Raw genomic sequence first — 112373 nt, forward strand, 5'->3', positions numbered from 1 at the left:
CTCAGAACCAAAGTGACAGCAAGCCAAGCATTTACTGAATCATTCACATCTTAACACCATAATATACCGTTTCTTAGCTATTCAAAATTTCATCCAGTATATTGTTACTGAAATTACATTGCACAATTCATGTGAATCTATTGGTTTGTATAGCCTGTGTTTATCTAATAGATTGATCAGTAATGAAGAATATCAGCATATTGGACCAGTCACTCCCTAACAGAGATCTCAAGACATATGCAAGGGATTTTACAGTGCCAGCATTTAAAAAATGAACAATTCTCTAAATATGCAAAGCTAGAATTAACAGAACTGAACTCTCAAATAAAGATGGCAAATGAACAAGAGAAGGAAATAAAATGGTTTAGTTGCTCAAGACTCATAATTCATTATTGCAAAGCACTTATTGTTGATGAAACTGTAACACCATCCAACTGCTCCACTGTTTTCACCAGTATGTTCTTAGAGGATTCTGTTCGTTGTCCTGCGATGCGAGACGTTTCCATTGCACCCAGACCACTCTGATAGGCGGAGTTGCCATAGTTACCTATATTTTAAAAATTCAAATTTAACACTTATGATTCTTTCATGAAAATTATTCAATATCCTTCATACATTTGGAACAGCACTTTGAAAACTGCAAAGAACTTATCCAAAACAGTATGAGAAGAAATGGCTTCTTCAGCCATCGCTAAACAGTTGATCTTGTCATTAAGTATAACTGCGTTAATAATAGGGTAGCACAGTAGTCTAGTAGCTAGCGCAATCAGTGCCAGCTCTCACTGATCGGGGCTCAATTCCCATTGCTGTAAGGAGTTTGTACGTTCTCTCTGTGATGCTAATGGCTTTCCATCTGGAATCCTGGGTTTCTCCCACACATTACAGTTGGAGTTAGTAAGTTGTTGGCGTGGCATGTGGGTGCCAGATGTGATGTGATTTGATGTGATTTGACACAAACGATGCATTTCTCTCTGTTTTGATGTATATGTGACAAATACAGCTTATTTTTAAGGTTCAAAGGTTTACGTGATATTTCCTTCAAGGGCGCTGAATTAAAATTTCAGACTCCTGTATGTACAGAATTTTTATCTGTTTTAATAATAATTGATAAAAGAAGCTAGACAATGCTGGAAATACTGATCAGAACCAGAAACCTCTGAAAAATAGAACATAATGAGTTCAAGATTGAAAAACAATCAATCAGTATTCACAACTAATTGAAAGGTGAAAATGTGAAATGCCAGCCTTTCTTTTCTCATTACAACTGAGGAGTGATCAAAGTCCAACCAAAAATTGCCATTTTTCATTTTGCGGTTTGTGTTTTGGTCAGTAGTTAAAATTTCAAGCAAGGATTATACGTTCTCTTACCTTGCTGTGAAACTTGTTGGACGCTGAGGGTTTTGACGCCTTCTACCATCCTGTTGATAAAGGAAACACTTGTGTAACAACAGCCATTTCTAGGATGTTCAGAAATATATCTTTTTCAAGTTACCAAGGGTTTCCTTCTGAAAGCAGCAATGAGCTGCATGGGTGAAGTTGACGGGCACATTGACTCTGTCGAGCCTTGCCCGAGACACTGATTCTGTAAGTTCGAGTGCTGCCGGTGAGCAGCAGTAGCCTCGTCAGTGTGCGCAGGGAGCTATTTGTCAGCCTGCTTATGTTGTACAGTGCTTCATCCACTGCAGCATCAGGGGAGAGTTCACCTAGTGGTGACTGAATCACTGACTAGATGTTCATTCGGAGACTGAGTCGGATGTATTTCTGGGGTCAGATGAAAACCAGCCTTTAAACAAAAGTAAGTGCCACTCCCTGGACCAAATGCCCCATTAAAGACAAAGACTCTAGTAATGAAGAGTGCAATAAAGAGCCCGTACAGATTGTAATCTGCAAGTACGCAGGACTGTGGCATAAACCCAGTGTGATATCTGGAACTTGGAAAAGACCAAAGCCCTACCTGATTTCCTCTTGCGCCAGTAGTTTACTGTAGGTGTTAATTTCGATATCCAGAGCCAACTTGACATTTATCAGCTCGTCGATTTCACGAGTTTGCTTGGCAATCTCCTGTTTTGCTTTCCTGATGGCTTCTTGCAGATCAACGATATTTTGTTTACTGTCTTTGAGAGACATCTCGCCACGTTCCTCGGCTTCAGCGATCGCAGCCTCCAGTTTCAAACGCTGAGACACACAGAGGTTAGTGTGGACATTTTTGCAGATTATAACTTGAAGCCTTGCCAACATCCCCACCCTGCTATCGGAAAGAGCCATACTGAGAGTAGAGTATTGCAGATTGGCTTAGCAGTAATCGAGTTCACAAGGGTTACAGTGGAAGGAACCAGCCAGGTTGTTACTACTGAAAGTTCCCCAGTGTATGATTTAGCTCAGATTGACCTGGTGTTTCAGCTGTCTCTTGATCATTTGCTTTGGGCTGGGAAGAGAAAAGTGCAGATGCAAGAGACTGCAGATGCTGCAATCTGGAGTAAGAAAATAGCAGAACTACTGCACAAGATCAGCCAGTGAAGTAGCATCTGTGAAGGCAAAAAGAATTATTGACCATTTGGGTCGGGTCGCTGCATTAGGACTCGGGACTTGAGAGGAAAGACAGTTTGCTACCGTCGTTAGGCCGCAACCAAGATCTCTTGTTTGCTTTCACTTCCTGACTTACCTGCTGCTTTAGATACTCGATGTCCCCAGTCAGCTTACGGATGCGACTCTGCAGATCATTACACTCCGATTTGATCACTCGCACTTCTTCCGCATGACCTCCAGGCATTGTGCTGAGTTCCACCATCTGCAAGGAGACACTGGTAGACGTTAGTAAGGGTTTCTCCTCCCAGCACAGAGGTCAGAGCTATCAATGCACTTCTACGTGGGGCTGGAGCTGGAGCTCACCTTCGCCTTTTTCCAGTTCTCAGCATCATCACGGCTTTTATCTGCCATACTTTGGTATTGGGCCTTGACTTCACTGATGATCTGGTCTATGTTCAGGTTGCGGCTAGTGTCCACCTGCACGCTGACAGCAGTGTTCTGAATCTGTGACTCCAGCTCACGGATTTCCTAAAGATGGGCAGAGCAAAACTAATGTAAGGAGATTGAATTGAACAGCAAAAGGACCAGAAGGCTCTTGCACCATGTAGCATATTTACCTCTTGGAAGATTGTCTTCAGGAATTCAATTTCATCAGTCAGGCTTTCTAGTTTTGCTTCCAATTCCACCTTGTTCATGTAGGATTCATCAACATCCTGGAGAGAGTAGGGCACAAGGTTTGTAAATCTATTGAAGACCACTGATATGGTCCTACAGAGAGCTAGAAAGTAGTGCTCACCTTCTTCACCATGACAAACTCGTTTTCCATTTCAGTTCTCCTGTTAATTTCATCTTCGTATCTGAAATGAACCACTGACGTTACTGGCAAACCCTTGGAAATCAACATTTCTGTCCCATTTCTTCGACAGGGCCATGCTGGTTGTCGGAACTCCTTGCTCCCTGGTGCTTAGCCAGGGTTTCCTCACACTTCTATTTATCCCCGTGTGTGCACCGCTCTTCCTGACATTTGATTCCGCAAGACACAGCATCCCGCTACGCCAGACAGGTCGACCGTGCCGCGCCTCGACGGAATGAAACAACATACGCTGCCGTCCCTGAACTGACGACTATTTCGGTGACTCCCTGAGCTCTGAGTGACACCTCTCTATCCAGACCTCAGTCTTAACGGAGCTCTCCCCGACGAGCACTTGCCCGACCCAGCTTCCAGACCTCCACTAGCTGCTGTTAGGTTACCAAGAAACCCAGTGGAAAATAGCTGATTGTAACCGGGAATTGTTCGAACGTTTACCCCGCCCACGATTTGCCCGATTCCGCTCTTTTTTTTCTCTGAACCAGTGAACAGATACGGGACGAGTTACAGATACAGACGAGTTGGGAAATCCTGGTGAGAGACAGTACACTTACTTGCCCTTAAAGTCCTCAACTAGACCTTGCATCTGCACAAGGTCCGATTCGAACTTCAGCTTCTCCTGCCCAAGAGTTTCCAGTTGCCTCTTGAGGTTGTCAATGTAAGTTTGGAACATGTTATCGATGTTGGAGGTGTACGTCCCCTGCCTCTTCAGGAGCTCCAGTTTGACCTTCAGCTGAGCATTTTGCTGTTCGAGAAGGCGAACCTGCGGGTAAGGAATGAACACACGCTTAGATTTTTGCATTGAGCTGGCGAGGAAGTGAAAAGAGACATTTGCACAGTGCTGCCAAGACAGGCGCAGACAGAGCTGGATACGGTACGGTACCTGGTTTATGAAACTTGCGAACTGGTTGTTGAGCGTAGTGAGCTCCCTCGTTTCCTGCATACGAACTTGCTGCAGACTGGTGTCATTTTGTGGTAGCGGGGCGCTTAGATCAAGGGCCGGCATCATCGAACTGGAACTGAAATTTGAACTTGAACCGTAACCTGAAGCGTAACTTGAACCGCTTGAACCAAGCCTGAACGATGAGCCAGAAAGTATACGTCTTGCCCCTCCGATACTTGGTCCAATTCCGGCTCCAGACACACTCATCGCCTTTCTGCTACTAATTCTTCGCGACGACCCCATGGCGCCGCCAAGACTAGACCGCATCGATGGGCTGCCTGAAAACTGCGTGGTCTGTCTAAAGGACCTTTTGGTGTAAGAGCCGCTCATGGTGAAATTAGAGTTTTGTTCTCTGGTTCCGAGTTTGCTGGAGCGATCAGTCCCGATCTGAACTGCTGGCGCAGGTGAGAGCGGCTTTGAGCTGCTTTTATGAGCAGTGCGGATCTGGGCTTGGTCAGGGTGTCAGCTGACAGAAATGGGCATGGTAACATCGAGATAGAGGAGGAGCTAGGCACACCCTCTCCCATGGGTTCCAACCTGTCCGCTTGTGCATGGTAACCGCTCTCGGGGCCTCGGGCCAAACTGGCGTCAGCAAGAATGAGTGAGTCCGGGAAACAAGAAGAGCTCCCTCCTGGAGCTCAAGCTACGCCGATCAAGAGCGGAGAAACGACCATTAGGTGTCAGTTTGACTGCCCAACCCACCTGACCCACGGTGGTTGAGATACATTGTACAGATAGGTGGTAGATTCAGAGTATCTCCATCACTGCAAGGCATGCTGGGACATTTTGAAAGCAGCTCCCGGTTCCCGGTCATTTTACTTGCCCTCCGAATTCCCATACCGACCTGGCTGCCCTGGACGTCCTGGATTGCAAGGATCATGCTAGAGGAACAGCACCTCATATTCCCTTTGCCCCTCCACCTATCTTTGCATTGTCTGTAAAATTTGCAATAAAGCCATCAATTCCTTCAACAAATGATTGACTTATAATATAAAAAGAATTGGTCCCAACATAGACCCCTGTAAAACACCACTGATCACTGGCATCCAACAAGAACGGGCTCCCTTTATTCCCACTCTTTGCCTCCTGCCAATCAGCCACAGCTTTACCCATGCTAGAATCTTCCCTGTAATACCATGTACACGTAGCTTGTTAAGCAGCCTCATGTGTGGCACCTTGTCAAAGCCCTTCTGGAATTCCAAGTGTACAAGATTAACCAATTCTCCATTATCTATCCTGTTTGTTATTACTTCAAAGAATTCCAACAGATTTGTCAGGCAAGATTTTCCCTTGAGCAAACCATGCTGAGTACAGCCTATTTTATCTTATGCCTCCAAGTATCCTGACAGCTCATCCTTAATAATCGACTCCAACACCTTCCCAGCCAATGAGGTCAGACTAACTGGCCTATATTTTCCTTTCTTCTACCTCTCTCCCTCCTTGGAGAGTGGAGTGACATTTACAATTTCCCAGTCTTCTGAAACCATTCCAGAATCTAGTGATTCTTGAAAGATAACTACTAATGCTTCCACGATCTCTTCAGCCATCTCTTTCAGAACTCTGGTGTGTACACCATCTGGTCCAGGTGACTTATCTACCTTCAGACCTTTCAGCTTCCTGAGAACCTTCTCTCTAGTTATGGTAACTTCACACATTTCATGCTCCCTGACACCTGGAACTTCCGCCATACTGCCCTCCCCACCTCCCTTATTCGGTTCCATCTTTCACCTTCATCTCCTATCAGATCCCACCATCTGCAACCCTCTGTCACGTCCACATGTCTCCTCCCAGTCTCTGTCACTATAGGGTCACAATTCTACAGTATCATGGCTGCCTGGTCTTGGCCTCAGCTCCACTTTCTCATCCCCTTCCCATCCCATATGTTTGACCGAGTCAGTGGATGCTGGAGCTGGTCTGCACTTCACATTCATCTCTTGCGCAGTGTCTACGTACCACGCAGCTCACTAGTCCTGGCAGTCTCCCTTTTGTAGCTGTTACGTGAGATGGAGCAGGCCACAGGATGTAGACAGTGGAAACAAAGGCCCTGCCAGAGAACCACCCTGATGGCTTTTTGGCTACTGATGTTTTCAAGGGCCCTTAAAACTTTCAGATATTGGTGGTAGTTCGGCATCTAAGTAATTCAAAAGAATAAATGCTGTTGTGAAAATATATTTATTTCCTGTAGGATGTTCACTTTCTGTAAATGAATGAAAAAATAATACAAATATTCACTAAAGTAAGCAAACTTGTCATTTTAATGAAGGGAAGCAGCACAGATAAAATGACTGCGGTCCTGCTAGGTGAAACCTCTATGCTAGTGTAAGCTGAAAGGCCAGAGTAGCTTTGGAGTAAGGACTGGTGCATGTAGCCTTAGCTGGGGCCTGTGAGTGTGCCCTTGACTACACCTTTGCTTGTGGAAAGTGGGAGGAATCAAAAGAGAAGTTACTAAGGGTAAGGACATGCTCTGCCAGGCAGAGGAACAGTGTTGACAGAGGACTGCACACACAAAATGCTGGAGAAACTCAGCAGGCAGCATCTGCGGAAAGGAGTAAACAGTTGATATTTCAGGCTGAAACCCTTCTTCAAGATTTCCAGCATCTGCAGATTTTCTCACGTTGACAGAGAGTAACTGGTTGCATCATTATTCCGGAGAGATGCTGAGGGCCCAAAGACCATTATGCGGTAATTCTCTTAGATGTATAGAATTTTCAGCAACCATTATTTTCTGCTGCCTCAAAAGGATTATCTTGTTAACTGATGAAATGCCATCATATATTTACTGTACTTGATGGTTTCGTGGCACAGGGGTCAGAAAGAATGTGAGAAACCTCCTGGACTTCATGTCCTCATTCAGGTCGGTCTGAAACCTGGGTTTGAGAGGAACCCACTCGTTGGTGCAAGAACTCAGCCGCGTGTGATGAAAATTGCTAACTACAGAAAAAAAATTGTTTCTCCTGACGGGTGCAACACTACAAATGCTTCATTTGCTGTAAATTTATGCTGAAATACTCCTCAATACGACTGATCAATGTTAATGCTTAATCGCAACAATTTATATGTGTCAGAATATAGGTAGTGATTGTCTAATGAAAGGGACTTGACCCTGAAAAGCATTTTTTCAAGCAAAATTTCATAAATGGAGATGGCTGTGTGAATTCCATTAACTTGAACCTGAACTTCAAATGGTACAATTTGTTATTATGCACCATGATTGACACATCAAGGAGATATAAAGATTTCTAAATAGAAAGCACATACCCTAGAAGGTCAATAAAATTTTTTTTAAAGTTGTTAACCAACATTTATATATTGATTGTATAAATATATTTGAAACTGTAAAAAACATTGCAACCCATGTTTACAAAGTATCTCGGGTTCCAAAGAAATGTTTGGAGTTTTCTACCAGGCCAGAGGTCTTCCAGGTTAGTGTATTATTCATGATACCGCACAAAGTTGTTCACAATTCTTGCCTATTATATGCTATTGTCTTTGTCTCTCTGTGTCCATCAGAATTGTTGCCTTTTATTACCCTCTTGCTACAATTTGGAAAAGCTATGCCAATTGGCTAATGTAGCATATATCTTCCCTCACAAGCTTTCCCTGTGCTTTAATTCCCAATTTGGCGAAGCAGTTGACTGAGGTCACAAGTTGAACATGCTTCATATTTGCCTCTATATGTGTTGCAAAACTGTCTAATATGCCTCCAATGACATTTCTGCTTAGATTTGATCAAGGGCAGCTGATGTCCAATGGGTCTAACAACAGATCTTGGAGAATTCAGAAAGTGTGATTTTCTTTTTGTGCGATCAGAATGCCACTTTCTTTGTGGGAAGTAAAGACAGTGTCTGGGTGTCTGTGTTTTCTCCAACCACGCTGAGCTGCTTGGCATCAAATTCTCTTCAGATGCACAATGCGGCAGGTCCTCTCCAATTTGGTCTCATTTGGAAGCTAATAATAGTCATAGGCATAGTCATACTTTATTGATCGCGGGGGAAATTGGTTTTTGTTACAGTTGGACCATAAATAATAAGTAGTAATAGAACCATAAATATTTAAATAGTAATATGTAAATTATGCCAGTAAATTATGAAATAAGTCCAGGACCAGCCTATTGGCTCAGTAGCTTCCACTATGAGCTGATGGTAGTACACGTGCAAGTAATTGGTTTGATATTGTCACATGTACTGAGAAGATGTAGAGAAATGCTTTTGCTTTGCACGCCATCCAGACAGGGTATCCAAACGTAATAACTTCGAGGTAGTACTAAAGGAATACAGAATTGTTGAGACGAACAGCTGAACCCAAATGCAGGACACTGATACATAGAGACAGAGTTGACACCGGCAAACAACAGCGCGGAAAGAGAATCTAGAATACACAATTGTAAGCGGCCTAGGACGTGAACTAGCACACTGGCTGAAGCAACGATCTGGCGATGAGTGGATGGAAAGCCGGGGTACTTACGCTGCAGGTTAGATGAGATTCAGGTACACCGCAATCAGGAAGCCCGGGAGAACAAAAGGAACACACACACACACACACACACACACACACACACACACGGGGAGCTGGAGAAACACGCGGGGAAAGGGAATTAGGAGAACATCAGGAATAAATAGAAGGGACGGCCGGGACCGTGACAAGAATTTAACAGAGCAAGTGCAATACAAGTTGACAAATCAGGTTCAAGGTTGACAATACATTTTCACCTAGCAAACACATGGAATTTGTACACATTTATTGTATGTATTTTGCCAATCTCGATAATGAAAGTATTGTTGTTGACATTTAGATAGCGGTGGCACTTTATTTTCTATGCCTAATTCAGAAGATGAAACCATGCTTAGGATGTTGTTGGGAAATAAGTAGTGTGTAGTTGGAGATTTTGGTACAAGGCTTTAGAATCACTATCCTGGTTTTCTCAAGGCATCAGCTTTATTTGTGCTCAGGATTATGCATGTTACTTCATGATCTGCAGTATTGCATCTCTTGCTGTCAAGTTGCATAATCCATGGTGAGATTCCAACAGATGATCTGCTTGCCCTCAAAAAGCCACTTACACTGCCATTAGTGAATTATCGGCAGAGAAGATCACAGAGAAGCTGATGGTGGGGCACGATCAGCTGCATATATAGCTTTAACCATGCTCAAGATGGCAACTACTAACTTGCCAAGCTCACCTACTTCTGGCTTAGCCATCGATCCTCAGCAAATTGCTGAGAACAGAACCTTACATTAATGACAGCAGGGATATTGACTCCCTCCTTCACGCCCAAGGACAAAGCTGGGAACTGGGCCATGTATGCAGCTGGATGTGGGCAGGAAACATCGATATGAACATGGTCCTGGAACGTGCAGTCAGAAAATGGCCGGGAGGTAAATGGGTGAATGGAGTATGATTAAGTACCTGGCCAGAATCAAGTTTATAATTATGGCTGAGGTATGACTAGGAGAGGCACCAATTGTGCAACCTGGAGCAGAGTTAGATGTGCAATAGCTACTCCAGTTAAAAGCAATCGTATGCAACTTCCACTCTGTGTACTTTACTAAATTTAGGGCACTGGAACCTTTGATAATGCTGCAGTCACATCCCAATAATGTGTTTGATCTTTCAATGACTTCAAGAAGTGGGATGGAGAACACACCCATGTCTATCAATGGTGCTGTAGTGGAGATGGTTGGGAGTTTCAAATGACCAGGTGTACTTATCACCGACAATTTGTCTTGGCTCAGCTACATGGATGATACAGCCAAGGAAGCACATTAGTGCCTCTACTTCCTCAGAATTCTAAGGAACTTCAGCATGTCCCTGATGACCCTCACCAATTTTCACAGATTCTGTATGTAAGCCCCCCTGGCAAGCCTTAGGGTCGCTCAACTTGCTGTCGTCTCGGGAAACAGCCCTCGGCCCCACCAAACTGGGTAATTAAGTTTGCGTGGATGCTGTGTGATGTAACCCACCCTGCCAAATAACAGACAATACACCATATATGATAAAATGAATGACAGTTTATAGAGATTACTGGAACTATATAATGAATAGACATAAAATATAAAAGGAAAATGAAAGGCACCACACTTATCAAAGTTCAATCTCTTCGTGCACAAACAGTTGGAGCTCTAGTAACGATCCTCTCTTCACCATTCGTTCCCCTCTGACCACTTCGACGTGCCGCCTGGGACCAACCACGGTGGTCGACCAGGCGCTCCACACGAGTCTGTCGCCGTCTCCTCTCCTCACCGAAGACCCCGGACCTTGGACTCCTGCTCGGGTCCGACCCCGTTAGCCAGCTCACAGCACATTGTCCATCCTCTCTCTGTCCATGGCGCCTTCTCCCCAAAAACCCACGCATCATAATAACTTACAGACACACTAGAAAGAATAACATGGATGCCCATTGGTTCATTTGTTCTCTTATCAACATGATAACCCAAACAAGCTGTGAGCGAGAGAACTTTCTCAGCAGTTAACATAACAAAGAAGCCATTTTAATTATAACACAACAAAGAAGCCATTTTAATTAGCCTACGCAGTAACATAAAAGAAGAAACCCCTTACATATAAAACATACTATCTGGATGCTCTGAGTTAGCAAGAATCTATGAACCCCCACCTTAAATACACCTGATGACGTGGCCTCCACAGCCAATTATGGCAACAAATTCCACAGATTCACCACCCCCTGGCTATAGAAATCTCTCCTAATCTTCATTCTAAATGGACGTCCCTCTATTCTGAGTGTATACCCTCTGCTCTGAGACTCACGCACTATGGGAGGCTACTTTTGAGATCGTTTTTGATATTGTTGGCTAGCTTACCTTTGTAGCTCATTTTTTAGCTCCTTATGGCTATTTTAGTTGTCTTCTGTTGATTTCTGAAAGCTTCCCACTCCTCAAGTTTCCCACTAATTTTCCTTCTATTATATGCCCTGTGTTTTGCTCTTATGTCGGCCTTGACTTCTCTTGTCAGCCACTTGCCTTGAGAATATTTCTTCTTTGGGATGTATCTGTCCTGTATCTTCCAAATTGCTCCCAGAGGCTCTAACCATTGTTGCTCTGCCGTCATCCCTGCTAATGTTTCCTTCCGATCAGCTTTGGCCAGCACCCCTCTCATGCCTCTGTAATTCCCTTTACTCCACTGTAATACTGATACATCTGACTTTAGCTTCTCCCTCTCAAATTGCAGGGTGAATTCTATCATATTATGATCACTGTCTCATAAGGGTTCCTTTACTTTAAGCTTCCTCATCAAATCTGGTTCATTACACAACACCCATTCCAGAATAGCCTTTCCCCAGTGGGCTCAACCACCACCTTCTTTAAAAGGGCCATCTTGTCCGCAATCTACAAATCCTCTCTTGCAATCCAGCATCAACTTGATTTTCCCAATCTATCTGCATATTGAAATCTGACTATTGTCACATTGCCCTTTGAGATGCCTTGTTTATCTCCCGTTGTAATTTGTTTTCTTAGTGATTTCCAATTTTCAATTCATCCTATCTTCCTGCAAATTGTCTACATCCATTCATTCCCTGCCTGTTCACGTGGCTGCATAAGTGGTTCTAAAATGTTCATATCCTATCTACTTCCAACAACCAGTGTTTCAGCACATTCTAGGCATCCACCACTCTCTGTATAAAGAACTTGACTTGTACATTTTCTTTAAACTTTCCTACTTTCACCTTAAATCTACGTATGTCCTCCAATATTTGACATTTCCACCTGGGGAAAAACTCTGATTAGTTACCCGATCTTTACCTCTCATAATTTTATATACTCTTTATCATGTCGCCCGTCAGCCACCAACACATCGAATACACTCCAATCCATACAGCATCCTGGCGAATCTCTTATACATTCTCGGTCCAAAGTCCTTCCATTCTTCCTGCAGTGCAGAAACCAGAATGGGACAAAATACTCCAAATGTGGCCTAGCCAAAGTTTTGTGTAGCTACAACATGATTTGCCAACTTTAACTCAATACCCTGACCAATGAAGGCAAGCATAACCTACACCTATTTTACTACCCTAATCTCTTGTACTATCACTTTCTATGGATATGCTTTGTAGTTCTTCTTGTAAACTGGAGATTGGAAATTGCAGGCCTATACTAACTTGAAACAGGTGAGAGACTGTTTCATCCAGGACGCTCACTGCCCATAGATGAAGGTTACTTTCCTCATTCAATTTGGACTGTTTCCCATGGGATTGTTCTGATTCTTTGTGTCTCTCACTATACCTTTCAACTGGGCAGCATTTACGATGCTCAGAACCCTTGAGAGAAAGGAGAATATTCACACGATTAAAATTTTTTTTATCAGATTCCAATGGCACTGTAGTGCAGTTGTTAGCACAATGCTTTACAGTGTAGACAACTGAGGTTCAATTCCCGCCACTGCCTGTAAGGAGTTTGTATGTTCTCACTGTGACCGCGTGGGTTTCCTCCGGGTGCTCCAGTTTCCTTCCACAGTCCAAAGACATACAGGTCGGTAGGTTAATTGGTCATTGTAAATTGTCCCCTGATTAGGCTAGCGTTAAAAATTGGGCAATATGGCTCGAAGGGCCTGTTCCGCGCTGTATCTCAATAAGTCGATAAATATGTTCTCTAAGACAATGTAAAAGTAATTTCTTTGGTGAAGGAGGAGCTAGCTGGCTGCTATGCTTGGACTTGTGTGATAGCTTTAAACATATTTTATGTTTCTTTCAGTAACCTTCCTCTAACTTACAAATTATTTCAAAGTTCTTGAATTTCTGACAAAGGTATGATGGTTTCTCTTTTCAGTACTTGAATAATGTGCTTAAGCAAAGAAAGAGTCCAGATTGGCAGATTCAAAAATTTCAGTTTATTCAGTGTTACAGAAATGCCACAAAAGATAAATCCCCAACATAAAATGAGTCAAAATCACAAATCAGAGCACCACATCTAAAACTTTGATTAATTTCCTATTTTCAAAGGCCCAAGAAGTAAAGGATGAACTTTCCACTTTTCCCACAAACCCAAGTTACAGACTAACTTGACGTTTGCTGTGTATTGGTTAATTTCATGTTGCTTAACTATGTAAAATTGAGTAGAATTCCAAGATCAGGCAGAAAGTTAATCTAAACAAGTTAACCACTTCACTGAACAGACTGTGTGAATGAAGTATAAAAACTGGCAAGAGAGTCACCAGAGACATAACTGACAGTAGTTTATAACTGATTGATTGAAGATCCACTTCTGCTTGAAGAGGTCTGCTGCACTGAGCTCAGAATTACTGCTCTTTTTCCACCAGTTTCCATCTCACTGCCCCCTTTGAGGTAGCCAGACATACCACTACTTGCGCTGCTGAAATCCCCAAAACTTCCTGTAAAAGGGAGAGGAAAGGAAAAAGACACTTTAGAATATGCATCCTGAAATTGAGAAAACAATTGCAATGACATCAAGCAGGTCACAATCTTAACAGAGTAAAACAGCCCCAAGTGCTTCACGTAACTTTTAGTAAGCAAATGCTTGACTCTAAGATTTTATGTATACAGATATATCAAAGCATTTTGAAATCATAAATTTTAAAGGAGAGAGAAAAAAGGTGGAAATGAAATTTCGAGAAAGAAATCACTGAAATGTAGGAACTACTTATCCATGAGTGCCATTCCATCAGTCATGGCTCAGGGTGTGCAGAGTAGTTTACAGAGACAGGGAAGATCTTTGCTATGGAAAGATTTGAAGACTCAGATCTTAAAACTGAGGTATACCAGTTTAGGAGCCAATATAAGTCAGTGAGCACAAAAGATGATGGGGGGTAGAATAATTTATAAAATGGACGACATACATTCAGTGGCCTCTTTATTAGGCACACCTTGTACACCTGCTGGCTAATGCAAATATCTAATCAGTCAATTATGTGGCAGCAACTCAGTGCATAAAGGCATGCAGACATGTTCAAGAGGTTCAGTTGTTCAGATCAAACATCAGATGGGGGAAGAAATGTAATCGAAGTGACGTTGACCCAATTGATTGTTGCTGTCAGACGGGATAATTTGAGTCTCTCAAGAACTGCTGGTCTCCTGGGATTTTCGTGCACAACAGTCTCTAGAGTTTACGGAGAATGGTACACAAAACAAGGACAATCAGTGAGTGGAAGTTCTGTGAGTGAAAAAGCCTTGTTAATGAAAGAAGTCAGAGGAGAAAGGCCAGACTGGTTCAAGCTGACAGGAAGACGACAGTAACTCAAATTACTACGTGTCACAACAGTGGTGTGCAGAAGAGCATCTGAAAGGCACATAATGGTTAAACCTTGAAGTGGATGTGCTACAGCAACAGAAGACCATGAGCAGGTACCTAATAAGAGTGGCCACTAAGACTACGGTAGCTTTGATTGAAAATAAACTTATTGCAAGAATTGTTAAAGACTTCCACGTGTTTCTAAAATGACTTCTACCATGACCTGTAGTTTCTCCTCTACCATAATCAATGGAGTTTTTGGCTGTAGTTCATCTATTTCCTGCATTTCTGCTCTCCATCCCTCACCTCTCAGACAGAGCAAGGACAGAGATCCTCTAGTCATTATCTTCCACCTCACCAGTTCAGCGTTTAACAGCTCATCCTTTACAATTTGCACCAGCTTCCACAATATTCCACAACTGGATACGTCCATACCTTCCCTGCCTTTCATCATGTAAACGAGACTGTTCCCTGGGCAACTGTCTTCTATCCCAATGTCACTGCGTGTTTTGTGAAATTACAGGAGATGCTACACCTGTCCGTTCATCTCTTTCCTTCCCAGTGTCTGGGGATGCAAACAGTCCTTCAAGTTGGAGCAGCAATTCACTTGCACTTCTTTCAATCTAGTGTCTTGCACTCAGTGTTCACAGTGTGGTTTCCTCCACCAGCTGCAGACGGAGTGACAACATTGCAGAGCACCAGGAGTGACCAAAGCTCCCTTTTGTTGCCTATTTAACTCTCCATCCAGCTCCCACTCTGACCTCTGTCTGTGGCTTCAATTTCTAATATTCAATTTATAATATGCTGATATAAGGAGGACCAACATGCGCTTTGCAACTCATTTTCTGTTTGGGCCATGTTGCTGCCTTCTCCACTTGAAATTGAGTACGGCGACATAAGGGAACTTAATTCCTCTATTTGCACACCGATTTACCTCACTTTAAAAGTAGGCCTGGCCGACTGGACACGTCAGACAGCCTGACATTTCACACCTTGTCAAGTTCCTCTGTTTGTATTCTCACTCTCTAACTGCCTCGATTAACCCGTCGACTGGGTGACGCCAACAACTTATCTAAATAGCAATCTTGGCTTCCCCCTATCTGAGATACTCCCTTGGTCCTATTGACCTGTCCCCCACCTTCCTGGCAACTTAAAACTCTTACTTTCTTTCTTTCTCAGTTGTGATGAGCGACTTTTGACATGAAACATTGACTCTATTTCTCTTCCCTTGGATGCTACCTGGCCTGCTGCGTATTTCCAGTGTAATTTTTAAATTTCATATTTGTAGCATCTGCATTTTTTCACAGTATCAGAGGAGCCCGATGCTCGGTTTTGGATGCTATCACTGAGATCATGATCATAGGTGAGAAATAGGCCTTTGCAGACTTTGGATTATAGGAAATAAGCTGCCTACCAAATGAGAACAGGGAAGGACTATTCAAAGGTGAAGCATTGTTCAAGTTCAAGGTTATTGTCATTCACTCGTGCACATGTATACCGCCAAACCAAACAATATTCCTCCAGACCAAAGTGCACAACATGGTATATACAACTCGCTCAGAACACATAAAGTAATATAGCCACAAATAAATTAACAAATAATAAGGGTGCATTGACAACACAAGTTAAAAAGTAAACAGTATAACGCTGCTGGTGCTTCATGTGTGATGAGACCTGAGAGGAGGCAGGGAATTCATTCGTCTTATGGCCTGGGCTAAGAAGCTGTTTCCTATCATTGGACAATGGTTAAACAAGCAATGGCATCTTTTGTTGCAAACAGGTAAAGAAAGGACAAAGAGGCATTGCTGACCATGGTCACAATCGTATGGGGTGTCAGGGTGTCATTCAAACCCCAATTTAGGACGCAACGGGACATTTGAGGACTGAAGGCAACAGAAAGATGTCAAAGAGGGTGTTGATTTATAAGAAGGAAATGTTAAATGTGAGCCTTTTTTGGGAAGAGTAATTTTAGAGCATGTGAAAGGGAGAAGAGAGCAACAAAGGACAGTGAACCATTGATGATATCAATTCAGGAAAATCATTTGGAAAACATTCATAAGAAATACAATCACAGAAATGAGTACCACTGCTCTGAAAATGTACAACAGAATGATTTGTAAACAGAACAATGAGGTATCAAGACTTGGAGAAGAACGAAGAATATTTCCAGAATATTCCATTTTTCATTTTGCGGTTTGTGTTTTGGTCAGTAGTTAAAATTTCAAGCAAGGATTATACGTTCTCTTACCTTGCTGTGAAACTTGTTGGACGCTGAGGGTTTTGACGCCTTCTACCATCCTGTTGATAAAGGAAACACTTGTGTAACAACAGCCATTTCTAGGATGTTCAGAAATATATCTTTTTCAAGTTACCAAGGGTTTCCTTCTGAAAGCAGCAATGAGCTGCATGGGTGAAGTTGACGGGCACATTGACTCTGTCGAGCCTTGCCCGAGACACTGATTCTGTAAGTTCGAGTGCTGCCGGTGAGCAGCAGTAGCCTCGTCAGTGTGCGCAGGGAGCTATTTGTCAGCCTGCTTATGTTGTACAGTGCTTCATCCACTGCAGCATCAGGGGAGAGTTCACCTAGTGGTGACTGAATCACTGACTAGATGTTCATTCGGAGACTGAGTCGGATGTATTTCTGGGGTCAGATGAAAACCAGCCTTTAAACAAAAGTAAGTGCCACTCCCTGGACCAAATGCCCCATTAAGGACAAAGACTCTAGTAATGAAGAGTGCAATAAAGAGCCCGTACAGATTGTAATCTGCAAGTACGCAGGACTGTGGCATAAACCCAGTGTGATATCTGGAACTTGGAAAAGACCAAAGCCCTACCTGATTTCCTCTTGCGCCAGTAGTTTACTGTAGGTGTTAATTTCGATATCCAGAGCCAACTTGACATTTATCAGCTCGTCGATTTCACGAGTTTGCTTGGCAATCTCCTGTTTTGCTTTCCTGATGGCTTCTTGCAGATCAACGATATTTTGTTTACTGTCTTTGAGAGACATCTCGCCACGTTCCTCGGCTTCAGCGATCGCAGCCTCCAGTTTCAAACGCTGAGACACACAGAGGTTAGTGTGGACATTTTTGCAGATTATAACATGAAGCCTTGCCAACATCCCCACCCTGCTATCGGAAAGAGCCATACTGAGAGTAGAGTATTGCAGATTGGCTTAGGAGTAATCGAGTTCACAAGGGTTACAGTGGAAGGAACCAGCCAGGTTGTTACTACTGAAAGTTCCCCAGTGTATGATTTAGCTCAGATTGACCTGGTGTTTCAGCTGTCTCTTGATCATTTGCTTTGGGCTGGGAAGAGAAAAGTGCAGATGCAAGAGACGGCAGATGCTGCAATCTGGAGTAAGAAAATAGCAGAACTACTGCACAAGATCAGCGGGTGATGTAGCATCTGTGAAGGCAAAAAGAATTATTGACCATTTGGGTCGGGTCGCTGCATTAGGACTCGGGACTTGAGAGGAAAGACAGTTTGCTACCGTCGTTAGGCCGCAACCAAGATCTCTTGTTTGCTTTCACTTCCTGACTTACCTGCTGCTTTAGATACTCGATGTCCCCAGTCAGCTTACGGATGCGACTCTGCAGATCATTACACTCCGATTTGATCACTCGCACTTCTTCCGCATGACCTCCAGGCATTGTGCTGAGTTCCACCATCTGCAAGGAGACACTGGTAGACGTTAGTAAGGGTTTCTCCTCCCAGCACAGAGGTCAGAGCTATCAATGCACTTCTACGTGGGGCTGGAGCTGGAGCTCACCTTCGCCTTTTTCCAGTTCTCAGCATCATCACGGCTTTTATCTGCCATACTTTGGTATTGGGCCTTGACTTCACTGATGATCTGGTCTATGTTCAGGTTGCGGCTAGTGTCCACCTGCACGCTGACAGCAGTGTTCTGAATCTGTGACTCCAGCTCACGGATTTCCTAAAGATGGGCAGAGCAAAACTAATGTAAGGAGACTGAATTGAACAGCAAAAGGACCAGAAGGCTCTTGCACCATGTAGCATATTTACCTCTTGGAAGATTGTCTTCAGGAATTCAATTTCATCAGTCAGGCTTTCTAGTTTTGCTTCCAATTCCACCTTGTTCATGTAGGATTCATCAACATCCTGGAGAGAGTAGGGCACAAGGTTTGTAAATCTATTGAAGACCACTGATATGGTCCTACAGAGAGCTAGAAAGTAGTGCTCACCTTCTTCACCATGACAAACTCGTTTTCCATTTCAGTTCTCCTGTTAATTTCATCTTCGTATCTGAAATGAACCACTGACGTTACTGGCAAACCCTTGGAAATCAACATTTCTGTCCCATTTCTTCGACAGGGCCATGCTGGTTGTCGGAACTCCTTGCTCCCTGGTGCTTAGCCAGGATTTCCTCACACTTCTATTTATCCCCGTGTGTGCACCGCTCTTCCTGACATTTGATTCCGCAAGACACAGCATCCCGCTACGCCAGACAGGTCGACCGTGCCGCGCCTCGACGGAATGAAACAACATACGCTGCCGTCCCTGAACTGACGACTATTTCGGTGACTCCCTGAGCTCTGAGTGACACCTCTCTATCCAGACCTCAGTCTTAACGGAGCTCTCCCCGACGAGCACTTGCCCGACCCAGCTTCCAGACCTCCACTAGCTGCTGTTAGGTTACCAAGAAACCCAGTGGAAAATAGCTGATTGTAACCGGGAATTGTTCGAACGTTTACCCCGCCCACGATTTGCCCGATTCCGCTCTTTTTTTTCTCTGAACCAGTGAACAGATACGGGACGAGTTACAGATACAGACGAGTTGGGAAATCCTGGTGAGAGACAGTACACTTACTTGCCCTTAAAGTCCTCAACTAGACCTTGCATCTGCACAAGGTCCGATTCGAACTTCAGCTTCTCCTGCCCAAGAGTTTCCAGTTGCCTCTTGAGGTTGTCAATGTAAGTTTGGAACATGTTATCGATGTTGGAGGTGTACGTCCCCTGCCTCTTCAGGAGCTCCAGTTTGACCTTCAGCTGAGCATTTTGCTGTTCGAGAAGGCGAACCTGCGGGTAAGGAATGAACACACGCTTAGATTTTTGCATTGAGCTGGCGAGGAAGTGAAAAGAGACATTTGCACAGTGCTGCCAAGACAGGCGCAGACAGAGCTGGATACGGTACGGTACCTGGTTTATGAAACTTGCGAACTGGTTGTTGAGCGTAGTGAGCTCCCTCGTTTCCTGCATACGAACTTGCTGCAGACTGGTGTCATTTTGTGGTAGCGGGGCGCTTAGATCAAGGGCCGGCATCATCGAACTGGAACTGAAATTTGAACTTGAACCGTAACCTGAAGCGTAACTTGAACCGCTTGAACCAAGCCTGAACGATGAGCCAGAAAGTATACGTCTTGCCCCTCCGATACTTGGTCCAATTCCGGCTCCAGACACACTCATCGCCTTTCTGCTACTAATTCTTCGCGACGACCCCATGGCGCCGCCAAGACTAGACCGCATCGATGGGCTGCCTGAAAACTGCGTGGTCTGTCTAAAGGACCTTTTGGTGTAAGAGCCGCTCATGGTGAAATTAGAGTTTTGTTCTCTGGTTCCGAGTTTGCTGGAGCGATCAGTCCCGATCTGAACTGCTGGCGCAGGTGAGAGCGGCTTTGAGCTGCTTTTATGAGCAGTGCGGATCTGGGCTTGGTCGGGGTGTCAGCTGACAGAAATGGGCATGGTAACATCGAGATAGAGGAGGAGCTAGGCACACCCTCTCCCATGGGTTCCAACCTGTCCGCTTGTGCATGGTAACCGCTCTCGGGGCCTCGGGCCAAACTGGCGTCAGCAAGAATGAGTGAGTCCGGGAAACAAGAAGAGCTCCCTCCTGGAGCTCAAGCTACGCCGATCAAGAGCGGAGAAACGACCATTAGGTGTCAGTTTGACTGCCCAACCCACCTGACCCACGGTGGTTGAGATACATTGTACAGATAGGTGGTAGATTCAGAGTATCTCCATCACTGCAAGGCATGCTGGGACATTTTGAAAGCAGCTCCCGGTTCCCGGTCATTTTACTTGCCCTCCGAATTCCCATACCGACCTGGCTGCCCTGGACGTCCTGGATTGCAAGGATCATGCTAGAGGAACAGCACCTCATATTCCCTTTGCCCCTCCACCTATCTTTGCATTGTCTGTAAAATTTGCAATAAAGTCATCAATTCCTTCAACAAATGATTGACTTATAATATAAAAAGAATTGGTCCCAACATAGACCCCTGTAAAACACCACTGGTCACTGGCATCCAACAAGAACGGGCTCCCTTTATTCCCACTCTTTGCCTCCTGCCAATCAGCCACAGCTTTACCCATGCTAGAATCTTCCCTGTAATACCATGTACACGTAGCTTGTTAAGCAGCCTCATGTGTGGCACCTTGTCAAAGCCCTTCTGGAATTCCAAGTGTACAAGATTAACCAATTCTCCATTATCTATCCTGTTTGTTATTACTTCAAAGAATTCCAACAGATTTGTCAGGCAAGATTTTCCCTTGAGCAAACCATGCTGAGTACAGCCTATTTTATCTTATGCCTCCAAGTATCCTGACAGCTCATCCTTAATAATCGACTCCAACACCTTCCCAGCCAATGAGGTCAGACTAACTGGCCTATATTTTCCTTTCTTCTACCTCTCTCCCTCCTTGGAGAGTGGAGTGACATTTACAATTTCCCAGTCTTCTGAAACCATTCCAGAATCTAGTGATTCTTGAAAGATAACTACTAATGCTTCCACGATCTCTTCAGCCATCTCTTTCAGAACTCTGGTGTGTACACCATCTGGTCCAGGTGACTTATCTACCTTCAGACCTTTCAGCTTCCTGAGAACCTTCTCTCTAGTTATGGTAACTTCACACATTTCATGCTCCCTGACACCTGGAACTTCCGCCATACTGCCCTCCCCACCTCCCTTATTCGGTTCCATCTTTCACCTTCATCTCCTATCAGATCCCACCATCTGCAACCCTCTGTCACGTCCACATGTCTCCTCCCAGTCTCTGTCACTATAGGGTCACAATTCTACAGTATCATGGCTGCCTGGTCTTGGCCTCAGCTCCACTTTCTCATCCCCTTCCCATCCCATATGTTTGACCGAGTCAGTGGATGCTGGAGCTGGTCTGCACTTCACATTCATCTCTTGCGCAGTGTCTACGTACCACGCAGCTCACTAGTCCTGGCAGTCTCCCTTTTGTAGCTGTTACGTGAGATGGAGCAGGCCACAGGATGTAGACAGTGGAAACAAAGGCCCTGCCAGAGAACCACCCTGATGGCTTTTTGGCTACTGATGTTTTCAAGGGCCCTTAAAACTTTCAGATATTGGTGGTAGTTAGGCATCTGAGTAATTCAAAAGAATAGATGCTGTTGTGAAAATATATTTATTTCCTGTAGGATGTTCACTTTCTGTAAATGAATGAAAAAATAATACAAATATTCACTAAAGTAAGCAAACTTGTCATTTTAATGAAGGGAAGCAGCACAGATAAAATGACTGCGGTCCTGCTAGGTGAAACCTCTATGCTAGTGTAAGCTGAAAGGCCAGAGTAGCTTTGGAGTAAGGACTGGTGCATGTAGCCTTAGCTGGGGCCTGTGAGTGTGCCCTTGACTACACCTTTGCTTGTGGAAAGTGGGAGGAATCAAAAGAGAAGTTACTAAGGGTAAGGACATGCTCTGCCAGGCAGAGGAACAGTGTTGACAGAGGACTGCACACACAAAATGCTGGAGAAACTCAGCAGGCAGCATCTGCGGAAAGGAGTAAACAGTTGATATTTCAGGCTGAAACCCTTCTTCAAGATTTCCAGCATCTGCAGATTTTCTCACGTTGACAGAGAGTAACTGGTTGCATCATTATTCCGGAGAGATGCTGAGGGCCCAAAGACCATTATGCGGTAATTCTCTTAGATGTATAGAATTTTCAGCAACCATTATTTTCTGCTGCCTCAAAAGGATTATCTTGTTAACTGATGAAATACCATCATATATTTACTGTACTTGATGGTTTCGTGGCACAGGGGTCGGAAAGAATGTGAGAAACCTCCTGGACTTCATGTCCTCATTCAGGTCGGTCTGAAACCTGGGTTTGAGAGGAACCCACTCGTTGGTGCAAGAACTCAGCTGCGTGTGATGAAAATTGCTAACTACAGAAAAAAAATTGTTTCTCCTGACGGGTGCAACACTACAAATGCTTCATTTGCTGTAAATTTATGCTGAAATACTCCTCAATACGACTGATCAATGTTAATGCTTAATCGCAACAATTTATATGTGTCAGAATATAGGTAGTGATTGTCTAATGAAAGGGACTTGACCCTGAAAAGCATTTTTTCAAGCAAAATTTCATAAATGGAGATGGCTGTGTGAATTCCATTAACTTGAACCTGAACTTCAAATGGTACAATTTGTTATTATGCACCATGATTGACACATCAAGGAGATATAAAGATTTCTAAATAGAAAGCACATACCCTAGAAGGTCAATAAATTTTTTTTTAAAGTTGTTAACCAACATTTATATATTGTTTGTATAAATATATTTGAAACTGTAAAAAACATTGCAACCCATGTTTACAAAGTATCTCGGGTTCCAAAGAAATGTTTGGAGTTTTCTACCAGGCCAGAGGTCTTCCAGGTTAGTGCATTATTCATGATACCGCACAAAGATGTTCACAATTCTTGCCTATTATATGCTATTGTCTTTGTCTCTCTGTGTCCATCAGAATTGTTGCCTTTTATTACCCTCTTGCTACAATTTGGAAAAGCTATGCCAATTGGCTAATGTAGCATATATCTTCCCTCACAAGCTTTCCCTGTGCTTTAATTCCCAATTTGGCGAAGCAGTTGACTGAGGTCACAAGTTGAACATGCTTCATATTTGCCTCTATATGTGTTGCAAAACTGTCTAATATGCCTCCAATGACATTTCTGCTTAGATTTGATCAAGGGCAGCTGATGTCCAATGGGTCTAACAACAGATCTTGGAGAATTCAGAAAGTGTGATTTTCTTTTTGTGCGATCAGAATGCCACTTTCTTTGTGGGAAGTAAAGACAGTGTCTGGGTGTCTGTGTTTTCTCCAACCACGCTGAGCTGCTTGGCATCAAATTCTCTTCAGATGCACAATGCGGCAGGTCCTCTCCAATTTGGTCTCATTTGGAAGCTAATAATAGTCATAGGCATAGTCATACTTTATTGATCGCGGGGGAAATTGGTTTTTGTTACAGTTGGACCATAAATAATAAGTAGTAATAGAACCATAAATATTTAAATAGTAATATGTAAATTATGCCAGTAAATTATGAAATAAGTCCAGGACCAGCCTATTGGCTCAGTAGCTTCCACTATGAGCTGATGGTAGTACACGTGCAAGTAATTGGTTTGATATTGTCACATGTACTGAGAAGATGTAGAGAAATGCTTTTGCTTTGCACGCCATCCAGACAGGGTATCCAAACGTAATAACTTCGAGGTAGTACTAAAGGAATACAGAATTGTTGAGACGAACAGCTGAACCCAAATGCAGGACACTGATACAGAGAGACAGAGTTGACACCGGCAAACAACAGCGCGGAAAGAGAATCTAGAATACACAATTGTAAGCGGCCTAGGACGTGAACTAGCACACTGGCTGAAGCAACGATCTGGCGATGAGTGGATGGAAAGCCGGGGTACTTACGCTGCAGGTTAGATGAGATTCAGGTACACCGCAATCAGGAAGCCCGGGAGAACAAAAGGAACACACACACACACACACACACACACACACACACACACACACACACACACACACACACACACACACACACACACACGGGGAGCTGGAGAAACACGCGGGGAAAGGGAATTAGGAGAACATCAGGAATAAATAGAAGGGACGGCCGGGACCGTGACAAGAATTTAACAGAGCAAGTGCAATACAAGTTGACAAATCAGGTTCAAGGTTGACAATACATTTTCACCTAGCAAACACATGGAATTTGTACACATTTATTGTATGTATTTTGCCAATCTCGATAATGAAAGTATTGTTGTTGACATTTAGATAGCAGTGGCACTTTATTTTCTATGCCTAATTCAGAAGATGAAACCATGCTTAGGATGTTGTTGGGAAATAAGTAGTGTGTAGTTGGAGATTTTGGTACAAGGCTTTAGAATCACTATCCTGGTTTTCTCAAGGCATCAGCTTTATTTGTGCTCAGGATTATGCACGTTACTTCATGATCTGCAGTATTGCATCTCTTGCTGTCAAGTTGCATAATCCATGGTGAGATTCCAACAGATGATCTGCTTGCCCTCAAAAAGCCACTTACACTGCCATTAGTGAATTATCGGCAGAGAAGATCACAGAGAAGCTGATGGTGGGGCACGATCAGCTGCATATATAGCTTTAACCATGCTCAAGATGGCAACTACTAACTTGCCAAGCTCACCTACTTCTGGCTTAGCCATCGATCCTCAGCAAATTGCTGAGAACAGAACCTTACATTAATGACAGCAGGGATATTGACTCCCTCCTTCACGCCCAAGGACAAAGCTGGGAACTGGGCCATGTATGCAGCTGGATGTGGGCAGGAAACATCGATATGAACATGGTCCTGGAACGTGCAGTCAGAAAATGGCCGGGAGGTAAATGGGTGAATGGAGTATGATTAAGTACCTGGCCAGAATCAAGTTTATAATTATGGCTGAGGTATGACTAGGAGAGGCACCAATTGTGCAACCTGGAGCAGAGTTAGATGTGCAATAGCTACTCCAGTTAAAAGCAATCGTATGCAACTTCCACTCTGTGTACTTTACTAAATTTAGGGCACTGGAACCTTTGATAATGCTGCAGTCACATCCCAATAATGTGTTTGATCTTTCAATGACTTCAAGAAGTGGGATGGAGAACACACCCATGTCTATCAATGGTGCTGTAGTGGAGATGGTTGGGAGTTTCAAATGACCAGGTGTACTTATCACCGACAATTTGTCTTGGCTCAGCTACATGGATGATACAGCCAAGGAAGCACATTAGTGCCTCTACTTCCTCAGAATTCTAAGGAACTTCAGCATGTCCCTGATGACCCTCACCAATTTTCACAGATTCTGTATGTAAGCCCCCCTGGCAAGCCTTAGGGTCGCTCAACTTGCTGTCGTCTCGGGAAACAGCCCTCGGCCCCACCAAACTGGGTAATTAAGTTTGCGTGGATGCTGTGTGATGTAACCCACCCTGCCAAATAACAGACAATACACCATATATGATAAAATGAATGACAGTTTATAGAGATTACTGGAACTATATAATGAATAGACATAAAATATAAAAGGAAAATGAAAGGCACCACACTTATCAAAGTTCAATCTCTTCGTGCACAAACAGTTGGAGCTCTAGTAACGATCCTCTCTTCACCATTCGTTCCCCTCTGACCACTTCGACGTGCCGCCTGGGACCAACCACGGTGGTCGACCAGGCGCTCCACACGAGTCTGTCGCCGTCTCCTCTCCTCACCGAAGACCCCGGACCTTGGACTCCTGCTCGGGTCCGACCCCGTTAGCCAGCTCACAGCACATTGTCCATCCTCTCTCTGTCCATGGCGCCTTCTCCCCAAAAACCCACGCATCATAATAACTTACAGACACACTAGAAAGAATAACATGGATGCCCATTGGTTCATTTGTTCTCTTATCAACATGATAACCCAAACAAGCTGTGAGCGAGAGAACTTTCTCAGCAGTTAACATAACAAAGAAGCCATTTTAATTATAACACAACAAAGAAGCCATTTTAATTAGCCTACGCAGTAACATAAAAGAAGAAACCCCTTACATATAAAACATACTATCTGGATGCTCTGAGTTAGCAAGAATCTATGAACCCCCACCTTAAATACACCTGATGACGTGGCCTCCACAGCCAATTATGGCAACAAATTCCACAGATTCACCACCCCCTGGCTATAGAAATCTCTCCTAATCTTCATTCTAAATGGACGTCCCTCTATTCTGAGTGTATACCCTCTGCTCTGAGACTCACGCACTATGGGAGGCTACTTTTGAGATCGTTTTTGATATTGTTGGCTAGCTTACCTTTGTAGCTCATTTTTTAGCTCCTTATGGCTATTTTAGTTGTCTTCTGTTGATTTCTGAAAGCTTCCCACTCCTCAAGTTTCCCACTAATTTTCCTTCTATTATATGCCCTGTGTTTTGCTCTTATGTCGGCCTTGACTTCTCTTGTCAGCCACTTGCCTTGAGAATATTTCTTCTTTGGGATGTATCTGTCCTGTATCTTCCAAATTGCTCCCAGAGGCTCTAACCATTGTTGCTCTGCCGTCATCCCTGCTAATGTTTCCTTCCGATCAGCTTTGGCCAGCACCCCTCTCATGCCTCTGTAATTCCCTTTACTCCACTGTAATACTGATACATCTGACTTTAGCTTCTCCCTCTCAAATTGCAGGGTGAATTCTATCATATTATGATCACTGTCTCATAAGGGTTCCTTTACTTTAAGCTTCCTCATCAAATCTGGTTCATTACACAACACCCATTCCAGAATAGCCTTTCCCCAGTGGGCTCAACCACCACCTTCTTTAAAAGGGCCATCTTGTCCGCAATCTACAAATCCTCTCTTGCAATCCAGCATCAACTTGATTTTCCCAATCTATCTGCATATTGAAATCTGACTATTGTCACATTGCCCTTTGAGATGCCTTGTTTATCTCCCGTTGTAATTTGTTTTCTTAGTGATTTCCAATTTTCAATTCATCCTATCTTCCTGCAAATTGTCTACATCCATTCATTCCCTGCCTGTTCACGTGGCTGCATAAGTGGTTCTAAAATGTTCATATCCTATCTACTTCCAACAACCAGTGTTTCAGCACATTCTAGGCATCCACCACTCTCTGTATAAAGAACTTGACTTGTACATTTTCTTTAAACTTTCCTACTTTCACCTTAAATCTACGTATGTCCTCCAATATTTGACATTTCCACCTGGGGAAAAACTCTGATTAGTTACCCGATCTTTACCTCTCATAATTTTATATACTCTTTATCATGTCGCCCGTCAGCCACCAACACATCGAATACACTCCAATCCATACAGCATCCTGGCGAATCTCTTATACATTCTCGGTCCAAAGTCCTTCCATTCTTCCTGCAGTGCAGAAACCAGAATGGGACAAAATACTCCAAATGTGGCCTAGCCAAAGTTTTGTGTAGCTACAACATGATTTGCCAACTTTAACTCAATACCCTGACCAATGAAGGCAAGCATAACCTACACCTATTTTACTACCCTAATCTCTTGTACTATCACTTTCTATGGATATGCTTTGTAGTTCTTCTTGTAAACTGGAGATTGGAAATTGCAGGCCTATACTAACTTGAAACAGGTGAGAGACTGTTTCATCCAGGACGCTCACTGCCCATAGATGAAGGTTACTTTCCTCATTCAATTTGGACTGTTTCCCATGGGATTGTTCTGATTCTTTGTGTCTCTCACTATACCTTTCAACTGGGCAGCATTTACGATGCTCAGAACCCTTGAGAGAAAGGAGAATATTCACACGATTAAAATTTTTTTTCATCAGATTCCAATGGCACTGTAGTGCAGTTGTTAGCACAATGCTTTACAGTGTAGACAACTGAGGTTCAATTCCCGCCACTGCCTGTAAGGAGTTTGTATGTTCTCACTGTGACCGCGTGGGTTTCCTCCGGGTGCTCCAGTTTCCTTCCACAGTCCAAAGACATACAGGTCGGTAGGTTAATTGGTCATTGTAAATTGTCCCCTGATTAGGCTAGCGTTAAAAATTGGGCAATATGGCTCGAAGGGCCTGTTCCGCGCTGTATCTCAATAAGTCGATAAATATGTTCTCTAAGACAATGTAAAAGTAATTTCTTTGGTGAAGGAGGAGCTAGCTGGCTGCTATGCTTGGACTTGTGTGATAGCTTTAAACATATTTTATGTTTCTTTCAGTAACCTTCCTCTAACTTACAAATTATTTCAAAGTTCTTGAATTTCTGACAAAGGTATGATGGTTTCTCTTTTCAGTACTTGAATAATGTGCTTAAGCAAAGAAAGAGTCCAGATTGGCAGATTCAAAAATTTCAGTTTATTCAGTGTTACAGAAATGCCACAAAAGATAAATCCCCAACATAAAATGAGTCAAAATCACAAATCAGAGCACCACATCTAAAACTTTGATTAATTTCCTATTTTCAAAGGCCCAAGAAGTAAAGGATGAACTTTCCACTTTTCCCACAAACCCAAGTTACAGACTAACTTGACGTTTGCTGTGTATTGGTTAATTTCATGTTGCTTAACTATGTAAAATTGAGTAGAATTCCAAGATCAGGCAGAAAGTTAATCTAAACAAGTTAACCACTTCACTGAACAGACTGTGTGAATGAAGTATAAAAACTGGCAAGAGAGTCACCAGAGACATAACTGACAGTAGTTTATAACTGATTGATTGAAGATCCACTTCTGCTTGAAGAGGTCTGCTGCACTGAGCTCAGAATTACTGCTCTTTTTCCACCAGTTTCCATCTCACTGCCCCCTTTGAGGTAGCCAGACATACCACTACTTGCGCTGCTGAAATCCCCAAAACTTCCTGTAAAAGGGAGAGGAAAGGAAAAAGACACTTTAGAATATGCATCCTGAAATTGAGAAAACAATTGCAATGACATCAAGCAGGTCACAATCTTAACAGAGTAAAACAGCCCCAAGTGCTTCACGTAACTTTTAGTAAGCAAATGCTTGACTCTAAGATTTTATGTATACAGATATATCAAAGCATTTTGAAATCATAAATTTTAAAGGAGAGAGAAAAAAGGTGGAAATGAAATTTCGAGAAAGAAATCACTGAAATGTAGGAACTACTTATCCATGAGTGCCATTCCATCAGTCATGGCTCAGGGTGTGCAGAGTAGTTTACAGAGACAGGGAAGATCTTTGCTATGGAAAGATTTGAAGACTCAGATCTTAAAACTGAGGTATACCAGTTTAGGAGCCAATATAAGTCAGTGAGCACAAAAGATGATGGGGGGTAGAATAATTTATAAAATGGACGACATACATTCAGTGGCCTCTTTATTAGGCACACCTTGTACACCTGCTGGCTAATGCAAATATCTAATCAGTCAATTATGTGGCAGCAACTCAGTGCATAAAGGCATGCAGACATGTTCAAGAGGTTCAGTTGTTCAGATCAAACATCAGATGGGGGAAGAAATGTAATCGAAGTGACGTTGACCCAATTGATTGTTGCTGTCAGACGGGATAATTTGAGTCTCTCAAGAACTGCTGGTCTCCTGGGATTTTCGTGCACAACAGTCTCTAGAGTTTACGGAGAATGGTACACAAAACAAGGACAATCAGTGAGTGGAAGTTCTGTGAGTGAAAAAGCCTTGTTAATGAAAGAAGTCAGAGGAGAAAGGCCAGACTGGTTCAAGCTGACAGGAAGACGACAGTAACTCAAATTACTACGTGTCACAACAGTGGTGTGCAGAAGAGCATCTGAAAGGCACATAATGGTTAAACCTTGAAGTGGATGTGCTACAGCAACAGAAGACCATGAGCAGGTACCTAATAAGAGTGGCCACTAAGACTACGGTAGCTTTGATTGAAAATAAACTTATTGCAAGAATTGTTAAAGACTTCCACGTGTTTCTAAAATGACTTCTACCATGACCTGTAGTTTCTCCTCTACCATAATCAATAGAGTTTTTGGCTGTAGTTCATCTATTTCCTGCATTTCTGCTCTCCATCCCTCACCTCTCAGACAGAGCAAGGACAGAGATCCTCTAGTCATTATCTTCCACCTCACCAGTTCAGCGTTTAACAGCTCATCCTTTACAATTTGCACCAGCTTCCACAATATTCCACAACTGGATACGTCCATACCTTCCCTGCCTTTCATCATGTAAACGAGACTGTTCCCTGGGCAACTGTCTTCTATCCCAATGTCACTGCGTGTTTTGTGAAATTACAGGAGATGCTACACCTGTCCGTTCATCTCTTTCCTTCCCAGTGTCTGGGGATGCAAACAGTCCTTCAAGTTGGAGCAGCAATTCACTTGCACTTCTTTCAATCTAGTGTCTTGCACTCAGTGTTCACAGTGTGGTTTCCTCCACCAGCTGCAGACGGAGTGACAACATTGCAGAGCACCAGGAGTGACCAAAGCTCCCTTTTGTTGCCTATTTAACTCTCCATCCAGCTCCCACTCTGACCTCTGTCTGTGGCTTCAATTTCTAATATTCAATTTATAATATGCTGATATAAGGAGGACCAACATGCGCTTTGCAACTCATTTTCTGTTTGGGCCATGTTGCTGCCTTCTCCACTTGAAATTGAGTACGGCGACATAAGGGAACTTAATTCCTCTATTTGCACACCGATTTACCTCACTTTAAAAGTAGGCCTGGCCGACTGGACACGTCAGACAGCCTGACATTTCACACCTTGTCAAGTTCCTCTGTTTGTATTCTCACTCTCTAACTGCCTCGATTAACCCGTCGACTGGGTGACGCCAACAACTTATCTAAATAGCAATCTTGGCTTCCCCCTATCTGAGATACTCCCTTGGTCCTATTGACCTGTCCCCCACCTTCCTGGCAACTTAAAACTCTTACTTTCTTTCTTTCTCAGTTGTGATGAGCGACTTTTGACATGAAACATTGACTCTATTTCTCTTCCCTTGGATGCTACCTGGCCTGCTGCGTATTTCCAGTGTAATTTTTAAATTTCATATTTGTAGCATCTGCATTTTTTCACAGTATCAGAGGAGCCCGATGCTCGGTTTTGGATGCTATCACTGAGATCATGATCATAGGTGAGAAATAGGCCTTTGCAGACTTTGGATTATAGGAAATAAGCTGCCTACCAAATGAGAACAGGGAAGGACTATTCAAAGGTGAAGCATTGTTCAAGTTCAAGGTTATTGTCATTCACTCGTGCACATGTATACCGCCAAACCAAACAATATTCCTCCAGACCAAAGTGCACAACATGGTATATACAACTCGCTCAGAACACATAAAGTAATATAGCCACAAATAAATTAACAAATAATAAGGGTGCATTGACAACACAAGTTAAAAAGTAAACAGTATAACGCTGCTGGTGCTTCATGTGTGATGAGACCTGAGAGGAGGCAGGGAATTCATTCGTCTTATGGCCTGGGCTAAGAAGCTGTTTCCTATCATTGGACAATGGTTAAACAAGCAATGGCATCTTTTGTTGCAAACAGGTAAAGAAAGGACAAAGAGGCATTGCTGACCATGGTCACAATCGTATGGGGTGTCAGGGTGTCATTCAAACCCCAATTTAGGACGCAACGGGACATTTGAGGACTGAAGGCAACAGAAAGATGTCAAAGAGGGTGTTGATTTATAAGAAGGAAATGTTAAATGTGAGCCTTTTTTGGGAAGAGTAATTTTAGAGCATGTGAAAGGGAGAAGAGAGCAACAAAGGACAGTGAACCATTGATGATATCAATTCAGGAAAATCATTTGGAAAACATTCATAAGAAATACAATCACAGAAATGAGTACCACTGCTCTGAAAATGTACAACAGAATGATTTGTAAACAGAACAATGAGGTATCAAGACTTGGAGAAGAACGAAGAATATTTCCAGAATATTCCATTTTTCATTTTGCGGTTTGTGTTTTGGTCAGTAGTTAAAATTTCAAGCAAGGATTATACGTTCTCTTACCTTGCTGTGAAACTTGTTGGACGCTGAGGGTTTTGACGCCTTCTACCATCCTGTTGATAAAGGAAACACTTGTGTAACAACAGCCATTTCTAGGATGTTCAGAAATATATCTTTTTCAAGTTACCAAGGGTTTCCTTCTGAAAGCAGCAATGAGCTGCATGGGTGAAGTTGACGGGCACATTGACTCTGTCGAGCCTTGCCCGAGACACTGATTCTGTAAGTTCGAGTGCTGCCGGTGAGCAGCAGTAGCCTCGTCAGTGTGCGCAGGGAGCTATTTGTCAGCCTGCTTATGTTGTACAGTGCTTCATCCACTGCAGCATCAGGGGAGAGTTCACCTAGTGGTGACTGAATCACTGACTAGATGTTCATTCGGAGACTGAGTCGGATGTATTTCTGGGGTCAGATGAAAACCAGCCTTTAAACAAAAGTAAGTGCCACTCCCTGGACCAAATGCCCCATTAAAGACAAAGACTCTAGTAATGAAGAGTGCAATAAAGAGCCCGTACAGATTGTAATCTGCAAGTACGCAGGACTGTGGCATAAACCCAGTGTGATATCTGGAACTTGGAAAAGACCAAAGCCCTACCTGATTTCCTCTTGCGCCAGTAGTTTACTGTAGGTGTTAATTTCGATATCCAGAGCCAACTTGACATTTATCAGCTCGTCGATTTCACGAGTTTGCTTGGCAATCTCCTGTTTTGCTTTCCTGATGGCTTCTTGCAGATCAACGATATTTTGTTTACTGTCTTTGAGAGACATCTCGCCACGTTCCTCGGCTTCAGCGATCGCAGCCTCCAGTTTCAAACGCTGAGACACACAGAGGTGAGTGTGGACATTTTTGCAGATTATAACATGAAGCCTTGCCAACATCCCCACCCTGCTATCGGAAAGAGCCATACTGAGAGTAGAGTATTGCAGATTGGCTTAGGAGTAATCGAGTTCACAAGGGTTACAGTGGAAGGAACCAGCCAGGTTGTTACTACTGAAAGTTCCCCAGTGTATGATTTAGCTCAGATTGACCTGTGTTTCAGCTGTCTCTTGGTCATTTGCTTTGGGCTGGGAAGAGAAAAGTGCAGATGCAAGAGACGGCAGATGCTGCAGTCTGGAGTAAGAAAATAGCAGAACTACTGCAGAAGATCAGCGGGTGAAGTAGCATCTGTGAAGGCATAAAGAATTATTGACCATTTGGGTCGGGTCGCTGCATTAGGACTCGGGACTTGAGAGGAAAGACAGCTTGCTACCGTCGTTAGGCCGCAACCAAGATCTCTTGTTTGCTTTCACTTCCTGACTTACCTGCTGCTTTAGATACTCGATGTCCCCAGTCAGCTTACGGATGCGACTCTGCAGATCATTACACTCCGATTTGATCACTCGCACTTCTTCCGCATGACCTCCAGGCATTGTGCTGAGTTCCACCATCTGCAAGGAGACACTGGTAGACGTTAGTAAGGGTTTCTCCTCCCAGCACAGAGGTCAGAGCTATCAATGCACTTCTACGTGGGGCTGGAGCTGGAGCTCACCTTCGCCTTTTTCCAGTTCTCAGCATCATCACGGCTTTTATCTGCCATACTTTGGTATTGGGCCTTGACTTCACTGATGATCTGGTCTATGTTCAGGTTGCGGCTAGTGTCCACCTGCACGCTGACAGCAGTGTTCTGAATCTGTGACTCCAGCTCACGGATTTCCTAAAGATGGGCAGAGCAAAACTAATGTAAGGAGACTGAATTGAACAGCAAAAGGACCAGAAGGCTCTTGCACCATGTAGCATATTTACCTCTTGGAAGATTGTCTTCAGGAATTCAATTTCATCAGTCAGGCTTTCTAGTTTTGCTTCCAATTCCACCTTGTTCATGTAGGATTCATCAACATCCTGGAGAGAGTAGGGCACAAGGTTTGTAAATCTATTGAAGACCACTGATATGGTCCTACAGAGAGCTAGAAAGTAGTGCTCACCTTCTTCACCATGACAAACTCGTTTTCCATTTCAGTTCTCCTGTTAATTTCATCTTCGTATCTGAAATGAACCACTGACGTTACTGGCAAACCCTTGGAAATCAACATTTCTGTCCCATTTCTTCGACAGGGCCATGCTGGTTGTCGGAACTCCTTGCTCCCTGGTGCTTAGCCAGGGTTTCCTCACACTTCTATTTATCCCCGTGTGTGCACCGCTCTTCCTGACATTTGATTCCGCAAGACACAGCATCCCGCTACGCCAGACAGGTCGACCGTGCCGCGCCTCGACGGAATGAAACAACATACGCTGCCGTCCCTGAACTGACGACTATTTCGGTGACTCCCTGAGCTCTGAGTGACACCTCTCTATCCAGACCTCAGTCTTAACGGAGCTCTCCCCGACGAGCACTTGCCCGACCCAGCTTCCAGACCTCCACTAGCTGCTGTTAGGTTACCAAGAAACCCAGTGGAAAATAGCTGATTGTAACCGGGAATTGTTCGAACGTTTACCCCGCCCACGATTTGCCCGATTCCGCTCTTTTTTTTCTCTGAACCAGTGAACAGATACGGGACGAGTTACAGATACAGACGAGTTGGGAAATCCTGGTGGGAGACAGTACACTTACTTGCCCTTAAAGTCCTCAACTAGACCTTGCATCTGCACAAGGTCCGATTCGAACTTCAGCTTCTCCTGCCCAAGAGTTTCCAGTTGCCTCTTGAGGTTGTCAATGTAAGTTTGGAACATGTTATCGATGTTGGAGGTGTACGTCCCCTGCCTCTTCAGGAGCTCCAGTTTGACCTTCAGCTGAGCATTTTGCTGTTCGAGAAGGCGAACCTGCGGGTAAGGAATGAACACACGCTTAGATTTTTGCATTGAGCTGGCGAGGAAGTGAAAAGAGACATTTGCACAGTGCTGCCAAGACAGGCGCAGACAGAGCTGGATACGGTACGGTACCTGGTTTATGAAACTTGCGAACTGGTTGTTGAGCGTAGTGAGCTCCCTCGTTTCCTGCATACGAACTTGCTGCAGACTGGTGTCATTTTGTGGTAGCGGGGCGCTTAGATCAAGGGCCGGCATCATCGAACTGGAACTGAAATTTGAACTTGAACCGTAACCTGAAGCGTAACTTGAACCGCTTGAACCAAGCCTGAACGATGAGCCAGAAAGTATACGTCTTGCCCCTCCGATACTTGGTCCAATTCCGGCTCCAGACACACTCATCGCCTTTCTGCTACTAATTCTTCGCGACGACCCCATGGCGCCGCCAAGACTAGACCGCATCGATGGGCTGCCTGAAAACTGCGTGGTCTGTCTAAAGGACCTTTTGGTGTAAGAGCCGCTCATGGTGAAATTAGAGTTTTGTTCTCTGGTTCCGAGTTTGCTGGAGCGATCAGTCCCGATCTGAACTGCTGGCGCAGGTGAGAGCGGCTTTGAGCTGCTTTTATGAGCAGTGCGGATCTGGGCTTGGTCAGGGTGTCAGCTGACAGAAATGGGCATGGTAACATCGAGATAGAGGAGGAGCTAGGCACACCCTCTCCCATGGGTTCCAACCTGTCCGCTTGTGCATGGTAACCGCTCTCGGGGCCTCGGGCCAAACTGGCGTCAGCAAGAATGAGTGAGTCCGGGAAACAAGAAGAGCTCCCTCCTGGAGCTCAAGCTACGCCGATCAAGAGCGGAGAAACGACCATTAGGTGTCAGTTTGACTGCCCAACCCACCTGACCCACGGTGGTTGAGATACATTGTACAGATAGGTGGTAGATTCAGAGTATCTCCATCACTGCAAGGCATGCTGGGACATTTTGAAAGCAGCTCCCGGTTCCCGGTCATTTTACTTGCCCTCCGAATTCCCATACCGACCTGGCTGCCCTGGACGTCCTGGATTGCAAGGATCATGCTAGAGGAACAGCACCTCATATTCCCTTTGCCCCTCCACCTATCTTTGCATTGTCTGTAAAATTTGCAATAAAGTCATCAATTCCTTCAACAAATGATTGACTTATAATATAAAAAGAATTGGTCCCAACATAGACCCCTGTAAAACACCACTGGTCACTGGCATCCAACAAGAACGGGCTCCCTTTATTCCCACTCTTTGCCTCCTGCCAATCAGCCACAGCTTTACCCATGCTAGAATCTTCCCTGTAATACCATGTACACGTAGCTTGTTAAGCAGCCTCATGTGTGGCACCTTGTCAAAGCCCTTCTGGAATTCCAAGTGTACAAGATTAACCAATTCTCCATTATCTATCCTGTTTGTTATTACTTCAAAGAATTCCAACAGATTTGTCAGGCAAGATTTTCCCTTGAGCAAACCATGCTGAGTACAGCCTATTTTATCTTATGCCTCCAAGTATCCTGACAGCTCATCCTTAATAATCGACTCCAACACCTTCCCAGCCAATGAGGTCAGACTAACTGGCCTATATTTTCCTTTCTTCTACCTCTCTCCCTCCTTGGAGAGTGGAGTGACATTTACAATTTCCCAGTCTTCTGAAACCATTCCAGAATCTAGTGATTCTTGAAAGATAACTACTAATGCTTCCACGATCTCTTCAGCCATCTCTTTCAGAACTCTGGTGTGTACACCATCTGGTCCAGGTGACTTATCTACCTTCAGACCTTTCAGCTTCCTGAGAACCTTCTCTCTAGTTATGGTAACTTCACACATTTCATGCTCCCTGACACCTGGAACTTCCGCCATACTGCCCTCCCCACCTCCCTTATTCGGTTCCATCTTTCACCTTCATCTCCTATCAGATCCCACCATCTGCAACCCTCTGTCACGTCCACATGTCTCCTCCCAGTCTCTGTCACTATAGGGTCACAATTCTACAGTATCATGGCTGCCTGGTCTTGGCCTCAGCTCCACTTTCTCATCCCCTTCCCATCCCATATGTTTGACCGAGTCAGTGGATGCTGGAGCTGGTCTGCACTTCACATTCATCTCTTGCGCAGTGTCTACGTACCACGCAGCTCACTAGTCCTGGCAGTCTCCCTTTTGTAGCTGTTACGTGAGATGGAGCAGGCCACAGGATGTAGACAGTGGAAACAAAGGCCCTGCCAGAGAACCACCCTGATGGCTTTTTGGCTACTGATGTTTTCAAGGGCCCTTAAAACTTTCAGATATTGGTGGTAGTTCGGCATCTAAGTAATTCAAAAGAATAAATGCTGTTGTGAAAATATATTTATTTCCTGTAGGATGTTCACTTTCTGTAAATGAATGAAAAAATAATACAAATATTCACTAAAGTAAGCAAACTTGTCATTTTAATGAAGGGAAGCAGCACAGATAAAATGACTGCGGTCCTGCTAGGTGAAACCTCTATGCTAGTGTAAGCTGAAAGGCCAGAGTAGCTTTGGAGTAAGGACTGGTGCATGTAGCCTTAGCTGGGGCCTGTGAGTGTGCCCTTGACTACACCTTTGCTTGTGGAAAGTGGGAGGAATCAAAAGAGAAGTTACTAAGGGTAAGGACATGCTCTGCCAGGCAGAGGAACAGTGTTGACAGAGGACTGCACACACAAAATGCTGGAGAAACTCAGCAGGCAGCATCTGCGGAAAGGAGTAAACAGTTGATATTTCAGGCTGAAACCCTTCTTCAAGATTTCCAGCATCTGCAGATTTTCTCACGTTGACAGAGAGTAACTGGTTGCATCATTATTCCGGAGAGATGCTGAGGGCCCAAAGACCATTATGCGGTAATTCTCTTAGATGTATAGAATTTTCAGCAACCATTATTTTCTGCTGCCTCAAAAGGATTATCTTGTTAACTGATGAAATGCCATCATATATTTACTGTACTTGATGGTTTCGTGGCACAGGGGTCAGAAAGAATGTGAGAAACCTCCTGGACTTCATGTCCTCATTCAGGTCGGTCTGAAACCTGGGTTTGAGAGGAACCCACTCGTTGGTGCAAGAACTCAGCCGCGTGTGATGAAAATTGCTAACTACAGAAAAAAAATTGTTTCTCCTGACGGGTGCAACACTACAAATGCTTCATTTGCTGTAAATTTATGCTGAAATACTCCTCAATACGACTGATCAATGTTAATGCTTAATCGCAACAATTTATATGTGTCAGAATATAGGTAGTGATTGTCTAATGAAAGGGACTTGACCCTGAAAAGCATTTTTTCAAGCAAAATTTCATAAATGGAGATGGCTGTGTGAATTCCATTAACTTGAACCTGAACTTCAAATGGTACAATTTGTTATTATGCACCATGATTGACACATCAAGGAGATATAAAGATTTCTAAATAGAAAGCACATACCCTAGAAGGTCAATAAAATTTTTTTTAAAGTTGTTAACCAACATTTATATATTGATTGTATAAATATATTTGAAACTGTAAAAAACATTGCAACCCATGTTTACAAAGTATCTCGGGTTCCAAAGAAATGTTTGGAGTTTTCTACCAGGCCAGAGGTCTTCCAGGTTAGTGTATTATTCATGATACCGCACAAAGTTGTTCACAATTCTTGCCTATTATATGCTATTGTCTTTGTCTCTCTGTGTCCATCAGAATTGTTGCCTTTTATTACCCTCTTGCTACAATTTGGAAAAGCTATGCCAATTGGCTAATGTAGCATATATCTTCCCTCACAAGCTTTCCCTGTGCTTTAATTCCCAATTTGGCGAAGCAGTTGACTGAGGTCACAAGTTGAACATGCTTCATATTTGCCTCTATATGTGTTGCAAAACTGTCTAATATGCCTCCAATGACATTTCTGCTTAGATTTGATCAAGGGCAGCTGATGTCCAATGGGTCTAACAACAGATCTTGGAGAATTCAGAAAGTGTGATTTTCTTTTTGTGCGATCAGAATGCCACTTTCTTTGTGGGAAGTAAAGACAGTGTCTGGGTGTCTGTGTTTTCTCCAACCACGCTGAGCTGCTTGGCATCAAATTCTCTTCAGATGCACAATGCGGCAGGTCCTCTCCAATTTGGTCTCATTTGGAAGCTAATAATAGTCATAGGCATAGTCATACTTTATTGATCGCGGGGGAAATTGGTTTTTGTTACAGTTGGACCATAAATAATAAGTAGTAATAGAACCATAAATATTTAAATAGTAATATGTAAATTATGCCAGTAAATTATGAAATAAGTCCAGGACCAGCCTATTGGCTCAGTAGCTTCCACTATGAGCTGATGGTAGTACACGTGCAAGTAATTGGTTTGATATTGTCACATGTACTGAGAAGATGTAGAGAAATGCTTTTGCTTTGCACGCCATCCAGACAGGGTATCCAAACGTAATAACTTCGAGGTAGTACTAAAGGAATACAGAATTGTTGAGACGAACAGCTGAACCCAAATGCAGGACACTGATACATAGAGACAGAGTTGACACCGGCAAACAACAGCGCGGAAAGAGAATCTAGAATACACAATTGTAAGCGGCCTAGGACGTGAACTAGCACACTGGCTGAAGCAACGATCTGGCGATGAGTGGATGGAAAGCCGGGGTACTTACGCTGCAGGTTAGATGAGATTCAGGTACACCGCAATCAGGAAGCCCGGGAGAACAAAAGGAACACACACACACACACACACACACACACACACACACACACGGGGAGCTGGAGAAACACGCGGGGAAAGGGAATTAGGAGAACATCAGGAATAAATAGAAGGGACGGCCGGGACCGTGACAAGAATTTAACAGAGCAAGTGCAATACAAGTTGACAAATCAGGTTCAAGGTTGACAATACATTTTCACCTAGCAAACACATGGAATTTGTACACATTTATTGTATGTATTTTGCCAATCTCGATAATGAAAGTATTGTTGTTGACATTTAGATAGCGGTGGCACTTTATTTTCTATGCCTAATTCAGAAGATGAAACCATGCTTAGGATGTTGTTGGGAAATAAGTAGTGTGTAGTTGGAGATTTTGGTACAAGGCTTTAGAATCACTATCCTGGTTTTCTCAAGGCATCAGCTTTATTTGTGCTCAGGATTATGCATGTTACTTCATGATCTGCAGTATTGCATCTCTTGCTGTCAAGTTGCATAATCCATGGTGAGATTCCAACAGATGATCTGCTTGCCCTCAAAAAGCCACTTACACTGCCATTAGTGAATTATCGGCAGAGAAGATCACAGAGAAGCTGATGGTGGGGCACGATCAGCTGCATATATAGCTTTAACCATGCTCAAGATGGCAACTACTAACTTGCCAAGCTCACCTACTTCTGGCTTAGCCATCGATCCTCAGCAAATTGCTGAGAACAGAACCTTACATTAATGACAGCAGGGATATTGACTCCCTCCTTCACGCCCAAGGACAAAGCTGGGAACTGGGCCATGTATGCAGCTGGATGTGGGCAGGAAACATCGATATGAACATGGTCCTGGAACGTGCAGTCAGAAAATGGCCGGGAGGTAAATGGGTGAATGGAGTATGATTAAGTACCTGGCCAGAATCAAGTTTATAATTATGGCTGAGGTATGACTAGGAGAGGCACCAATTGTGCAACCTGGAGCAGAGTTAGATGTGCAATAGCTACTCCAGTTAAAAGCAATCGTATGCAACTTCCACTCTGTGTACTTTACTAAATTTAGGGCACTGGAACCTTTGATAATGCTGCAGTCACATCCCAATAATGTGTTTGATCTTTCAATGACTTCAAGAAGTGGGATGGAGAACACACCCATGTCTATCAATGGTGCTGTAGTGGAGATGGTTGGGAGTTTCAAATGACCAGGTGTACTTATCACCGACAATTTGTCTTGGCTCAGCTACATGGATGATACAGCCAAGGAAGCACATTAGTGCCTCTACTTCCTCAGAATTCTAAGGAACTTCAGCATGTCCCTGATGACCCTCACCAATTTTCACAGATTCTGTATGTAAGCCCCCCTGGCAAGCCTTAGGGTCGCTCAACTTGCTGTCGTCTCGGGAAACAGCCCTCGGCCCCACCAAACTGGGTAATTAAGTTTGCGTGGATGCTGTGTGATGTAACCCACCCTGCCAAATAACAGACAATACACCATATATGATAAAATGAATGACAGTTTATAGAGATTACTGGAACTATATAATGAATAGACATAAAATATAAAAGGAAAATGAAAGGCACCACACTTATCAAAGTTCAATCTCTTCGTGCACAAACAGTTGGAGCTCTAGTAACGATCCTCTCTTCACCATTCGTTCCCCTCTGACCACTTCGACGTGCCGCCTGGGACCAACCACGGTGGTCGACCAGGCGCTCCACACGAGTCTGTCGCCGTCTCCTCTCCTCACCGAAGACCCCGGACCTTGGACTCCTGCTCGGGTCCGACCCCGTTAGCCAGCTCACAGCACATTGTCCATCCTCTCTCTGTCCATGGCGCCTTCTCCCCAAAAACCCACGCATCATAATAACTTACAGACACACTAGAAAGAATAACATGGATGCCCATTGGTTCATTTGTTCTCTTATCAACATGATAACCCAAACAAGCTGTGAGCGAGAGAACTTTCTCAGCAGTTAACATAACAAAGAAGCCATTTTAATTATAACACAACAAAGAAGCCATTTTAATTAGCCTACGCAGTAACATAAAAGAAGAAACCCCTTACATATAAAACATACTATCTGGATGCTCTGAGTTAGCAAGAATCTATGAACCCCCACCTTAAATACACCTGATGACGTGGCCTCCACAGCCAATTATGGCAACAAATTCCACAGATTCACCACCCCCTGGCTATAGAAATCTCTCCTAATCTTCATTCTAAATGGACGTCCCTCTATTCTGAGTGTATACCCTCTGCTCTGAGACTCACGCACTATGGGAGGCTACTTTTGAGATCGTTTTTGATATTGTTGGCTAGCTTACCTTTGTAGCTCATTTTTTAGCTCCTTATGGCTATTTTAGTTGTCTTCTGTTGATTTCTGAAAGCTTCCCACTCCTCAAGTTTCCCACTAATTTTCCTTCTATTATATGCCCTGTGTTTTGCTCTTATGTCGGCCTTGACTTCTCTTGTCAGCCACTTGCCTTGAGAATATTTCTTCTTTGGGATGTATCTGTCCTGTATCTTCCAAATTGCTCCCAGAGGCTCTAACCATTGTTGCTCTGCCGTCATCCCTGCTAATGTTTCCTTCCGATCAGCTTTGGCCAGCACCCCTCTCATGCCTCTGTAATTCCCTTTACTCCACTGTAATACTGATACATCTGACTTTAGCTTCTCCCTCTCAAATTGCAGGGTGAATTCTATCATATTATGATCACTGTCTCATAACGGTTCCTTTACTTTAAGCTTCCTCATCAAATCTGGTTCATTACACAACACCCATTCCAGAATAGCCTTTCCCCAGTGGGCTCAACCACCACCTTCTTTAAAAGGGCCATCTTGTCCGCAATCTACAAATCCTCTCTTGCAATCCAGCATCAACTTGATTTTCCCAATCTATCTGCATATTGAAATCTGACTATTGTCACATTGCCCTTTGAGATGCCTTGTTTATCTCCCGTTGTAATTTGTTTTCTTAGTGATTTCCAATTTTCAATTCATCCTATCTTCCTGCAAATTGTCTACATCCATTCATTCCCTGCCTGTTCACGTGGCTGCATAAGTGGTTCTAAAATGTTCATATCCTATCTACTTCCAACAACCAGTGTTTCAGCACATTCTAGGCATCCACCACTCTCTGTATAAAGAACTTGACTTGTACATTTTCTTTAAACTTTCCTACTTTCACCTTAAATCTACGTATGTCCTCCAATATTTGACATTTCCACCTGGGGAAAAACTCTGATTAGTTACCCGATCTTTACCTCTCATAATTTTATATACTCTTTATCATGTCGCCCGTCAGCCACCAACACATCGAATACACTCCAATCCATACAGCATCCTGGCGAATCTCTTATACATTCTCGGTCCAAAGTCCTTCCATTCTTCCTGCAGTGCAGAAACCAGAATGGGACAAAATACTCCAAATGTGGCCTAGCCAAAGTTTTGTGTAGCTACAACATGATTTGCCAACTTTAACTCAATACCCTGACCAATGAAGGCAAGCATAACCTACACCTATTTTACTACCCTAATCTCTTGTACTATCACTTTCTATGGATATGCTTTGTAGTTCTTCTTGTAAACTGGAGATTGGAAATTGCAGGCCTATACTAACTTGAAACAGGTGAGAGACTGTTTCATCCAGGACGCTCACTGCCCATAGATGAAGGTTACTTTCCTCATTCAATTTGGACTGTTTCCCATGGGATTGTTCTGATTCTTTGTGTCTCTCACTATACCTTTCAACTGGGCAGCATTTACGATGCTCAGAACCCTTGAGAGAAAGGAGAATATTCACACGATTAAAATTTTTTTTATCAGATTCCAATGGCACTGTAGTGCAGTTGTTAGCACAATGCTTTACAGTGTAGACAACTGAGGTTCAATTCCCGCCACTGCCTGTAAGGAGTTTGTATGTTCTCACTGTGACCGCGTGGGTTTCCTCCGGGTGCTCCAGTTTCCTTCCACAGTCCAAAGACATACAGGTCGGTAGGTTAATTGGTCATTGTAAATTGTCCCCTGATTAGGCTAGCGTTAAAAATTGGGCAATATGGCTCGAAGGGCCTGTTCCGCGCTGTATCTCAATAAGTCGATAAATATGTTCTCTAAGACAATGTAAAAGTAATTTCTTTGGTGAAGGAGGAGCTAGCTGGCTGCTATGCTTGGACTTGTGTGATAGCTTTAAACATATTTTATGTTTCTTTCAGTAACCTTCCTCTAACTTACAAATTATTTCAAAGTTCTTGAATTTCTGACAAAGGTATGATGGTTTCTCTTTTCAGTACTTGAATAATGTGCTTAAGCAAAGAAAGAGTCCAGATTGGCAGATTCAAAAATTTCAGTTTATTCAGTGTTACAGAAATGCCACAAAAGATAAATCCCCAACATAAAATGAGTCAAAATCACAAATCAGAGCACCACATCTAAAACTTTGATTAATTTCCTATTTTCAAAGGCCCAAGAAGTAAAGGATGAACTTTCCACTTTTCCCACAAACCCAAGTTACAGACTAACTTGACGTTTGCTGTGTATTGGTTAATTTCATGTTGCTTAACTATGTAAAATTGAGTAGAATTCCAAGATCAGGCAGAAAGTTAATCTAAACAAGTTAACCACTTCACTGAACAGACTGTGTGAATGAAGTATAAAAACTGGCAAGAGAGTCACCAGAGACATAACTGACAGTAGTTTATAACTGATTGATTGAAGATCCACTTCTGCTTGAAGAGGTCTGCTGCACTGAGCTCAGAATTACTGCTCTTTTTCCACCAGTTTCCATCTCACTGCCCCCTTTGAGGTAGCCAGACATACCACTACTTGCGCTGCTGAAATCCCCAAAACTTCCTGTAAAAGGGAGAGGAAAGGAAAAAGACACTTTAGAATATGCATCCTGAAATTGAGAAAACAATTGCAATGACATCAAGCAGGTCACAATCTTAACAGAGTAAAACAGCCCCAAGTGCTTCACGTAACTTTTAGTAAGCAAATGCTTGACTCTAAGATTTTATGTATACAGATATATCAAAGCATTTTGAAATCATAAATTTTAAAGGAGAGAGAAAAAAGGTGGAAATGAAATTTCGAGAAAGAAATCACTGAAATGTAGGAACTACTTATCCATGAGTGCCATTCCATCAGTCATGGCTCAGGGTGTGCAGAGTAGTTTACAGAGACAGGGAAGATCTTTGCTATGGAAAGATTTGAAGACTCAGATCTTAAAACTGAGGTATACCAGTTTAGGAGCCAATATAAGTCAGTGAGCACAAAAGATGATGGGGGGTAGAATAATTTATAAAATGGACGACATACATTCAGTGGCCTCTTTATTAGGCACACCTTGTACACCTGCTGGCTAATGCAAATATCTAATCAGTCAATTATGTGGCAGCAACTCAGTGCATAAAGGCATGCAGACATGTTCAAGAGGTTCAGTTGTTCAGATCAAACATCAGATGGGGGAAGAAATGTAATCGAAGTGACGTTGACCCAATTGATTGTTGCTGTCAGACGGGATAATTTGAGTCTCTCAAGAACTGCTGGTCTCCTGGGATTTTCGTGCACAACAGTCTCTAGAGTTTACGGAGAATGGTACACAAAACAAGGACAATCAGTGAGTGGAAGTTCTGTGAGTGAAAAAGCCTTGTTAATGAAAGAAGTCAGAGGAGAAAGGCCAGACTGGTTCAAGCTGACAGGAAGACGACAGTAACTCAAATTACTACGTGTCACAACAGTGGTGTGCAGAAGAGCATCTGAAAGGCACATAATGGTTAAACCTTGAAGTGGATGTGCTACAGCAACAGAAGACCATGAGCAGGTACCTAATAAGAGTGGCCACTAAGACTACGGTAGCTTTGATTGAAAATAAACTTATTGCAAGAATTGTTAAAGACTTCCACGTGTTTCTAAAATGACTTCTACCATGACCTGTAGTTTCTCCTCTACCATAATCAATGGAGTTTTTGGCTGTAGTTCATCTATTTCCTGCATTTCTGCTCTCCATCCCTCACCTCTCAGACAGAGCAAGGACAGAGATCCTCTAGTCATTATCTTCCACCTCACCAGTTCAGCGTTTAACAGCTCATCCTTTACAATTTGCACCAGCTTCCACAATATTCCACAACTGGATACGTCCATACCTTCCCTGCCTTTCATCATGTAAACGAGACTGTTCCCTGGGCAACTGTCTTCTATCCCAATGTCACTGCGTGTTTTGTGAAATTACAGGAGATGCTACACCTGTCCGTTCATCTCTTTCCTTCCCAGTGTCTGGGGATGCAAACAGTCCTTCAAGTTGGAGCAGCAATTCACTTGCACTTCTTTCAATCTAGTGTCTTGCACTCAGTGTTCACAGTGTGGTTTCCTCCACCAGCTGCAGACGGAGTGACAACATTGCAGAGCACCAGGAGTGACCAAAGCTCCCTTTTGTTGCCTATTTAACTCTCCATCCAGCTCCCACTCTGACCTCTGTCTGTGGCTTCAATTTCTAATATTCAATTTATAATATGCTGATATAAGGAGGACCAACATGCGCTTTGCAACTCATTTTCTGTTTGGGCCATGTTGCTGCCTTCTCCACTTGAAATTGAGTACGGCGACATAAGGGAACTTAATTCCTCTATTTGCACACCGATTTACCTCACTTTAAAAGTAGGCCTGGCCGACTGGACACGTCAGACAGCCTGACATTTCACACCTTGTCAAGTTCCTCTGTTTGTATTCTCACTCTCTAACTGCCTCGATTAACCCGTCGACTGGGTGACGCCAACAACTTATCTAAATAGCAATCTTGGCTTCCCCCTATCTGAGATACTCCCTTGGTCCTATTGACCTGTCCCCCACCTTCCTGGCAACTTAAAACTCTTACTTTCTTTCTTTCTCAGTTGTGATGAGCGACTTTTGACATGAAACATTGACTCTATTTCTCTTCCCTTGGATGCTACCTGGCCTGCTGCGTATTTCCAGTGTAATTTTTAAATTTCATATTTGTAGCATCTGCATTTTTTCACAGTATCAGAGGAGCCCGATGCTCGGTTTTGGATGCTATCACTGAGATCATGATCATAGGTGAGAAATAGGCCTTTGCAGACTTTGGATTATAGGAAATAAGCTGCCTACCAAATGAGAACAGGGAAGGACTATTCAAAGGTGAAGCATTGTTCAAGTTCAAGGTTATTGTCATTCACTCGTGCACATGTATACCGCCAAACCAAACAATATTCCTCCAGACCAAAGTGCACAACATGGTATATACAACTCGCTCAGAACACATAAAGTAATATAGCCACAAATAAATTAACAAATAATAAGGGTGCATTGACAACACAAGTTAAAAAGTAAACAGTATAACGCTGCTGGTGCTTCATGTGTGATGAGACCTGAGAGGAGGCAGGGAATTCATTCGTCTTATGGCCTGGGCTAAGAAGCTGTTTCCTATCATTGGACAATGGTTAAACAAGCAATGGCATCTTTTGTTGCAAACAGGTAAAGAAAGGACAAAGAGGCATTGCTGACCATGGTCACAATCGTATGGGGTGTCAGGGTGTCATTCAAACCCCAATTTAGGACGCAACGGGACATTTGAGGACTGAAGGCAACAGAAAGATGTCAAAGAGGGTGTTGATTTATAAGAAGGAAATGTTAAATGTGAGCCTTTTTTGGGAAGAGTAATTTTAGAGCATGTGAAAGGGAGAAGAGAGCAACAAAGGACAGTGAACCATTGATGATATCAATTCAGGAAAATCATTTGGAAAACATTCATAAGAAATACAATCACAGAAATGAGTACCACTGCTCTGAAAATGTACAACAGAATGATTTGTAAACAGAACAATGAGGTATCAAGACTTGGAGAAGAACGAAGAATATTTCCAGAATATTCCATTTTTCATTTTGCGGTTTGTGTTTTGGTCAGTAGTTAAAATTTCAAGCAAGGATTATACGTTCTCTTACCTTGCTGTGAAACTTGTTGGACGCTGAGGGTTTTGACGCCTTCTACCATCCTGTTGATAAAGGAAACACTTGTGTAACAACAGCCATTTCTAGGATGTTCAGAAATATATCTTTTTCAAGTTACCAAGGGTTTCCTTCTGAAAGCAGCAATGAGCTGCATGGGTGAAGTTGACGGGCACATTGACTCTGTCGAGCCTTGCCCGAGACACTGATTCTGTAAGTTCGAGTGCTGCCGGTGAGCAGCAGTAGCCTCGTCAGTGTGCGCAGGGAGCTATTTGTCAGCCTGCTTATGTTGTACAGTGCTTCATCCACTGCAGCATCAGGGGAGAGTTCACCTAGTGGTGACTGAATCACTGACTAGATGTTCATTCGGAGACTGAGTCGGATGTATTTCTGGGGTCAGATGAAAACCAGCCTTTAAACAAAAGTAAGTGCCACTCCCTGGACCAAATGCCCCATTAAAGACAAAGACTCTAGTAATGAAGAGTGCAATAAAGAGCCCGTACAGATTGTAATCTGCAAGTACGCAGGACTGTGGCATAAACCCAGTGTGATATCTGGAACTTGGAAAAGACCAAAGCCCTACCTGATTTCCTCTTGCGCCAGTAGTTTACTGTAGGTGTTAATTTCGATATCCAGAGCCAACTTGACATTTATCAGCTCGTCGATTTCACGAGTTTGCTTGGCAATCTCCTGTTTTGCTTTCCTGATGGCTTCTTGCAGATCAACGATATTTTGTTTACTGTCTTTGAGAGACATCTCGCCACGTTCCTCGGCTTCAGCGATCGCAGCCTCCAGTTTCAAACGCTGAGACACACAGAGGTGAGTGTGGACATTTTTGCAGATTATAACATGAAGCCTTGCCAACATCCCCACCCTGCTATCGGAAAGAGCCATACTGAGAGTAGAGTATTGCAGATTGGCTTAGGAGTAATCGAGTTCACAAGGGTTACAGTGGAAGGAACCAGCCAGGTTGTTACTACTGAAAGTTCCCCAGTGTATGATTTAGCTCAGATTGACCTGTGTTTCAGCTGTCTCTTGGTCATTTGCTTTGGGCTGGGAAGAGAAAAGTGCAGATGCAAGAGACGGCAGATGCTGCAGTCTGGAGTAAGAAAATAGCAGAACTACTGCAGAAGATCAGCGGGTGAAGTAGCATCTGTGAAGGCATAAAGAATTATTGACCATTTGGGTCGGGTCGCTGCATTAGGACTCGGGACTTGAGAGGAAAGACAGCTTGCTACCGTCGTTAGGCCGCAACCAAGATCTCTTGTTTGCTTTCACTTCCTGACTTACCTGCTGCTTTAGATACTCGATGTCCCCAGTCAGCTTACGGATGCGACTCTGCAGATCATTACACTCCGATTTGATCACTCGCACTTCTTCCGCATGACCTCCAGGCATTGTGCTGAGTTCCACCATCTGCAAGGAGACACTGGTAGACGTTAGTAAGGGTTTCTCCTCCCAGCACAGAGGTCAGAGCTATCAATGCACTTCTACGTGGGGCTGGAGCTGGAGCTCACCTTCGCCTTTTTCCAGTTCTCAGCATCATCACGGCTTTTATCTGCCATACTTTGGTATTGGGCCTTGACTTCACTGATGATCTGGTCTATGTTCAGGTTGCGGCTAGTGTCCACCTGCACGCTGACAGCAGTGTTCTGAATCTGTGACTCCAGCTCACGGATTTCCTAAAGATGGGCAGAGCAAAACTAATGTAAGGAGACTGAATTGAACAGCAAAAGGACCAGAAGGCTCTTGCACCATGTAGCATATTTACCTCTTGGAAGATTGTCTTCAGGAATTCAATTTCATCAGTCAGGCTTTCTAGTTTTGCTTCCAATTCCACCTTGTTCATGTAGGATTCATCAACATCCTGGAGAGAGTAGGGCACAAGGTTTGTAAATCTATTGAAGACCACTGATATGGTCCTACAGAGAGCTAGAAAGTAGTGCTCACCTTCTTCACCATGACAAACTCGTTTTCCATTTCAGTTCTCCTGTTAATTTCATCTTCGTATCTGAAATGAACCACTGACGTTACTGGCAAACCCTTGGAAATCAACATTTCTGTCCCATTTCTTCGACAGGGCCATGCTGGTTGTCGGAACTCCTTGCTCCCTGGTGCTTAGCCAGGGTTTCCTCACACTTCTATTTATCCCCGTGTGTGCACCGCTCTTCCTGACATTTGATTCCGCAAGACACAGCATCCCGCTACGCCAGACAGGTCGACCGTGCCGCGCCTCGACGGAATGAAACAACATACGCTGCCGTCCCTGAACTGACGACTATTTCGGTGACTCCCTGAGCTCTGAGTGACACCTCTCTATCCAGACCTCAGTCTTAACGGAGCTCTCCCCGACGAGCACTTGCCCGACCCAGCTTCCAGACCTCCACTAGCTGCTGTTAGGTTACCAAGAAACCCAGTGGAAAATAGCTGATTGTAACCGGGAATTGTTCGAACGTTTACCCCGCCCACGATTTGCCCGATTCCGCTCTTTTTTTTCTCTGAACCAGTGAACAGATACGGGACGAGTTACAGATACAGACGAGTTGGGAAATCCTGGTGGGAGACAGTACACTTACTTGCCCTTAAAGTCCTCAACTAGACCTTGCATCTGCACAAGGTCCGATTCGAACTTCAGCTTCTCCTGCCCAAGAGTTTCCAGTTGCCTCTTGAGGTTGTCAATGTAAGTTTGGAACATGTTATCGATGTTGGAGGTGTACGTCCCCTGCCTCTTCAGGAGCTCCAGTTTGACCTTCAGCTGAGCATTTTGCTGTTCGAGAAGGCGAACCTGCGGGTAAGGAATGAACACACGCTTAGATTTTTGCATTGAGCTGGCGAGGAAGTGAAAAGAGACATTTGCACAGTGCTGCCAAGACAGGCGCAGACAGAGCTGGATACGGTACGGTACCTGGTTTATGAAACTTGCGAACTGGTTGTTGAGCGTAGTGAGCTCCCTCGTTTCCTGCATACGAACTTGCTGCAGACTGGTGTCATTTTGTGGTAGCGGGGCGCTTAGATCAAGGGCCGGCATCATCGAACTGGAACTGAAATTTGAACTTGAACCGTAACCTGAAGCGTAACTTGAACCGCTTGAACCAAGCCTGAACGATGAGCCAGAAAGTATACGTCTTGCCCCTCCGATACTTGGTCCAATTCCGGCTCCAGACACACTCATCGCCTTTCTGCTACTAATTCTTCGCGACGACCCCATGGCGCCGCCAAGACTAGACCGCATCGATGGGCTGCCTGAAAACTGCGTGGTCTGTCTAAAGGACCTTTTGGTGTAAGAGCCGCTCATGGTGAAATTAGAGTTTTGTTCTCTGGTTCCGAGTTTGCTGGAGCGATCAGTCCCGATCTGAACTGCTGGCGCAGGTGAGAGCGGCTTTGAGCTGCTTTTATGAGCAGTGCGGATCTGGGCTTGGTCAGGGTGTCAGCTGACAGAAATGGGCATGGTAACATCGAGATAGAGGAGGAGCTAGGCACACCCTCTCCCATGGGTTCCAACCTGTCCGCTTGTGCATGGTAACCGCTCTCGGGGCCTCGGGCCAAACTGGCGTCAGCAAGAATGAGTGAGTCCGGGAAACAAGAAGAGCTCCCTCCTGGAGCTCAAGCTACGCCGATCAAGAGCGGAGAAACGACCATTAGGTGTCAGTTTGACTGCCCAACCCACCTGACCCACGGTGGTTGAGATACATTGTACAGATAGGTGGTAGATTCAGAGTATCTCCATCACTGCAAGGCATGCTGGGACATTTTGAAAGCAGCTCCCGGTTCCCGGTCATTTTACTTGCCCTCCGAATTCCCATACCGACCTGGCTGCCCTGGACGTCCTGGATTGCAAGGATCATGCTAGAGGAACAGCACCTCATATTCCCTTTGCCCCTCCACCTATCTTTGCATTGTCTGTAAAATTTGCAATAAAGTCATCAATTCCTTCAACAAATGATTGACTTATAATATAAAAAGAATTGGTCCCAACATAGACCCCTGTAAAACACCACTGGTCACTGGCATCCAACAAGAACGGGCTCCCTTTATTCCCACTCTTTGCCTCCTGCCAATCAGCCACAGCTTTACCCATGCTAGAATCTTCCCTGTAATACCATGTACACGTAGCTTGTTAAGCAGCCTCATGTGTGGCACCTTGTCAAAGCCCTTCTGGAATTCCAAGTGTACAAGATTAACCAATTCTCCATTATCTATCCTGTTTGTTATTACTTCAAAGAATTCCAACAGATTTGTCAGGCAAGATTTTCCCTTGAGCAAACCATGCTGAGTACAGCCTATTTTATCTTATGCCTCCAAGTATCCTGACAGCTCATCCTTAATAATCGACTCCAACACCTTCCCAGCCAATGAGGTCAGACTAACTGGCCTATATTTTCCTTTCTTCTACCTCTCTCCCTCCTTGGAGAGTGGAGTGACATTTACAATTTCCCAGTCTTCTGAAACCATTCCAGAATCTAGTGATTCTTGAAAGATAACTACTAATGCTTCCACGATCTCTTCAGCCATCTCTTTCAGAACTCTGGTGTGTACACCATCTGGTCCAGGTGACTTATCTACCTTCAGACCTTTCAGCTTCCTGAGAACCTTCTCTCTAGTTATGGTAACTTCACACATTTCATGCTCCCTGACACCTGGAACTTCCGCCATACTGCCCTCCCCACCTCCCTTATTCGGTTCCATCTTTCACCTTCATCTCCTATCAGATCCCACCATCTGCAACCCTCTGTCACGTCCACATGTCTCCTCCCAGTCTCTGTCACTATAGGGTCACAATTCTACAGTATCATGGCTGCCTGGTCTTGGCCTCAGCTCCACTTTCTCATCCCCTTCCCATCCCATATGTTTGACCGAGTCAGTGGATGCTGGAGCTGGTCTGCACTTCACATTCATCTCTTGCGCAGTGTCTACGTACCACGCAGCTCACTAGTCCTGGCAGTCTCCCTTTTGTAGCTGTTACGTGAGATGGAGCAGGCCACAGGATGTAGACAGTGGAAACAAAGGCCCTGCCAGAGAACCACCCTGATGGCTTTTTGGCTACTGATGTTTTCAAGGGCCCTTAAAACTTTCAGATATTGGTGGTAGTTAGGCATCTGAGTAATTCAAAAGAATAGATGCTGTTGTGAAAATATATTTATTTCCTGTAGGATGTTCACTTTCTGTAAATGAATGAAAAAATAATACAAATATTCACTAAAGTAAGCAAACTTGTCATTTTAATGAAGGGAAGCAGCACAGATAAAATGACTGCGGTCCTGCTAGGTGAAACCTCTATGCTAGTGTAAGCTGAAAGGCCAGAGTAGCTTTGGAGTAAGGACTGGTGCATGTAGCCTTAGCTGGGGCCTGTGAGTGTGCCCTTGACTACACCTTTGCTTGTGGAAAGTGGGAGGAATCAAAAGAGAAGTTACTAAGGGTAAGGACATGCTCTGCCAGGCAGAGGAACAGTGTTGACAGAGGACTGCACACACAAAATGCTGGAGAAACTCAGCAGGCAGCATCTGCGGAAAGGAGTAAACAGTTGATATTTCAGGCTGAAACCCTTCTTCAAGATTTCCAGCATCTGCAGATTTTCTCACGTTGACAGAGAGTAACTGGTTGCATCATTATTCCGGAGAGATGCTGAGGGCCCAAAGACCATTATGCGGTAATTCTCTTAGATGTATAGAATTTTCAGCAACCATTATTTTCTGCTGCCTCAAAAGGATTATCTTGTTAACTGATGAAATACCATCATATATTTACTGTACTTGATGGTTTCGTGGCACAGGGGTCGGAAAGAATGTGAGAAACCTCCTGGACTTCATGTCCTCATTCAGGTCGGTCTGAAACCTGGGTTTGAGAGGAACCCACTCGTTGGTGCAAGAACTCAGCTGCGTGTGATGAAAATTGCTAACTACAGAAAAAAAATTGTTTCTCCTGACGGGTGCAACACTACAAATGCTTCATTTGCTGTAAATTTATGCTGAAATACTCCTCAATACGACTGATCAATGTTAATGCTTAATCGCAACAATTTATATGTGTCAGAATATAGGTAGTGATTGTCTAATGAAAGGGACTTGACCCTGAAAAGCATTTTTTCAAGCAAAATTTCATAAATGGAGATGGCTGTGTGAATTCCATTAACTTGAACCTGAACTTCAAATGGTACAATTTGTTATTATGCACCATGATTGACACATCAAGGAGATATAAAGATTTCTAAATAGAAAGCACATACCCTAGAAGGTCAATAAATTTTTTTTTAAAGTTGTTAACCAACATTTATATATTGTTTGTATAAATATATTTGAAACTGTAAAAAACATTGCAACCCATGTTTACAAAGTATCTCGGGTTCCAAAGAAATGTTTGGAGTTTTCTACCAGGCCAGAGGTCTTCCAGGTTAGTGCATTATTCATGATACCGCACAAAGATGTTCACAATTCTTGCCTATTATATGCTATTGTCTTTGTCTCTCTGTGTCCATCAGAATTGTTGCCTTTTATTACCCTCTTGCTACAATTTGGAAAAGCTATGCCAATTGGCTAATGTAGCATATATCTTCCCTCACAAGCTTTCCCTGTGCTTTAATTCCCAATTTGGCGAAGCAGTTGACTGAGGTCACAAGTTGAACATGCTTCATATTTGCCTCTATATGTGTTGCAAAACTGTCTAATATGCCTCCAATGACATTTCTGCTTAGATTTGATCAAGGGCAGCTGATGTCCAATGGGTCTAACAACAGATCTTGGAGAATTCAGAAAGTGTGATTTTCTTTTTGTGCGATCAGAATGCCACTTTCTTTGTGGGAAGTAAAGACAGTGTCTGGGTGTCTGTGTTTTCTCCAACCACGCTGAGCTGCTTGGCATCAAATTCTCTTCAGATGCACAATGCGGCAGGTCCTCTCCAATTTGGTCTCATTTGGAAGCTAATAATAGTCATAGGCATAGTCATACTTTATTGATCGCGGGGGAAATTGGTTTTTGTTACAGTTGGACCATAAATAATAAGTAGTAATAGAACCATAAATATTTAAATAGTAATATGTAAATTATGCCAGTAAATTATGAAATAAGTCCAGAACCAGCCTATTGGCTCAGTAGCTTCCACTATGAGCTGATGGTAGTACACGTGCAAGTAATTGGTTTGATATTGTCACATGTACTGAGAAGATGTAGAGAAATGCTTTTGCTTTGCACGCCATCCAGACAGGGTATCCAAACGTAATAACTTCGAGGTAGTACTAAAGGAATACAGAATTGTTGAGACGAACAGCTGAACCCAAATGCAGGACACTGATACAGAGAGACAGAGTTGACACCGGCAAACAACAGCGCGGAAAGAGAATCTAGAATACACAATTGTAAGCGGCCTAGGACGTGAACTAGCACACTGGCTGAAGCAACGATCTGGCGATGAGTGGATGGAAAGCCGGGGTACTTACGCTGCAGGTTAGATGAGATTCAGGTACACCGCAATCAGGAAGCCCGGGAGAACAAAAGGAACACACACACACACACACACACACACACACACACACACACACACACACACACACACACACACACACGGGGAGCTGGAGAAACACGCGGGGAAAGGGAATTAGGAGAACATCAGGAATAAATAGAAGGGACGGCCGGGACCGTGACAAGAATTTAACAGAGCAAGTGCAATACAAGTTGACAAATCAGGTTCAAGGTTGACAATACATTTTCACCTAGCAAACACATGGAATTTGTACACATTTATTGTATGTATTTTGCCAATCTCGATAATGAAAGTATTGTTGTTGACATTTAGATAGCAGTGGCACTTTATTTTCTATGCCTAATTCAGAAGATGAAACCATGCTTAGGATGTTGTTGGGAAATAAGTAGTGTGTAGTTGGAGATTTTGGTACAAGGCTTTAGAATCACTATCCTGGTTTTCTCAAGGCATCAGCTTTATTTGTGCTCAGGATTATGCACGTTACTTCATGATCTGCAGTATTGCATCTCTTGCTGTCAAGTTGCATAATCCATGGTGAGATTCCAACAGATGATCTGCTTGCCCTCAAAAAGCCACTTACACTGCCATTAGTGAATTATCGGCAGAGAAGATCACAGGGAAGCTGATGGTGGGGCACGATCAGCTGCATATATAGCTTTAACCATGCTCAAGATGGCAACTACTAACTTGCCAAGCTCACCTACTTCTGGCTTAGCCATCGATCCTCAGCAAATTGCTGAGAACAGAACCTTACATTAATGACAGCAGGGATATTGACTCCCTCCTTCACGCCCAAGGACAAAGCTGGGAACTGGGCCATGTATGCAGCTGGATGTGGGCAGGAAACATCGATATGAACATGGTCCTGGAACGTGCAGTCAGAAAATGGCCGGGAGGTAAATGGGTGAATGGAGTATGATTAAGTACCTGGCCAGAATCAAGTTTATAATTATGGCTGAGGTATGACTAGGAGAGGCACCAATTGTGCAACCTGGAGCAGAGTTAGATGTGCAATAGCTACTCCAGTTAAAAGCAATTGTATGCAACTTCCACTCTGTGTACTTTACTAAATTTAGGGCACTGGAACCTTTGATAATGCTGCAGTCACATCCCAATAATGTGTTTGATCTTTCAATGACTTCAAGAAGTGGGATGGAGAACACACCCATGTCTATCAATGGTGCTGTAGTGGAGATGGTTGGGAGTTTCAAATGACCAGGTGTACTTATCACCGACAATTTGTCTTGGCTCAGCTACATGGATGATACAGCCAAGGAAGCACATTAGTGCCTCTACTTCCTCAGAATTCTAAGGAACTTCAGCATGTCCCTGATGACCCTCACCAATTTTCACAGATTCTGTATGTAAGCCCCCCTGGCAAGCCTTAGGGTCGCTCAACTTGCTGTCGTCTCGGGAAACAGCCCTCGGCCCCACCAAACTGGGTAATTAAGTTTGCGTGGATGCTGTGTGATGTAACCCACCCTGCCAAATAACAGACAATACACCATATATGATAAAATGAATGACAGTTTATAGAGATTACTGGAACTATATAATGAATAGACATAAAATATAAAAGGAAAATGAAAGGCACCACACTTATCAAAGTTCAATCTCTTCGTGCACAAACAGTTGGAGCTCTAGTAACGATCCTCTCTTCACCATTCGTTCCCCTCTGACCACTTCGACGTGCCGCCTGGGACCAACCACGGTGGTCGACCAGGCGCTCCACACGAGTCTGTCGCCGTCTCCTCTCCTCACCGAAGACCCCGGACCTTGGACTCCTGCTCGGGTCCGACCCCGTTAGCCAGCTCACAGCACATTGTCCATCCTCTCTCTGTCCATGGCGCCTTCTCCCCAAAAACCCACGCATCATAATAACTTACAGACACACTAGAAAGAATAACATGGATGCCCATTGGTTCATTTGTTCTCTTATCAACATGATAACCCAAACAAGCTGTGAGCGAGAGAACTTTCTCAGCAGTTAACATAACAAAGAAGCCATTTTAATTATAACACAACAAAGAAGCCATTTTAATTAGCCTACGCAGTAACATAAAAGAAGAAACCCCTTACATATAAAACATACTATCTGGATGCTCTGAGTTAGCAAGAATCTATGAACCCCCACCTTAAATACACCTGATGACGTGGCCTCCACAGCCAATTATGGCAACAAATTCCACAGATTCACCACCCCCTGGCTATAGAAATCTCTCCTAATCTTCATTCTAAATGGACGTCCCTCTATTCTGAGTGTATACCCTCTGCTCTGAGACTCACGCACTATGGGAGGCTACTTTTGAGATCGTTTTTGATATTGTTGGCTAGCTTACCTTTGTAGCTCATTTTTTAGCTCCTTATGGCTATTTTAGTTGTCTTCTGTTGATTTCTGAAAGCTTCCCACTCCTCAAGTTTCCCACTAATTTTCCTTCTATTATATGCCCTGTGTTTTGCTCTTATGTCGGCCTTGACTTCTCTTGTCAGCCACTTGCCTTGAGAATATTTCTTCTTTGGGATGTATCTGTCCTGTATCTTCCAAATTGCTCCCAGAGGCTCTAACCATTGTTGCTCTGCCGTCATCCCTGCTAATGTTTCCTTCCGATCAGCTTTGGCCAGCACCCCTCTCATGCCTCTGTAATTCCCTTTACTCCACTGTAATACTGATACATCTGACTTTAGCTTCTCCCTCTCAAATTGCAGGGTGAATTCTATCATATTATGATCACTGTCTCATAACGGTTCCTTTACTTTAAGCTTCCTCATCAAATCTGGTTCATTACACAACACCCATTCCAGAATAGCCTTTCCCCAGTGGGCTCAACCACCACCTTCTTTAAAAGGGCCATCTTGTCCGCAATCTACAAATCCTCTCTTGCAATCCAGCATCAACTTGATTTTCCCAATCTATCTGCATATTGAAATCTGACTATTGTCACATTGCCCTTTGAGATGCCTTGTTTATCTCCCGTTGTAATTTGTTTTCTTAGTGATTTCCAATTTTCAATTCATCCTATCTTCCTGCAAATTGTCTACATCCATTCATTCCCTGCCTGTTCACGTGGCTGCATAAGTGGTTCTAAAATGTTCATATCCTATCTACTTCCAACAACCAGTGTTTCAGCACATTCTAGGCATCCACCACTCTCTGTATAAAGAACTTGACTTGTACATTTTCTTTAAACTTTCCTACTTTCACCTTAAATCTACGTATGTCCTCCAATATTTGACATTTCCACCTGGGGAAAAACTCTGATTAGTTACCCGATCTTTACCTCTCATAATTTTATATACTCTTTATCATGTCGCCCGTCAGCCACCAACACATCGAATACACTCCAATCCATACAGCATCCTGGCGAATCTCTTATACATTCTCGGTCCAAAGTCCTTCCATTCTTCCTGCAGTGCAGAAACCAGAATGGGACAAAATACTCCAAATGTGGCCTAGCCAAAGTTTTGTGTAGCTACAACATGATTTGCCAACTTTAACTCAATACCCTGACCAATGAAGGCAAGCATAACCTACACCTATTTTACTACCCTAATCTCTTGTACTATCACTTTCTATGGATATGCTTTGTAGTTCTTCTTGTAAACTGGAGATTGGAAATTGCAGGCCTATACTAACTTGAAACAGGTGAGAGACTGTTTCATCCAGGACGCTCACTGCCCATAGATGAAGGTTACTTTCCTCATTCAATTTGGACTGTTTCCCATGGGATTGTTCTGATTCTTTGTGTCTCTCACTATACCTTTCAACTGGGCAGCATTTACGATGCTCAGAACCCTTGAGAGAAAGGAGAATATTCACACGATTAAAATTTTTTTTATCAGATTCCAATGGCACTGTAGTGCAGTTGTTAGCACAATGCTTTACAGTGTAGACAACTGAGGTTCAATTCCCGCCACTGCCTGTAAGGAGTTTGTATGTTCTCACTGTGACCGCGTGGGTTTCCTCCGGGTGCTCCAGTTTCCTTCCACAGTCCAAAGACATACAGGTCGGTAGGTTAATTGGTCATTGTAAATTGTCCCCTGATTAGGCTAGCGTTAAAAATTGGGCAATATGGCTCGAAGGGCCTGTTCCGCGCTGTATCTCAATAAGTCGATAAATATGTTCTCTAAGACAATGTAAAAGTAATTTCTTTGGTGAAGGAGGAGCTAGCTGGCTGCTATGCTTGGACTTGTGTGATAGCTTTAAACATATTTTATGTTTCTTTCAGTAACCTTCCTCTAACTTACAAATTATTTCAAAGTTCTTGAATTTCTGACAAAGGTATGATGGTTTCTCTTTTCAGTACTTGAATAATGTGCTTAAGCAAAGAAAGAGTCCAGATTGGCAGATTCAAAAATTTCAGTTTATTCAGTGTTACAGAAATGCCACAAAAGATAAATCCCCAACATAAAATGAGTCAAAATCACAAATCAGAGCACCACATCTAAAACTTTGATTAATTTCCTATTTTCAAAGGCCCAAGAAGTAAAGGATGAACTTTCCACTTTTCCCACAAACCCAAGTTACAGACTAACTTGACGTTTGCTGTGTATTGGTTAATTTCATGTTGCTTAACTATGTAAAATTGAGTAGAATTCCAAGATCAGGCAGAAAGTTAATCTAAACAAGTTAACCACTTCACTGAACAGACTGTGTGAATGAAGTATAAAAACTGGCAAGAGAGTCACCAGAGACATAACTGACAGTAGTTTATAACTGATTGATTGAAGATCCACTTCTGCTTGAAGAGGTCTGCTGCACTGAGCTCAGAATTACTGCTCTTTTTCCACCAGTTTCCATCTCACTGCCCCCTTTGAGGTAGCCAGACATACCACTACTTGCGCTGCTGAAATCCCCAAAACTTCCTGTAAAAGGGAGAGGAAAGGAAAAAGACACTTTAGAATATGCATCCTGAAATTGAGAAAACAATTGCAATGACATCAAGCAGGTCACAATCTTAACAGAGTAAAACAGCCCCAAGTGCTTCACGTAACTTTTAGTAAGCAAATGCTTGACTCTAAGATTTTATGTATACAGATATATCAAAGCATTTTGAAATCATAAATTTTAAAGGAGAGAGAAAAAAGGTGGAAATGAAATTTCGAGAAAGAAATCACTGAAATGTAGGAACTACTTATCCATGAGTGCCATTCCATCAGTCATGGCTCAGGGTGTGCAGAGTAGTTTACAGAGACAGGGAAGATCTTTGCTATGGAAAGATTTGAAGACTCAGATCTTAAAACTGAGGTATACCAGTTTAGGAGCCAATATAAGTCAGTGAGCACAAAAGATGATGGGGGGTAGAATAATTTATAAAATGGACGACATACATTCAGTGGCCTCTTTATTAGGCACACCTTGTACACCTGCTGGCTAATGCAAATATCTAATCAGTCAATTATGTGGCAGCAACTCAGTGCATAAAGGCATGCAGACATGTTCAAGAGGTTCAGTTGTTCAGATCAAACATCAGATGGGGGAAGAAATGTAATCGAAGTGACGTTGACCCAATTGATTGTTGCTGTCAGACGGGATAATTTGAGTCTCTCAAGAACTGCTGGTCTCCTGGGATTTTCGTGCACAACAGTCTCTAGAGTTTACGGAGAATGGTACACAAAACAAGGACAATCAGTGAGTGGAAGTTCTGTGAGTGAAAAAGCCTTGTTAATGAAAGAAGTCAGAGGAGAAAGGCCAGACTGGTTCAAGCTGACAGGAAGACGACAGTAACTCAAATTACTACGTGTCACAACAGTGGTGTGCAGAAGAGCATCTGAAAGGCACATAATGGTTAAACCTTGAAGTGGATGTGCTACAGCAACAGAAGACCATGAGCAGGTACCTAATAAGAGTGGCCACTAAGACTACGGTAGCTTTGATTGAAAATAAACTTATTGCAAGAATTGTTAAAGACTTCCACGTGTTTCTAAAATGACTTCTACCATGACCTGTAGTTTCTCCTCTACCATAATCAATGGAGTTTTTGGCTGTAGTTCATCTATTTCCTGCATTTCTGCTCTCCATCCCTCACCTCTCAGACAGAGCAAGGACAGAGATCCTCTAGTCATTATCTTCCACCTCACCAGTTCAGCGTTTAACAGCTCATCCTTTACAATTTGCACCAGCTTCCACAATATTCCACAACTGGATACGTCCATACCTTCCCTGCCTTTCATCATGTAAACGAGACTGTTCCCTGGGCAACTGTCTTCTATCCCAATGTCACTGCGTGTTTTGTGAAATTACAGGAGATGCTACACCTGTCCGTTCATCTCTTTCCTTCCCAGTGTCTGGGGATGCAAACAGTCCTTCAAGTTGGAGCAGCAATTCACTTGCACTTCTTTCAATCTAGTGTCTTGCACTCAGTGTTCACAGTGTGGTTTCCTCCACCAGCTGCAGACGGAGTGACAACATTGCAGAGCACCAGGAGTGACCAAAGCTCCCTTTTGTTGCCTATTTAACTCTCCATCCAGCTCCCACTCTGACCTCTGTCTGTGGCTTCAATTTCTAATATTCAATTTATAATATGCTGATATAAGGAGGACCAACATGCGCTTTGCAACTCATTTTCTGTTTGGGCCATGTTGCTGCCTTCTCCACTTGAAATTGAGTACGGCGACATAAGGGAACTTAATTCCTCTATTTGCACACCGATTTACCTCACTTTAAAAGTAGGCCTGGCCGACTGGACACGTCAGACAGCCTGACATTTCACACCTTGTCAAGTTCCTCTGTTTGTATTCTCACTCTCTAACTGCCTCGATTAACCCGTCGACTGGGTGACGCCAACAACTTATCTAAATAGCAATCTTGGCTTCCCCCTATCTGAGATACTCCCTTGGTCCTATTGACCTGTCCCCCACCTTCCTGGCAACTTAAAACTCTTACTTTCTTTCTTTCTCAGTTGTGATGAGCGACTTTTGACATGAAACATTGACTCTATTTCTCTTCCCTTGGATGCTACCTGGCCTGCTGCGTATTTCCAGTGTAATTTTTAAATTTCATATTTGTAGCATCTGCATTTTTTCACAGTATCAGAGGAGCCCGATGCTCGGTTTTGGATGCTATCACTGAGATCATGATCATAGGTGAGAAATAGGCCTTTGCAGACTTTGGATTATAGGAAATAAGCTGCCTACCAAATGAGAACAGGGAAGGACTATTCAAAGGTGAAGCATTGTTCAAGTTCAAGGTTATTGTCATTCACTCGTGCACATGTATACCGCCAAACCAAACAATATTCCTCCAGACCAAAGTGCACAACATGGTATATACAACTCGCTCAGAACACATAAAGTAATATAGCCACAAATAAATTAACAAATAATAAGGGTGCATTGACAACACAAGTTAAAAAGTAAACAGTATAACGCTGCTGGTGCTTCATGTGTGATGAGACCTGAGAGGAGGCAGGGAATTCATTCGTCTTATGGCCTGGGCTAAGAAGCTGTTTCCTATCATTGGACAATGGTTAAACAAGCAATGGCATCTTTTGTTGCAAACAGGTAAAGAAAGGACAAAGAGGCATTGCTGACCATGGTCACAATCGTATGGGGTGTCAGGGTGTCATTCAAACCCCAATTTAGGACGCAACGGGACATTTGAGGACTGAAGGCAACAGAAAGATGTCAAAGAGGGTGTTGATTTATAAGAAGGAAATGTTAAATGTGAGCCTTTTTTGGGAAGAGTAATTTTAGAGCATGTGAAAGGGAGAAGAGAGCAACAAAGGACAGTGAACCATTGATGATATCAATTCAGGAAAATCATTTGGAAAACATTCATAAGAAATACAATCACAGAAATGAGTACCACTGCTCTGAAAATGTACAACAGAATGATTTGTAAACAGAACAATGAGGTATCAAGACTTGGAGAAGAACGAAGAATATTTCCAGAATATTCCATTTTTCATTTTGCGGTTTGTGTTTTGGTCAGTAGTTAAAATTTCAAGCAAGGATTATACGTTCTCTTACCTTGCTGTGAAACTTGTTGGACGCTGAGGGTTTTGACGCCTTCTACCATCCTGTTGATAAAGGAAACACTTGTGTAACAACAGCCATTTCTAGGATGTTCAGAAATATATCTTTTTCAAGTTACCAAGGGTTTCCTTCTGAAAGCAGCAATGAGCTGCATGGGTGAAGTTGACGGGCACATTGACTCTGTCGAGCCTTGCCCGAGACACTGATTCTGTAAGTTCGAGTGCTGCCGGTGAGCAGCAGTAGCCTCGTCAGTGTGCGCAGGGAGCTATTTGTCAGCCTGCTTATGTTGTACAGTGCTTCATCCACTGCAGCATCAGGGGAGAGTTCACCTAGTGGTGACTGAATCACTGACTAGATGTTCATTCGGAGACTGAGTCGGATGTATTTCTGGGGTCAGATGAAAACCAGCCTTTAAACAAAAGTAAGTGCCACTCCCTGGACCAAATGCCCCATTAAAGACAAAGACTCTAGTAATGAAGAGTGCAATAAAGAGCCCGTACAGATTGTAATCTGCAAGTACGCAGGACTGTGGCATAAACCCAGTGTGATATCTGGAACTTGGAAAAGACCAAAGCCCTACCTGATTTCCTCTTGCGCCAGTAGTTTACTGTAGGTGTTAATTTCGATATCCAGAGCCAACTTGACATTTATCAGCTCGTCGATTTCACGAGTTTGCTTGGCAATCTCCTGTTTTGCTTTCCTGATGGCTTCTTGCAGATCAACGATATTTTGTTTACTGTCTTTGAGAGACATCTCGCCACGTTCCTCGGCTTCAGCGATCGCAGCCTCCAGTTTCAAACGCTGAGACACACAGAGGTGAGTGTGGACATTTTTGCAGATTATAACATGAAGCCTTGCCAACATCCCCACCCTGCTATCGGAAAGAGCCATACTGAGAGTAGAGTATTGCAGATTGGCTTAGGAGTAATCGAGTTCACAAGGGTTACAGTGGAAGGAACCAGCCAGGTTGTTACTACTGAAAGTTCCCCAGTGTATGATTTAGCTCAGATTGACCTGTGTTTCAGCTGTCTCTTGGTCATTTGCTTTGGGCTGGGAAGAGAAAAGTGCAGATGCAAGAGACGGCAGATGCTGCAGTCTGGAGTAAGAAAATAGCAGAACTACTGCAGAAGATCAGCGGGTGAAGTAGCATCTGTGAAGGCATAAAGAATTATTGACCATTTGGGTCGGGTCGCTGCATTAGGACTCGGGACTTGAGAGGAAAGACAGCTTGCTACCGTCGTTAGGCCGCAACCAAGATCTCTTGTTTGCTTTCACTTCCTGACTTACCTGCTGCTTTAGATACTCGATGTCCCCAGTCAGCTTACGGATGCGACTCTGCAGATCATTACACTCCGATTTGATCACTCGCACTTCTTCCGCATGACCTCCAGGCATTGTGCTGAGTTCCACCATCTGCAAGGAGACACTGGTAGACGTTAGTAAGGGTTTCTCCTCCCAGCACAGAGGTCAGAGCTATCAATGCACTTCTACGTGGGGCTGGAGCTGGAGCTCACCTTCGCCTTTTTCCAGTTCTCAGCATCATCACGGCTTTTATCTGCCATACTTTGGTATTGGGCCTTGACTTCACTGATGATCTGGTCTATGTTCAGGTTGCGGCTAGTGTCCACCTGCACGCTGACAGCAGTGTTCTGAATCTGTGACTCCAGCTCACGGATTTCCTAAAGATGGGCAGAGCAAAACTAATGTAAGGAGACTGAATTGAACAGCAAAAGGACCAGAAGGCTCTTGCACCATGTAGCATATTTACCTCTTGGAAGATTGTCTTCAGGAATTCAATTTCATCAGTCAGGCTTTCTAGTTTTGCTTCCAATTCCACCTTGTTCATGTAGGATTCATCAACATCCTGGAGAGAGTAGGGCACAAGGTTTGTAAATCTATTGAAGACCACTGATATGGTCCTACAGAGAGCTAGAAAGTAGTGCTCACCTTCTTCACCATGACAAACTCGTTTTCCATTTCAGTTCTCCTGTTAATTTCATCTTCGTATCTGAAATGAACCACTGACGTTACTGGCAAACCCTTGGAAATCAACATTTCTGTCCCATTTCTTCGACAGGGCCATGCTGGTTGTCGGAACTCCTTGCTCCCTGGTGCTTAGCCAGGGTTTCCTCACACTTCTATTTATCCCCGTGTGTGCACCGCTCTTCCTGACATTTGATTCCGCAAGACACAGCATCCCGCTACGCCAGACAGGTCGACCGTGCCGCGCCTCGACGGAATGAAACAACATACGCTGCCGTCCCTGAACTGACGACTATTTCGGTGACTCCCTGAGCTCTGAGTGACACCTCTCTATCCAGACCTCAGTCTTAACGGAGCTCTCCCCGACGAGCACTTGCCCGACCCAGCTTCCAGACCTCCACTAGCTGCTGTTAGGTTACCAAGAAACCCAGTGGAAAATAGCTGATTGTAACCGGGAATTGTTCGAACGTTTACCCCGCCCACGATTTGCCCGATTCCGCTCTTTTTTTTCTCTGAACCAGTGAACAGATACGGGACGAGTTACAGATACAGACGAGTTGGGAAATCCTGGTGGGAGACAGTACACTTACTTGCCCTTAAAGTCCTCAACTAGACCTTGCATCTGCACAAGGTCCGATTCGAACTTCAGCTTCTCCTGCCCAAGAGTTTCCAGTTGCCTCTTGAGGTTGTCAATGTAAGTTTGGAACATGTTATCGATGTTGGAGGTGTACGTCCCCTGCCTCTTCAGGAGCTCCAGTTTGACCTTCAGCTGAGCATTTTGCTGTTCGAGAAGGCGAACCTGCGGGTAAGGAATGAACACACGCTTAGATTTTTGCATTGAGCTGGCGAGGAAGTGAAAAGAGACATTTGCACAGTGCTGCCAAGACAGGCGCAGACAGAGCTGGATACGGTACGGTACCTGGTTTATGAAACTTGCGAACTGGTTGTTGAGCGTAGTGAGCTCCCTCGTTTCCTGCATACGAACTTGCTGCAGACTGGTGTCATTTTGTGGTAGCGGGGCGCTTAGATCAAGGGCCGGCATCATCGAACTGGAACTGAAATTTGAACTTGAACCGTAACCTGAAGCGTAACTTGAACCGCTTGAACCAAGCCTGAACGATGAGCCAGAAAGTATACGTCTTGCCCCTCCGATACTTGGTCCAATTCCGGCTCCAGACACACTCATCGCCTTTCTGCTACTAATTCTTCGCGACGACCCCATGGCGCCGCCAAGACTAGACCGCATCGATGGGCTGCCTGAAAACTGCGTGGTCTGTCTAAAGGACCTTTTGGTGTAAGAGCCGCTCATGGTGAAATTAGAGTTTTGTTCTCTGGTTCCGAGTTTGCTGGAGCGATCAGTCCCGATCTGAACTGCTGGCGCAGGTGAGAGCGGCTTTGAGCTGCTTTTATGAGCAGTGCGGATCTGGGCTTGGTCAGGGTGTCAGCTGACAGAAATGGGCATGGTAACATCGAGATAGAGGAGGAGCTAGGCACACCCTCTCCCATGGGTTCCAACCTGTCCGCTTGTGCATGGTAACCGCTCTCGGGGCCTCGGGCCAAACTGGCGTCAGCAAGAATGAGTGAGTCCGGGAAACAAGAAGAGCTCCCTCCTGGAGCTCAAGCTACGCCGATCAAGAGCGGAGAAACGACCATTAGGTGTCAGTTTGACTGCCCAACCCACCTGACCCACGGTGGTTGAGATACATTGTACAGATAGGTGGTAGATTCAGAGTATCTCCATCACTGCAAGGCATGCTGGGACATTTTGAAAGCAGCTCCCGGTTCCCGGTCATTTTACTTGCCCTCCGAATTCCCATACCGACCTGGCTGCCCTGGACGTCCTGGATTGCAAGGATCATGCTAGAGGAACAGCACCTCATATTCCCTTTGCCCCTCCACCTATCTTTGCATTGTCTGTAAAATTTGCAATAAAGTCATCAATTCCTTCAACAAATGATTGACTTATAATATAAAAAGAATTGGTCCCAACATAGACCCCTGTAAAACACCACTGGTCACTGGCATCCAACAAGAACGGGCTCCCTTTATTCCCACTCTTTGCCTCCTGCCAATCAGCCACAGCTTTACCCATGCTAGAATCTTCCCTGTAATACCATGTACACGTAGCTTGTTAAGCAGCCTCATGTGTGGCACCTTGTCAAAGCCCTTCTGGAATTCCAAGTGTACAAGATTAACCAATTCTCCATTATCTATCCTGTTTGTTATTACTTCAAAGAATTCCAACAGATTTGTCAGGCAAGATTTTCCCTTGAGCAAACCATGCTGAGTACAGCCTATTTTATCTTATGCCTCCAAGTATCCTGACAGCTCATCCTTAATAATCGACTCCAACACCTTCCCAGCCAATGAGGTCAGACTAACTGGCCTATATTTTCCTTTCTTCTACCTCTCTCCCTCCTTGGAGAGTGGAGTGACATTTACAATTTCCCAGTCTTCTGAAACCATTCCAGAATCTAGTGATTCTTGAAAGATAACTACTAATGCTTCCACGATCTCTTCAGCCATCTCTTTCAGAACTCTGGTGTGTACACCATCTGGTCCAGGTGACTTATCTACCTTCAGACCTTTCAGCTTCCTGAGAACCTTCTCTCTAGTTATGGTAACTTCACACATTTCATGCTCCCTGACACCTGGAACTTCCGCCATACTGCCCTCCCCACCTCCCTTATTCGGTTCCATCTTTCACCTTCATCTCCTATCAGATCCCACCATCTGCAACCCTCTGTCACGTCCACATGTCTCCTCCCAGTCTCTGTCACTATAGGGTCACAATTCTACAGTATCATGGCTGCCTGGTCTTGGCCTCAGCTCCACTTTCTCATCCCCTTCCCATCCCATATGTTTGACCGAGTCAGTGGATGCTGGAGCTGGTCTGCACTTCACATTCATCTCTTGCGCAGTGTCTACGTACCACGCAGCTCACTAGTCCTGGCAGTCTCCCTTTTGTAGCTGTTACGTGAGATGGAGCAGGCCACAGGATGTAGACAGTGGAAACAAAGGCCCTGCCAGAGAACCACCCTGATGGCTTTTTGGCTACTGATGTTTTCAAGGGCCCTTAAAACTTTCAGATATTGGTGGTAGTTAGGCATCTGAGTAATTCAAAAGAATAGATGCTGTTGTGAAAATATATTTATTTCCTGTAGGATGTTCACTTTCTGTAAATGAATGAAAAAATAATACAAATATTCACTAAAGTAAGCAAACTTGTCATTTTAATGAAGGGAAGCAGCACAGATAAAATGACTGCGGTCCTGCTAGGTGAAACCTCTATGCTAGTGTAAGCTGAAAGGCCAGAGTAGCTTTGGAGTAAGGACTGGTGCATGTAGCCTTAGCTGGGGCCTGTGAGTGTGCCCTTGACTACACCTTTGCTTGTGGAAAGTGGGAGGAATCAAAAGAGAAGTTACTAAGGGTAAGGACATGCTCTGCCAGGCAGAGGAACAGTGTTGACAGAGGACTGCACACACAAAATGCTGGAGAAACTCAGCAGGCAGCATCTGCGGAGAGGAGTAAACAGTTGATATTTCAGGCTGAAACCCTTCTTCAAGATTTCCAGCATCTGCAGATTTTCTCACGTTGACAGAGAGTAACTGGTTGCATCATTATTCCGGAGAGATGCTAAGGGCCCAAAGACCATTATGCGGTAATTCTCTTAGATGTATAGAATTTTCAGCAACCATTATTTTCTGCTGCCTCAAAAGGATTATCTTGTTAACTGATGAAATGCCATCATATATTTACTGTACTTGATGGTTTCGTGGCACAGGGGTCGGAAAGAATGTGAGAAACCTCCTGGACTTCATGTCCTCATTCAGGTCGGTCTGAAACCTGGGTTTGAGAGGAACCCACTCGTTGGTGCAAGAACTCAGCCGTGTGTGATGAAAATTGCTAACTACAGAAAAAAAATTGTTTCTCCTGACGGGTGCAACACTACAAATGCTTCATTTGCTGTAAATTTATGCTGAAATACTCCTCAATACGACTGATCAATGTTAATGCTTAATCGCAACAATTTATATGTGTCAGAATATAGGTAGTGATTGTCTAATGAAAGGGACTTGACCCTGAAAAGCATTTTTTCAAGCAAAATTTCATAAATGGAGATGGCTGTGTGAATTCCATTAACTTGAACCTGAACTTCAAATGGTACAATTTGTTATTATGCACCATGATTGACACATCAAGGAGATATAAAGATTTCTAAATAGAAAGCACATACCCTAGAAGGTCAATAAATTTTTTTTTAAAGTTGTTAACCAACATTTATATATTGTTTGTATAAATATATTTGAAACTGTAAAAAACATTGCAACCCATGTTTACAAAGTATCTCGGGTTCCAAAGAAATGTTTGGAGTTTTCTACCAGGCCAGAGGTCTTCCAGGTTAGTGCATTATTCATGATACCGCACAAAGATGTTCACAATTCTTGCCTATTATATGCTATTGTCTTTGTCTCTCTGTGTCCATCAGAATTGTTGCCTTTTATTACCCTCTTGCTACAATTTGGAAAAGCTATGCCAATTGGCTAATGTAGCATATATCTTCCCTCACAAGCTTTCCCTGTGCTTTAATTCCCAATTTGGCGAAGCAGTTGACTGAGGTCACAAGTTGAACATGCTTCATATTTGCCTCTATATGTGTTGCAAAACTGTCTAATATGCCTCCAATGACATTTCTGCTTAGATTTGATCAAGGGCAGCTGATGTCCAATGGGTCTAACAACAGATCTTGGAGAATTCAGAAAGTGTGATTTTCTTTTTGTGCGATCAGAATGCCACTTTCTTTGTGGGAAGTAAAGACAGTGTCTGGGTGTCTGTGTTTTCTCCAACCACGCTGAGCTGCTTGGCATCAAATTCTCTTCAGATGCACAATGCGGCAGGTCCTCTCCAATTTGGTCTCATTTGGAAGCTAATAATAGTCATAGGCATAGTCATACTTTATTGATCGCGGGGGAAATTGGTTTTTGTTACAGTTGGACCATAAATAATAAGTAGTAATAGAACCATAAATATTTAAATAGTAATATGTAAATTATGCCAGTAAATTATGAAATAAGTCGAGGACCAGCCTATTGGCTCAGTAGCTTCCAATATGAGCTGATGGTAGTACACGTGCAAGTAATTGGTTTGATATTGTCACATGTACTGAGAAGATGTAGAGAAATGCTTTTGCTATTCACGCCATCCAGACAGGGTATCCAAACGTAATAACTTCGAGGTAGTACTAAAGGAATACAGAATTGTTGAGACGAACAGCTGAACCCAAATGCAGGACACTGATACAGAGAGACAGAGTTGACACCGGCAAACAACAGCGCGGAAGGAGAATCTAGAATACACAATTGTAAGCGGCCTAGGACGTGAACTAGCACACTGGCTGAAGCAACGATCTGGCGATGAGTGGATGGAAAGCCGGGGTACTTATGCTGCAGGTTAGATGAGATTCAGGTACGCCGCAATCAGGAAGCCCGGGAGAACAAAAGGACCGCCACGCCCACCGTGCCGACACACAGTCACACATACACACACACACACGCACACACACACAAACGCAAACAACATTTAGTTACTTCCTCCACTATCAACTCTGCTCTCAAACGCATCTCCCCCATTTCACGCACATCTGCTCTCACTCCATCTTCCCGCCACCCCACTAGGAATAGAGCTCCCCTGGTCCTCACCTGCCACCCCACCAGCCTCCGGGTCCAACATATTATTCTCCGTAACTTCCGCCAACTCTGACGGGATCCCACCACTAAGCACATCTTTCCCTCCCCCGCCTCTCTGCTTTCTGCAGGGATCGCTCCCTACGCGACTCCCTTGTCCATTCGTCCCCCCCACCCCTCCCCACCCCTCCCCACTGATCTCCCTCCTGGCACTTATCCTTGTAAGCGGAACAAGTGCTACACGTGCCCTTACACTTCCTCCCTTACCACCATTCAGGGCCACAGACAGTCCTTCCAGGTGAGGTGACACTTCACCTGTGAGTCGGCTGGGGTGATATACTGCATCCGGTGCTCCCGATGTGGCCTTCTATATATTGGCCAGACCCGACGCAGACTGGGAGACCGCTTTGCTGAACACCTACGCTCTGTCTGCCAGAGAAAGCAGGATCTCCCAGTGGCCACACATTTTAATTCCACATCCCATTCCCATTCTGACATGTCTATCCACGGCCTCCTCTACTGTAAAGATGAAGCCACACTCAGGTTGGAGGATCAACACCTTATATTCTGTCTGGGTAGCCTCCAACCTGATGGCATGAACATTGACTTCTCAAACTTCCGCTAATGCCCCACCTCCCCCTCGTACCCCATCCGTTATTTATTTTTATACGCACATTCTTTCTCGCATGCTCCTTTTTCTCCCTCTGTCCCTCTGACTATACCTCTTGCCCATCCTCTGGTTTCCCCCACCCCTTGTCTTTCTCCCCGGACCTCCTGTCCCATGATCCTCTCATATCCCTTTTGCCTATCACCTGTCCAGCTCTTGGCTCCATCCCTCCCCCTCCTGTCTTCTCTTATCATTTTGGGTCTCCCCCTCCCTCTCCCACTTTCAAATCCCTTACACACTCTTCCTTCAGTTAGTCCTGTTGAAGGGTCTCGGCCCGAAACGTCGACTACAGCTCTTCCTAGAGATGCTGCCTGGCCTGCTGCATTCACCAGCAACTTTTACGTGTGTTGCACACACACACACACACACACACACACACACACACACGCAGACGGGGAGCTGGAGAAACACGCGGGAAAAGGGAATTAGGAGAACATCAGGAATAAATATAAGGGACGGCCGGGACCGTGACAAGAATATTACAGAGCAAGTGCAATACAGGTTGACAAATCAGGTTCAAGGTTGACAATACATTTTCACCTAGCAAACACATGGAATTTGTACACATTTATTGTATGTATTTTGCCAATCTCGATAATGAAAGTATTGTTGTTGACATTTAGATAGCAGTGGCACTTTATTTTCTATGCCTAATTCAGAAGATGAAACCATGCTTAGGATGTTGTTGGGAAATAAGTAGTGTGTAGTTGGAGATTTTGGTACAAGGCCTTAGAATCACTATCCTGGTTTTCCCAAGGCATCAGCTTTATTTGTGCTCAGGATTATGCACGTTACTTCATGATCTGCAGTATTGCATCTCTTGCTGTCAAGTTGCATAATCCATGGTGAGATTCCAACAGATGATCTGCTTGCCCTCAAAAAGCCACTTACACTGCCATTAGTGAATTATCGGCAGAGAAGATCACAGAGAAGCTGATGGTGGGGCACGATCAGCTGCATATATAGCTTTAACCATGCTCAAGATGGCAACTACTAACTTGCCAAGCTCACCTACTTCTGGCTTAGCCATCGATCCTCAGCAAATTGCTGAGAACAGAACCTTACATTAATGACAGCAGGGATATTGACTCCCTCCTTCACGCCCAAGGACAAAGCTGGGAACTGGGCCATGTATGCAGCTGGATGTGGGCAGGAAACATCGATATGAACATGGTCCTGGAACGTGCAGTCAGAAAATGGCCGGGAGGTAAATGGGTGAATGGAGTATGATTAAGTACCTGGCCAGAATCAAGTTTATAATTATGGCTGAGGTATGACTAGGAGAGGCACCAAATGTGCAACCTGGAGCAGAGTTAGATGTGCAATAGCTACTCCAGTTAAAAGCAATTGTATGCAACTTCCACTCTGTGTACTTTACTAAATTTAGGGCACTGGAACCTTTGATAATGCTGCAGTCACATCCCAATAATGTGTTTGATCTTTCAATGACTTCAAGAAGTGGGATGGAGAACACACCCATGTCTATCAATGGTGCTGTAGTGGAGATGGTTGGGAGTTTCAAATGACCAGGTGTACTTATCACCGACAATTTGTCTTGGCTCAGCTACATGGATGATACAGCCAAGGAAGCACATTAGTGCCTCTACTTCCTCAGAATTCTAAGGAACTTCAGCATGTCCCTGATGACCCTCACCAATTTTCACAGATTCTGTCTGTAAGCCCCCCTGGCAAGCCTCAGGGTCGCTCAACTTGCTGTCGTCTCGGGAAACAGCCCTCGCCCCACCAAACTGGGTAATTAAGTTTGCGTGGATGCTGTGTGATGTAACCCACCCTGCCAAATAACAGACAATACACCATATATGATAAAATGAATGACAGTTTATAGAGATTACTGGAACTATATAATGAATAGACATAAAATATAAAAGGAAATGAAAGGCACCACACTTATCAAAGTTCAATCTCTTCATGCACAAACAGTTGGAGCTCTAGTAACGATCCTCTCTTCACCATTCGTTCCCCTCTGACCACTTCGACGTGCCGCCTGGGACCAACCACGGTGGTCGACCAGGCGCTCCACACGAGTCTGTCGCCGTCTCCTCTCCTCACCGAAGACCCCGGACCTTGGACTCCTGCTCGGGTCCGACCCCGTTAGCCAGCTCACAGCACATTGTCCATCCTCTCTCTGTCCATGGCGCCTTCTCCCCAAAAACCCACGCATCATAATAACTTACAGACACACTAGAAAGAATAACATGGATGCCCATTGGTTCATTTGTTCTCTTATCAACATGATAACCCAAACAAGCTGTGAGCGAGAGAACTTTCTCAGCAGTTAACATAACAAAGAAGCCATTTTAATTATAACACAACAAAGAAGCCATTTTAATTAGCCTACGCAGTAACATAAAAGAAGAAACCCCTTACATATAAAACATACTATCTGGATGCTCTGAGTTAGCAAGAATCTATGAACCCCCACCTTAAATACACCTGATGACGTGGCCTCCACAGCCAATTATGGCAACAAATTCCACAGATTCACCACCCCCTGGCTATAGAAATCTCTCCTAATCTTCATTCTAAATGGACGTCCCTCTATTCTGAGTGTATACCCTCTGCTCTGAGACTCACGCACTATGGGAGGCTACTTTTGAGATCGTTTTTGATATTGTTGGCTAGCTTACCTTTGTAGCTCATTTTTTAGCTCCTTATGGCTATTTTAGTTGTCTTCTGTTGATTTCTGAAAGCTTCCCACTCCTCAAGTTTCCCACTAATTTTCCTTCTATTATATGCCCTGTGTTTTGCTCTTATGTCGGCCTTGACTTCTCTTGTCAGCCACTTGCCTTGAGAATATTTCTTCTTTGGGATGTATCTGTCCTGTATCTTCCAAATTGCTCCCAGAGGCTCTAACCATTGTTGCTCTGCCGTCATCCCTGCTAATGTTTCCTTCCGATCAGCTTTGGCCAGCACCCCTCTCATGCCTCTGTAATTCCCTTTACTCCACTGTAATACTGATACATCTGACTTTAGCTTCTCCCTCTCAAATTGCAGGGTGAATTCTATCATATTATGATCACTGTCTCATAAGGGTTCCTTTACTTTAAGCTTCCTCATCAAATCTGGTTCATTACACAACACCCATTCCAGAATAGCCTTTCCCCTAGTGGGCTCAACCACCACCTTCTTTAAAAGGGCCATCTTGTCCACAATCTACAAATCCTCTCTTGCAATCCAGCATCAACTTGATTTTCCCAATCTATCTGCATATTGAAATCTGACTATTGTCACATTGCCCTTTGAGATGCCTTGTTTATCTCCCGTTGTAATTTGTTTTCTTAGTGATTTCCAATTTTCAATTCATCCTATCTTCCTGCAAATTGTCTACATCCATTCATTCCCTGCCTGTTCACGTGGCTGCATAAGTGGTTCTAAAATGTTCATATCCTATCTACTTCCAACAACCAGTGTTTCAGCACATTCTGGGCATCCACCACTCTCTGTATAAAGAACTTGACTTGTACATTTTCTTTAAACTTTCCTACTTTCACCTTAAATCTACGTATGTCCTCCAATATTTGACATTTCCACCTGGGGAAAAACTCTGATTAGTTACCCGATCTTTACCTCTCATAATTTTATATACTCTTTATCATGTCGCCCGTCAGCCACCAACACATCGAATACACTCCAATCCATACAGCATCCTGGCGAATCTCTTATACATTCTCGGTCCAAAGTCCTTCCATTCTTCCTGCAGTGCAGAAACCAGAATGGGACAAAATACTCCAAATGTGGCCTAGCCAAAGTTTTGTGTAGCTACAACATGATTTGCCAACTTTAACTCAATACCCTGACCAATGAAGGCAAGCATAACCTACACCTATTTTACTACCCTAATCTCTTGTACTATCACTTTCTATGGATATGCTTTGTAGTTCTTCTTGTAAACTGGAGATTGGAAATTGCAGGCCTATACTAACTTGAAACAGGTGAGAGACTGTTTCATCCAGGACGCTCACCGCCCATAGATGAAGGTTACTTTCCTCATTCAATTTGGACTGTTTCCCATGGGATTGTTCTGATTCTTTGTGTCTCTCACTATACCTTTCAACTGGGCAGCATTTACGATGCTCAGAACTCTTGAGAGAAAGGAGAATATTCACACGATTAAAATTTTTTTTATCAGATTCCAATGGCACTGTAGTGCAGTTGTTAGCACAATGCTTTACAGTGTAGACAACTGAGGTTCAATTCCCGCCACTGCCTGTAAGGAGTTTGTATGTTCTCACTGTGACCGCGTGGGTTTCCTCCGGGTGCTCCAGTTTCCTTCCACAGTCCAAAGACATACAGGTCGGTAGGTTAATTGGTCATTGTAAATTGTCCCCTGATTAGGCTAGCGTTAAAAATTGGGCAATATGGCTCGAAGGGCCTGTTCCGCGCTGTATCTCAATAAGTCGATAAATATGTTCTCTAAGACAATGTAAAAGTAATTTCTTTGGTGAAGGAGGAGCTAGCTGGCTGCTATGCTTGGACTTGTGTGATAGCTTTAAACATATTTTATGTTTCTTTCAGTAACCTTCCTCTAACTTACAAATTATTTCAAAGTTCTTGAATTTCTGACAAAGGTATGATGGTTTCTCTTTTCAGTACTTGAATAATGTGCTTAAGCAAAGAAAGAGTCCAGATTGGCAGATTCAAAAATTTCAGTTTATTCAGTGTTAACAGAAATGCCACAAAAGATAAATCCCCAACATAAAATGAGTCAAAATCACAAATCAGAGCACCACATCTAAAACTTTGATTAATTTCCTATTTTCAAAGGCCCAAGAAGTAAAGGATGAACTTTCCACTTTTCCCACAAACCCAAGTTACAGACTAACTTGACGTTTGCTGTGTATTGGTTAATTTCATGTTGCTTAACTATGTAAAATTGAGTAGAATTTCAAGATCAGGCAGAAAGTTAATCTAAACAAGTTAACCACTTCACTGAACAGACTGTGTGAATGAAGTGTAAAAACTGGCAAGAGAGTCACCAGAGACATAACTGACAGTAGTTTATAACTGATTGATTGAAGATCCACTTCTGCTTGAAGAGGTCTGCTGCACTGAGCTCAGAATTACTGCTCTTTTTCCACCAGTTTCCATCTCACTGCCCCCTTTGAAGTAGCCAGACATACCACTACTTGCGCTGCTGAAATCCCCAAAACTTCCTGTAAAAGGGAGAGGAAAGGAAAAAGACACTTTAGAATATGCATCCTGAAATTGAGAAAACAATTGCAATGACATCAAGCAGGTCACAATCTTAACAGAGTAAAACAGCCCCAAGTGCTTCACGTAACTTTTAGTAAGCAAATGCTTGACTCTAAGATTTTATGTATACAGATATATCAAAGCATTTTGAAATCATAAATTTTAAAGGAGAGAGAAAAAAGGTGGAAATGAAATTTCGAGAAAGAAATCACTGAAATGTAGGAACTACTTATCCATGAGTGCCATTCCATCAGTCATGGCTCAGGGTGTGCAGAGTAGTTTACAGAGACAGGGAAGATCTTTGCTATGGAAAGATTTGAAGACTCAGATCTTAAAACTGAGGTATACCAGTTTAGGAGCCAATATAAGTCAGTGAGCACAAAAGATGATGGGGGGTAGAATAATTTATAAAATGGACGACATACATTCAGTGGCCTCTTTATTAGGCACACCTTGTACACCTGCTGGCTAATGCAAATATCTAATCAGTCAATTATGTGGCAGCAACTCAGTGCATAAAGGCATGCAGACATGTTCAAGAGGTTCAGTTGTTCAGATCAAACATCAGATGGGGGAAGAAATGTAATCGAAGTGACGTTGACCCAATTGATTGTTGCTGTCAGACGGGATAATTTGAGTCTCTCAAGAACTGCTGGTCTCCTGGGATTTTCGTGCACAACAGTCTCTAGAGTTTACGGAGAATGGTACACAAAACAAGGACAATCAGTGAGTGGAAGTTCTGTGAGTGAAAAAGCCTTGTTAATGAAAGAAGTCAGAGGAGAAAGGCCAGACTGGTTCAAGCTGACAGGAAGACGACAGTAACTCAAATTACTACGTGTCACAACAGTGGTGTGCAGAACAGCATCTGAAAGGCACATAATGGTTAAACCTTGAAGTGGATGTGCTACAGCAACAGAAGACCATGAGCAGGTACCTAATAAGAGTGGCCACTAAGACTACGGTAGCTTTGATTGAAAATAAACTTATTGCAAGAATTGTTAAAGACTTCCACGTGTTTCTAAAATGACTTCTACCATGACCTGTAGTTTCTCCTCTACCATAATCAATGGAGTTTTTGGCTGTAGTTCATCTATTTCCTGCATCTCTGCTCTCCATCCCTCACCTCTCAGACAGAGCAAGGACAGAGATCCTCTAGTCATTATCTTCCACCTCACCAGTTCAGCGTTTAACAGCTCATCCTTTACAATTTGCACCAGCTTCCACAATATTCCACAACTGGATACGTCCATACCTTCCCTGCCTTTCATCATGTAAACGAGACTGTTCCCTGGGCAACTGTCTTCTATCCCAATGTCACTGCGTGTTTTGTGAAATTACAGGAGATGCTACACCTGTCCGTTCACCTCTTTCCTTCCCAGTGTCTGGGGATGCAAACAGTCCTTCAAGTTGGAGCAGCAATTCACTTGCACTTCTTTCAATCTAGTGTCTTGCACTCAGTGTTCACAGTGTGGTTTCCTCCACCAGCTGCAGACGGAGTGACAACATTGCAGAGCACCAGGAGTGACCAAAGCTCCCTTTTGTTGCCTATTTAACTCTCCATCCAGCTCCCACTCTGACCTCTGTCTGTGGCTTCAATTTCTAATATTCAATTTATAATATGCTGATATAAGGAGGACCAACATGCGCTTTGCAACTCATTTTCTGTTTGGGCCATGTTGCTGCCTTCTCCACTTGAAATTGAGTACGGCAACATAAGGGAACTTAATTCCTCTATTTGCACACCGATTTACCTCACTTTAAAAGTAGGCCTGGCCGACTGGACACGTCAGACAGCCTGACATTTCACACCTTGTCAAGTTCCTCTGTTTGTATTCTCACTCTCTAACTGCCTCGATTAACCCGTCGACTGGGTGACGCCAACAACTTATCTAAATAGCAATCTTGGCTTCCCCCTATCTGAGATACTCCCTTGGTCCTATTGACCTGTCCCCCACCTTCCTGGCAACTTAAAACTCTTACTTTCTTTCTTTCTCAGTTGTGATGAGCGACTTTTGACATGAAACATTGACTCTATTTCTCTTCCCTTGGATGCTACCTGGCCTGCTGCGTATTTCCAGTGTAATTTTTAAATTTCATATTTGTAGCATCTGCATTTTTTCACAGTATCAGAGGAGCCCGATGCTCGGTTTTGGATGCTATCACTGAGATCATGATCATAGGTGAGAAATAGGCCTTTGCAGACTTTGGATTATAGGAAATAAGCTGCCTACCAAATGAGAACAGGGAAGGACTATTCAAAGGTGAAGCATTGTTCAAGTTCAAGGTTATTGTCATTCACTCGTGCACATGTATACCGCCAAACCAAACAATATTCCTCCAGACCAAAGTGCACAACATGGTATATACAACTCGCTCAGAACACATAAAGTAATATAGCCACAAATAAATTAACAAATAATAAGGGTGCATTGACAACACAAGTTAAAAAGTAAACAGTATAACGCTGCTGGTGCTTCATGTGTGATGAGACCTGAGAGGAGGCAGGGAATTCATTCGTCTTATGGCCTGGGCTAAGAAGCTGTTTCCTATCATTGGACAATGGTTAAACAAGCAATGGCATCTTTTGTTGCAAACAGGTAAAGAAAGGACAAAGAGGCATTGCTGACCATGGTCACAATCGTATGGGGTGTCAGGGTGTCATTCAAACCCCAATTTAGGACGCAACGGGACATTTGAGGACTGAAGGCAACAGAAAGATGTCAAAGAGGGTGTTGATTTATAAGAAGGAAATGTTAAATGTGAGCCTTTTTTGGGAAGAGTAATTTTAGAGCATGTGAAAGGGAGAAGAGAGCAACAAAGGACAGTGAACCATTGATGATATCAATTCAGGAAAATCATTTGGAAAACATTCATAAGAAATACAATCACAGAAATGAGTACCACTGCTCTGAAAATGTACAACAGAATGATTTGTAAACAGAACAATGAGGTATCAAGACTTGGAGAAGAACGAAGAATATTTCCAGAATATTCCATTTTTCATTTTGCGGTTTGTGTTTTGGTCAGTAGTTAAAATTTCAAGCAAGGATTATACGTTCTCTTACCTTGCTGTGAAACTTGTTGGACGCTGAGGGTTTTGACGCCTTCTACCATCCTGTTGATAAAGGAAACACTTGTGTAACAACAGCCATTTCTAGGATGTTCAGAAATATATCTTTTTCAAGTTACCAAGGGTTTCCTTCTGAAAGCAGCAATGAGCTGCATGGGTGAAGTTGACGGGCACATTGACTCTGTCGAGCCTTGCCCGAGACACTGATTCTGTAAGTTCGAGTGCTGCCGGTGAGCAGCAGTAGCCTCGTCAGTGTGCGCAGGGAGCTATTTGTCAGCCTGCTTATGTTGTACAGTGCTTCATCCACTGCAGCATCAGGGGAGAGTTCACCTAGTGGTGACTGAATCACTGACTAGATGTTCATTCGGAGACTGAGTCGGATGTATTTCTGGGGTCAGATGAAAACCAGCCTTTAAACAAAAGTAAGTGCCACTCCCTGGACCAAATGCCCCATTAAAGACAAAGACTCTAGTAATGAAGAGTGCAATAAAGAGCCCGTACAGATTGTAATCTGCAAGTACGCAGGACTGTGGCATAAACCCAGTGTGATATCTGGAACTTGGAAAAGACCAAAGCCCTACCTGATTTCCTCTTGCGCCAGTAGTTTACTGTAGGTGTTAATTTCGATATCCAGAGCCAACTTGACATTTATCAGCTCGTCGATTTCACGAGTTTGCTTGGCAATCTCCTGTTTTGCTTTCCTGATGGCTTCTTGCAGATCAACGATATTTTGTTTACTGTCTTTGAGAGACATCTCACCACGTTCCTCGGCTTCAGCGATCGCAGCCTCCAGTTTCAAACGCTGAGACACACAGAGGTGAGTGTGGACATTTTTGCAGATTATAACATGAAGCCTTGCCAACATCCCCACCCTGCTATCGGAAAGAGCCATACTGAGAGTAGAGTATTGCAGATTGGCTTAGGAGTAATCGAGTTCACAAGGGTTACAGTGGAAGGAACCAGCCAGGTTGTTACTACTGAAAGTTCCCCAGTGTATGATTTAGCTCAGATTGACCTGGTGTTTCAGCTGTCTCTTGATCATTTGCTTTGGGCTGGGAAGAGAAAAGTGCAGATGCAAGAGACGGCAGATGCTGCAATCTGGAGTAAGAAAATAGCAGAACTACTGCACAAGATCAGCGGGTGATGTAGCATCTGTGAAGGCAAAAAGAATTATTGACCATTTGGGTCGGGTCGCTGCATTAGGACTCGGGACTTGAGAGGAAAGACAGTTTGCTACCGTCGTTAGGCCGCAACCAAGATCTCTTGTTTGCTTTCACTTCCTGACTTACCTGCTGCTTTAGATACTCGATGTCCCCAGTCAGCTTACGGATGCGATTCTGCAGATCATTACACTCCGATTTGATCACTCGCACTTCTTCCGCATGACCTCCAGGCATTGTGCTGAGTTCCACCATCTGCAAGGAGACACTGGTAGACGTTAGTAAGGGTTTCTCCTCCCAGCACAGAGGTCAGAGCTATCAATGCACTTCTACGTGGGGCTGGAGCTGGAGCTCACCTTCGCCTTTTTCCAGTTCTCAGCATCATCACGGCTTTTATCTGCCATACTTTGGTATTGGGCCTTGACTTCACTGATGATCTGGTCTATGTTCAGGTTGCGGCTAGTGTCCACCTGCACGCTGACAGCAGTGTTCTGAATCTGTGACTCCAGCTCACGGATTTCCTAAAGATGGGCAGAGCAAAACTAATGTAAGGAGATTGAATTGAACAGCAAAAGGACCAGAAGGCTCTTGCACCATGTAGCATATTTACCTCTTGGAAGATTGTCTTCAGGAATTCAATTTCATCAGTCAGGCTTTCTAGTTTTGCTTCCAATTCCACCTTGTTCATGTAGGATTCATCAACATCCTGGAGAGAGTAGGGCACAAGGTTTGTAAATCTATTGAAGACCACTGATATGGTCCTACAGAGAGCTAGAAAGTAGTGCTCACCTTCTTCACCATGACAAACTCGTTTTCCATTTCAGTTCTCCTGTTAATTTCATCTTCGTATCTGAAATGAACCACTGACGTTACTGGCAAACCCTTGGAAATCAACATTTCTGTCCCATTTCTTCGACAGGGCCATGCTGGTTGTCGGAACTCCTTGCTCCCTGGTGCTTAGCCAGGGTTTCCTCACACTTCTATTTATCCCCGTGTGTGCACCGCTCTTCCTGACATTTGATTCCGCAAGACACAGCATCCCGCTACGCCAGACAGGTCGACCGTGCCGCGCCTCGACGGAATGAAACAACATACGCTGCCGTCCCTGAACTGACGACTATTTCGGTGACTCCCTGAGCTCTGAGTGACACCTCTCTATCCAGACCTCAGTCTTAACGGAGCTCTCCCCGACGAGCACTTGCCCGACCCAGCTTCCAGACCTCCACTAGCTGCTGTTAGGTTACCAAGAAACCCAGTGGAAAATAGCTGATTGTAACCGGGAATTGTTCGAACGTTTACCCCGCCCACGATTTGCCCGATTCCGCTCTTTTTTTTCTCTGAACCAGTGAACAGATACGGGACGAGTTACAGATACAGACGAGTTGGGAAATCCTGGTGAGAGACAGTACACTTACTTGCCCTTAAAGTCCTCAACTAGACCTTGCATCTGCACAAGGTCCGATTCGAACTTCAGCTTCTCCTGCCCAAGAGTTTCCAGTTGCCTCTTGAGGTTGTCAATGTAAGTTTGGAACATGTTATCGATGTTGGAGGTGTACGTCCCCTGCCTCTTCAGGAGCTCCAGTTTGACCTTCAGCTGAGCATTTTGCTGTTCGAGAAGGCGAACCTGCGGGTAAGGAATGAACACACGCTTAGATTTTTGCATTGAGCTGGCGAGGAAGTGAAAAGAGACATTTGCACAGTGCTGCCAAGACAGGCGCAGACAGAGCTGGATACGGTACGGTACCTGGTTTATGAAACTTGCGAACTGGTTGTTGAGCGTAGTGAGCTCCCTCGTTTCCTGCATACGAACTTGCTGCAGACTGGTGTCATTTTGTGGTAGCGGGGCGCTTAGATCAAGGGCCGGCATCATCGAACTGGAACTGAAATTTGAACTTGAACCGTAACCTGAAGCGTAACTTGAACCGCTTGAACCAAGCCTGAACGATGAGCCAGAAAGTATACGTCTTGCCCCTCCGATACTTGGTCCAATTCCGGCTCCAGACACACTCATCGCCTTTCTGCTACTAATTCTTCGCGACGACCCCATGGCGCCGCCAAGACTAGACCGCATCGATGGGCTGCCTGAAAACTGCGTGGTCTGTCTAAAGGACCTTTTGGTGTAAGAGCCGCTCATGGTGAAATTAGAGTTTTGTTCTCTGGTTCCGAGTTTGCTGGAGCGATCAGTCCCGATCTGAACTGCTGGCGCAGGTGAGAGCGGCTTTGAGCTGCTTTTATGAGCAGTGCGGATCTGGGCTTGGTCGGGGTGTCAGCTGACAGAAATGGGCATGGTAACATCGAGATAGAGGAGGAACTCGGCACACCCTCTCCCATGGGTTCCAACCTGTCCGCTTGTGCATGGTTACCGCTCTCGGGGCCTCGGGCCAAACTGGCGTCAGCAAGAATGAGTGAGTCCGGGAAACAAGAAGAGCTCCCTCCTGGAGCTCAAGCTACGCCGATCAAGTGCATTAAAAGACTGTGGACTGCTGTGCCCACTTGACCGGTGTTTGATATCTGTCGTACAGAGAAGTGGGCTGAGCAGCAGACGAGCGAGCCTTTGTGGATTGAAATTTCTTTTGGGCAGTGTTACAAATTAAGCAATCTCCTTTGTCCATGAGCAAATCTGCAGCCTCTTTCCGGTATTCAGTTCAAGTACAACAGAGCTGATGATGCTGCTGAGGTGGAAGAATATGGAGCTCGTCCTTCAATGTCCCTTGAAATTGCTTGCCTGTTTCTGTTTGTCTATGTGTAACATATAATCATTTAAAACTCGAACTCTTGTAAATGTGGAACATTAAAATCATCTCCTTTACATTACTTAGAAAATCACGGTGCAGAGAGAAAAATAAACTATCGGGGCTGGCTTGTGAAAAACAGAAAAGAATATCGCAGCAGGAGCCATGATTTGGGAAGAATACATTAAAATTTGAGCTTAGGGGAGTAAAAGAGAACGAAGTTAAACCAGAACACTTGTTTATTCCGTTGTATGGGCATTTTGACACTTGTTGCATATTTCACTGTAATTGGGCAACATTTAAGCGTATTCGTACATTGATCCAATTGGAAGTGGAACGTCTGCTTTAGTTGCATGATTCTGTGCCAATCCAATTAAATAGTTTAATTGATTTTTGACCATAAGTGTCATCACCACCACCAAGATTCTTTGGAAGAAAACCCAACCCAGGCTGTTTGAAGTTCATATGAAGATTTAATTCTCATTTTTTTTAAATTAAAAGAGTGAAAATATATCTTAAAAAGGCAAAACAAAAATACCCTGTAAAAGCTGCATTGTTGATCTTGGACATCAGAGAAACCTCTGTTGTCGCTGAATATTTGCAGTAGCCCACTGTTGGAGAAGTAGTAACAATAGTTTGCATTTATATAACACAATTCATAACACATGACACTTCACTGGTGTGAAACCATGAATCAGATCCATTTTAAATAGATCAAGTAGGCAGCTATTACAGAGTGCTTTAGAGAGGCTGATGGAGAGATGGTTGAAGGCTGATACAAGAGTGCAGATGCTTTAATCTGAACCGGAACAAAAAACTGCTAGATTTGCTGAATGGGTCAGGCAGCATCTGTGGAGACAAGAGGACAGTTGACATTTTGGGTCAAGATCCTTCATCTGGATCGGAATCATCGGCTATCCCTCTGCCTCACAGATCCTGCCTGACACACTGAATTCCCCCAACAGTTTTTTTGTTTGGCTGCAGGCAGGGGATGCATTGTGGGGTGAAGGAAGTTATGGATGCAAAACAAAAAGGTCACAATTGAGGGGAAAAAAGCAAGAGATCCTGGAGGGTTGTCAGCTGGAACATGTTATGTAGGTTGAAATCATCATTATAGAGACATCGAGTAGTACAGCATGGAGACAGGTCCTTGAGTGCAACTCAATTTTGGTGCCAACTAAGTCATGTGTGCCCGCATTTGACCCATATCCCTCTAAATCTCTCTTATCTATGTGCTTATCCAAATATCTTTTAAATGTTATTATTGTACCTGCCTCAATCACTTACTCTGGCAACTCATTCCATATACCCACCATATACCCACTGATGTCTCCACTGTTGTTGGCAGATTCTCAGATAGTGATAAAGAGACATACAGCAGTGAAATAGATCTGTTTGAGTGGTGTCGCATCAACAACCTCACATTCAACATTAGCCAGACCTAGGAATTGATTCTGGACTTCAGGAAGGGGAAGTTGGGCAAACACACAGCAGTCATTGAAGAGCCAGTGGTGGAAAGGGTGAGCAACTTCAAGTTCCTGGGCATCAGTGTTTTAGAAGAACTACCTGAGTCCCAACACATTGATGCAGCAGTTCTACTTTATTAGGAATTTGAGAAGATCTGGTATGTCATGAAAGACAAACCAGAAATTTCCCATCAGGTCCCTTTTAGGAGTTTCATCTCTCAACTTCAACCTATTTCCTCCTGATTTTAGTTCCCTTTCCCTTGGAAAAAGACCATGTGCATTCTCTAAATGATTTTATATACTTTGTCATCCCCCAGTCTCCTATGTTCCAAGGAACAAAGTCCTAGACTACCCAAACTCTACCCATAGCTCAGGCCCTCAAGTCCTAACAACATCCTTGTAAATCTTCTCTACACTCTTTACAGTTTAAAAAAGTATTTCATTTAATGGAGAGACCAAAACTGAATACCGTACACAAAGTCATAAAGGGATTTGAACTCAAGGACAAGGCTTTTATATTTGAGATCATGTACTTTCCCTTTGAGCTGGAACGTTCAAGGATATCTTCATAGGAGCTTGAGGAGATAATGGCATGTCACCAGAGACTCTTGCAAATTTCTACAGAGATACAGTGGAGAGCATTCTGATTGCTTGTGTAATAGCCTAGTATGGAGGCTCCAATGCCCAGGATTACAAGAGGCAACAGAAGTTTCTAGACTCATCCAGTTCCATCACAGGCACAAACTTTCCTGCCATCAAGTGGTAGGTTGCTTAGGACTGAGATGAGGTGAAATTTCTTCACTCAGAGTGTGAAACACCTTTGGAGTTCTGTGGATGCACATCCATTTAGAACAGCGATGGATGGAATTCTGGATTTCAAGGAATGTGTGGATAGTGCTGGAAAATGACACTGTGGTAAAGATCAGTCTTTTACCTCAACCGGCTTGAAGGGCCAGATGGCCTACAGATGCTACTATTCTTTATGTTCTTACAACTATTCTGATGATTATTGCTTTCCAGATACCAATTTGCCTGTCTACACAGGTTGTTCACTCTACCCTTTTCAGTTTCTCAGTTTTAATGAGGCATGAAACACTTGAATTCCTGCAACAGGAATACATGAAGAGCAAATGTGAATAGTGGAATGGGTGCACAGTATCCCAAGCTAGCCACCTACTTGCCCTACCTCTGACAGAGTCTCCTGATCCCACATAGGGCTCTTCAACCACATCAGAACTCACAGAACTGGACTGAGAGCTCGTCATCCTCCTCAAAGCGGAAAAGAAGATGAAGAAGAAAGTGGATGAATTCGACCTGGAAGTTGTAAGATGGGAAACTGAGGACGAGAACATTAAAGTAGTTGTCTAGATGTGACAAATGCATGGATGAGAGTTTCAGCAGCTGAGGTGATGAGCCAGAGATGGATCTGGATTATGTTACAGAGATGACACTACATGAAAAGCTGTGTTTGAAAAATATAAGTCAAAAGTTGCTTGTAGTCCTTTGCTTGAGAAACAGGTCACCGCTAAAAGGAAATAAATAAACATTAACATTTTTATAATGCAGCACATTGCAATCTGATGGCTTGGGAACACTCTAGTGCAGTACAGGTCATTCCAGAATTACTCGCACCCATTTTATGGACACCCTTACATCCAAACAAACTCCCATAAATTTATTAAATTAGAATGGCTGATGTGCACACATACGTTTTCCTTCAGAAAGCAGCAGAACTAGCTTTCCTCTTCGTAGAAATTGTTCTTTCTTATCAGTCTTATGTGCTTTTGATGCCATTTATTAAAATACTGTGGAGGTATGGTTACTGTATTGATTTTTGTGTATTTTCCACCTGATGGACAAAATTGACTTTTAGACAATGGAAGCCGATCGCTACCCAGGGTTGGACTATATTGAGGTAGCACTCCAGAGTCACTGTGCTACACTAAACCAGGACTCAGTCTGCCCTCTCGTGGACATAAAGATCACAAAGAACAATTGAATGAAGAGGAAGGAAATTGTTCAGGACTCCTGGGCCAATATTTCACCATCAGTTAGTGTTATTAAAGCTCATTATCTGGTCATTATCAACTCTTCTGTTTGTAGGAGCTTGCTGTGTTGGTTATTGTACTGTCTGCACTAACTCAAATTGCTTTATTGGCTTTGGGAGACACTGATGTTGGGAAATTAAATAGTATTTTCTTCTGTTAACAGCCATCCAGCCACAATTTGAAAAGTGACATAATTTGTGACTAGAAAGAGGATTACTTTTATCTGGATTGTAAAAGCAATGTTATGACATAAAAGCCAAAATTGGCTGGTTGAATGATGTTCCAACAACAACCTTGCACTTAACATCAGCAAGGCCAAGGAATTAGTTGTGGACTTCAGGAAGGAGATGTCAGGAGAACCCACACCAGTCCTCGTCGAGGGATCAGCAGTAGAAAGGGCGAGCAGCTTCAAGTTCCTGGGTGCCAACATCTGATGAGGATGTATCCTGAGCTCAACTCATTGATGCGATCATGAAAACACACTGGCAACGATACTTCATTAGGAGTTTGAGATTTGCTATTTCACCAAAGATTCCAGCACATTTCTACAGATGTACAGTGGAGAGCATTCTGACTGGTTGCATCACAGCCTGATATGGAGGCTTCAATGTACAGGATCAAAAGAGGCTGCAGAGGATTGTAAACAGAGCTAATTTCAACATGGTCACAACCCTCCCCACCATCGGGGACGTTTTAAACCGGTGGTGCCTCAAGAAGGCAGCATCCATTGTGAAGGACCCTCACTCTCTGGGGCATGCCAGCTTCTCATTAAAGATGCCAAGGTACAGGAGCCTGAAGACCCACATTCGACATTTTAGGAACAGCTTCTTCCCCTCCGCCATCAGATTTATGAACACTCCATGAACCTATGAACACCACCTCACTATTCCTCTTTTGCGCTGCTTATAGTGATTCTTATGTCTTGCACTGTAGTGCTGTCACAAAACAACAATTTTCACAACATACGTCAGTGATAATAAACCTGGTTCTGATTCTGCTGGACCGCCCACAAAAACTTGCTTTTCATTTGAAGTTATATCGTGACCCCTGCGGGCTACAAGTTGTTGATGCAACCCCTGGTGTCGCACAATCTCTGTGCTTATAATGGAGCAGTTACATTTATTTTGATGAATTAATATTCTAATATTTTTTGAGAATATCTGTTGACTGTGAAGAACTGTTTTGAGATGAAGGAGTCTGGCAGTATTTTTTCCTTTGTGAAAGGTATTACAAAGATTTTGAGAACCTCTTATCATCCTTGTTGACTTTTATTACTTATTGCAGAATGTAATGTTGCTTTAAAATGTTCAACAATCCCTCCTTGAAGATCTATCCATTTTGCCAGTTTACTCCTGCAATTTAATTTGAGACAATATTATGGATTAATTTTTTCTATACCATTTTGTTGCTTCTTTATATGATTTTATAGGTTTTTAGGTTGAGGAATTCATGCAAAAAGTTGAGAGACAGATTTAATTGCTTCAACCTAGAGGGTTCTATATTGAAGCAAACCCATACGAATAGGTATACAAGCACACTTGTATTCCCAGTCAAATACATGCATCTGCGTCAATACACAAATGTGTTCACACACACACACACACACAAACATACATATACACCTTTTCACACATATATTTGCATTTCTAAACATCCATGCTGAGATATACAAGTATATGCACTCAGTGCTTGTTAATGCAAATTATCTAATCAGCCAATCACGTGGCAACAACTCAATGCATAAACGCATGCAGACATAGTCAAGAGGTTCAGTTGTTACTCAGAAAAAAACATCAGAGTGGAGAAGAAATGTGATCTAAGTGCCTTTGACCATGGAATAATTGTTGGTGCCAGACAGGGTGGTTTGAGTATCAGAAACTGATGAACTCATTGGGGTATTGATGCATAACATTCTCTAGAGTTTGCAGAGAAAAGTGAAAAAAAAAACAACAAAAAACATCCAGTAAGCGGCAGTTCGGTGGCTGAAAATACCTTGTTAATGAGAGAGGTCAGAGGAGAATGGCCATACTGGTTCAAGCTGACAGGAAGGTGACAGTAACTCAAATAACCACACTTTACAACAGTGGTGTGCAGAAGAGCATCTCTGAATGCTCAACATGCTGAACCTTGAGTTGGATGGGCTACAGCAGCAGAAGACGATGAACATACACTTAATGGTCACTTTATTAGGTACAAGATGTACACTGAGTGTATATGTAGATACACATAAGTTTACATTCATACATCATGCATATTTACACACTCATACCTCCCTTTTCTCTGAGGCATTCCCTTGAATTCGATGATTCTATGCCTGTTTGAGAGGGAGAATATAGCTATGGCTGTGAAGATCCTTGCCACACCCAGTGACCCTGCGATCTCTATCTTGGAGGCCAATATTAGGCTGTCTTTAAGGAGGGTGAACTCTCGCAAAGTGGTAGGCCCCAACAGAGTACCTGGTAAGGCTCTGAAAACTTGTGTCAACCAACTAGTGGGAGTATTCAAGGACATTTTCAACCTCTCACTGCTACTGTTCCCACCTGCTTCAAAAAGGCAACAATTATACCAGTGCCCAAGGAGAATAATGTGAGCTGCCTTAATGACTATCACCCAGTAGCACTCACATCTATCGTGGTGAAATGCTTTGAGAGGTTGGTTATGACTAGACTGAACTCCTGCCTCAGCAAGGACCTGAACCCATTGCAATTTGCCTATCGCCACAATAGGTCAACGGCAGACACAATCTCAATGGCTCTCCACACAGCTTTAGACCACTTGAACAACACAAACACCTACGTCAGGATGCTGTTCATTGGCTATAGCTCAGCATTTAATACTATCATTCCCACAAGCCTGATTGATAAGTTACAGAACCTGGACCTCTGTACCTCCCTCCATAATTGGATCCTCGACTTCCTAACCAGAAGACCACAACCTATATGGATTGGTGATAATATCTCCTCCTCGCTGATGATCAACACTGGCACACCTCAGGGGTGTGTGCTTAGCCCACTGCTCTACTCTCTATATACACATGACTCTGTGGCTAGGCATAGCTCAAATACCATCTATAAACTTGCTGATGATACAACCATTGTTGGTAGAATCTCAGATGGAGATGAGAGTTCGTACAGGGTGAGATATACCAGCCAGTTGAGTGGTGTCACAGCAACAACCTGGCACTCAATGTCAGCAAGATGAAAGGGCTGATTGTGGACTTCAGGAAGGGTAAGACGAAGAACACATACCAATCCTCATAGAGGGATCAGAAGTGGAGAGAGTGAGCAGCTTCAAGTTCCTGGGTGTCAAGATCTCTGAGGATCTAACCTGGCCCCAACATATCAATGCAGCTATAAAGAAAGCAAGACAGTGTCTATATTTCATTAGGAGTTTGAAGAGATTTGGTTTGTCAACTAAAACACTTGAAAACTTCTGTAGATGTACTGTGGAGAGCATTCTGACAGGCTGCATCACTGTCTGCTATGGAGGAGGGAGCAGTGGGCTACTGCACAGGACCAAAAGAAGCTATAGAAAGTTGTAAAATTGGTCAGCTGCATCTTGGGTACTCGCCTCCATAGTATCCAAGACATCTTCAAGGAGCGGTGCCTCTGAAGGACGACGTCCATCGTTAAGAACCTCAGCACCCAGGGCATGCCTTCTTCTCACTGTTACCATCAGGTAGGAGATACAGAAGCCTGAAGATCCACACTCAGCGATTCAGGAACAGCTTCTTCCCCTCTGCCACCTGATTCCTAAATGGCCATTGAACCCATGAACACTACCTCGCTTTCTAAAAATATATATATTACTTCTGTTTTTGCACTATTTTTAATCTATTCAATTTCCATATATATACTTACTGTGATTGATCGATTTATTTTTTAATTTCCTCCTTTCTATATTATTATGTATTGCATTGAACTGCTGCTGCTAAGTTAACAAATTTCACAACACATGCCAGTGATAATAAACCTGATTCGGATTCTGAATTGCTTTCCTTCTAGTTCTGTGCGTTCTCAGATAACTAATGAGGCCATCAGGGGAAGTACAGACTCTTTAACAAAGCGGGTGGGTAGTTTGTGTGGTGGTTCACTCTTCCCATCATTTACACCCTGCTTCTGTGTGCTGCTCAATAACATCCCACTTTGAGTGGCCGTGGACCAGAGATTCTCAGAACTCAGTGAGGATGTTGCGCTTCTGCAAGGATAATTTAAACTCACCTTTTAATCTTCATCTCTGCCTGCTTGTTAGCATGCTACCATGGCAGAGTTTTGGAATAGAGTACCTGTTTCATGAGGATGGTGTCAGGAATTCATATGATGTGGCCTGCCCGACATGGATGACTGAAAGAAAAATTGGCGAGAAAGTTTATAGAAATCATCTTTGATTTTTGCCTTGTGGAAACTCCAACTATAACATCATAACTTCTGAGAGTATTTTCACTCTTGACAAAAACTTTATTTAAATATACATTTTCTGTTACATAATTAATGTTTCAAATACTGTAACTGCTTGTCATGATACATTTGTTGGGAAATTTAACAACTGTTTGCATGCAAAGCTTAAGGCTTCTTTCTATTTGTTAGTCAGCTTTGTAGTAGAGGAAACATTATTTCAAACTAAAGGTCCTGCTTCAAAATCCATTCACCGTTAATTCACTAAAATTGAATTATTTAGGATTATAAACTGATTAGAAACTTTATTGTCCCAGTGTATCAAGAAAGGTGTGCTATTTCCAGTCAAATACTGTATTTTGCCACATAGAGGCAGTGTTGCTTATGGAAATAAATCTGGTTTTAGATTTTAGTTCCATTAATAATTTTGTTCCTTCAAAAAATACATATTTATATGGGACAGCGTGTGCAGTTTTTCACTTGGTCAAGTTACTAATTAGTATCCTGGATTATTAATCTTCCCATAACCACAACAGATTCTGCAGATTATTAATCTGATGATGTGACTTCAAGCCATGGTTCCTGGGGAATATACAAACCGCATTTCCAGAAAAGTTGGGATATTTTCCAAAATGCAATAAGAACAAAAATCTGTGATATGTTAATTCACGTGAACCTTTATTTAACTGACAAAAGTACAAAGAAAAGATTTTCAATAGTTTTACTGACCAATTTAATTGTATTTTGTAAACATACACAAATTTAGAATTTGATGGCTGCAACACACTCAACAAAAGTTGGGACAGAGGCATGCTTACCATTGTGTTACATCACCTTTCCTTTTAATAACACTTTTTAATTGTTTTGGAACTGAGGATACTAATTATAGTAGATTTGCAACTGGAAATTTTGTCCATTCTTGCTTGATATAAGACTTCAGCTGCTCAACAGTCCGTGGTCTCCGTTGTCTGATTCTCCTCTTCATGATGCGCCATACATTTTCAATAGGAGATCGATCTGGACTGGCAGCAGGCCAGTCAAGCACACGCACTCTGTGTCTACAAAGCCACGCTGTTGTAGCCCGTGCAGAATGTGGTCTGGCATTGTCCTGCTGAAATAAGCATGGACGTCCCGGGAAGAGACGTCGCCTTGATGGCAACATATGTCTCTCTAAAGTCCTAATATACGCCTCAGAGTCAATGGTACCTTCACACACATGCAACTTACCCATGTCGTGGGCACTGATGCACCCCCATACCATCACAGATGCTGGCTTTTGCACCTTTTGCTGATAACAATCTGGATGGTTGTTTACATCTTTGGCACGGAGAACTCGACGCCCGTTTTTTCTGAAAACTAGCTGAAATGTGGACTCATCTGACTACAGCACACGGTTCCACAGTCTTTCGGTCCATCTGAGATGAGCTCAGGCCCAGAGAACTCGCCAGCATTTCTGCATAGAGTTGATGTATGGATTCCTCCTTGCGTAATACAGTTTCAAGTTGCATTTCTGGATGCAGTGACAGACTGTGTTCAGTGACAATGGTTTTCCGAAGTACTCCTGAGCCCAGGTGGCTATAGTTGTCACAGTAGCATGATGGTTTCTTAGGCAGTGCCGCCTGAGGGCTCGAAGATCACGCACATTCAACAGTGGTCTCCAACCTTGCCCTTTACACACTGAGATGTCTCTGAATTCTCTGAATCTTTTCACAATATTATGTACTGTAGATGTTGAAAGACCTAAATTCTCTGTAATCTTGCATTGAGAAATGTTCCTTTTGAACTGTCTAACAATTCTGTCACAAATTTTGGCACAAAGGGGTGAGCAGCGACCCATCCTTGCTTGCAAAGACTGAGCCTTTGATGGACGCTACTTTTATACCCAGTCATGATACCTCACCTGCTACCAATTAGCCTGCTTAATGTGGAGTCTCCCAAACCTGTGTTACTTGAATTTTCTGTGCACTTTTCAATCTTATTTTAACTCCGTCCCAACTTTTGTTGAGTGTGTTGCAGCCATCAAATTCTAAATTTGTGTATATTTGCAAAATACAATTAAATTGGTCAGTAAAACTATTGAAAATCTCTTCTTTGTACTTTTGTCAGTTAAATAAAGGTTCACGTGAATTAACATACCACAGATTTTTGTTTTTATTGCATTTTGGAAAATATCCCAACTTTTCTGGAAATGGGGTTTGTAAATATAATTAATTTAATAAATCAGTAATGATGCCCATGATACTATTGGAGTGCTGTAAATCCACATATGGTTCAATAATGCCTCCCAGAGAAGGAAATTTGCTATCCCTACTCCAACTGACATGTGTAACTTCATTTTTAACTGTCAGAACAACAAACAATGAAAGATAGACAATAAATTATTGTCCTTGGCAATGTTGTCCAAGTCCCATGAATGAATAAATAAAGAAAACTGGTCTCAAAAATACTTTTGGGCATAATTTTGGAGTTCAGTTACCATTAAAAGTACTATCCGCTTTCCACCGGTTCTGACAGACACCAACAAGATAACAATGGTATTATTTATTCCAACTTCATTGGTCAAGTCACAAGGGGAATTTCTTGCTTTTATTCAGATAGTAGCTGCTACATTTATATCCATCCAAAGATAGATAGAACTTTTGTTTTAAAATTTCCATGTAAGTAGGATTTCAATTTAAAAATTCTCATTCTTGTTTCCAATTCCCTTCATGACCTCAACCTCTATACAACACAACCTCTATATCTCCTACTCTCCAAACCATCTGAGACCTGTTTGATCTTCCAACTCTGACAATTAGATAGTTTCTTCATCGATTGCAGTGTCTTGAACAGCATGGCCTGGAATTCTCTTCCTAAACTCTGCCTCTCTTTCCTCCTATGTGATTTCTTATCATCTACTGGTTTGCCACATTTTGGTCATCTCTACCAATCTTTCAGTGTTAAGTTACAGAGCTATACAAGTGAGTTGCCCAACTGACCTAGTCCCGTTTACCCACGTTTGAACACAACCTACTGACAGCACGGTCATGGTCACCATCACCATTACTGAAATTAGCTTTTGCTGTGGACAAGGAGGAACCGGTAGATATACTATACTTAGAATTCCAGAAGGCATTTGATCAGATATTGCGTGGTGTAGGAGATTTGGAGTATATGGATGCACTTAGAGTATTGGGAGCACTTTTGGGCCCCTTATCACATCTAAGAAATGATGTGCTGGCGTAGGAGAGGGTCCAGAGGAGGTTCACGAGAATGATTCTGTAAATGAAAGGATTAACACATGAGGAATTTGGTGACTCTGGGCCTGTACTTGCTGGACCTAAAAAGAATGAGAGGGGATCTCATTGAAACTATTGACTGTTGAAAGGCCTAGATAGAGTAGAAGTGGAGAGTATATCTCCTATAGTGGTGGAGTCTACAGCCAGAGGGGAGAGCTTCAGAGTAGAGGGGCGTCCCTTTAGAATAGAGATGTGGAGGAATTTCTTTAGCCAGACTGTGGTGAAGCTGTGGAATAAAATAATAATATAATAATAAATAAATAAGCAATAAATATAGAGACTATAAGAGGAAGAGTCCTTGAAAGTGAGTCTATTGGCTGTGGAAATATTTCAGTGATGGGGCAAGTGAAGTTATTCCCTCAAGCTCAGGAGCCTGTTGGTTGATGGGCAATAACTGTTTCTGAACCTGGTGGTGTGAGTCCTGAGGCTCCTGGACCTTCTTCCTGATGGCAGCAGTGAGGAGAGTATGTCCTGGGTGGTGGGGGTCCCTGATGATGGATGCTGCTTTCCTGTGACAAAGCTCCATTTAAATATGCTCAGTGGTGGAGAGGGCTTTACCCATGATGGACTGGGCCATATCCACTACTTTTCATAGGATTTTCCATTCAAGGGCATTGATGTTTCTATACCAAGCTGCAGCCAGTCAATATACTCTCCACTACATATCTATGAAAGTTTGTCAAAGTTTTAGATGTCATGGAAAATCTCTGCAAACTCCTAAGAAAATAGAGGCACTGCTGTGCTTTCTTCATAATTGCACTTATGTGCTGGGCCCAGGACAGGTCCTCTGAAATAATAACACTGAAGAATTTACAGTTGGTAACCCTCTCCATCTCTGATCCTCAGCTGAGGACTGGCTCATGGACCTCTGGTTTCCTTCTCCTGAAGTCAATAATCAAATCCTTTGTCTTGCTAATATTGAGTGAGAGGTTGTTGTTGTGGCACCAACTCAGCCAGATTTTCAATCTCCCTCCTATATGCTGATTCATCACCACCTTTGATTCAGCCTACGATAGTGGTGTCATCAGAAAACTTGAATGTGACATTGGAGCTGAATTTAGCCTCGCAGTCATAAGTGTAAAGTAAGCAGAGCAGGGGACTATGCACACGGCCTTGTGGTGCACCTGTGCTGATGGATATTGTGGAGGAGATGTTGTTGCTAATCCAAACTGACTGGGGTCTGCAGGTGAGAATATCCAGGATCCAATTGCACAAGGATTAGGTAGGAACTAGAGAGAGTTGACTGGGAACAGCTATTTTTTGGCAGGTCCACATCTGACATGTGGAGGTTGTTTAAAGACCAACTGCACAGAGCGCAGGACAGATATATTCCTGTCAGAAGGAAGGACAAAAATGGCAAGGTAAGAGAATCTTGGATGTTGAGAGAGGTAATGAATCTAGTCAAGAAGAAAAACGAAACTAGAATCAAACAGAGCCCTTGAGGATTATAAGAAGCCAGAAAAGAAGGGAATTAGGAAATCCAGGAGGCCCATTAAAGGTTCTTGGCAAGTAGGATTAAAGAGTCCCAAGGCATTCTATACATATGTAAATCAAGAGCAAGAAGGTAAATAAGGAGCGGATAGGACCCCTCAAAGATAAAGCAGGGAGCATCTGTTTAGATGTGGAGGATGTGGGTGAGGTCCTTAATGAGTACTTTATATCAGTATTTATAAAAGAGGACATTGAGGTAGGGAGAGCGCTGTCAAGTGTATTGATATGCTAGTGAATTTTGAGGTAAAAGAGGAGGTAGTGTTGGGTCTCTGAAAGAGTACTATGGTGGATAAGTCCCTAGGATCTGATGGGATATACCCCAGGATATTGCGATAGACAAAAGGATAGATTCCTTTGGACTTGACCAATATCTTTGCGTCCTCTCTAGCCACAGGTGAGGTCCTGGAGGACTGGCAAGTAGCTAATGTTGTTCCATTGTTCAAGAAGGGAACCAGGGATAATCCTGGGAACTGGTGAGTCTCACGTCAGTGGTAGAGAAGTTACTGGAGAGAATTCTTAGGGATGGGATTTATGAGCATTTGGAAAACCATGGCCTAATTCGGAAAAGCCAGCATGGCTTTGTGCGGGGCAAGTTGCATTTTACTAACTTAATTGTGTTTTTTGACAAGGTGATGAGGGTGATTGATGAATGTGGATGTTGTCTACATGGATTTGAGTAAGGTATTTGACAAGATCCCTCATGAGAGGCTCATCCAGAAGATTAAGATGCATTTGATCTATGGTAATTGGCCATTTGGATTAAGAAATGGCTTGCCATAGAAAACAGAGGGTAGTGGTCAAAAGGACTTGTTCTTGCTGGAGGTCTGTAATTAGTGGTGTTCCACAGGGATCTGTACTGGGACCTCTGCTGTTTGTGATGTATATAAATGGCCTGGGTGAAAATGCAGATGGGTGGGTTAGTAAATTTGCAGATGATATGAAGATTGGTGGTGTTTTGGATAGAGTAGAGGAATTTCAAAGAATACAGTGTGATATCTATCAGTTGCAGATATGAGAGGAGAAATGGCAGATGGAGTTTAACCCAGGAAAAGTTGAAGTGTTACATCTCAGAAGATCAATTGAAAAGAGACAGAACACTGTTAAGGGTAAGACACTTCATAGTGTTAATGAGCAAAGGGATCTTGAGGTCCAAGTTCACAGCTGCTTGGAAGTGTTTACACAGGTTGATAGGGTGGTTAAGAAGGCATACGGTGTTGTGAGTGTGACTGAAGTCACTGGAAAGACACTGAAGCTGGTGATAAACTGTAGAGGTCCTTATTCATCACAACAAGCAGGGATTCTTCGGGAGAACTTCTTGGTAGAATCTCACAGACTCAAATGTACATCATATTTTATACCCTTAAGATCAAAGGCAACAGTAGATGATTCAATAGGATTTCAATAGCTACAACGACATCATTTACTTCAACATTCTGGGTTGACGATGCCTCCTTTGAATTACATATCTATCGCGACAGACACCTCTGAATGTTCAAATAACTTAGCTGGGACTAACAAATTGACACAGATATTCTAAAAACTTCTGAAAATAGAGAGCTAGATGCCCAAGATTAGTCTTCATGAGAGCTGATTCTCTGAGTACACAAATTCCACCCACTATTGATTGCCTATACTGTGGCTGTGTTTGGTATGCTAAGTGACAACATCAGTCTGGTCTACAAACTTCCTTGAACTTGTTTATGTTACGTACCCCGTAACTGTGTTGTCAAACCAGCAGAAATGGAACACTGGTTGGAGTCTGTGATTACTAGGAACTAATAAAGTTTTATTAAAAAAATAAGTAATACAGTACACTAACCGCAAGGATATAAATGTAACAGGTTAGCAAAGATAGTATACACATATACACAGAACTAGGGTAATAGGAATCAACCAAGCTCTATCGCAGTCTAGGGGTAAAATGATCAGTCTTAAGGTGAAGCAGAGTTCAGTTCAGTCTAGTGTAGTTCGAAGTAATCGCTGTTGTTGTACCGTTGGAGAGAGAGAGAGAGTGAGAGATACAGTTGGTTTCAGGCAAACCTTTCGATGCCTTCTGATCCCACTGTGGTCACCGACTGTGACTCCTCCGTTCTGGATGTGATCGTTCTTCCGTGGTGAACCCGGCACCCAGGCAAAGGTGGACACACACCAGGTTCCCACCGATCGTACCTTTACACCCTGTGAGCCTCTGACCAATTCCCGCGAATCGGTCCTCCAAACTCCCACCGACTTATGGGGCACAATGCTCTTTCCAGGGTCTCGTGGCGTGTGTCCCGTGCCTTCGCAAACTCGCTATTTTTATCCCCCTGAAGGGGTATCACCTGTCCATCAAACTTCACACTTCCTATTGTCTCAGCAGGATTTGTTAGTGAACAGTTCAGGTTCAAAACAAACTGTCTGTGGCAGACGCCACATACTGAATTATGTGTCTCTCTCTCGTTAATCTCTCTCTTCTCTCTTATTAGCATTTTGAATGGCTCTCCATTGTCTCTCGTTATCTCTCTCATCAGCATCATCTGTTCTGCAGCTCTGCTTGGCTTCACACATGACATTTACAAGAGTGCAAGTTACTTTAAAGTCCAAAGTTCAAAATAAATTTATCACCGAAGTACATATATGTCACCATATACAATCATGAGATTCATTTTCTTGTGAGCATACTCAGTAAGTCCAAGAGACTCAATAGAATCAATGAAAGACCACACCCAACAGGATAGATAAACAACCAAAACAACAAAACACAACAAACTTTCAAATACAAAAGAAAAAAAAGAAATAATAATAATAATAAATAAATAAGCAAGAAATATTGAGAGCATGAGATAAAGAGTCCTTGAAAGTGAGTTCATAGGTTGTGGGAACAGTTCAGTGATGGAGCAAGTGAAGTTGAGTGAAGTTATCCCCTCTGGTTCAAGAGCCTGATAGTCAAGGGCAAATAACTGTTCCTGAACCTGGAAGTGTGGGTCCTAATGCTCTTATACCTTCTTTCTGATGGCAGCGGTGAGAAAAGAGCATGGCTTATGCCCACAGGTGCCTAGATTGATACAGGCCAATTAACACAACCCCAGTGTCTTAACGTTTGGCTGTTACATATGCAAATGTCCCATGGTTACCATTTTGTACACCATATATCTTAGACTGGGGGCCAGCCTGTGGTTTGAACACCAATTTATTGTTTGCAATTTACAATAAGAACTGATTCTTGCTTGAATATATATATGCTATATTTACATAACTCCAGAATGTTCCCTCCTCTTGGCCACTGGACAGAAATTTCTGGAAGGCCAAACATTAAGGAGGATCTAATTAAGTAGGGCAGTGAAAATGTCCTTCACTTTGGATCTTTCCCCAAGTTACTCATGTACCTGCATCTACATCTACACTCTCATCCCCAACTGGGTATCTACAAGAGTAAGCAGAGATGGCAATAAAATGTCCCAGAAATTTGATCACATCCTCTTCTTGGATATTTTTGTTCTCTCAATGTTAAACAGTCTATAAAATGTACTTCTGTTGTTCATGTGCTTGTTGCTTTTATTCCCTGCTGTCCCATTGCAGTTTACATCACATCTTTATCTTCATCCCTTCAGTAACTGATAGCTGAAACTCAGCAGCGGCTATCAATAGTTACTCTGTGGGCAGAGACACCAGCAAGGTAACTGTATTAGGTTCATAGGCAACAGTTCACACTCCATGCCATGACAAAAGATTGTCAAAATAATCTGACAACAAGTCTTTCGGTCCCTTCAACCGATCTACAGGAGGGTTTGGGCTGGTCTCTATTTAAAAGGCTGCAAGGACCTCACACAAGTAGCACCCCGTCGCAGACTGCCCTTTAGATTGCTGGCCCAATCACTGAAATGCACAGTTCACTTGTGTCCACTCCCCATACAGACAGGGGTGGCAGCCTTCAGACACTCGGCAGCTTATTTCCCTTTCAAGTCTCCAATGCCATTAGGTTGGGGAACTTGATTTGTCTGCCATAACTTGAATTTCCTCCTATTTATTTTCCCAATATCTTTCTATTCTGATCAATATAACTAATTTTCTACCTCCCAGAACCAGCCTTCGTTACAAAATAACATTACCATTATACTTTAACAAGCTGTTCATGGCTGGCAGACACACTATCTTGGTCCTCTGCATTTGCATTCCCATTCTTTTTCATCTGGAGGTCTGCTTCCATTGGGAGTGGTCAGATATGAAGCGTCAGGGCTGGTGTTCATCACTTGAATTCTCTGTAATGACGATGTTACTGGATAGATTTGAACCCTTGTTCTGTCTTTGAGGGCAACAAGAATGTGAGTCATATTATTTAACCTGAGTCCAGTGCTTCCACTGGCTGTGTCACCAGGTGTCATTTGTCAAAAGCACCATCTGTAGCCTTATCCACCTGGGAGCAAACCCTATCTTTTCAAGCAGCTCTCTTATCGTGACTGAGCACCTGGCTGTGGGAGGACTATCTTCTCTTCCTCTGCCTCTCTCTGATAAGCAATATGTTGCTGCTGTTTTGCTTGGTCCCTCAAAGTGTTAACCTGGTTACAATGGTCCTTTACAGGTCCATATAATCTTACTAATTCGGCTCCAGTAATTTCTTTCTCTACATCTCAATTGCTGTCATCTTATATTCTTCTGCTACTTTCTTTGCACCACGATCTGCACATTCATTCTCCTTCAGCACTTGTTTCTCACTTTCCTAGTGTGTCTTCACTTTAATTGCTGCTGACTCTGCAGGCAGCTGCACTACTTTTAACAGTTCTTCACTCTATTGGGCCCTTACCTTTGGGACCTCCTGACATGATTCATGCACATCCTCCTATCTCCCGTCCCTGCTTGGGGTTGCTGTCTCTCTCTGGGCCATGTTCTCTGCTCTGGGGATCGCAGATGTTCGCTGTTCTTGTCTTGTCCATGATATTGCTCCTTTTGCAGAGTCTATGATAACACCTGTCTTACTCAGTGTGTCTATCCCCAGGATAGTACCCTCGTTGTTTGGACACACCAAAAATCCGCAGGAAGCTGAATCCCTCAATCTCAAGTACCCGAGGCTCACTTCTTGCTTCTATTAATCGAGGCATTGAGTTCAAAAGTCAGCTTTATAAAACTCCAGTTAGAGTATTGCATATAGTTCTAGTCACATCGTTATAGGAAGGATGTCGAGACTTTGAGAGGGAGCAGAAGAGGCTTACTAGGATATTGCCTGGATTAGAGGGCATGTAGTTATAAAGAGAGATTGGACAAACTTGGGTTTTTTCAGCAGCAAAGGCTGAGGGGAAATCTGATAAAGGTTTATAAGGTTATGAGAGGCATAGAGTAGACAGACTATCTTCATCCAGGGGTTGAAATGTCTAATACCAGAGGGCATGCATTTAAGGTGAGAGGGGATAATTTCAAAGGAGATGTGATGGACAATTTTTTTTTACACAGGGAGTGGTGGGTGCCTGGAATGTGTTGCCTGGGGTGGTGGTAGAGGCAGATACATTACGGACTTTTAAGAGATGTTTTGATACGTGCATGAATGTAAGGAAAATGGAAGGATATGGACATTGTGTCAGCAGAAGAGACTAGTTTAGTTGGCCATTTAATTAGCTTGGTACAACTTTGAAGGGCCTATTCCTGTGCTGCACTGTTTGTTCTACGTTCTGGAATTTATGCGGCCCGTGAGACATCTGATGCTGCCAATGAATTGCTTTTGAAATGGAGGCATAGTCACCAGCCCTGCTTACAAGGTTGGAGGTGAATCACTCAGTAATGCACATTTTCATGGTGCTAATTAATAACAAATATTTCTTTTGAGAACTCTTTGCTTTTCAATTAGTGAAGCAGGTCCAAGCAGACTATGTGTGTTATGATACTCACCCAACCGTGTCAACTTCCAGGGTTCTGTGCTCAGTCATCAGCTCCAGTTTGGATTCCCGTCAAGCGTCGGTTTAGAACTCTGTCCTTGTTTCAGTCTCATATCGTGCCTCGACTCTAGTCTCTTTATCATCCTCGCCTAGCTGGCTCGTTACAGTACAACTGAGCCTAACATGGACCCAGTGGGGTATTGGAGCCTCTTGTCAGTTGTGGCCAGCCGCAGCGAGAAAAGTCGCGGAGTACACAATCTCCAGGGCGCCATGCGCCAACTGTCACAAGGAGGAAGCCAGAGTTGCTCGGGGGAGGCTGTTGGTCCCTCTGCAGAGTCAGACCATCTTCCAACCCCAGAGAGATTCAGCAGTGACCCGGGTTCTTGCCATGGATTCCTCACTCAGTGTTCATAGGTGTTCCAACTCCAGCCATCCCAGTTCCCTATGCAGCATGGTAATGTGGCCTTCATGATCTCTCTCCTGACTGGGAAGGCTCTGGCCTGGGCCACCGCGCATTGGGAGTGGAGGTTGGAGATTTGCTCTGATTCAGAAGAATTCATGAACGCCATGAAGTGGGTGTTCCATCATCCCACCGGAGCCTACAGGGCCTCGGACGGTTTGATGAAGGTGCGTCAGGGTGACTCCACTATTGAGTTTCGGACTTTGGCCAAGGCTTGTGGCTTTTACCACTCTGTACCGCCATGAATTAAAGGATGCCCTTGCCTTGGGAAAGCCGTAGAGAACTTAGAGGCTCTGATTTATCAGTCCATCCACCTCTATAATCGCCTGGTGGAGCGAAAGTGTGATTATCTCCAGAGGTCGAAGAGGGCTAGCCTAAACCCTGCCGCATTGCATCACAGTTCCACTTCCCGGCCTCAGATAACAGCCAGCCTGTCTACTGCACAAAATCCTGTCAAGCCCATGCAAATCGGCTGCACCTGACTTCCACCAGGCCATCAGACTGATTAACTCACGCTGATTTGAGTATACTCTATATTACATTGACTGTTCTATTTATTATAAATTACTATGGTTGCACATTGCACATTTAGACGGAGATGTAACGTAAAGATTTTTACTCCTCATGTATGTGAAGGATGTAAGAAACAAAGTCAATTCAAATTCGAATTCTCTCCGCCGATGAGGGGTCCCAGCCTCAGAGTCGAGGTTGCTGCTATTACTGTGGGGAAGCAGGTCACTTGTGGGCCGAACGTCCGTAGCTGCAGCTGTCAAAGGACTGTGACGGTAGCAGTTGCTACTTCCATCCCTACAGATTCCGATGTCAAGCTGAAGATGGAGACCTCCTAGGGAAAGAACCAGTGAGCGATGAATGCCTTTGTGGACTGGAGCAGCTGGCAACTTCCTGGACTTGGGAACAGCCCGTCAGTTCAACATACCTCTGCTGGAGTTGAGCCTGCACATGACTGTAACTGCCCTGGATGGTCGGTTTTGCGAATGAAGAATTTTGAAGAATTAAAGAATTTATTTATTTAAATCTTACATCCGTCCCACAACGTGAGGAAGTAAAAATCTTTGCGTTATGACTCCGTTGCAATGTGCAGACATGTGAATTTATAAGTCTAATAGCTTGTAGAAAGAAGCTGTGCCATAGCCTGTTGGTCCTGGCTTTAATGCTGCGGTAGCATTTGCCAGACAGAAGCAGCTGAAACAGTTTATGGTGGGGGTGACTGGTGTCCCCGGTGATCTTCCAGGCCTCCTTTATGTACCTGCTGCTGTAAATGTCCTCAATGGAGGGGAGTTCAAGGATATTTGCTTTCATATCATAGACTCTCCTCACATACCCCTGTTCCTCGAGCACCCTTAGCTGTCCATGCGCAACCCTTCTGTGAACTAAGAAGTTGGGAGAACCCTGTATGGACAAGTCTTTGCAAGAGAGATGTTTTTGGTTTGGTGTTCCAACCCCAGACTCTCCCGAGACCAACGGCCGATGAAGAGGCAGACTTTTGCTTGGGGTAACCAGAAGCACTTGGGAGACCCAGTCCTGCCTCCAAGGGCAGACAAGCCGCCTCCAGTCAATAGGACTCTGCTAGTCCTGATCCTGTCTAGTTGGGAGTGGGCTGGAATGGGAAAGAGGGTCTCTGGTTCAGAAGCAAGCCAAGAAGCCTGCCAAGAAGGTGCCCAAGAATTCTAGAGCCCTAGCAGCCAAACCTAAGGAAACTTGTTGCCAAGTGCCGTCTAAGGGAAAGGCTCCAAAATGCAGACCCTTGAAGCCTAGTCCCAGGAGGACAAAGACTATTTATAGCTCCTTGGTGCTGTCATCTAAAGACATGGATGAAGATTTAAACTCTGATTTGGTCAAGTCTCTGGAGTCAGGTTTGGACTCTGAGTCAACAAAGGACTCTGGTGAACCTATAGAGGAGACTCAGATCTGGCAAATTACCCCTGCTACTTAAGGAGCCTCTGGAGTCGTCGGTGGCAAAATTTTTGGGGATAGTTGCAACACCCAAGCTGATCAATATACCTTCCATCGACAAGGATTTGGAAGAGGTCTTCAGCAAGGGAAAGCCCCACACCAACCCTATGATTGTGCAATAGATCTACTGTCTAGTACTTGTCCTCCCCGGGATTGATTGTACGCACTCTCAGGGCCCGACAGAAGCATAATGGAGTGGTACATGAAAGAGGCTCTTGCTGTGGGATTCATTCATCCCTTCACTTCACCAGCAGATGCAGGCTTCTTCTTCGTACAGAAAAGGATGGGAGCCTATGGCAATGATTATGGAGGACTGAATCGCATAATGGCCAAGAATCGTTATCCCTTTCCGCTCATGAACACCGCCTTCGAGATTCTCCAAGGATGAGAATATTCTTGAAGCTACACTTGCGGAGTACGTACAATCTTGTCCACATAAAGAAGGGTGCTGAGTGAAAGACTGCATTCAATGCACCGACAGGGCACTATGAGTACCCAAAGGTCATGCCCTTTGGCCTTGCCAACATGCCAGCAGTTTTCTAGGCTTTCATAAATGATGTGCTCTGGGATAGTCTCCATAAGTGTGCCTTTGTCTACTTGGATGACAACCTAATATCATCTAAGTCTATGGAAGAGCACATTGCTCGCATCAGAGATATCTTAAAGAGGCTTGTAGATCATGGACTTTATGTCAAGCTGGAAAAATCTGAATTTCCCATAACCACAGTTTCATTTTTGGGTTTTATCATCTCTAATGGCAAACTCAAGATGGACCCTACTAAGACACAGGAAGTCAAAGATTGGCCACAACCATCCAGTGTGAAACAGGTCCAATAATTCCTGGGATTTGCTCATTTTTACTAAAAGTTCATCAGGAACTTCAGCTCTCCGGTGGCTCCACTGACAGTACTAATTACAACATCCATGGGCCCCTTTGTTTGGACTGCTGAAGTCGAGGCTACTTTTGCAGAACTCAAACAACGGTTTATGACAGCTCCTATTTTGATCTCGCCTACCCCAGACCTTCCTTTCATCATGAAGGTGGATGCCTCGAATATCAGAGTGGGTGCAGTGTTGTCTCAATGGACACCTTTGGACAATAAACTGCACCTGTGTTCATTCTTCTCCAGGTGGCTATCCCTGGCAGAGGTGAACTATGACATCAGAAATAGAGAGCTGCTCACGGTCAAGTAGGCAGTGAAGGAATGGCGACACTGGCTTGAGGAACCAAGAACTCTTTTATTGTAAGGACAGCCCACAAAAACTTGGCTTACATTCAGGAGGCCAAAAGACTGAATTCCAGACAGGCCAGGTAGTCTCTCTTCTTTAACTGGTTCAATTTTGTTCTGACCTATTGACCAGGGGTCAAAGACCAGATGCCTTGTCTCCTCAGTTCGGTGAACTTGAAAGAGAGGAGCAGCCAGCCACCATCTTGCCCCAAGCCGAGGTGATATCGCCCATTCGTTGCGGAATTGATAAACTTATTCCCAAGGCCCAGGCACAAGGGGAGGTTCCCAAGAACAGACTTAGGGACATGCATCTAGAATGACCATTCATCCAGGGGTTGCCAGAACCCTCGAGTTCATTAAGAGAAGATACTGGTAGCCTGGAATGGCGAGAGAGGTCCAACAGTACATGCCGGCATGCGAGGTGTGCACCCGGAACAGGGAGCCCCGCACCTAACCTCAGGGGCTCCTTCACCCTCTACCTATCCTGGAAAGACCATGGGCACACATCTCCACGGTCTTTGTCACAGGCCTTCCAACTTCCAACTTCCAGGGGGAAAACCATCATCATACTGATTGTGGATCACTTTTGATGAAGTGACTCAGCCTGAATCATCAACTATACTCTTTTCCATAGATGCTGCCTGGCCTGCTGAGTTCCTCCAGCATTTTGTGTGTGTTGCTTGGATTTCCAGCATCTGCAGATGTTCTCTTGTTTGTGACTTTTGAGGAATTATGAATTATGACTTACTACCCTCCAGGGTAGTAATCTCGGGATTGCTACCGGTGCCACATGCTAGCGAGGGCAAGAATACTAGGATCAGGCAGATGAATGCATGGCTGACAGACTGGTGTAGGGGGGCAGGGCTTCAGATTCTTGGATAATTGGGATCTCTTCTGGGGGAAGTATGACCTGTTCAAAAAGGACAGGTTACACCTGAATCCAAAGGGGACCAATATCCTGGTGGGAAGGTTTAATAGAGCTCTTAGGGAGGGTTTAAACTAATTTGGCATGGGGATGGGAACCAGAATGATAGAGTGGAGGAGGGGGAAAACAGAAATAAATCTAAGATAGTGAGCAGTAAAGGTGTCAGGAAGGACAGGCAGGTGATGGGGCAAACTTGCAGCCATTGGGATGAGTTACAGTGCAATAAAGTTGCAGTGAAATCAAAGTGAAAAGTACCAAATACTGGACTTAAGGTGTTATACTTAAATGCACGCAGCATAAGGAATAAGGTGGATGATCTTGTCGTACAGCTACAGATTGGCAGGTATGATATTGTGGCCATCACTGGGACGTGGCTAAAGGATGCATGTCTCTGGATACACGGTGTATCGGAAGGATAGGAAGGTAGGCAGAGGGGGAGGCATGGCTTTATTGGTAAGAAATGATATTAAATCATCAGAAAGAGGTGATATAGGATCGGAAGGTGCAGAATCTTTATGGGTTGAGCTAAGAAATAGCAGGGGTAAAAGGACCCTGATGGCAGTTATTTATAGGCCTCCAAACAGCTGCAGTGCTGTGGACTACAAATTACAACAGGAAATAGAAAAGGCTTGTCAGAAGGGCAGTGTTATGATAATTGTGGGGTATTTTAACATGCGAGTGGATTGGAAAAATCAGGTCGGCACTGGATCTCAAGAGAGAGAATTTGAAGAATGTCTGCGAGATGGCTTTTTAGAACAGCTTGCTGTTAAGCCCACTAGGGGATCGGCTGTACTGGATTGGGTATTGTGTAATGAACCGGAGGTGATTAGAGAGATTGAAGTGAAGGAACCCTTCGGAGGCAGTGATCATAACATGATTGAGTTCACTGTGAAATTCGAGAAAGAGAAGCCGAAATCCGATGTGTCGGTATTTCAGTGGAGTAAAGGAAATTACAGTGGCATGAGAGGAACTGGCCAAAGTTGACTGGAAAGGGACACTAGCGGGAAGGACGGCAGAGCAGCAGTGGCTGGAGTTTATGTGAGAAGTGAGGAAGGTGCAAGACAGGTATATTCCAAAAAAGAAGAAATTTTTGAATGGAAAAAAGATGCAACCGTGGCTGACAGGAGAAGTCAAAGCTAAAGTTAAAGCAAAGGAGAGGGCATACAAGGAAGCAAAAATTAGTGGGAAGACAGAGGATTGAGAAGTTTTTAAAAGCTTACAAAAGGAAACTAAGAAGGTCATTAAGAGGGAAAAGATGAACTATGAAAGGAAGCTAGCAAATAATATCAAAGAGGATACTAAAAGCTTTTTCAAGTATATAAAGAGTAAAAGACAGGTGAGAGTAGATATAGGACCGATAGAAAATGATACTGGAGAAATTGTAATGCGAGATGAGGAGATGGCGGAGGAACTGAACGAGTATTTCGCATCAGTCTTTACTGAGGAAGACATCAGCAGTATACCGGACACTCAAGGGTGTCAGGGAAGAGAAGTGTGCGCAGTCACAATTACGACAGAGAAAGTACTCAGGAAGCTGAATAGGCTAAAGGTAGATAAATCTCCTGGACCAGATAGAATGCACCCTCGTGTTCTGAAGGAAGTAGCTGTGGAGATTGCGGAGGCATTAGCAACGATCTTTCAATTCAAAAGTCAATAGATTCTGGCATGGTTCCGGAGGACTGGAAGATTGCAAATGTCACTCCGCTATTTAAGAAGGGGGCAAGGAAGCAAAAAGGAAATTATAGACCTGTTAGCTTGACGTCGGTGGTTGGGAAGTTGTTGGAGTCGATTGTCAAGGATGAGGTTACAGAGTACCTGGAGGCATATGACAAGATAGGCAGAACTCAGCATGGTTTCCTTAAAGGAAAATCCTGCCTGACAAACCTATTGCAATTTTTTGAGGAAATTACAAGTAGGCTAGACAAGGGAGATGCAGTGGATGTTGTATATTTGGATTTTCAGAAGGCCTTTGACAAGGTGCCACACATGAGGCTGCTTAACAAGATAAGAGCCCATGGAATTACGGGAAGTTACATACGTGGATAGAGCATTGGCTGATTGGCAGGAAACAGAGAGTGGGAATAAAGGGAACCTATTCTGGTTGGCTGCCGGTTACCAGTGGTGTTCCACAGGGGTCCGTATTGGGGCCGCTTCTTTTTACGTTGAACATCAACGATTTGGATTATGGAATAGATGGCTTTGTGGCTAAGTTTGCTGATGATACAAAGATAGGTGGAGGGGCCGGTAGTGCTGAGGAAACAGAGAGTCTGCAGAGAGACTTGATAGATCGGGAGGATGGGCAAAGGAGTGGCAAATGAATTACAATGTTGGAAAGTGTATGGTTATGCACTTTGGCAGAAGAAATAAACAGGCAGACTATTATTTAAATGGGGAGAGAATTCAAAGTTCTGAGATACAACAGGACTTGGGAGTCCTCGTGCAGGATACCCTTAAGGTTAACCTCCAGGTTGAGTCGGTGGTGAAGAAGGCGAATGCAATGTTGGCATTCATTTCTAGAGGAACAGAGTATAGGAGCAGGGATGTGGTGTTGAGGCTCTATAAGGCACTGGTGAGACCTCACTTGGAGTACTGTGGGCAGTTTTGGTCTCCTTATTTAAGAAAGGATGTGCTGATGTTGGAGAGGGTACAGAGAAGATTCACTAGAATAATTCTGGGAATGAGAGGGTTAACATATGAGGAACGTTTGTCCGCTCTTGGACTGTATTCCTTGGAGTTTAGAAGAATGAGGGGAGACCTCATAGAAACATTTCGAATGCTGAAAGACATGGACAGAGCGGATGTGGCAAAGTTGTTTCCCGTGATGGGGGAGTCTAGTACGAGAGGGCATGACTTAAGGATTGAAGGACGCCCATTCAGAACAGAAATGCGAAGAAATTTTTTTAGTCAGAGGGTGGTCAATCTATGGAATTTGTTGCCACAGGTGGCGGTGGAAGCCAAGTCATTGGGTGTATTTACGGCAGAGATTTATAGGTACCTGAGTGGCCGGGGCATCAAGGGTTATGGTGAGAGGGCGGGGAGGTGGGACTAAATGGGAGAATGGATCAGCTCATGATAAAATGGCGGAGCAGACTCGATGGGTTGAATAGCCGACTTCTGTTCCTTTGTCTTATGGTCTTATGTATTCCAAGATCCCTCCGTTCTACCACATTCTTCAGTACCCTACCACTCTCCATGTAATACCTACCCTGGCTGATCCTCCCAAAGTTCAACACCTCACACTTGCCTGCAATAAATTTCATTTGCCATTTTTCAGCCCATTTCACCAACTGGTCCAGATCCCACTGCATGTTTTGGTAATCTTTCTCGCAGTCCACTACATCCCCAGTGTTGGTGTCATCTGCAAATTTGCTGATCCAGTTTATCACATTATTATCCAGATTATTAATATCAATGACAAACAATAACTGACAAAGCACTGATGCGTGTAGTATACCATTAGTTACAGAGAGGCAATCATCTACAACCACTCTCTGACTTCATCTGCGAAGCCAATGTTTAAACCAATTTATGACCTCATCTTGAATGCCGAGCAACTGAAACTTCTTGACTAACCTCCCATGCGGGACCTTGTCAAAGGCCTTGCTGAAGTCCATGTAGACAACATCCACTGTCTTGCCTTCATCAACTTTCCTGGTAACTTCCGCAAAATCTCTATAACATTGGGTAGACACAACTGACCATGCACAGAGACATGACTATCCCTGATCAGTCCTTGTCTATCTAAATACTCATATATCCTGTCCCTTAACTTTCAATAACCTTCCAATAACTTTCCCACTACTGATGTCAGTCTCACCAGCCTGTAATTTTCTGGCTTACCCTTTGAGCCTTCCTTAACCAGTGGAACAACATTTGCTATCAACCAATCCTCTGGCACCTCACCCCTGGCTCAGAATCATTTAAATCCCTGCTAGGGCCTCCGCAATTTCTGCACTAGCCTCCCACGGGGTCCGAGGGAACACCTCGTCAGGCCCTGGGGATTTACTCATCCTGATTTGCCTCAAAAGAGCAAACACCTCCTTCTTTATAATCTGTATAGGGTCCATGACCTCGCTGCTGCAGACTCTGTGACTGTCTCCTGAGTAAATACAGATACAAAAAGATACAATTTAAGATCTCCCCCATCGCTTTTGCTCCACACATAGATTACCATTCTGATCTTCTCGAGGGCCAATTTTGTCCCTTGCTGTCCTTTTGCTTTTAATATATCTGTGGAGGCAACTAAATGCCTTCTTTTAACCATCCTGATTCCTTTGTAAATATTCTCTTGCAAATGAGGATCAAGAACTTCATTTGTTCCTGTCTGCCTATACCCGCTATGCACCTCCTTCATTTTCTTAACCAGGGCTTAATATCTCTTGAAAACCAAGTTCCCTAAACCTGTTATCCTTGCCTTTTATTCTGACAGAAGCATGCAAACTACATCCTCAAAATTTCACTTTTGAAGTCCTCCCATTCACCAAGTACACCTTTGCCAGAAAACAACTTGTCCCCATCCACACTTACCAGATTCATACCACGATCAGATTCTTGATTGTAATGTAACAATGGTCGAGTATATTGGGACTACAGGTGCTGCAGGTAATAATTGAGCAGATATTCCTTCAAGCAAGCATGACTGAAGTCCCCAGCAATGATGTGAAAGGCATTGGGGTAGGCAGTGCGTTTCTTGTTTGATAGAACCACGGCACTCTACATTGCATGCTTGCTTAACATCTGCCTTGGCAGAATGTAAACTGTGATCAGGATAAAACACCCATCTTCTCCCAAATGTTGCTTCTCAGTTAATTGGCCACTAAATTACCCCTGGTGCAGATGAATTTGGGAGAGTTGATTGGCCATGTATAAGAGAATCTGTGCAATCACTTGAATCAACTGCAATGCTGTCCTAAGGGGTTGTCAATTGGTGGGACCTCAGGTGCTTATCTCATGACTAGGGGCTTCCAGACCTCAATTCTACCCCCTTCAATATTTATCACCACGGGACTTAATCCTGGATGTTCATGTGCATCCCCAATGGAGAACACCTGCACATGACTTTAATATGGGGAGGCCGATACAGGAGCATAGGCAGCCACCACGTAGTCTTTAACAGATCAGGGTTAGCGTCCAACGGCTGGAATGCAAGATTACTGGGGGCCCTTTGCTACTGTTGCAATACATCAACTTTGTCTGCCAGCTCCACCATTGAGGTCTTGGTTGGATCACTTTGTCCGGAACCTCCCACTTGACCTGATTGCCATGGGCAACCCTTCCAGGAGCTATGTGCCAGATGGCTAAACTCCACACGGCATCACTGAGGATCTCTGGAACTCACAATCCTTGGAGAAGACAATCGGTTACAAGGATATAAATCACTGAATAGTGATTGTCTGACTTCTCTTCCCACAATCAGGGTAAAATTGTTAACCAAGTAAGCAATTTAAAATGATTCAAATCTTTGTATTGAATGCAGTGTCATCACATTGTGCCATCTGTTAAAAGTAAGGTACACGAATCTTTTTCCCATCCTATTAAACGTGTCCTTCTATTCTCTTCATATTTATCCAGTTCCCCCTTTATTTTTCTCAACTGCAGCTTGGAGCAAGCCTCCACATTCCAAGCACTCTTTGAATAAAGTTTCTT

General features: G+C 43.6%; 6 protein-coding genes across 6 annotated transcripts in view; all 6 read right to left on the reverse strand.

Moving 5' to 3' along the window:
• The window catches only part of LOC140191603 (keratin, type II cytoskeletal 8-like), a 4911-nt gene extending 120 nt beyond the window's left edge, over positions 1–4791 (reverse strand). Inside the window, exons 1-9 of the mRNA XM_072249145.1 lie at positions 4278–4791; positions 3949–4157; positions 3323–3383; positions 3144–3239; positions 2890–3054; positions 2663–2788; positions 1955–2175; positions 1369–1418; positions 1–547 (exon numbers count right to left, since the gene is read on the reverse strand). The exon at positions 1–547 is cut by the window's left edge and continues 120 nt beyond it. Coding sequence (XP_072105246.1) covers positions 390–547; positions 1369–1418; positions 1955–2175; positions 2663–2788; positions 2890–3054; positions 3144–3239; positions 3323–3383; positions 3949–4157; positions 4278–4667 — 1476 coding nt within the window. The 5' untranslated portion in view covers positions 4668–4791 and the 3' untranslated portion in view covers positions 1–389. The remainder of the gene's footprint in view (positions 548–1368; positions 1419–1954; positions 2176–2662; positions 2789–2889; positions 3055–3143; positions 3240–3322; positions 3384–3948; positions 4158–4277) is intronic.
• Positions 4792–13163: 8372 nt separating this feature from the next.
• Positions 13164–20208, reverse strand: LOC140191618 (keratin, type II cytoskeletal 8-like). Its single transcript, XM_072249175.1, has 9 exons — positions 19695–20208; positions 19366–19574; positions 18740–18800; positions 18561–18656; positions 18307–18471; positions 18080–18205; positions 17372–17592; positions 16786–16835; positions 13164–13680 (listed from the first exon to the last, which is right to left on the reverse strand). The coding sequence occupies exons 1-9, from the start codon at positions 20082–20084 to the stop codon at positions 13526–13528; spliced, it is 1473 nt and encodes a 490-aa protein (XP_072105276.1). The 5' UTR covers positions 20085–20208; the 3' UTR covers positions 13164–13525.
• Positions 20209–28619: 8411 nt separating this feature from the next.
• On the reverse strand, positions 28620–35663 carry LOC140191623 (keratin, type II cytoskeletal 8-like). Its single transcript, XM_072249190.1, has 9 exons — positions 35150–35663; positions 34821–35029; positions 34195–34255; positions 34016–34111; positions 33762–33926; positions 33535–33660; positions 32828–33048; positions 32242–32291; positions 28620–29136 (listed from the first exon to the last, which is right to left on the reverse strand). The coding sequence occupies exons 1-9, from the start codon at positions 35537–35539 to the stop codon at positions 28982–28984; spliced, it is 1473 nt and encodes a 490-aa protein (XP_072105291.1). The 5' UTR covers positions 35540–35663; the 3' UTR covers positions 28620–28981.
• Positions 35664–44037: 8374 nt separating this feature from the next.
• Positions 44038–51081, reverse strand: LOC140191624 (keratin, type II cytoskeletal 8-like). Its single transcript, XM_072249191.1, has 9 exons — positions 50568–51081; positions 50239–50447; positions 49613–49673; positions 49434–49529; positions 49180–49344; positions 48953–49078; positions 48246–48466; positions 47660–47709; positions 44038–44554 (listed from the first exon to the last, which is right to left on the reverse strand). Exons 1-9 carry the CDS (start codon positions 50955–50957, stop codon positions 44400–44402), a joined length of 1473 nt encoding a protein of 490 aa, XP_072105292.1. The 5' UTR covers positions 50958–51081; the 3' UTR covers positions 44038–44399.
• Positions 51082–59481: 8400 nt separating this feature from the next.
• LOC140191625 (keratin, type II cytoskeletal 8-like) lies at positions 59482–66525 on the reverse strand. The gene is made up of 9 exons (XM_072249193.1): positions 66012–66525; positions 65683–65891; positions 65057–65117; positions 64878–64973; positions 64624–64788; positions 64397–64522; positions 63690–63910; positions 63104–63153; positions 59482–59998 (listed from the first exon to the last, which is right to left on the reverse strand). The coding sequence occupies exons 1-9, from the start codon at positions 66399–66401 to the stop codon at positions 59844–59846; spliced, it is 1473 nt and encodes a 490-aa protein (XP_072105294.1). The 5' UTR covers positions 66402–66525; the 3' UTR covers positions 59482–59843.
• Positions 66526–76103: 9578 nt separating this feature from the next.
• On the reverse strand, positions 76104–83146 carry LOC140191765 (keratin, type II cytoskeletal 8-like). The gene is made up of 9 exons (XM_072249486.1): positions 82632–83146; positions 82303–82511; positions 81677–81737; positions 81498–81593; positions 81244–81408; positions 81017–81142; positions 80309–80529; positions 79723–79772; positions 76104–76617 (listed from the first exon to the last, which is right to left on the reverse strand). Exons 1-9 carry the CDS (start codon positions 83019–83021, stop codon positions 76463–76465), a joined length of 1473 nt encoding a protein of 490 aa, XP_072105587.1. The 5' UTR covers positions 83022–83146; the 3' UTR covers positions 76104–76462.
• Between the last annotated feature and the right edge of the window lie 29227 nt (positions 83147–112373).

Source organism: Mobula birostris, chromosome X (assembly GCF_030028105.1).
Source record: "Mobula birostris isolate sMobBir1 chromosome X, sMobBir1.hap1, whole genome shotgun sequence".
In the NCBI taxonomy this organism is placed as follows: Eukaryota; Metazoa; Chordata; class Chondrichthyes; order Myliobatiformes; family Myliobatidae; genus Mobula; species Mobula birostris.

Bases quoted from the DNA above. Each gene is read 5' to 3' on its own strand.
- LOC140191618 (XM_072249175.1), bottom strand. From the start codon at position 20,084: ATGAGCGGCTCTTACACCAAAAGGTCCTTTAGACAGACCACGCAGTTT. The intron at 19,575-19,694 runs GTACCGTACCGT...CCTTACCCGCAG, and splicing joins TCGCAAGTTTCATAAACCAG to GTTCGCCTTCTCGAACAGCA. The intron at 18,472-18,560 runs GTAAATATGCTA...GCCCATCTTTAG, and splicing joins TGAAGACAATCTTCCAAGAG to GAAATCCGTGAGCTGGAGTC.
- LOC140191623 (XM_072249190.1), bottom strand. From the start codon at position 35,539: ATGAGCGGCTCTTACACCAAAAGGTCCTTTAGACAGACCACGCAGTTT. The intron at 33,049-33,534 runs GTAAGTCAGGAA...TGTGTGTCTCAG, and splicing joins TCGAGTATCTAAAGCAGCAG to CGTTTGAAACTGGAGGCTGC. The intron at 29,137-32,241 runs GTAAGAGAACGT...TCCCTTTTACAG, and splicing joins CCAACAAGTTTCACAGCAAG to GAAGTTTTGGGGATTTCAGC.
- LOC140191624 (XM_072249191.1), bottom strand. From the start codon at position 50,957: ATGAGCGGCTCTTACACCAAAAGGTCCTTTAGACAGACCACGCAGTTT. The intron at 50,448-50,567 runs GTACCGTACCGT...CCTTACCCGCAG, and splicing joins TCGCAAGTTTCATAAACCAG to GTTCGCCTTCTCGAACAGCA. The intron at 49,530-49,612 runs GTGAGCACTACT...TACTCTCTCCAG, and splicing joins AGTTTGTCATGGTGAAGAAG to GATGTTGATGAATCCTACAT.
- LOC140191625 (XM_072249193.1), bottom strand. From the start codon at position 66,401: ATGAGCGGCTCTTACACCAAAAGGTCCTTTAGACAGACCACGCAGTTT. The intron at 63,911-64,396 runs GTAAGTCAGGAA...TGTGTGTCTCAG, and splicing joins TCGAGTATCTAAAGCAGCAG to CGTTTGAAACTGGAGGCTGC. The intron at 63,154-63,689 runs GTAGGGCTTTGG...CTTTATCAACAG, and splicing joins CTGGCGCAAGAGGAAATCAG to GATGGTAGAAGGCGTCAAAA.
- LOC140191765 (XM_072249486.1), bottom strand. From the start codon at position 83,021: ATGAGCGGCTCTTACACCAAAAGGTCCTTTAGACAGACCACGCAGTTT. The intron at 81,594-81,676 runs GTGAGCACTACT...TACTCTCTCCAG, and splicing joins AGTTTGTCATGGTGAAGAAG to GATGTTGATGAATCCTACAT. The intron at 81,409-81,497 runs GTAAATATGCTA...GCCCATCTTTAG, and splicing joins TGAAGACAATCTTCCAAGAG to GAAATCCGTGAGCTGGAGTC.